We start from the raw sequence: 144,179 nt of genomic DNA, 5'->3' as shown, positions 1-144,179 counted from the left end.
TTGAAACCTTATTTACTGAAGTGGCATTTTTTTAAACTACCCAGACACGAACAATTTATTCAATCATCCGTTCTTCAAGCTGGGATAATATTGTATATTGAATATTGCATTTGTCTAGGTGTTAAAAATAATTACCCAAATTACCTGTGTGCCTTTTTTAATAGATTATATACAACCAGAATATTTCAAATCATTCACACTTGATTTAAAATATCTACAAATCACAACTCTGCAATTACATAAGAAATAAAAGCAGAGTCATATTGTAGATTTGCAAAAATGACTACTGACCAAAAATATGTTACATTTTTTCACAAATAATGTTTCCTTTTTATCTATACATTCATAATGGAATCCACCTAAACCACCAGAGGCTAACCACTGCATTATATGCAAATGTAAAAATCAAAAACAAACAAAAATAATACAGAAATGCTACATCACTTATCAAAAGATTTTAGTCACCTTCAAAAAAGTTAATAACACAGAGCAAGAAAAGATAATGTTTAGGTTCATCCTACATTGTAACTGGACTCTGATGGATGAGAGGGGTTTCAGTGTTAAAGAGTGAGTTGATTACTATAATCCAGTCAATTCTACAGGCCAGCATGTATTTGTTTTTGCACATTTTAAAGAAATTGTTTTCCTGCTATACTGCAGAATATATTTCACATATCCCTGTGAATAAAAACTGAATGTTTTTAGAATATTCTAATTGTTATAAATGTTGACAACTTGATGGAGGACCTAATTCTTCACAGACTGTTGTCTCTTTGGTCTGAGCTCACCCTTTAAAGCTTTCTTCTTCAAATCTTGGGTATTTGTTGATATATTCAGCTATAGAACTTTGCTTTGCCATTTTTCACAAACCAGTTATTTCCAAGTGAATACCTGTTGCAACAGGTGGTCGTTGGTCAGTTTAGCGTCAACTTTCAAAGGATTTGACTATAAAATTGTGAGTGGTGCAACTTAATGTTGTGCTTAAAAATTGTATGTGCGCACTTCAGAGAACAATGAAAGGCAGGCATAACAAGTATATTAACTCTGTTAGTGCCTCCTGCTGGCCTACAAACAGTCCACTGAACTCCACTGATAGTAAACTCAGAAGCAACTCATTCTTCTAACTATTATTAATTGATCAAGACACTCAAAATCCCATAGGGAACCCTCACTCTTTGATCGAACACTAATCAATCAAGCTGCTCAAATCCACATGGAGAACCCTCCTCGTCCACAAAGACATTCTCTAAATAAAAACAGTCCACTTATGGAGAAGGTCAAAAGACACTCTAAATTACATGAACTTCCTAACTGCAAAAGTATGAAATGCAAACAAAGAAAAGAAAACATTAACTATGTATGAATGAAGAACACTGTGGCATGACTATTTCAGTGACACAATAATTTACTAGGGTAACCAGACGTCCCAGTGACAAGAGACAGCACCAATTTCAGGTTATATGTACAAATAAATAACTGAAGATTATCAAAATGTCCCTTTTTAACAAGCTGCCCATCTAGGAAACTTTTCAGTGCCACAAACATTGCTTTGTTGAAACAAACATCATTACCATATATTTATTTATTTATATAAATATATACTTATATATTACAAAAGCATGCACAAAATCCAAGATAGAATCCCACTTGATTATTAACTTGTGTTACATTTAACACTAGAATTACCAGAGCCTACGAAAAAACTTGTAATTCCGTCCCACCTTAAATCGCTTCTTAAATCACTTCACACCTCTCCGCCAGCGCCCTTTGTCTTCTAAATGTGCTGATAAAGAGAAGCTAGGAGCAGCCGGCTATTCCATCCCCCCACCAATTCAGAACGTGCACGAACTTCTCTCAGCTCATGCCTTGATTGAGTATCTGGGAGTGAAGTGGAGTTTTAGAGTGGAAATAATAGATCGTTATTTGGAACACACACATTTCATGTCTGTTCCGTTTCTACTGTAATCTGTGTAAACACATTGTTAAAACAGAAACGTTTTTTATATTCTAGTAGTAGATGACAAAATGTAGGCATAAACTATATAATGTATGAAGCCTGAAGTCCAAATAGCAAAGAAACATTTTCATAAAAGGTTCAAATATAACACAACAATTGCGCTTTTATTCAAAAATATAACTGCAGAAACAAAAAGCCGCTTTAACATGCAACATTGACAGCAGTTTGTTATACTTGCCTCTGTGGTGCAATGGAATCAGTTCTCGCCTTGGAATTAAAAGGTCGCGAGTTCGATCCTGCACCACTCCGTTTTGAGAAGTAAACTGCTCTTAGTCTTACTATTTTAGAATAAAAGCATACATTTGATTTCAGTCTGTAACAGCCGGTGCAATTTATGATCCTTGTAAAGGTTAGCTTTTTTTTTTTAATTCACTTTTCATTCTCTCAGTCGCGTTCAGAATCATTCCATACAACCCCATCTGACACGTCTGTTTTCACTAAAGACGCGCTATAGCTCTGCAGTGTACCACGATGCATACTAACGCCCCCCCACCCAGTTCTGACACACAAACGCTGGCGAAGCTGCCTTCTTCGTATCTCACCGTCACTTGCTTTTCTTTTTATTCAGTTTTATTGACTGGTCCTGCCAGTCCCCACATGTTGCTGTATGCCGTTTCTTTTGTACTCCAGGACATGCAGAGGAAAGAATGGTAAAGAGCAGTAACTTTGGCGCTATATGCAATAATCAGACACTCCCCATCTGCCCGTGTCGTTCAAACACAGGAACATATATTGGTGTAGAAGTATAACAAAAGTGCACTTTTATTCAAGTGCACTTTTTCTATCGCCTTTTCCTGTAAGAAGCAATGCACACACTTCTCTCTATGCTGTGGTTTCTATTACACACCTGAAAGAAAGAGACAATACATGTGAAAATATCATCGCACTAATGCAATATTATTTGAAAACGAACAGCGTCAAATCGGGTGTGAATTTATGCAGGAACTGGAAATTCTCTGATGCGGGACCTTCCCCCAGGGAAGAAAGTACAGTGTCAGGTGCTCATTCAGTGTAATAGGAACCATAGCACAGAGAGGTGTGTGCACGGCAACAAGTACACGTGTCGTAAATGTAGGAAGGACGGTCCTTGGGTGTGTGGGAACTGTTAATATTTGAATGTGATGATTTTATATAGCACAGAATGAAAATCAGCACTTCTTAGCATTGCACCATGCTGTCGTATCAATCGCCTACTGTAACTTGATTTCTTTTTTCTTCGGTTATACAGGTAGTCTTGAATAAAAGTGCACTTGTTTTGTTTGCGAAATGAAGTGTCTACGTGCACTTTTCATGGCATTACACGTGTATTTTAACAATGTGTTGACACAGATTACTGTAGAAACGGAACAGACATGAAACGCGTGTGTTCGAAATAACGATCTATTATTTCCACTCTAAAACTCCACTTCACTCCCAGATACTTAATCAAGGCATGAGCTGGGAGAAATTCGTGCACGTTCTAAATTGGTGGGGGGATGGAATAGCCGGCTGCTCCTAGCTTCTCTTTATCAGCACATTTAGAGGACAAAGGACGCTGGCGGAGAGGTGTGAAGGGATTCAAGAAGCAATTTAAGGTGGGACGGAATTACGAGTTTTTTCGTAGGCTCTGGTAATTGTAGTGTTAAACTGCATCTCAACAAGGAACAAGAAGCAGACAAAAACAAAGCACCTACATTTATTTGTTTATTCTCCAACCACCGTGTGTAATCCTATGTGTGCATTTCTGAAGGTGTTTTTTCCTGTGCCTTGATCCGTCTCTGATGATGAGATAAACCAGGCATTGTAAGAGTAGGTTTTATGCGTGGGCATACATGGCCATGCAAGTGTCTTGGTTTGGGAATTTGAAAATCTGGTCACCCCATAATTTACCACAGTGCCACATTCACCCATTATCCATAATGGTCACTCGCTGTAATAAATTTTGTTTTTCACTTCTGTTACTTCCTAACATTTGTAATAACTGAATAGCTGTGCAAGCCCCATTTCTTGATAATTACTACAGTCAGACATGCTCAAGCACAGAAGGAATTAATACAAAAAAGTTTCATTAATCTAGTACTCAAGTTATGTAAACTGACAACTGAAAATTGTTACTGTATATGAATATGGTGTGGATGTGTGTGTATGAGTAAGAGTGATACCTGTGATAAAGTAGAGCCATGCCTAGGGATGTTTTCAGCCTTTTGCCCAGTCCCAGGGGGATACCCTTTGGCCCCAACTACCCTGAAATGAATAGAGAAGATTCTAGAACCTACTGAACTTAGTTTCTTGGTGTCTACAGTGCCTGCACAGTCCTCAAATGCACCTCAATGTTATGCCAGGCATACATTTTCTAACCTATTTAGTTTTCTTCAGAAATGTAGTTTTCTTTATAAAAGTTATTTTTCAATTCAAATTCAATGCCAGTCACCAACACCTCAGCTGCAAATCACTTCTATCATGTCTATCTTGTATGAGTATACCCCAAATCAAAACCAATGTTTCACATTTTTCTTTGCTATATGATCTTTTTGTAACAAAACCAATCTCACCATTTTAGTTACGGCTTATCAATCTTATACCTTCTTTAGCTGTTACTGGTGCTGTTTATTGATACTTTCACTGATACTTGTCATTGTCAATGCATTTATAGAGCACATTTAATATAACATCAGTAATGCTGTAACCAAAGTACTTCACATTAAACCATACAATAAATAGAAATAGCATACAATAAAACAAAATACAGCCAGCAGTAAATTAATTAAAAAAAACAAGCAACTAAGAGGAGGGAACCATTAGTATCACGGAAAGTCACGGAAAACATGGAGAACAGAAATGTGTCCTCAGTCTAGTTTTAAATAGTTCAGTTGAAGGAGACATTTTAATGCAATTAAGTAAAGAATTCCACAGACCAGGTGCAGCAGATGCAAAAACCCTGTCCCCCTTTTACACTTAATGTAAGGAATACAAGACACAACTAACCAATAGATCTAACTTCTCTGGATGGCAGTTGCAAAACACATGATTTGGATAAATAGACAGGAGTATACCCATGTACTGAACGGCAGTCAGTGTAAAGGGCTAAAATTGGAGATACAAAAATCAAACTTTCTTGCCCCAACCAAAAATGAGCAGCAGCATTCTTGTCTAATATTCACAATTTGTTATACTAAACAACTGTAGTTACAATCTCACAATTCACTTGTCACTGATAATGTGCCTCAAGGATCAGTACAAGGCCCCTCATTTTATATATAACTTAATTTTCCCCTCTTCGTTCAGTTATTCACCCTCATTTCATTTTCATTGTTGCCAATGATAGCTTTCCATGCATAACAAACCTTTTGACAATTACCTCCTTATTTCTCTCCGATCTCATTCACCCGTTATACCTTAAGGGTTTCTGACATTACTCCACCTAAATAACATATCCTAAAATGAATGGCTATTATTCTGCTTATGTATTAAAAGAGCTTCCAATGACTGAAAAATAGTGAGTATAACATTTCAAAGTTTTAAAAAGTCTTTATATGAATAAAACCCTCTGTTTTACATCAATATCAACTAAATTAAACACAAACATATTAGGTATTGGAATTTCTCTCCAAAAACCTTTACAATACACAACCGAAACAATACACAACACCTGAATCAATAATCTTTTGTGTGAGCTATCATTGCACCTTGTTTAGAATGCATATTCCAATGTAAGCATACTGTATTTAATGAAATAATACTTATATAACTAAAAATCAAGCTACAGCAGCAGTTTTACACTTCTCTTTTTAAAGCAGATTACTTAATCGATATTCCAAAGTTGTTACATACAGGGCACAATGACTGTTAGTTTTCTGAAAATCCCCTTTAAAGTGCATTTCATACATTCAAAAAGTAAACAATATGGCCTGTGAAGGGGATTCTCACATAATCTCATAGTACACTGGGAGGCCTAGAACGAATTGATAACCACTGCTTTAAAAGTTTGTTTTCTTTTTATTTTGTTTTATGGCATTTATTGCTAATATGTTATGCATTTTAAGGATCTATCTTGTAATTTGGTCTTCAGCATCTTTAAAGACACAAAATAAAAAGTACTACAGGTTACATATCTCTAATCCAAAATTTCAAAATCTGAAATTCTACAAAATCTAGCACTTACATGACGAAACAAGTGGAAAATTACATACCTGACCTCACTTACCCATGTGGTGCTCTGACAACAGATGTGAACAATACATGAGCTGGTACTTGCCATTTTACAAGCAATTTCTTCAGTCTCCCTTTCAATTCAATTACAAATGCCAACACGTCTGTAGAGTTTTGGGAGCAGCAGGTGAAAAGTGTGATAACTGCTGTGCTGTGTGGCACTTCCAACTGCAGTGCAGGATTCAAAGCATGCCACATCTTAGCAAGAATATAGGCTCTGAGGCTCTGTGGATGCCAGTTTGTTACCAACCATTATCACTGCCAGTCCTATGTGCATTATTCATTGTGTTTTTAGATTATGCTCTGTATACAGTAGATTGAAAGCCTGTTATTGTTTGTTGTTGCTGTTGTGTACCGGCTGATAAAGACATTCTGCTGATGATACTGTGCACAAAAGTACTGTCTTATGCACAAAAGTAATGAAAAATATTGTACAAATTTACTTTCAGGATCTGTGTATAAGGTGTTAATGAAACATAAATAAATTTCATTTTTTACATTTGGTTCCTATTCCCAAGATATCTCATTATGTATATGCAGATATCCCAAAATCCAAAAATATATGAAATTCAAAATACATCTGGTCCCAGGCATTTTGGATTAGGGATGCTCAACCTGTATTCAATATTATTAACTGACTTGGAAAAAGCATTGCTAGACATGCTATGATATTTAACATTACCCATTATACAAAACATGGATGAGCAGGGGGACTCACGAAACAAGATAATTTGTGAAATGGGGGGGGGTCATTAAAATATTATATATATTGTAAGAAAGGAGCTATGTTGTGCCTGATCCGGCACAGACTGACCCAGAGGCATGTGTACAAATAACAACACAGACTTTATTTTCTTCAGCTGGAGGGCACGTCTTCCCTGTAATCCCTCCAGCCACAACACAGTCGCACAAGCACTTAACTCCACACAACACAATCCTCTGGCACCACCACTCCTCCTCCCAGGCAACCTCGTCCTCTTCCTACCGATTTTGGCTCCTGATAATAACCCAGGAGGGCTGCCACAAAGCGTTCCGGGGGACGTAGAGTGCACTCCAAGGCTGCTCCCCCGGATCTAGTTTTGAAGGGACCCGGCGGCCAGTCACAATATATATTAAATATATTTAAAAATAAATTTCAACTTAATCTAAATAAAATAAATCTTAACTATTCTTGTCAGAGATTTTAATCACAGCCTACATTTCCATTACAATTATGGTTAGAACACCAAAACATTTTGATGAGAACAGGACACTCTGCCCACAAAGCTTGCCAATCCTATCCACCTACTGTAATTCTTCCAAAATACTATCAAGTCGAGTTTCGAATGTCCCTAAAGTCATATTCTCTACCAACTGTAACTTATTCCATGTGTCTATGTTTCTCCATGTTTGTTTAAGATTTACCCTAACATGTTTCTAACTGTGCTCCCATGTTCTAGTTGAATTTATTTTAAAGTAACAGCCTGGATCCACTGTACTAATTCCTTACATAATATATTAAACACTTCAATAATGTCTCTTCCTACTCTCAGTTTGCTTAAAATGTTTCTGGGTATGTTGCCTATGAAGGGAAAGTTACAGCAGTAGGGCTGCAACTAATGATTATTTTGGTAGTCGATTAATCGTTCAATTTATTTTTTGATTAATCGATTAGGCATGATTATTTCATGCCTGCGACCTGTGGTTGCACATCCTGTTCTGGGCTCCAGTCTTACCTTATCTGCTCACGTCTGTCAACTTGTGAATGTCACCCTGATGTCTCTGCATTAATGCGATTAAAATTAATAATAATCAAATTAAAATAACCAGTGAAACATATGAATTTGAAAATAATCAGATGTTTTTATATTAGTGTGACCATCACAATAAAAAAGAAATACATTAAACAATACAAACTAAAGTGCACATAGTCTTTAAACAAAAAAGCACATTTAACTTAACCAAAAAATATATTGTTTAAACTGAAACATTTTTCATATTTTAGTAATAAATGACAAAATGTTGACATAAACTATATAATGTGTAAAGCCTGAAGTGCAAAGATCAAATAAACACTTTCACAAAAGGTTCAAGGACGATACAATAGCTTCTGTGTTCTCCTCCCGGTTAGATCCTGACTGCCTCGTATATTTACCGTTTTGAGTAGTAAGTAGCTCTTATTGTTAATATTATACATTTGATTTGTGTCTGTAACAACCACTGTATTAAATGTATAGTACTTGTAAAAGTTGCCTTTTGTTTTCACTTTTATTCTGTCAGTCACGATCACGATACATACTACCACCCCTGCCATGAGATCTGACGCTGTTACATTTTATCTGCAACTGGGAATAACTGTAGATGTGAGTGGTGTTTTGAGATATTCAAACTGGAAATTCTCTGATCTGGATGGATAAAAGTTGACACACAAATGCTGGCAAATCTGCCTTATTTGTATCTTCATTGTCACTTGATTTTTTTTTATTCAATTTTATTCAGTGTTCCTGATACACTGAATTAGTATGCACCTTAAGGCCTGTGATGTCAAAGCTTCACCAACAAAAAAACAGAGACATAGGTATATACGATATTTGGAATTATTCATTTTATGACCTTATAGTACATTTCGGAAAACATTGTGGCACGGATGCAACATTATTCATATTCATTCGCGTACCTTCTTGCGGTTGTAATCAATGACCGTGTTTTTTTTTTTCTCCCCCGATCTTGCCCAATCTGCACAGGACTCCAAGACATGCAGAGGAAAGAATGTTCCTCTGCAAGGTGTGCCATGAACGCTCTTCTTTTCTCAGTGGACCACGTACATGTCTTGCACAGTACATGTGCTTTGATCGCCGCCAGGTCAACTTGTTATAGCAAAAGCAACCAGCCCCCTGAGTGCTGCTGATAGCACTGAATAAGCTCACGCCTTCTGCTGTCAGCGCGCAACACCAGGAGGAAAAAAAAGAAGAAAAAGACAAATATATGTGACATGTTGAACAAATCATTGTATGACCTGAATAGTACCAATCAGAAAACATCATCGCACTAATACAATATTATTTGAAAACGGACAGATTGGAAGTAAATTTGTTACTTGTAAAAGGTAGCTTTTTTTACTTTTATTTTCTCAGTCTCGTTCACGCTCTCCCTCCCCTCCTGATTTGACCCTAACTAACTAACTAACAGTGCCAGCATAAATTCTCAAGAGACGGCGGCATCACATCTCCAGAATGCTTTCGTTTCAGATGCTCATGCATCGCGATGGTGCTGCCGTGAAAAGAAAGCTCCGCTTTACACAATCTGCATTCAACTTTTTCTTTTTCGGTGAAGTGCTCCCTCATATTAGAAAGTTTCCATCTCAATTTTTTTTACATCTCCTTCCCCCTACTCTATCTGACTCGCCATTGCAACCACGTTTATTTTCCTCTACATTCTTCTTCTCCTCAGACGTTCTTCTTCGTTGGTAGGACTGTGTGCAGTCTTAACAAACAATAACAAACGATACTGCCCCAAGACGTTCATGTAGTGCATTGCAATTACAAAAACCAATGTGGTTCTTTGTGACTGGAGCCTCTATTGAAGTTTCTATTTATGACGCGTTGACAATAAAAAAATCCGCGTCGACGATTTTTTGTAGTAGTCGACTAATGGTTGCAGCCCTATACTGCAGCCTTATCAAAACTGGCATAAACTTTTTCTTTTTACAATTTCCAGTTCTAGGGTGTTGTACCGTGTTGGCCATTATGGATATAGTGAGACGTCAAGCAAAATTATACCTTTTATTGTATAACTAAAACTATTAAACAAGCTTTCAAAGCAACTCAGGCCCCTTCTTAAGGCAAGATGTAGGCCTGAAGAAGGGACCGGAGTTGCCTTGAAAGCTTGCGTATTGTTATATTTTTGGTTAGCCAATAAAAGGTGTCATTTTACTTCTCACAATTTGAAAAGTACACAATTTGACAATTGGGCCTTACTGAATGCTTTTTTGGTTCAAAGAAAAGCTCCATGATACTCATGACATAAACATTCACTTCATCTAGCTAAATATGACATAATGTACTCTGCCATGAACAATATCTAATGAATGTCTAGAAGCAGCTTTCAGGAAATAAATCTCTATTCATGCCTTTTTATTAAAATGAATGGCCCTCCTGATTCAAGCATACCCCTTCTGTATTGCCATGGATTAAAGTAGGTTATAGCCTATCTTCTTCAAAGATACAAAGGAGCACAATAAGGTAGTTGAACTCAAGCACCTGTGGTTACTTCTGTTAAAGTACAAATAATTTTGATTAAATTTTAAAATACAGTTATTGCTAATGCTTATAATAGTGACTGGCGCTGTAACTTGACAGTTATGTCATTTTTGACTTTGCAAAGAGATGGATGTACTCCCCATCTCCAAAACTAAAATGAGCACAGGAACTCTCCCAAATGTCACAGTATAATTTCCATCTTGTTTTCACTGTACTAAATTTATGTTTAAGAAATGCTTAAAACATGAAAATCCAACTTTTCATGTATCTTAATTTTTTAATATAAACCATACTGTTACATTTCTAAGAAAATTATACCAAATCATGTGAGGCATTTTTTAAAAAATCAAATAAGTGCAGAATGAGGGACTGAATCTACTTAATTAATGGTAAGAATTATATCCGACTAGCAAAATACCCGCGCTTCGAAGCAGCGAAGTACTGAATTAAAATTTTTATTAAGAAGAAAATTAAACCATTTTAAACTGAGGGAAAATATGCCAATAATTATTTGTTAAGGATCTCTTTGTACAACATGTTGTCAGTTCGGCCCTCTGGTTGTAACATGACTAAGCTGTGCACTGAGCTTACTCTTCAGCATGTAACTTACAGTTGGCCATGTGAACAGTAATCTTGTCTCAAATCTCACAGCATGGATTGCTGCTGTCATAATCGCTTTGAGTTTCATGGTTTGTTTGAATTACCACAGTATTTGCAGGATTTGCTGTGTTGAAGTGACATTTGGCATCTGTCAAGCGTTGTAAGCACACAACCGGTTTCATCGATAAAATCACATCCAGCTTTTGAGAGTTTAAACATTCATAAACATCAAAGTGTCGACTACTGAAATCGTCACCTGTCAATCTAAGATGTTTAAGAGGGATTGGCGGTTTCGAAAGGTGTAAAATATTTGGCCATTTCAGTAAACTTGAAAGCGACAACCGAACAATTCAGCGGCAGCCATCAACTCACATGCAGAACCATAGGTGAAGGGCTTAAGCATTTCACTCTTATAGTGCTCCTGTGTAGTATAATTATCTCCTGTACCGTCATCAGTCCACACCTTGAACCTGTCCCAGTCATTCAATACATAAGACAGAATGTTCCTCCGGATATCAAGAGTGAGCCTGATATGGCCGTGCAATATGTAACAAAGAGAATGGAAAAGGTAGGTGCTATCTCCGGGCATGGAAACCACTCGGTAAGTGACAGTTCTTTGATCAATAGTGATCACCTCGATAGACATGGTAATGGGGGTTGGAATGATAAAGGAAATGGGTACCTGAGCAATGTAAAGTAAATCTAAAATACCTACACAATAACTATAATCGTAATAAATGAACAATAAAACAGCGGAGAAGCCGTGGATTAAACAAAAAGGCTGTAGTTATCAGTAGGGAGACGTGAATCCCGTGGCGAAGCAAGGAAGGGAATGTAGAGACCGGAGTGACAGACGGCCTTATATAGACAGGCAGCCAACAACATGGGAGGCGTTGGGATGGGGGACCCAAAGCCACCTCACACGGTGACCGAGGTGCAGGCTATGGACGTATATATGTACGCAAGTAGGATTCAGTTAGCGTTGGGAACCCGTGTACCAAATTTCTTGAAGATGGACCCATAAGTAACAAAGACTGTTGAAAAGTTCAATATGGCGGCCGACAGTGGCATCATACCACCGAAACAAGTATGCGCATTGGTTTGTTAGGCAGGAAAGCGCTACCAAATTTCGAGAAGATAGGGCCATAAATAAGAAAGTTCAACATGGCGAATGTTGTTGACCATTATGACCATTACACGTAGAATTTCGAAATGAAACCTGCTTAACTTTTGTAAGTAAGCTGTAAGGAATGAGCCTGCCAAATTTCAGCCTTCTACCTACACGGGAAGTTGGAGAATTAGTGACGTTTGGAAAATTCAATATGGGGGCAGACAGTGGCGTCATACCATCGAAATAAGTAAGTACATCGGTTTCGGTTAGCGCAGGGAAGCCACCTACCAAATTTCGTGAAGATGGGACCATAAATAAGAAAGTTCAACATGGCGGATGTTGTCGACCGTTATGACCGTTACGTGTAGAATTTCGAAATGAAACCTGCTTAACTTTTGTAAGTAAGCTGTAAAGAATAAGCCTGCCAAATTTCAGCTTTCTACCTATATGGGAAGTTGGAGAATTAGTGATGAGTCAGTGAGTCAGTCAGTGAGGGCTTTGCCTTTTATTATTATAGATAACAAAAATGGTTTCAACAAAAACTAGTAGCTATTGTGTTTTTTTTTTTTTTACAACCAAGTATGGGAACAGGTGGATAAGGTAATGATTTAACTGAATTCAAAACAATTTAGTGTACTCATGGTCACAAAATATTAAAAGTACATTTCACTAATCACACTGGTGTAAAAAATCAAAAATTTAACATAGCTTACAGAAATCACTGAACAGAGCTACGTCAATAAAGAATAGCCTTGAATGCTACAATAATTCATGCTATAAGACAGGAAGATTATTATGCATATGCATATGTGTGTGGTTTAAGATGATGAAAAATTATTTCTTCAGTACTTCCTTTTGTAATAAATATCCTGTATGGATGACAGCATGACCTCAGTAATGAGTAGGGCCATTTTAATCACCCACTCCAGGATAGAGGATAATATGGAATTATTCTAAGTGAAGATAAAAAAAAGTGTATGTCAAGAAAAAAGTCGACATGTCGATTTTATTCTCGACATTTCCACTTTATCTAGCTGGCTTCACATTGGTCTCTAGCAAGTCACAGTAACTTGCACTAGTGACTGTAGTATCCTTCAGCATGTAGTGTTCGACAGTAACTCAGGTGCATGAGTGGTTGTGAGAACAAGACAAAACCTTTTATTTAGGCAATTCCACTGCGTTGGAATTAAAATTTGCAGTCACTCTACAAAAAACATTTATTCTTTTGTACTTCTAAATCCACTTTCTCCAAAAGCAAGATTCAAAAACAAAAGACCAGGGGCCTCATGTAAAATGCCGTGCGTAGAATTCACACTGACATGGCATACGGACAAAAGTGGAAATGTGCTTACGCACAAAAAAATCCAGATGCATAAATCTGTGCGTACGCCAACTTCCACGTGCTTCCACTACATAAATCCCGGTCAGTGTGAAAAGTAACGCACGTACACGTGCCTGCTGTCCCGCCCCAACTCCTCCAAGAATTATGCCTCTTTGAATATGCAAATCAATATAAATAGCCCTTAAGCTCAGCCTTCTGTGAAAAGGCAATAGCAAAAGCAAGAGGGAAAATAGAAGAATTTCAGTGAATACCAAGTGGAGGCAAAGAAAAATGTATTATTTATTGGTTTAAATAGTGGCATAAACAACAAAAGGAAGTTGATCGAGTGACATTTCGTGTCAGAGAATTCGAAAAGCTCACGTTTACAAAGTCGCACAGTGCCCAAAATAAAAAAAGAAGTCGTCAGATATCAAAGTCGCCGTGAAAAGGCGAGTCGTAGTCCACTGTCTGATTGTCATATGAAAGCTTATTAGGGTACAGAGAAAAAAAAAGGCACACAGTGGGCAAAAAGCATGAAATGTCAACTTTCTCTAAAGTTCCACTTTAATCACGTAGTTTATTTTGTCATTAAAGTAGAACATCGTAAACTTAATCTTAAAATCATTTAATTTACTAATTTCTCAAGCTCATCGTAACTAAAGTAGCACGTTAAATGCTTTATTTTGTATTTGATCTTCTATGTGCTCTATGTGTGTGAATCGCTACGTGCTTCTGGGCTTTCTCTTCCTCCGACAGGGCACAGAATCCTTTACATTCGTGATATTACAGCTTTCTGAATAATTAAAATACTGAGATGCATATGTGATATCATTTTCATGATGATGGGAGTTAAAGCCTGTTATTAAACATGGGAACACGGTGGCACAGTGATTGTTCATGTCTCACACAAGATGCTTGCTGTGCCGTATGCTACCTTCAATGAAATAATTTATTGTACCAGTACTGTCTCTTTCAAACGTACTAACCTCCAATTCCTGTCCTTACTTTTCTTTCTTCAAATACACAATCGCCACACAATCAGCTCTGTAATAGACGTTAAGCCATCTGTAAGCTTAGAACGCAGATTCTTTAAAACTTTTAAGGAACATTGAAATATCTTCGTAGTACGTGTTTAATTATTCTATCCATCTATCCTTCCAGTGTCATGTCAGCATCAGCAAGAATACAGTGCGAGACAGGAACAATCTGTGAACTCTGCGGCACCTTGTAGTTAAAGTTTAAATTTTATCTGTATACTATAATAAACATATTTTGCTGCATTTCATCTTAAAAATGATATCGTCATTGTTATGGTGTATAAAATCTGTACATTTTGGTTTCCATTATATTTTGTTCAAGACAAGACAACAGATGAACTAAAACAAATTCAAGCAGGTTTTCTTCCCTTACACCTTACTTTTATAACACTTGTTCAGAGCTTCGTGCTAATTTGGTTTTATAGCCTGGGAAAGGATGCTGAGCTGATACCTCAGGCTATTGATTACTTTATGGATGGACATCTGGAACAACAATTTGCTTTAAAGCCTGGGACAGGAAGAACTACTGATACCTCAGAGCACATCAAAGGTGTATGTTTAAATGTATTCTTGTAGACCAAAAGTAATATTTAGGTCTGAGATATCACTAAAACATCATATTGTTGTTCGTGCCGAAAATAAGTAAGTCTCTTGAAGTGCTGAATGACAGGCTGTTATTCCTATAGCACTTGTGTGGTTTAAAATGCTAAGGGTTATTCAGCATGTGTGTGTCATTCATGGAGCACTGTTGTGGTTAGGGTCTGTGTGTGTGTTTATCTATGTGTGTGTGTGTTCATCTTAAAGTGCAACAGTAGACCAACCCGATAACGAACTTGACGAGAACACTTACCCTTGAGGAAACAGGTAAAAGGGCAAGTGGAGGGAAACACCACGATAATACAGTCATCATATTTAAATATGCGCTTTATAAAGTGGCTCAGGTTGTGCAATATTATAACTGTAGTGCAAGTTTACAGTGAGGTGATTGTACTAATAGAAGTAGCTGCAACAGTATACGTGTGCATGCGTTTGTGTGTCTCTTCTGTCACCATGCTCATTACAATGTATCAATCATTCCATTTTAGTTACAATATGCTAATTGGCTCCTGAAACGACAAAAGCAATTTTATCTTTTATTTTTACTTTGTACCAAGTCTTCTGCTCAGTTTCATTTGCTCTCTCCATGAAACCATGGCAATTTAAAAGTTCACAAACTGAAAGAACTGGGGTCGGTGTTTTAGAAAGAAGCCCTGTGAGTGTAGCCTTTCCAGCAGTAGATGTCTCCTCTATTCACTACAAAATTTTAGCAAATTATACCAAGACATTTATTCTCATTTGAGAATCATGCCTGGCCCCACAAGACTAATCCCCCCAAACTCTTTCACTGGCATACTATGTTAAAAATTTTAAATGTTAACTTTGGGTATTGTTCAAGTCAAGTTTATTTTTTCACAATCATAACCTTCATTAAGTTGCCATGCCAAATTCTGTCCATAAGTGGAATATTTTTTTCTAAATGAACAAACAAAATAATACGACTGTTCTTAACGTTTAAAACAGAGTCCACATGAAGAAAAAACTTTAAAACTTATATATATATATATCAACATTGGAGTGCTAAAGGTTTAGATTTCAGAAAACACCTTCCATTGTTCTTTTTTTAAATATATTTTTATGAATTTATTTGAAGCAAGTAAAATTATAATATAATATAGATGCTTATTCTAAAATGTTTTTGCTTAGATCCTGCCATATTTTTAAAAAGTTTTAACAGATCCTCTAAGTAAGAATTAGATTTTTTCCATTTTCAAATTGTATATAATATCAGTTACCTACTTACTTAAAAGAGGTGGGGTGAGATTCTTCCAACTGAGCAAGATAAGTTTATGTGCCAGTATTAAGGTAAAGGCAGTTTGTCCTTCTCCACTATAAACCCATCTGGGAGTACACGAAATACAGTTGTTAATGTCAATGTCAATTTATTTAGAGAGCACATTTAAAACAACATCAGTAATGCTGTATCCAAAGTGCTTTACGTTAAAACACAAATAAAATAAACAGAAATAAAATACAATAAAACACAATACAATCATCAGTATCACTGAAGGCCAGAGAAAGTGAGAATAGAAATGCATTTTCAAACTAGTTTTAAATAGTTCGGTTGAAGGTGACTTCTTAATGTAATTAGGTAAAGCATTTCACGGACGAGGCATAGCAGATCCAAAGCCCAGCCCCCCCTTAGTTTTACACTTAGTACGAGAGACCACAAGAGACAACTGACTGATAGATCTAAGCTCTCTGGATGGCTGGTATAAAACACACAATTTGGATAAACAGACATGAGCATGCCCATATATTGATTTAAAAACCAGCAGCAAAATTTTAAAATCAATTCTGAAACTAACAGACAGCCAGTGTAAAGAGGCAAAAATTGGAAATACAGAATCAAATTTTCTTGCCCCAACCTAAAAATGAGCAGCAGCATTCTGAACCAACTGCAACTTGCATATCAGGGATTTGCTAATTGCATAATACGACAAGTTACAATATTCAAACTGGATCTCTAGGAGAAGGCTGAACCTTGGCTAAAAGACGACGCTGGAAAAAGCAAGTCTTGCCCACAGAATTAATTTGTTTCTCAAAAGAGAGATTGTTGTCAAAAATAACCCCAAGATTGTGAACTTGCAAAAAATCCATGAAAGAGCCAATAAGTTCAAAATCAATTTGAGATTTGGCTGCAGGACCAGCTATGAGCACTTACACTTTATTCTGATTAAAATCGAGAAAACTGTCAAACATCCAGGATCTTAGGTCTACAAGACAATTGTGCGGCCAATTTATTAAAGAGTTGCACATAGGAATATAAACCTGTGTGTCATCAGCATAAAAGTGAAAAGAAATATTAAACTTCTTAAAAATAGCTGCTATAGGATGAAGATAGAAAATAAAATAGGGCCAAAAATGGATCCGTGAGGAACATCATTTAACAGGAGTTGTAGAACAAAAAGAGGAATTGAAAGTCACTAAAAAGTAAAAAGTATCTACCAGTAAGATATGACCAGAACCAGCTAAGAGCAGTCCCTTTGACCTCTACCAGATGTTCAAGCTGCCACAGCAAGATCTCATGGTCAATAGTGTCATAAGCTGCAGAAAGGTCTAGGACAGGGGTCGGAAACCTATGGCTCGCGAACCAGATGTGGCTGTTTTGATGGCTGCAACTGGCTCGCAGACAAATCTTTAATAAAAAAATAATAATGTTAAAAATATAAAACATTCTCATGTATTTCAATCCATTCATTTCCTACCGCTCATGTTCATGGTTGCGGGTGGCTGGAGCCAATCACAGCTGTCCTCGGGACAACACCAAATTTTATTGGATAATGCGTAGCATTACGCGGTCGTTGTGAGGTCAGGAAGTAAACTTCCCTCCTTTTAATCAAGTAGTCAGCTAGCTAATTGCAGAAACCCTTTTATCGAAGAAGATGGCTAAAAGAAAAAAAGATGAGGAGTATCGTACTTTTCAGCAGGAATGGACAGAGGAATTCGCCTTTGTGGAGAGAGCAGGTTCTGCAGTGTGTCTAATACGAAATGATAAAACTGCATCGATGAAATGGTCAAATATAGAGCGGCACTTCGACACACGCCATACTACATTTGCATCAAAATATCCTGTGGGGGACAGCAGGAAGAAAGCATGTCAAGAGCTACTGTGCAGAGTGCAAGTTAGTCAGCAGCAACTCTGTGTTTGGACCCAACAAGGTGACTGGAATTTGGCTAGCTTTGCTGGTGCTTTAGCAATAGTGAGAAACGGAAAGCCATTCACAGATGGGGAGTATGCCAAAACATTCATGCTTGATGTTGCCAATGAACTTTTTGACGACTTTTCGGATAAAGACAAGATAATCAAACGAATAAAAGACATGCCTCTGTCGGCAAGAACTGTTCACGATCTTACCATCATGATGGCAAATCAAATTGAGGCAACACAAGTGAAGGACATAAATGCAGCACCATTCTTTTCTCTGGCTTTGGATGAGTCAACAGACGTAAGCCATTTATCCCAGCTCAGCATGATTGCAAGGTATGCTGTCGGTGACACACTACGTGAGGAAAGTCTTGCTGTTTTGCCTATGAAAGGGACAACAAGAGGGGAGGATTTATTCAAGTCTTTCACTGAGCTCGCTAAAGAAAAAAATCTACCGATGGATAAACTTATTTCGGTGTGTACTGATGGTGCTCCGTGCATGGTGGGGAAAAACAGAGGATTCGTAGCGCTTCTTTGTGAACATGAAAAGAGACCCATCTTAAGTTTTCACTGCATCCTACATCAGGAGGCGCTTTGTGCTCAGATGTGTGGCGAGCAGCTTGGTGAGGTGATGTCGCTGGTCATTCGGGTGGTCAACTGTATTGTTGCCCAAGCTTTAAATGATCGCCAGTTTAAAATACTGCTGGATGAAGTTGGGAATAATTATCCTGGTCTGCTTCTGCACAGCAATGTGCGTTAGTTGGCAAGAGTGAAGGTGCTCAGCCGTTTCGCGGCTTGTCTGAGCAAAATCCAGACTTTTCTTAAAATGTAAAACGTTGAGCATCCTGAGTTAGCTAACACTGAGTGGCTCCTGAAGTTCTACTATCTCGTGGACATGACTGAACATCTGAACCAGCTCAATGTGAAAATGCAAGGCGTTGGAAATACAGTCTTATCCCTTCAACAAGCAGTGTTTGCATTTGAAAACAAGCTAGAACTCTTCATCGCCGACATTGAAACAGGTCGTTTACTACACTTTGAAAAACTGAGAGAGTTTAAAGATGCATGCACAGCAAGTGACCCTGCTCAACATCTTGACCTTCAGCAGCTAGCGGACTTCGCATCTAATCTCCTGCAGTCATTCAAAGCGCGCTTTAGAGAATTTCGTGAGCGCACTCGTCTTTCTAAGTTCATCACCCATCCACAAGAGTGTGCAGTGGACAGCGCCGACCTGAGTTACATCCCCGGTGTCTCCGTCAGAGATTTTGAGCTACAAGCTGCTGACCTGAAGGCCTCAGACATGTGGGTGAATAAGTTCAAGTCACTGAATGAAGATTTGGAAAGAGCAAACACAAGTGGGGAGAAATGAAAAAACCTCAACCCGCGGTCCAGCTGATTGTCAAAACTTGTAACGCGCTTCCCGTCACATACCACACACTGCAGTGAGTGAGTATTGCTTTACTTACAATGTTTGGCTCTATGTATGCATATGAGCAGCCTTTCTCACGTCTAAAGAACATTAAGACCAACCTACGATCACGTTTAACGGATGGAAGTCTCAACACCTGCATGAAGCTTAACCTCACCACGTATCAACCAAACTACAAAGCCATCAGCAAAACCATGCAGCACCAGAAGTCGCATTAATGGTAAGACCTACTTTATTCATCATTGGTTAGCAACAACATAACAACATTATTAAAAAGAATTCAGAGACTTATTGTACTTTAAAAGTGTTGGTCTTACATAAAATGCACACATTTACTTGTATTTAGTTTTAAACATATTGTATGGCTCTCACGGAATTACATTTTAAAATATGTGGCGTTCATGGCTCTCAAAAAGGTTCCCGACACCTGGTCTAGGAGGACAAGGACTGCTGCCCCATCTGAGTCAGTAATAAGAGAGATGTCATTAAATACTTTCAGGAGGGCCGTCTCAACACCACGATAACACCTAAAGCCAGATTGGTAGATCTCAAATAAATTATTGGTGTTAAGATGATCAACTGATCACTGTTAGATAATTCTTTCTAATATTTTAGCCAAAAATGGAAATTAAAAAATTGGCGAAAATCAGCTAACACTCCAGAAGCACTTACCAAAAGCTTCCAGTAAGAGGTGTGGTGGAACAATATCAAGAGGACAAAAAGTAGGTCTAAGTATGTCAGTGGTACTTTTTTGCCATGAATAATTAATGACAGGAAGTACATAACCAGTTGGAACAATACCAGAGCGGACAGTATCAATTTTACTGACAAAGAATGAAAGAAATTGCTCACAAGAATGAACAGTACTATTTAACCCTGTCTCTGAATGGGGGTAAATAGCTGCTTTAGTTACATTAAATAAGACCCTAGGTTGCTTAGAATGAGAGGATACCAAACCAGAGAAGTAATCATGTTTATATTTCTTTACTGTCTCCAGGAAATTAAACAGAGAAATCCTAAAGGTCTTCTTCGATACAGTCAGATTATCTTTCTTCAACCTCCATTCAGCAGTCCTACAGGAGCTACAGGCTGCCGTGTGGTGTCATCAAGCCATGGAGCAGGTCTTGCCTATTTGCAGCATATTTTGAGGGAAGCAGTTGTGTCAAACTGTTCTACATGATGAATTTAAACCTAAGACACAATCATCAATACAAGTGCACTGGATTGTAGATCAAAACATGGTTTTAAAATCAGATATAGAAGAATTTAAAAAGCGAGTGTAGCAAGGAGCAAATCTTATAGTGGCACTGTCAACAGTAATATTCAAATCCACTGTTACAGAAAAATGATCAGTAAAAGGAACATCAAATACATTGATATTATTAATTGAAATAACGCATGTAAAAACAAGATCAATGGTATGACCAAGAGAATGACCTGGAGCATCAATATGCAGGATAAAATCAAAAAAGAGTCCAATAATGATAAAAAGTCATTAACCAAACATTTAGATTAAGTACTTTATCATATCAGAGTGTAATATCAGCTCAGAGATCAGAGAATTCAGAAATAAATCTACCATTTATTACAGAGAGTACAGACAGAGTACATAGAGAGAGAGAGATTTGGCGCATGCACTGATTGTGTGTTGTCGCACCAACCACACAACGAACCACCTGGATTGCGACCAAGTGCAGTGAGTGGGAGGCCTATAAACCATAGCACATAGCAAAGATGAAGGAGCTACACACTTCAAAAATGATGCCAGCATACCATAGAGGACAAGATAGGTCAAAGATGACTCTCAAGCACTGAGAATGTAAACCTGATGAGGAAAGATTGAGCTGGCATTGTATAACAGCAATGCCAGCTCACCTTCAGTGTTGGCATCTGGAGTGTCTGCGTCTCCAAGGGGTACTCAGCTCACTCATACAGATGAAACAAGGGTGGAGATTTAAACAGACATGTCAACTTTCTGTCAATTGATATTTGAGCTTTTGTTTTACTCACTGACAGCAAAATGTGAATTGAATAATTTATTTTTCGTTGGTTATATTCTTGAATAAAAGCACACTTGTTTTGTTATACCTTATCTGAAAGTGTTTATTTTGATATTTGGACTTCAGTCTTCACACATTATACACTTCACATCAGTATTTTGCCAAATATTAGTAGAACACGAAAAAAGTTTCTGTTTTAGTTATATGTTCAACATTTCTTGCGTTGCATTTTCCTGTCATCCTACATTTACTCAGATCGTTGTAGACACGGAACACACATGAAATACATGTATTCCAAAAAACGATATATTATTTATCCTATACAATTTAAGGCGCCTCACACCCAGATAAACACACTTGAGCTGGAAGAACTTTGTGACTGATTTCAGCTGAGCCGGTGGAGGATGGGATAGCAGGCTGCTTGTGCTAATTGAAACATTTTCAAATCAAAGACACTGACGAAGAGGTGCGAAGGAATTTAAGGAGGCCCGGCATTACGACTTTTTTCATAGGCTTCAGGGTTTCTAATGTTAAGTAAGGAAACATGATTATAGGACAGTAGCCGCTAGGATATACTAACACATAGAAACAGCCGCACCAGAATGGGTTATGGAGTGATTGTGACACCAAGGCTGTCTGTTAGGCATTCAAAGATTTTGTCCAAAATTATTTTAATTTGATTGCAACGCTTGCAGGTTGAATCTTGCCCTGGATACATTTTTGACAATTTTAAATGAGATAAATGCGCTTGATAAATTTTAATTTGAATGATTGAATGCTTTGCTCATATGGAGCTAGTGTACTCTATGCATGGCTGCCTTCTACTCCTTTTCGGAAATATTAAGTGAAAGGTCTTTTCCACACCATACCCTGGGATCTTTGAAAGGAAGGGATGTTAAAATGCTTTGATAAACATATGTTTTTGTGACATATGTTTACAACAAAAAAAGGAAATTGGAGAAGTTTGGAGGAAATACATTTTATCATTGATTCTAGCCACTATTGTTACTGGGTTAAAGATGCATACTGTATGCATTATCGTGGTATTTCCCTCTACTTGCCCTTTTACCTGTTTCCTCAAGGGTAAGTGTTCTCGTCAAGTTCGTTATCGGGTTGGTCTACTGTTGCACTTTAAGATGAACACACACACACACAGATAAACACACACACAGACCCTAACCACAACTGTGCTCCATGAATGACACACACACGCTGATTAACCCTTAGCACTTTAAACCACACAAGTGCTATAGGAATAACAGCCTGTCATTCAGCACTTCAAGAGACTTACTTATTTTCGGCACGAACAACAATACGATGTTTTAGTGATATCTCAGACCTAAATATTACTTTTGGTCTACAAGAATACATTTAGACATACAAAGACTCAGCACTCTTGACTATAGGCCATTCATCAGCCAAGAATACCTTCTTTATCGTATCTGTCCCTTCTGTTGAGTATAGCGCTCTTCACTCTCAGCCATATAAACCTCGCAGCACGGAAATAATGGCAAAATCCGGCTGTCACCAGGTGCTCAAAGAAATCTAACTTATTACTTCAATCACTCTAGACATTAAGACAAAGCACTGAAAGTTAAAAGCAGCATGGTATTTATTACAAGAATAATAATAATACCACAAGAACAAAGAATACTAGAAAATAGGTAGTGATAGGAAAGTCTGAATATATATAGTCTTTAGAAAAAGCTTACGAAAAAGTTACAGATGACAAGGATGAATGTCCCAGGGAGGCGTTTGATTTAGCAATCGATGTTCATGATGCCTTTCTGACGACCAGGGCCGTCTTCGTCCGTTCCTCTTCTTCTTTCTTCTCCCTTTGCTTCTCTTTTCTTCTCCCTTTGCTTCTCTCCTCTTCTTTCCAAACCAAGGCATATTTATTATGAAATGTCAAGCCTTGGTTTCAAAACACATGCACCTGATTGGCTGGCTGTCCAAATGATTGATGAATTAATTCACTGTCTGTTTTCCCACACAACAAAACCTTTGATGTACTCGGAGAAATACTAGTTCTTCCTGTCCTAAGCCATAAAGCAAATTGTTGTTCCAGATGTCCATCCATCAATAGCCTAAGGTATCAACTCAGCATCCTTTCCCAGGCTATAAAACCAAATTAGCATGAAGCTATGAACAAGTGTTATAAAAGTAAGGTGTAAGGGAAGAAAACCTGCTTTAATTTGTTAATTTCATCTGTTGTCTTGTCTTGAACAAAATATAATGGAAACCAAAATGTACAGATTTTATACACCATAACACTGTACCTGTTCAGTTGTCTGAGATTAGCAAGCATTGTATACAGGTAAATAATAATGTAAAACAACATGAAACCACACATGGTCTGAAGCTACGTAGCTTGGTGTGCAAAAATGTATTGCAGGATTAGTGCTGAAAATGCTGTTTATTGACTAACTTAATACAGTAATCCCTCCTCGATCGCGGGGGTTGCGTTCCAGACCATACACCCCGCGATAGGTGAAAATCCGGGAAATAGAAACCATATGTTTGTATGGTTATTTTTATATATTTTAAGCCCTTATAAAATCTCCCACACAGTTTATAAATATTCCCCAGCATAAACCCTTTGTATTCTCTTAGATATTAGGTAAGATTCATTAAAATTATGTATGTAAACACACTGTATATATACAGTAAAACCTAAATATTATTTTAAAGATATCAAGCGTCTCCGATATCACATATGTTACAGACATTACGATAAACAGGTCACAATCAATAAATACGTACAATGCAAGAAAAATTGTATACAGTAAATGTGTGTACAGTGAAACTAAACGTGCGTACATGTACTAAGTACTATAAGTAGAAAATTAATTATGGTTAATCACCAGCAATGACACGATGACTTGTCCGATAACAATGAATTTCATTTTACTGCACAACAAAGGAGAGCGTTACAGCTCTTCTAAAGGAGCTTCAGGTGACTGTGTAACCTTCTAAAGGAGCTTCTTCAATCCAAATCCCTAAAGCAGATTCCATCAAGACTACTGCCTTATTACATCCACTTACAACTCGTTTTGCACCCTGGTTAAAAGGACACTGCGACCGTAGATCTTATATTCCTTTCCTACTTTTTAAATAAAAAGAATCGTAGCCTCATTGATGCCGTAATGGCGTCCTACAGCAGTGTAGCTTTTCCCTTCCTTCAACATATCCAAAACGTTTACCTTTTCGGCAATCGTTAACATCTTCCGTTGGCACTTGGGCATTGCCCCTGAAGCAGTAGCAGATCGTTTTGGAGCCATAACGAAGGGCTTGACTATGCACAAAGATAAACACAAAAGAGCACAAAAGTTAACTCTTTACACAGCGAAACACGTTGATGCTGAATGAGCGAGACGAGACTTCCTAGTTAACGCCAAGGAATCGAATTCGGCGCTCCGGCGCTGAGCCATTCAGCACACAGGAACTTAACTGCGTGCTCTGATTGGTTAGCTTCTCAGCCATCCGCCAAAAGCGTCCCTTGTATGAAATCAACTGGGCAAACCAACTGAGGAAGCATGTACAGGAAGTAAAAAGACCCATTGTCCACAGAACCCGCAGAGCAGCGAAAAATCTGCGTTATATATTTAGATATGCTTACATATAAAATCCGTGATAGAGTGAAGCCACGAAAGTTGAAGCGCGATATAGCGAGGGATTACTGTACTATAAACATGAACAGTTTTCATGTGGAGAAGCACTTTAGCACTACTACTACATGGATATAGCATCCTGGGTTTAAATCTCATATGCGCTCTGACCCCAAGAGGTATGCGAAAACTAACAAATTCTTAATACGAAAAACTGTATAAGGCAAAATAAAGAACAAAAAAAAAATGCAATCATACATTAAAGTGTTTACACTGGGTCTGGACATTCCCAAGAAGCAACAGGCAAAATGCATAAAGCCGACTTGGAAATAATGGAGTCAGTTGCTTTGTGTGAGCAAACAGTCATGAACAAACTTATAACTGGCAAAATTAAGACAACCTGGCATTACTTTTTTAATGAAAAGATTAAGATGGAGGTCACACAGGATACCTACATAAACACTAGAAACTCTTAACACAATACATTGAAAAAACCCTGGCTTTCATTAAGTTTTATTAAATTCAGGAAACAATACTGTCAAAAAATCTGAAAATAAACATGTCTTTTTAACAGAATAATAACATCATGAAATCAATACTTTTAAAGTTTCCTCTCTTTGTACAACTGAATGTAGTTTAAGCCGTAGGAAGATAATACTGAGGAAGTTGTACAGACAATAGAAAGAAAATTTGTGATACCATTATACATTCTACTTAATTGTGGACATTTGTTGCAGAAATATACTTAAGCATAATCTACTGTATGCCAATTATGTACCACACCACCTACAAACAAATTATGCACAAATAGTACAAATAGCTTGATGATTTAAAGTGTTATATTTTATACAAGCCTGTCAGAAAGAGAGACAGAATTCAGAAAAAAGGAAATCCACTACAAGAACAAAGAAAGAGAAACACTCAGTTTTAAAATCAGAATACTAAATGTTTTTTTCTTCTGGCCCTAAACTAAACTAAGTAGGTTTAAGAATATATTTATTTATAAAAAATATTTTGCTTTCACTTAAGTTTATTACAGGATTTAAACTTTCATCCCTAAGACAGACTACTTGAATTCAAACTAATGGTTTAGTGAACCCTAAGTGTCAACTGCATACTAGTTTCAGATTTTTTGATGCAGTAAGAAGTGTTTTTAAACATCATACACCAAACTTCACTATTTACCATAAAAATATAAAGTAAATCTTACTTGAAATACCTCTTCAAATCTACCAGTGGTTACAATAGCCCTAGAACGTGTTGTGCTTCATAAGTGGTCTCTAAATTTGGAGAAGTAGCTAAATGATTTTTATCAGTTGTGATGAGCTTGTGATTTTCTTTCTTGTTGTGCGGTTTTGTCCGTTTCCTGAAAGCTAATTATTTGTGTTCTGAGTTGATTCTTGGCTTGCACCCAATTTGAAAATATGTTGCTGTCCAACGGGCATTTCTGCACGTCCAATCTGTGATGAGGCAACTCAGGGCTTTGAACCCTACAGAAGTTTGTGATTGACTATTTATTCAACAAACACATTCTTTCAGGAAATTATCTGTAATGTAACTTGCCACCTACCTTTTTAGATAATGTCAATTGGCAGTACCTGTAGTTTGACATAACCATTAAACCATTTTTAATCATTTTTAAAACAGCATTACCAATATCTGAGGTGTGAATATCTGATAGTGGATGTTATACTTAATCAGCATTTCATACTGCAGTCCACAATTAACATGGTGGCATCAAAGTTCCAGAGTCCTGGGTTTGAATCATGTACAGTATGTGGTAATTCTCCAAACCGCCTGTGTGGGCTCATTTCTATGTACTCCAGTTTTCATTCCATAATCCCATTCAAGTTTTATTTTTTAGTATGTTCAGGAGTGAGCCTTTTGATAGATTGGTATCCCTTCCAGTGTTGTTTCTTGATTTACACTGGATGCTGTCATGATTAAAATGGGCCTGCAATTATCACGTTATAATAATTGTCAAACTGTTAACATCAAGCAGGACTTCTGTGAACAGTACATAAAAATGATAGCATTAACAAACAAATGCAGTTGCACCGAGGGATGCAAGACTCGCACCTTTCATCAGTTATAAAGGAGTTAAGGGGTAATGTTTCGGTTGCAGACTGAACCGAATTAGCTTAAAAGTATAAAAATTACGTAACTGTATCACTAGAAAACTTAGTTGTTCAATAAAAGTGGGAGGCAAAACGAATACAATTTATGCATATTGCAAATGCATTACTTTAACTGGCTCACTATGTGCGAAAGCGTTCTGCGTTAGACCTGCACTCCGTCCACGGCTGACTTCTGATTTGCGTCTTATGCTGTCGAAGACTCCTGCGTAACCCAACCCAGTAAAGGTTTCAGTAAAAGTCTCAGAAAAAAAAAATGACCGATGAGGGAGTCTAACATCTAAAAAGATCAGGATTCCAAATTAAAATACAGCTTTCAAAAATGTTTAAGAGTTTCCCGTATTAAATGCACATATGATGTTGAACCGTATTAAGTTTTATGCAGTAATAAAAAATATCTCGAGTATCTAACCCTACATTGCAACAGCGGGGCGAGTTATTAAGCCAATTTGGAAATACACATTTGCATATCGAGTCGTAGAATTCAATTTACAAAAAACACATTCACGCGTGACTGAAGTGAAGTAAATATAATTATTAGAAATACAACCATAAAAGTCGTCCAGCGCACATCGAAAAGCATTGCCGTTGAGCTATCGGTTTTAAGAATGTGTATACATATAAAAAATCGCCGCCTTTACGATTGACGTTAAAAAAAAATAAACGCTTACTGGTGGATCATTGACATATGCACATTATGAAAAATGCGCTACACAGTAATCAAAGCAGGTGTCAGGTTCAGCAACTCGCACTACTATTTAACACAGTCAAAAACGGATCGGTCTCATTTTCCATGAACTTTCTCTTACCTCTTCTAGAAACTTGGTCACATCATAAACCTTATGGTGAATGATAATCCAACAGCTTTTACTTGAGTTGTGGCTTTGGATTTCCTCCAGACGATAATATTTTACTTGGTTTTGTTCTCCTTTCTTTTCACTCATTTTTGGGGAAAGATATATTTTTTCACGCTCCCTTTCTTTACTCTGTCCAACCTACAACAGTAAGTTTTATCAACCAGCTTCCTGACGTAAAAAAAAACAATCAAAAACCTCATATGCTCACGTCCCGCCCACTGGCGCGGTAAAGACTTGGGTCAAAGGTGAACAGAACGCGTTACTGTAGGGAAGTCGTGCCTGCTTGTTGCAATGACCAATGGGACATACGAGCGTGAGCTACGTGCCTAGACACGCAGTCTCGGACAGCTCTGACTCGGGCGTTTTCTTTGCTTACTATTCATAAACCACTGACCAATCCTGTTGATGTTATTTGAATAAATGCATATATGTAAAAGATCGTTCTCGCCCTACTGTTAATGCTTTACACGGCGCAAAGATAGGAACTGTGTGTGTGCATGGTTAGGCTCATGGTCAAGCAGCCTTTGCCGTAGCCCCCAACATAGCTAGTTAGTACTGTGCACTTAACACCCAACCCTACAGTCAGAATAAATTAACGAATATATTTAGGTTGTAAATAAACTTTATGCCCACTAAGCTGAAAATCGCGACAAATTAAAAATATAAAGAAAATGCATTGGTTAAGAGATTACTAAGACCGGTTCATTTGTAATAGTTTTAGCCTATTATTTCGCAAGAACCTGAATATCTAGTGCATTTCGCTATTTATACTCTGAGGTGTACAGAGTGAACAGAAAAGGAGACAGGGCTGTTCCTTGTGGTGCTCATCCATATCATGTTTTAAAAAATGTATTTTCTGTGACCACGCAATATTTTTGATTTTAAGGCTTTCAAGAGGTCCTCCTTATTTCACCCAGGATTCCTGTATTCTGCCCCTTGGTTTCAGCCCCTTGGGATGTAGAACTGAAAAAACAATACGTAAATATAATTACGGTCTGATTTATTTTGAGCTGTATACTCAGAGCTGAGAAGTCTGATTTGCTTTAAATGTTTGTTTGGTTTTAAAAGAAATATTTTTTGACAATATGCTTAAGACCATGCTATCTGAATTAAACATTTTCCTTTGCAAGAACAAAAGTACATGAAGAAAACTGCTAATTTACCACTGAGGTAATCTAATACTTCATGCACAAAGGAAGGATTTGGTTATTTCTAAAAGCAGGCAATCTAGAGGTTTGGGGTGAAACATCTCTTTAAAGCCTGACATTGTCAATGTTCTAATTGAAACATGTGAGTAATGGAAATTTATGTGCATGTGTTTCTGGTCAGGAATGCTATACCACAATGTGTTTTGTTCCGAGTATAAAGGGATACATCCTGTAACATGGATGAAAAACACACAAATATAGACCACAAAAAACAGACTTTATGGACAAGTGGAAACTTCCAGAAAAGACACCATGGGAGAATAAAAAACGTCTCAATTACAAGTGATAAGTGGCATCACTTCAGAAGCATCTTGATCCTGACTTAAAGTAAATATTGTACAAATTCATATATAAAGAACTGATCAATACAGATGTTTAAAGGATTAAAAAAATAAGTCTAGAAAGATGCTGTTCATGAAAATGAAAAATGAGTCAAGAATTCAGATCTAAAAGAATATCATAGACTGTAATGAAGGAATCAAAAACATTTTAAAGGTTAATAGAAAAAAAATTGCTACTGAAGCCAAACAAGTAGAAAGCCATTTAAGTACTACTCTGGGTTAAAAGAACAAAACAAAAAAACAGAAAGATATTTTAATTAGTTTATGTGATGCATAAGAAAAAGTAATCAGCTTTTAAAAGAAGGAATAAATGAAATGCTTAAGGCAGAAGTTCAAATTTTAATATTTTAAAACAGACGAGTCAGCTTTGCACCAGACCCTTGATGCTTTACAAACTAATACATCTCCCAATCCTGCTGACATTTGCCTCACTCATTGTTCAAAGAAATTTCCTGAAATGTCATAAAATACAGGGAGTGCAGAATTATTAGGCAAGTTGTATTTTTGAGGATTAATTTTAATATGGAACAAACACAGTGCTATCAGTCAATCCAAAATGTTAATAAACCTGAATGTTTCACAACGGAAATGTGAGTGTGAACATCATCAGGGGAATACATATGTGCGCACAATTATTAGGCAACTATTAGTGTGCAGATTTATTATGCAACTAAAGGAAAAATGAAAATTTTCCCATCTCACTTGTTTATTTTCATCTGTTATAGTGAGAATAATAAACAAACACCTCAAAATTTACAAATAAACATCTCTGACATTTCAAAAAAAATAAATCAATCAATCAATGACCAATATAGCCACCCTTCTTTCCAATAACAGTCATAAGCCTTTCCATTCATGGAGTCTGTCAGTTTCTTGATCTGTTGACGATCAGCTTTTTGTGGAGCAGTGACTACAGCCTCCCAGACACTCTTCAGAGAGGTGTATTGTTTTTCTCCCCCGTAAATCTAGCGTTTAAGAAGTGCCCACAAGTTCTCGATAGGGTTTAGGTCAGATGAGGAAGGGGGGCCATGTCATTATTCCTTCATCTTTAAGGCCTTTACTGGCTGGCCACGCAGTGGACAACTTCCATGCAAGTGATGGAGCATTGGCCTGCATAAAAATCATGGTCTTTTTCCTGTATCACTGTTTGAAGAAAGTGTCTTCGAAAAACTGGCAGTAGGTTTGGGAGTTGATTTTGAGTTCATCTTCAATGCAAAAGGTCCAACTAGCTCATCTTTAAAAATACCAGCTCATACCAGTACCCCACCTCCACGTTGGAGTGGAGCTCTGTGCCCATTACTGATCCACAGGTCCATCCATCTGGTCCATCAAGAGTCACTCTCATCTCATTGGTCCATAAAACCTTTGAAAAAATCTGTCTTCAGATATTTCTTGGCCCAGTTTTGACGTTTCAACTTATGTTTCTTGTTCAGTGGTGGTTGGGTTTCAGCCCTCCTTACCTTGGCCATGTCTTTGAGCACTGAACACCTTGTACTTCTGGGCACTCCAGGTAGGTTGCAGCTCTGGAATATGAAAGTACTGGAGGATAATGGGTTCCTGGTAGCTTCACGTTTGATTCTTCTCAAATCTTTGGCAGCTAATTTGCGTCTTTTGTTCTCAACACGTTTCTTGCGACCCCGTTGACTATTTGCAACAAAATGTTTGATGGTTCTGTGATCACACACCAATATCTTAGCAATTCCAAAAGTGCTGCATCCCTCTGAAAGACTTTTTACAATTTTTGACTTTTCAGAGTCAGTTAAATCTCTTTTTTGGCCCATTTTGCCTGAGGAAAACTAGCTGCCTAATAATTCTGCACACCTTGATATAGGGTGTTGATCTCCTTAGGCCACACCCTCCCTCATTACACAAATACACATCACCTGACGTGCTTAAATCCAATAAGCATTCAAGTTAATACAGCTTGGAGTTGGAATATACGCATTAAAAATGATGATATGGTCAAAATACTCACTTGCCTAATAATTGTGCACACAGTGTATATTGTATACTTTGCTTTGTACTTCTGTTGACCATTCAAAAATGTGTAATAAATTAGTTTGCTCTCATTAGCCCATCCCTTTTGTTATATGGAGTATTCATTTCATATAAATTGTACTGATGGGATTTTACAAAAAAAACAAAATATTTATAAACCTTTATTAAGTTTATTTTGTCAGTCACTTCAGATGGAAGTACCTGATGAGTGAGAAGTTGCACATGTGGCTCTTTCCTCTAGAAGAGTGACAAAATGGATTACAGTAATTCTAAAAAATTAAGTCTTACTTCTAACCCATGCAAAAATGTTAAAACTATAATCAAAAATCTTATCTAACAAGGGGCATGGGAGTATGAGAGCAAAACTAATCCATTACACATGTTGGAATGGTCAACAGAAGTAGTAAACCAAAGCAAAATATGCAATATAGTTTATTATTTTTCAGACAAATAGATATCTTTGAAAAAATAGTGAGATGAATGTGAGCAAAATATGACCAGTTGGAGCCATATGGATTCACAGGGTCAGATAGACTAACTGACCAATTTGACAATATACTGTATTGTGAATGCGCATTCTTAATTATAATTACAAAATAACCAAGCAGCATCTGAAAAGGATTTTGGGGTTCATATTGTTGGAATATTTTCATCATTTATGTCAGGGGTCTCCAGTCTTGGTCATTGTAAACTGCAACAGCTGCAGGATTTAGTTTCAACCAATCTATAATTTTAGGAGCTGAATTCTGCTCTTAAAGAAGTAGGTAATTTAATAATATGCCTTGTGTGTCTTCTCATCCTTCCTTGTCTGGAATTTCAAATAATATAAAGTTTGTTTAAGGCATAAAATAATTTTTTGGCTGCTTTGTTGTTGAGGAGATTTAGGCATCTATGACTGGAAAACATTTTTTTTCTTTGTGAAAATATTTAATATTTTCATCAAGTAGTACATAGGCTTGTGCAAGGTTGTTTTCTGTTTTGTCCCAAATACATGCTTTGATTGGTATGGGTTACCAGTGACCCAGAACTGGAAAAGAAATTTTAAAAATGGATGGATTGCTGGTAGTATGCATATATTGCAGTTCATTCACATAAAATATGTCATTTTAAAGCCATTTTTACATATTTTCTAAATGGCAGTAGTAATTTTATGCAGCTCAGCAAAACCTTTTAGGCTACAGTTGAAAGGTGCAAAGATAAGCTTTAACAGTTAGCAAATATTCAACCATGTCAGCTTTTAAACTGGATCAAAGAGCACTTGATTTATTTACAGAAGAAATGATGAATGTTTTGAAAAAAGTAACTTTTTAGTTTTGTTTCACAGAAATGGAAAATATGTATCTATGTAGAAAATAATAACAGTTTACTAATAGACTCAAAACACACAGTGTACTGAGTTTACTACAGACTATTGAACAAAAAAAAATTATTTTTAAAGTTTTCATAATATGTTGATCATAAAATTGTATTCATATTTTGCAGAAATATTCTATTGACTTATTTAAGTGTTATATGAACAGTGGTGGGAATCTAAGTGAGAGGGGGAGGTAGTTGTTTAATTTGCAATTAATTGGATAGTTATTGCTATTACAGTAAAATACTGTTGGATCCACTAGTTCAAAACTGTGTAATCTAATGCAGAAACTAACTTTATCTATCTATCTATCTATCTATCTATCTATCTATCTATCTATCTATCTATCTATCTATCTATAAAACATAAATTGTAATGCTAAACTCACATCAGAAATACTCTAGACAACTCAACTGAAACACTAGATTTCTACCTCAAATGAAATTTTCTTACCACTGATCCACAGGCACATACATATCCACAGCGATACCTTATTTTATATCATTACTGAAAATTTAAGAGAAGGGCAAAAATGCTGGAAAGTGGTGACTTGAGATATCTTAGATAAAAATAAGCACCACTTCAGCCTGAAGTAAATCTAATAAAAATGTTTAAACAAATTTTTTAATGTTAATTAGCAGCCTTCTTTTCAATGACAAATGGATTTAGAGAAAGCACTGCACATCCTGGCAGCAGTGAGCTCCAATTATAATAAATAAAAATGCATCAAAGCTTTGTGCTTATTATTTCTGGTTCCTTCCATCTTCAAAATATCCTTTGCATCAATATTATTATTATTTTTTTGCAGTGTCAGTCAAGATAAACACACATTGAAGAGAAGTAATGTTAACAGTAAAACAGATTGGATAATAGTGATACAAATTAAAACAGAAAAGAGAAATTATAAAATATATGTATAAATGTATCAATGATACTGAAAGAGTATAGATAATAATGGGGAAATGGGACAGAAGCAGTCATGGAACATATGGTTTTGTAGGTGAGATTATCTAGGCTGTTGAATTATAATCAATGGATGAACTGTACACAAAAGACTTGATGATCAGGATTGTTGAAGAATGTGAGTATACTAGGTTTATAGATGAATATGTCATTAGCTGGTGGTTCAGGAAGCAGTGCAGCACCAACATCAACATCTCTTCCAGCCGCCACCCAAGCTTTCTCTAAATGGTCTTAGATCCAAGTACTGGCCAGGCCCAAACAAACAGCTTTAGGTGGAATACCTGTTCTGAAGTGCAGGTGCTCTGGCTTCTGCCTAAGAAACAAATTCACCTGCATCAACTTGACAGTATATTTGAATTTTGTTCCTCATGAAATATTATTTTTTGTACATTGGGCACAGTGTGAATATTTGAATTTTGGTAAAAAAAAAGTTATGCTTACGGAAGTACAGCTTTTCACAACTGAATCCTTAAAAGGAAACAAGCAACTGGAGGAAGTCAGAAACATGGTAATTTAGTCAAGAATCTGTATGCAGAATTGGAATAAATAACTGAGACAGCAAAGGCAACTTGCCATCGTTAATCAGTGAAAATGTTCAGGGACACAGAAGGCATGAGAAACACAAAGGAACATTAGAAAGTCTTGTCCCAGATGAAAAATAGATACAAGTAAACTTCTAATTTAAGTACTACTTCTGATCAAAAAGGAAAGTGTGTGTATAGGGAGAAGCCTAATTAAGTAACACTAACATCACAAGTAAAAATTGGAAATAGTAACCTTCATTGCCTCTTTGCTGTAAGCAAAAAGTACAGCGAGCTTCTTAGCCACCTCTATCATTTCCTGCTTTGATTTCACAAGCCTCTGCACTGCTGACACTGAGCAGGGTTAGCAAGCATTTTTAGGCAAAAAGTACTTGCAATTGTGAGTGCTGTATTTCAGGTCAGACATTGCCAATCATTGTTACAAGCCAAATGTTAGTTTTGCAATTTGCGGGTTATACTTTCCTGTCCATTGTTTAAGAGTTGAAAACTTTGTGAGTTTCCTGGATTAAAGTATTGAATCACATTATTTGATATACAATTTCTTTCCTCGTACTGTATCTGCAAGTGGCTGATTTTTATCCTGGCTGGGTTCCACTAATTAATTACTTATTGGAGTTTATTACAGTGAAGCAAGAATAAATTATTAAGTTAGAAAGAAAGAGTAGAAAAAAAATTTCACAATTCAATATAAAAGAAGAACAACAAAACAAACCACCTAATGGATAAAACAAGGGGGTAAGGATTTCTTAAGCTACATTATGAATATGTATACTGATGCAACATAAACTAAATAAGTGAAATGAATAAAAAGTATTCTTCCTTAGTTTATCTTGTTTTATTTGCTGTTTTTTTCATTATATAAGCTTATTGTTTACTTTTCTTATAATTTGAAAATGCAGTTTTATACAGTCTTTAATGCAAGTTATCAGAGTAGTATTTCTTATTTTCTGCATTATCCTGTCTTTTGCAGTTTAGTGATCCTACAAAGCAAAAATAACAGTATGCTATTCCACTGAATATCAGTAGATCCATCCATCCATCCATTATCCAACCCGCTATATCCTAACTACAGGGTCACGGGGGTCTGCTGGAGCCAATCCCAGCCAACACAGGGTGCAAGGCAGGAAACAAACCCCGGGCAGGGAGCCAGCCCACCGCAGATGTCAGTAGATGTTACTATGTATGAAAAACTGAATTGATAAATTAATTGAAAATCTATATGCAATATCATATTTTACTCATTACTGTATTATGATATTTGAATGCATCATATGTAGTTGATGTAAAAGTAATGGCCCAACTAAACTGCTTTTAAACTAAATTTCAGGAGTCTAACCTTTTTTTAGTAGTACTGCCCATTTGTGTTTCATTTGTATCATAGACAAATATAGTGAATAGACAGACAGTATGTTATTTGTCTGAAGTGGGAAATTTAGCTTTTTAAAGAAGCTCAAGAAATATTATGCCAACAACAACAACACAAACAACAACTTTCAAATACACACAAAGAATTACAAAAATGATGACAATTTCTAACTTGGCTAGAGTTAAGAGAAAAGCCACAGTAAGGCATTATTAGGGCACATTGCTGTAGGTATAAAGTAACCCCAGCAGCGTTTCTGGACACACTTAAGTTAAATAATGAATTCCTTAAAAGTATTCAATGACTGTGTGTGAGAAAGTATGATACAGTATATTGGAAATATAATATGTTTGATATTCCATGGGGATTGAAAGGTTGTCTGACTGAAACCTGCTCATTGAATGTACCTCTGGATTAGTGGCCATTTGAAACATCTGGGTGAGTTACGAAAATTTAGAAAGATATGGATATCTGTCTTCAAACTGAATTAGTCAACCTGCCTGCCACATCATTTGAATCAAGATACTATAATGCCTGAAACACTGTTCTAAAAAATGAATGTGGAGTAGAAAGATATGTAGTCAGGAAGGGCAGCAGTCTTGACTTGAATCTAAAAGATGTTCAATTTATTTTTTGCAAGTCAGCATTGAATAAATCTTTAACTTTAATAATGCATCATTATAATGAGAAAACCTCCAGAGTGCTAATATCTGTTTTAAGGTAATATTTTAGGTAACAGAATATTATAATATATTGAAAAATGCAAGGACTTAAAGAGGATAGTTTCTTATATCTAAACATGAATGACTGGACAAAACATAGACATAGACAAAGACCACATGCAACCTAGAATCTGTATTTCTAAGTTTTTTTTAGAACTTTTCAGCTTTTTCAAGAAAAACACAGGGGTTTAGCTTCTAGATGATTTCACAATCTCGTTTTGATCCATAATGATATTATATGTCAGCTACTAAATCATGCATGATATTATACTTTTTGTACTCATAGCTCCAGTTTGAATAAGAGAGAACCTTAGCTTCTAATTATGGATTTTAAAATGTTAGCAATAGTTAGAAGTTAACCTGAAACCATTACTGCTCATCCATGTTGCAAACTAACAGTTAAATATAGGACACCAACATACAGAAATTATTTGCTGGATTATTTCCTTGCTACAAAATACATGATGTGATTTTGTCACAGGTAAGACAGTTCTATAATATCCTGGTTTATCTGACATTTGTTTGAAATGAATTTGTCATAATTAATTCTCGTTTTGGTAAATGAGTATAATATACTAACGTATGATCAAAAAGTCTTGTCTCTACCTTAGGCTGATATATATATATATACTTTGGGATGTGTGTGTGTTTCACCCTGCAATGGACTGGCAACCTGTGTCCAGGGTTTGTTCCTGTCTTGTGTTCTATGCTAGGTTGGATAGGCTCCAGCATCCCCCAAGAAACTGTTCAGGACAAAATGGTTTAGAAAATGAATGACTGACATCTACTGGATTATGTGGTCTGTCTGTCTTTACATCATATCTGTCACTGGATGGTTGGCTCTTTGCCTTAAACTTTATAGCTTTACAGGAAAAGTGTAACTTATCCTGCGACACCCTGCTTATTTGTGATATAGTTGCCTTCAACCCTTCACTGTGTGGTGTCTGGTCTGGTGCTAAAGTTTTCCACCTGAAGCCAAGTTTTTGATTCCCTTTATTTGTTCAGAAAGCGCTTATGTGCTGGTAAAAGCCTTGGCAAAAAGGCATTGTTCATTTATGCTAACAATATCCACATGAAACTAGAGTAAAAGTAGCAAGAAAACTATTTTTGCATTAGTTGATATGTTAGGGAAGCATGGTGGTAGACTGGTTTGTGCTATTCTGTTATAGCTCTAGGATACAGGGTTTGAATCCCAGACTTGTTCACTGCCTGTGTTGAGTTTACTCATTCGCCTTGTTTCTGTTTGGGTTTTTCTCTGACTACTGATTTGCCTCCCATATCTCAATGATGTACATTTAATTTCATTTTTTAAAATATTCACAAAATATGCATGTTTTGTTAATGATAATAATAATAACATCACTTATTACTTCTGAGTTTGGATGTGGATCTAAGGTTGGATAAGGTTAGTACAGTTAATGAATTATCTTGATATGCTAGCGTCCACCATCATTTAATTGGTTATGCCCTTAAAATTCCACATAGCAAAAAGAGAGAATGTTCACATTCATTTTCTTCCTGTGCAAGTTGCTTTAATTATAAAGAGCAATGCTGTATTTTTCTGGAGTATAGTTGGCTAAAGTATGCCCATCACAAGGAACAGATGCACATAACATTTAAAGCAGGATGGAACTTTAATTTGTCCATTTTTTATTGTGTCACTACTAGAAAGAAATAAATCACAACATGAGAAAAAATATGTTCATTTTATTTTCTTATTCTTTTGCTGAATGCTACACACACATAATGCATGTTATTAATAAAAATGCTACAGAAAATGCAGTTACTACACAAAATGAGGTATAAAAGATAAGCAGTTATTTAGCCAACATTTTTGGCATTGCTTAATTTAAAAGTAAAAATATCTGTATCTATATAAAGTATCTATAAATGGCATGGTTAATTTTTGAACCTACTGTATATATAAGTACAGTAATAAAGACTGACATTGCTCTCTTCTACTTTGCTAGAAATTGTGAAAGATAAAAATTGCATATCTTTGGAAAAGGACACAAATACCTTTGCTGGTTAATTTAATGCATCTTTAAAATAGGAGCTATCTCCTTAAATTTGATAGTGTGGTCATTTTATTCACCTTCCATTCATAGCATTAAAACATAAGGTGTGAACAGTCAGACTTTACACATCCCATTATTCCCAGGTGATCATGGCAAAATATTAATATTGTGTTTCTATCTAACACACATTACTGCATCTAATTGTTATCATTGCTAATTAGATGGTTTAGCATAACACTGAAATTGAGCAGGATGTAGTTGAGATCTCCTTGTGAATATATGCTATTCAATTTAATTATTGCTTTTGTTTAATTGTGTCATATTTCCAATATGTTTTCTGTAGATAAATTATTTAAACCTTTCTCAAGTTGCATGCCAAATGTAAATATCTAGTATCTAATTACTGCTGCTAGAAAATTGTATCTAAATTCATTTTACAATGCTACTATTTTTAGTCATTTTCCTTAAAAGTTGCTTTACAAACATAGAACAGTAAACTACTTGTTTATTATTTAGAAAACCTCCATCTCCTAATTTGACACTGTCAAAAAAAGACAGAATTTTCATCCTGCTCATATGTAGGATAAAAATAAAAGAAGCTTTGACTGGTGACATAAAAGAATAATTAACTTTTTTTTTTAAACTCATAAGTTAAATAAAATTTAAACACCATATACAAGCATTGAAGCCAAACTAACTGGAAAGTTTTTAGGTTGCCATCCATGTTTGATCTTTTCCCACTGTTTGCTATTTCAGAGTCAGTGGCAACTTCCAGATGTTTTAGTGATTTTCAGCATTTCTTGTTATGACTCATCTCTAGGCCACCTCTGGGGGCTCCATCATCCAATCTTGTAGGTTCTCTTATCAGTGCTATGCTGATAATACACTGCTTTGGCGTTGTTGCATTTGGACTACTGCAACTTGATTTTGGCAGTACTCGGAAGTGCATTAAAGCCACAGCAGATGATCCAGAATGCAGGGGCCTATCTTGTATTTATCAGCCGAAAAGGGCACATGTCACTCCTCTCTTCATGTCGCTACATTGTCTCCCTGTAGCAGCACATATTAAGTTAATATCCCAGATGTTTGCCTACAGAGTAGTCAATGGAACAACACCTGAGTGTATGAAAACACTGGTGAAGTGCTATGCTTCTTGCCCACTCAGGTCTGCCAGGAAACAGTGTCTGGTGATTTCACCAATATGTGGTCTCAAGTCTCACTCCAGACTCTTTTCCTATGTAATTTCTAGATGGTGGAATGGAGTGCCCACCTCCATCTGTATTCCTGACTCCCTCAATGTATTTAAGAAGCAATTGAAGACCCATCTATTCTGTGAATATCTGTTGAATTGGTGAAGAAAAAATGTTTATACTCATGGTTAATTTATTTAAGTTTAATTTCTTTAGTGATTGTAATCTATGGTTGTAAATGTATGTGTTATTATATTTTTTCACTTGTGGCAATGAGCTTTTGTTACCCGTCCTATTACACATACTGAACAAAAAGGCCATGGCTTAATGTTACTCAATTGTTTACCTCTTTTCTAAGTTGATTTGGATGAAATTGTTGGCTAAGCAAATAAATGTAAATGTAGATATATTGTGAAGGGTCAGCCTAAACTATAACAGTTATAAACCTTGCCAGTCACTTGAAACCAATTACTTGTGATAATTTGAAATTTGTACACTGGCTCAGATTCTTGTTATGTCATTCCTGGATGCACTCAAGCATGATATGCTGAACATCAGTATCCCCTGTACAATAGTAGAAGTTGTGGATCAACAACAGTATTGTATAAATCCCTTAATTTCCTAGTAGAGAGCATAAAATATTTAATGGATTACTGACATGTTCAAGCCATCTCTGTGTAATGCACACGCCACACAGAAGTATCTGAATTCTGCCTTTCTGATGGTGAAGCACAAATTGCCATGATAGTTTGGAGTATTAATTCACGTACATTTTGAACACTAAAAGGGCATACAGTACCATGATTTGAATGTATGAATGGTCCAGATAAAGACAGACATTATATACTTGTGAATTATACAAACATTAGTATTAACATTATATTGCCATTGAATAGACAATGAATATTACAATGTGATAACGATATTTAAATTATCACACTTGTAGTGGGAAAAATGTCATCAACTATTCTGTAACACACATAAAACAAAATAACTATCAAGTATGAATGTCCTAATTCATTGTACATAGAAGCTAATGTTGGAACTAAAGAAAGAGAAATACATTATAGAAACTGAAGCATATTGAACAACAAAACACTACATTACTAAAACATTGTGTTTTACTAATATTTCAGGTTAAGATTCAGAAATAATTTAAAGAATTATAGTTGATTGTCCTGTTTTTTATATATACACACACATTCCAATAAATAGCTACTTCTCATGTTTAATTAACCACTAATGGACAGCTTTGATTAGTCATTCAAAACTTAATTAAATAACACTGAATCTTTAACTGTTCTATAATAAAGGCAATAAATTCCACTGCATTTAAGAAAGACTAAACATTTTACCTTGTAATGGTCTTGAGAGATTTATGAAACTGAATACTAATGCATTGTGTGAGGAGAGAGCTATGAGCGTGAGAGTAAATGCACACTTTGCACGAGACGCGTGAGAATCTGGAATGCCTGGAATTCTCTGCATCTTGTAAACTAAGGAAGTGTGCCCTGAAGGCATCCCATCTAAGATTCTACCTCTTTACAGGAACCAAGTGGAGCTACAGAACTTGAAGAGATTATTTATGTTTGGCACTTTGACTGGTGGAGTTGGGGGAGTTAGGGGTGGGCTTTCTGTCTAACATATTAACCTTGGGTCAACCACACTTTGACAAATGATCAGTTACTAATTAATGTTTTGCAAAGAGATCAAATATGTAAAATTTCATGACCATAGTTGACAAGATACATTACTTTCACAGATTAAAGGACAGAAGAATTCCAATTGCAGAGTGGCACAATGGGACTTGTCTTAAATTTATATGAACATAGCTAGATTCCTAGTAGAAACAATCTTTAACTGGTCTAGGTGGTCTTTTGGCCTTGGAACAGGCCTTGCCTGTTACACAATGCATTAAACATTACTGTACAAATATAATTCCATCCATCCATTTCTTCTAGATTTGAAACTTGAAATATAAATATTGTTAAGGTATTTTAAATTCAAAGCACAGAATATAAAAAGGTACTGAAGAAAAAGCAGATTTTCTGTAAGCAAATAGGTGCACAAATGACAAATATTGTCATCTCAGCTGAAGAAAGTACAATACAATTTTTACCATCTTCTTAAGATAGTTATTTTTCACTAATATTTTTTTAAAGAGATTAAAAGCAAATATGTTGTTTAAAATGCTTGAAAGGATACATCCCCCCCTCCCCTTTTAACCCACAAATATTTAAATAGTAAATCTGGTTAGGAAATCAGTATTTACGAAAGCAATAATGTTAACACCTCAGTTATAAAAAGTCTGTATCATAGGGGTTCTGTGACTTACAGAACATTTGGCTGTCCTTGTGCACAGAGGTAGAGGAAGCGACTGTTGAGGGTGTTAATTTAAGGGAACATGACAGTTTATTCACATCCAACATCAACAGATTTTCTAGTAATATTCCCAATTATGAGCAAAAATAGTGAAGTGGCATCCAATATAACATAAAGTAAAATGGAGTAAAATAAAATGACCAGTTGCAAACAAAATTGCCAAAGTGGTGCATCATGCTCAAAATATTGTAAAGACACATTTGGTGCTTTCAAACAAAATTGACTTCTTACATTTCTGATTTTATAGCATGAAGTTGTCAAAAAAAATCAAAAAACAATTCACAAAAATACTTGTCTTTATTATAATAAAATGTAACTTGCAATACCTTGTTTTTTATGTTTCTTATTATACCTTTCTTTCATGAGATACACTTCTTCAGTGAGTTCACTGTATCCACATGATCCTGTCCCTTATTTTAGTAGGTTTCTTAGAGAAACTTTTGATGTTAGTATATCTTCTTTTTTGCACAATTATGACAAAATTGATAATTGGCAATTATTGCCTTTAATATTTAATTGATCATTCATTTTACAATATAATATGAAGCTTGTCTTGCCAACTGCATATACAGTACTGTATTCTGTTTACACACAGTGCAGTTAGACCTTCATTTTGCAGGGAACCACTTAAAAAATATTAATTTGAAATTGTTAAATACTGGATCAGTTGAAAATTTTTATATCTAGAATTTATTACCTTTTTCATTATTAGAAGAAAGATATATCACAATTTTTAAATGTATATTGCTATTTTTATTGCAGTAATACAGCAAATTGCTGATATACAAATATTTACCTGGGTAAATAAAACAGTAAAGCCAATTTGAAAATCACATGGTAACCATAATAGAATCTAATGTAATACAGTACATTTGAAGTGGCTTATGGATAGTTCAGACATACACAGTGTATAGTGCTCTGCAGCTGTCCCGTTCAAGCCAAGGTCAAATGAACAACGATGCTTCGCTGCGGCATTGTACCAACATGTCATAGTGAGATTTTTTTGGACAAAGTGAGTGAAACCTGCTGAAATATATTGAAGGATATTGGCTTGTGCAGATCAGTAAACTGTTTTGGTACCCATCAACTGAAGAACCATAGTTGATATACATCTGTGCCGCAACAGCGGACAATGCAATCCATTAGTCTTCTCTGATGGAAAGCATTCGCCATGTCGATGAGAGCTTGTGTGCGTGATGTTGATGATCCACTAGATCTAATTTTGTTGGTTACACTTATTTTCTCTGGTTTCTACCCATATATAAACTTTTCATTATGTCATGTTGTCTTCACTTCCATACTAAGCCAACATTCTTTGGTAAATTTCAACAAGTCTCACTCCCTCTGCCCAAAGAAATTTCACTATGGTGAGTTGTTCAAAAATGGAGCAATCCCACAGGTAAGCATCTGTGTTCATTTGACCCTGGCTAATATTAGATTAACAGCAGAGTGATACATTTTGCATGTTCGAACCACCCATAGTCTTTTATGAAAATGTTGGATTGTGTTAGTTTCTATCTTTGCGTTCACCATGAAATTTCCAAATTACTTTTACTTTTTAATTTACCTTTGTATAAAATAAAATTTAAGAATAACACAATTATTCCTCCTTTGTTTTAAAAATAAATTTTGCTTTTGAAAAAAAAAAACAGTCTTCACCATCACTTATGATTTAAAAATGTAAAATGTTGGAAAATGTAAACATGGACCCCACAATGGAGTGGCACCTTGTCCAGGGTTTGTTAATGTCTTGCGCCTAATGTTAGCTGGGATTGGCTCCATCCCAAGAGCGACCCTCATAACGACCCTGGTCTGGATTAAGAGGATTGGAAAATCACATTACATGACCTGTTAAACATGGAAATATTAAATTGGGGTTCTTCTGTATTAAGAAAACAAATGTTGCATGTGTATGTAAAATCAATGCAGGTTAAATCTTAAATGACAGTAATGTACAATTAAATTCATGTAAACATAACCTTGATAGTTCTGTTGTACATGTGTGTAAACACATTAAGTGTAATAACGTGAATATACAGCAACATTAAGAAGTATTTAGATTGTAACACATTGTTACATTCTGCTACCACACTTAGTATTTGAGCGGGGACTTCCCTGTTACTGAGGAAACTATTGTAAATAAAGTCAAGCTGTATTACAAACATCTGAGAAACAGTGTGTGCTGCTTGTATGAATAAAGATGTATGGTTCAAATGATGTGGCCCTCTACTCCAGTAGTATTCATTTGTTCACATTGATCAGTGTAATCACTGTGCACTGTTACGGTATTTGTTAAAGTTTTATAAAAAGGGGTAACATACACACTGTCCATCCATCCATTTTCTAACCCGCTGAATCCAAATACAGGGTCACGGGGGTCTGCTGGAGCCAATCCCAGCAACCAATCCTGGGCAGGGTGCCAACCTACCGCAGGACACACACTAGGGCCAATTTAGAATCGCCAATCCACCTAACCTGCATGTTTTTGGATTGCGGGAGGAAACTGGAGCGCCCGGAGGAGAACATGCAAACTCCACGCAGTGAGGACCCGGGAAGCGAACCTGGGTCTCCTAACTGCGAGGCAGCAGCGCTACCACTGCGCCACCGTGCCGCCAACATACACACTGTTGATTGAAAAAACTTTTTCATTTTAAAACGCTTGAAACATTAATACCTTTATTCTAGATGCGGACGAATATCAAAATGAATCTGAAACAAGTGCCACTTTATTCAAACATAACCGATCTGGGGTTGAGTAAGAACTATTGAATCATTTCTGAATATAAAGATCCATTAAATTAACTAATAGCGTATTTGCTAAAAAGCACGAGTACGCGTCTGCGTCCATCTGCTCCCTCGTTTATAATCTCGGCCTTTCGCGCTCTTTTCATCCGCAGGATGTTGAACCATTTAAATTCTCTGTTTCGATGGTTTATAGACTCCTCGGCCAATAGGATGCCTTCCCGCCCACGACCTCCCACTCTAAGAAACGTAGTCTCTTAATTTCAGTAAGTACGCGGCGGGGTATTTGTCTGCATTACTATTTTTAAAAGTTATATACTAATCGTTCGTGCGTTATTTTAAGATTTGTAGTGTACAATAAATGTTGATAATATTATATTGCACATAACTGTGGCAATGCAAGTTGTATGTGGCATAGCAAAACAGGAAGTTGTATAGTATTAAAAGTATGAAGAAATCGTGAGCTGGTGGAGTAGAAATAGAATAGAAAATGTGCTTTCATCATCAACAATCCAAGAATGACCGCAGGAAAGCAAACTATTATTTACTTAATTTAGTGAGTGAAATATTATTCATTTTATCAGAAATAAAGCAAATAATATCTAAGTAGACTTTGTTACTTACACGGATATTACAACCGACATAAACGTTGGATATGTGTGTTCCTTCCGGCTCTAGAATACATTAAGAAATGTATCGCCGTTGCTAGTTGTCCAGCTCACGCATTTGTACTTATTTTCGAAAATTCACGTGGTGTGCCTCTGTGACACGCGGCTTGTAAATTGCCCAGTAGCTACATGCAGTATTTGCGATTAGATAGATAGATAGATAGATAGATAGATAGATACTTTATTAATTTGAGCCGTTAACCTTAAAAATGGTCTAATCGCTCAAAACTACCTCTTCATTTATAATCGTTCAAAATATATATATACGTTGTTTGGGACACACAATATATGACCTAAGCATGTATTTCAAAAAATTCATTCACACATACAGCTCGTATATTTTATAATCTGTTTATCCAGTTCATGGAAGTTTGAGGTTGGTGCCTATCAGATTTAAATTTTTAAATTTCATCAAACCTCAATGGGCAATAACACCTAGAAACTCTGTGTCTTCTTTTGGTATTTTTTTTTCTGTATAATGTACAGATTTCAGTAGTTATTTAGTACTTTAGACTCATCAGTAATTTATTTTACTTTTTATTTTTGTTGGTCCAAAATTTTTCATTTCACAGAATGTAGATATTTCATTGAGAGCAGTAGAATGAAAGTAAACTTCCTGGACAGCAATAATAAAAATTTAAAAGCAATGCATGAAAAAGACATACAAAATAGGTATGTTTGTGGCATAGTATTTAAATACTATGTACTTTTGTGCATGATTATGGCATATTCTGGACTATTGCATTTCAGAAAAAGAAAAATATGCTTTATTTTTTTTAAGGTTTATTATTATGTCATTATTGCTCCAATTTTAATTTCACAGATCATGATACAATGGATATTTTGTTTTACTGAGCATGAATATCATTATTAATTGTTTTCCTCTCTACTGTCAGGTGATGGCTGACCCTAATGGCAAAAATCAGAAGTCTCTGTTTTTTGTGTCTTTACCTGAATTTCGAAAACTGTGCACTGTGAGGATATCTTTTTCAAGTAACTCTTCAAACAATGACATTAGAAGTAAACAGATGAAATTATGCAGGTGCATTTGATTTACTCTTAAATTATTTATATTAGAAATATTTTTCTGACTTGAGCCTGACTTGACAGTATTGTGCATAAGGCAAGAACCAATCATAAGTGAGGGATGTCCCAGAACATACTGGGACAATTTAGAATAATTAGTTAACTTAATGTTTGTAAGAATAATATGAGTACTTATAAAAAACAAACAACCAAAAAAACTCACCCTAACTTCCTTTCCATAGAAACAGGAGGACACCACCAGAGCTAACAACAACTTTGTGATATATATATATATATATATATATATATATATATATATATATATATATATATATACTGTATATATATATATAGATTATTGAAATTGAAGGTATAAGGATTTTTAAATGGGTTTTATAAGTAGTAATATTATTTAATGTTCTTTGCTTATATTGGCTTCCTCCAGAAACATATAAATTGTAACCATTCAGTATATAGGTGAACACTTACAGTCTGTTGACACCTAATGAAATTACTGATGGGCTGTTTTTCCTTTTTTGTTTTAGAGAACTTGTGCTCCTTTTTCCTGACATTCTTGTTTCTCCAGTGCAAGAAACCTGTAGTGAACTGATCACAATAATGTCTGTAAGTATGAAAAATAGAATAGACCACCTTTATATTGTAGTTCATTAATGAACACTATGATGTACTGATTACCTGTTCAGGTTTGGTTTGTGCCTTGCTCAAAAATAAAACTAGATTTGTTGAACTCAACAGAGTTTTGGTCTTTAGGCATCATTGAAATATCATTTTCTAAATTAATTAATAATTAACTGGTTTGCGGAAGCTGGAGCCTAACCCACCAAACATAGGGCGCAAGACAGGAACATCCCGTGAAGAGGGCGCCAGTCCATTGCTCCCACATATATCTGGGCCAATTTAGTGACGCCAGTCCACCTGACCTGCATGTCTTTGAACTGTGGTGAGAAACAGCAGCACCCGGAAAAAACCCACACAGACACTGGGCGAACATGTAAACTCCACACATGCAGGATCCGGGATGTGAGCCCCGGTCTCCTTTCTCCAAATTGTATACAATATTTGTTATTTAGGTGAAAAAGATGATGGTGCATAAAATTAGCATTAGCATTGAATTGTTACTTTTTATGTACATGCAGTGATAACACTAAATTTATACACCTGCATCTTTTTTTCCAAAGTCATAACTCAAAATATTAAAATGAATTAAAGTTGTGAAAAATGTTTTGATTGATTTTAATTATTATTACATTACCCTAATATTCCAACATCAAGGTAGTTTTTAGTCTTGTAAGAGAACAATGAGTTGCATGAGCAGGTTCACTAATGATAGCAGTTCCTCCTTCACCTATAAAGATCAGTTCAGTCATTTCCTTCAAAGGTTTTGGTGACACTAATTTTTACCCAAGCCACCTTATACTCAAAAGAAAATATCTTCAGTGGGTGTGAATGAAATCATGGTTGAAAAAGGTAAAAGGTTTAGCATCTGTAAATTATATAAAAGTAACCCTAAGCACCAGAAATAAGAAAGCTTCCTAGAATTTATTTACATAACATAACACTCTCAAACCAATTTAGGGTCAAATGTATTATATAAATGAAAATAAATACAAATACTAGGGGTGGCACTTGATATATGCTAATGTCCGTCTTAAACCAATATCAAAAATCTCATTTCAAGTTTTCTGTTAAGATATAGGATCTGAGCAAAATACAGGAATAACCCCTGTCTCACATGCTTCCTTTAGGCATGGTGAAGCATGCTCAAGTAGAAAACCCAGCAGCCTTCAGAAGAATTCAGAGCCTTCTAGCGGATGTAAGCAGGTTATTAGATAAGGCAGTAAGTGGCCTTGCAGACTTTTATCATGTAGCAGTCAGATAATGAACAGAAGGCCACATTACACAGGGTTTATTTAAAGGAAGAAAGCCAGGAAAGAGAAAAAAATGTTGGAGTAAAAGGGAAATATTGGTACAAGCTTGTTTTAATGTTCTTGTTTCTGTCTGAATGTGAAACTGTTGACAATGGCACAGAAGAGGATAATTTATTTTTTTTTTAGTTTGTTTAGTTTTGCTGCATCTGTTTTTTTCTTCAGTGCTCTAGTTAGTTTTTGAGTATGGCTTAAACTAGACTAGTCTAATTTTTTCACTCCTTAGTTGTTAAATGTAGCACACACCTCTTCTAGGGAACAGTTAAGATTTCTATACAACAAGGATGCATATAGTTACGCGCGTTTACTTTTTATATTTTCTATTAATCTTACTGTTCACAAGTTTAGAATATCATAAATATGTGAAAATACATTGTTCTTAATAAAAATCAAGGGTAACTTTATTCTGGCATCTTTGTATGTGAATATGTACTATATGTTGAAGTTTCCTATGGTTGTGTAGTTTAGAATTTCCTGAATTTGCATGTATATACTTACTGTAACAAAATAACTTTTTACAAAAAAGATTAACAACTGCTTTGAAGGCTGAAATTGTTTAATATCCATAATTTTTCATTAATAAAATGTGCAATTCTTTAAAATTCCCACTAATTTTTAATCATTTTCTTTGTCAACAATATGTAAATAAGAAGACTGGGGAAAGTATTTTACACAAATTTTTTTACAGACACAGTTTTTTAAAACTGGAAACATGCAGGCCTACACTCAAAGACATGAAGTTCAGGTAAGCTCCATCTTCTTCTTTTTTATAATACTATGTGTCTTTGAATATTAAAAGGCTTTTGTTAATTTACTTGTTATTCCTTTGACAGATGGATTCTCCTAAAAGAGTTTTTCCTGGTGATCTTCAGACATGCCTGTCATATACACTTATAGCAAGACTTGCTCCGAACTGGAACAAAGCTGGCCATTTACTTATTCAAGGTTAGTTTACTAACAAGGTTTTTTCAATCAACAGTTTTTTAGATGACGTGGAAATCATTACAATTATGAAAGAAATAAAAGAACTTAAGATTGCCTGGAGGAAAAAAAAATGGTTTCCTCAAGTTATGTGATGAAGTATGTACAACTGAAAGAAAACTAAGACAGCAAAAAGTAAAACAAAATGTATAATATTAAAATAAAACTGAAATGTGAAATAGTATGGCAATACTACTTTAATTTAACAGGTATTTTTATGTTAGGAGCACCACTGCAAAAGATTATTTAGCCCCCTGTTTACTGTCTTGGAATATTTTCGTAATGAGCTAGAGTGACACAGCGAATTTCACACAAACAGTTTTTGGTCCAGGGTGACAATATGTTCAATACTGTGGAAAAATTGTCAATACCAATTTTCCGTTAGCCATTTATTTAAAGGAACATTCTCTGTGTCATCTTCACTCAATATTTTTGCACCATTACACTGGGATAAATGTATATAGTTTGGCTATGGCTCCTTGATACATGCAGGACATTCATTGTTGAAATCATCTTAATACTAATTTGATCAAACTTAGGATGAATTCTATTCCACATTGTTCCAAAATTAATTTTTTTTAAGGATGCTTATATATTTATTTTCTACACCTGTTTAACAGCATGTTTTCCAATTGTGGCAAGAAAGATTGATAAAATGTATTGTATTAATCATACTGAATGGCTAGAAACTGACAGTTCTCACTTTCCTGTCTTGGCTATTTTATGGGTTTAACACATTATCTCTGAAGCTGTCATTTTATTTATGCAAGCAGCAGAGACTGCATTTTAAACATATATTATTGTATTTAAGGAGTGAATTTTATGACAGAAAGTGGAAAACAGAATGCTATTGGTAAGTTTTTTAAAAGTACATTTTATTAAATGATTTGTATTTTTATTTTCAGAATTCAAGTAGGAGAGTCACTGCAATGGTAAATCAAGAAGTGCAATAAGCAATGGAATATGCAATTAACTTTCCATGCATATATTTGCATTTCTTGAAATCCCTGTGTCATATGTCATTCAGCAGATCCTTGAACATAGTGTGGCACATGAAGGGAATGTGTCTATTTTGTTTATACAGTTTATTTCCTTTGCAGCTGAGCCTTTTCTACTGTCATATTTTTAAAAACCATTTTAAACAAATATCAGTATATACTAATAAATTTAAAAGTATTTCTTTCTGTTTGTGTGCCCACTGCCACATTGTTCTGATACAGGGATGAATTTAAGGAAACACAGGTAAAGGAAATAGTGAATTAGGAGACAGGAACATAAGTGCAAACATAACATAATCAAAACACATATTATGCAAAAACAGCTGGACATATTATTATGAAATTTGGGTGCATATGCAGGATAATGCAATTTAGAACTTGATGTGTAGTAGTTCGGGTTTTTAGTATTGAGAAAAAAGGTAGCTGTTACCTGTTTTTGGTATTCAGTTTAGGTTTTTAGGTCATTTTCAGGGGGTAGGACATAAAGGATTGCGGGAGGGGGAACTGGATAGTGATCTAAAAAATGAAGCATTCATTTTGTTATGCATTTAACGTCTTGATACTGTTATTGTTATTATTTATTTAGCAGACACCTTTATTCAAGGCACCTTACAAAGCAAGTTATCTATACAGTAATCCCTCCTTGATCGCGGGGGTTGCGTTCCAGTAGAAACCATATGTTTGTATGGTTATTTTTATATATTTTAAGCCCTTATAAACTCTCCCACACTGTTAACATTATTAGAGCCCTCTAGACATGAAATAACACCCTTTAAGCAAAAGTTTAAACTGTGCTCCATGACAAGACAGAGATGACAGTTCTTTCTTACAATTAAAAGAATGCAAACATATCTTCTCTTCAAAGGAGCGCTGTCAGGAGCAGAGAATGTCAGAGAGAGAGAGTGACAGAAAAGCAAACAATCAAAAAATCAATACGTGCTGTTGGGCTTTTAAGTATGCGCACCGCGATAAAGCAGCCGCAAAAGAAGGGAGCAATGTGAAGGTAGTCTATTAGCATTTTTAGAGTAGCGTCAGTATCTTCTAGGCAAACAGCCTCTGTGCAAACAGCCCCTCTGCTACACCCCCTCCATCAGGAGCAGAGAATGTCAGAGAGAGTGAGAGAGGCCGAGAAAAGCAAACAATCAAGCACCGCTCGGGAAGCACATCACATATCATTGAGGAGTTTTATTTAATACGTAATACATGCTGTGATTGGGTAGCTTCTAAGCCATCTGCCAATAGCGTGCCTTGTATGAAATCAACTGGGCAAACAAACTGAGGAAGCATGTACCATAAATTAAAAGACCCATTGTCCGCAAAAATTTGCGAACCAGCGAAAAATCCGTGATATATATTTAGAAATGCTTACATTTAAAATCCGCGATAGAGTGAAGCCGCAAAAGTTGAAGCGCGATACAGCGAGGGATCACTGTACTAATAAAAGGCAAAGCCCTCACTGACTCACTCACTCACTCACTCACTCACTCACTCACTGACTCACTCTGAAATTTGGCAGGCTCATTCCTTACAGCTTACTTACAAAAGTTAGGCAGGTTTCATTTAGAAATTCTTCGCATAACAGTCATAACTGGAACCTACTTATGTACATATATACCGGCCATAGCCTGCAGTTCAGTTGCCGTGTGAGGCGGAGTTGCTTCTCTCATTGTCACGCCTCCCACGTAATTGAGTGCCTGCCCATATAAGGCTGTCCGTCAGCGGCAATCCAATAGAAACACTCTACCGCTAAATATTCGCGGGTTTAGGGCTGTGCTTATGGAAACGAAGATGAGATGGTCAGGGTGGTGTTTGGCACAAATCCAGCAAAACTACGAGAGAAACTTTTAAGTGCCGGGTCTTAGCTAACATTAAATAAAGCCGTGGACATTGCACAAGATAGCACAAGCAGAGCTCAGAACCTTTGATGCATGTAGTCCGAGCGACTCACGTGAACTGACTGTGAACGCAGTAGGCAGACAAAAAGCAAGAGCTCCAAAGAGCGCTGAACAAATAAGCATTACACAATTGAGAAGGCAGCAAAAGAATATGAAGCGAGTGATGCATACAAGCATATTCATAAGTGCAGCTACTATGGAAACAAAGCACACGGTGGAAAAAGTCAATGTCCAGCTAAAGGAAGACAGTGTAAAAAAAAACCTGTGCATGCAGTGTGTGATGTCTCAAATAAAGAGGAAGACGAGCTGTTTATTGATGCAGTAATGAATGAAACCTGATATCTTTACAACGGTTTGCATTCACGGAATGTAACTTGAACACTACACATCCTCCAAATACAAACCTGATTGAAAGAAGTAATGATAATCAAATCCTTGATGACAGCAACACTCATAACAGTCACAAAACAATTACATTGACAATCATGTTACGTTATTTTTAAAATGTTCCTTTTTCTTTTTCATAACTTCTTTAACACATTACTTCTCCGCTGTGAGCCCCGGATATTTTGAGATATATATATATATATATATATATATATATATATATATATATATATATATATATATATACTAGCAAAATACCTGTGCTTAGTCTTTAAATTTCTATGGTGAAGAAAAATTTATGATGACTAAATTTAACTTACATTCAATTCAACAAATCAATTTCAATTGAAATGGGAGATCAGGGGGTATAACGGTGATGCCCGGAATACATTCAGAGTGTGGCGCTCTGCTGCTTTTTTTGTGTAGTTGCCTTCACACAGCCTCTCCGCTGCTTTATAAACGAACGCCATATAAAGTCATCACCTTGTCAATTGTGTAATGTGTTTTTTGAACAGGTTTGATGCATGGAAGTGATCACTCGTACTGCGTTCAGTAAGTTCACGTGAGCTGCTCTCCTGTGTGATGTTGCGATGTCCACGGCTTAATTTAATGTTAAGTAAGACCTTTTAAGGCACTTAAAAGTTTCTGGCAGCATTCCGGTTGTAATATGACGAAGCTGCGCGAGGTCACTTTTGAGAATGCAAGTATAGTTGTCCAGGAGAAAAGCAATCTTGCCTGAAATCAATGGCATCGTTTTGTAGGGTCTGTCCCTGAGACTTATTACTTGTCATCGCGCAGCAGAGCCTTACTGGAAATTGGAGGCATCTGAATTGAAATGGGAGATCAGAGGGTATAAAGGGGACGCGAGGAATACATTGAGTGTGGAGAAACTCTAGAGACAGCGTGTGTATTAACTTGTGGATTTTTCTGTGAGTATTTCATGGCAGTGTGACGAAGTTGCTTCGGAAGACGGAGTTAGACGTGGAGCTTAGATCAGAGCGAAATGAGGTAAATGGGAGGGGAGTTGATGACGTGACTCCCCCACCCGCCTTAACTGTCAATCCCCCACAAACACAGTCTCTCGGAATTTGCATAAGCACAGACTTTCACCTGCAATTTTAACTTAGTTACAAAGTGATCAAAACTCTCGTTTATATCCTGCGTCCTCTCATTAAACTTGTATCCCACATTACCGTGAGCATGACAAACACCAGCGGCAGCCTGTCTATGAACTTAATTTAAAGGTTTACACCATGCTTTGTTTCCGAAGGTGCAGCACTCATGAATATGGTTGTAAATGTCAGTCGCTCGCTTCTTATTGTTTCGCTGCCTTCTCAATTATATAATGCATGTTTTGTTCAGCGCTTTTTGGAGCTCTTCCTGGTTTTGTACGTACTGCGTTGACAGTCAGTTCATGTGATTACGTGGGAGGTGTGATGATGTCACACGGCCATGGCCACGGCCATCCAGCTCAACTCCATTACATTATATGGAGAAAAATAGCTTCCAGTTATGACCATTACGCGTAGAATTTCGAAATGAAACCTGCCCAACTTTTGTAAGTAAGCTGTAAGGAATGAGCCTGCCAAATTTCAGCCTTCTACCTACACGGGAAGTTGGAGAATTAGTGATGAGTCAGTGAGTGAGTGAGTCAGTCAGTCAGTCAGTGAGGGCTTTGCCTTTTATTAGTATAGATATATATGTATGTGTGTATATTGTCAGGGATGCCAGGGGCAACGACCCGGCCGGGACGCTGTGAGGGACCGGATGTGGGTCTGCGCCCACCCTGGATCACGTGGGGGCCGCCATCCTGGTTGCTTTGGGGGCCACGGGTTGAGGGCATGGAAGCCCCACCCTGTAGGGGCCCGTGGTCACCGCCAGGAGGCGCCCCAATGCCTTGAGGACCTGTTACCTCAGCACTTCCGCCACACCAGGAAGTGCTGTGGGGTGGATTTAAGAGGACACCCAGAGAGCTGCCGGGAGAACAGCCGGCACTTCCGCGCTGGGCGTGGCAAGAAGGAGTGTTGGGAATCACCTGGAGCTCATCTGGGTGAATATAAAAGGGGTCGTCTCCCTTCATTCAGGGCTGGAGTCGGGTGGAAGAAGGACAAGGCACAAGCGAAGTGTGGAGGCGGCCTGAAGAAGAGGCATTTGTGTGGCCAGGACTGTGTGTTGGGGTATTTGTGCACAAGACTGAGACTGAGTGACGGTAAATTGTACATAATAATTGTAAATAAATACGTGTGGTGGTGATTAACAACATGTCCGCCTGTTTGTGTCAGATCTGGCGTAGCCGGCAGGATGCTCCGCCTGTTTCAAGACGGGGACCTGTAAATAACAATTTTGTTGTGGATGGCCCGGCGCAGCAGGGGATCCCACCCACGTACACACGGGTGCTGCGTGCACACAGCCCCGCGGGGTAGAGGAACCCCACGGACCGCCAGGGGTCCACAAGAAGGCCGTTTTTCCCTGATGCGGGCGGGCGGCATGCATGACAAGGGGGCAGCGGTCTCCACCATGCACGCCGTGGCCGGAGGCGCCCGGGATGGCATGGCGTAAAGAGAGGCTACGCCGAGGAGATTTCCTTGGTTGGACGAGTCCGGGGAAGTGAGTTCCCTGCCTAGTGGCAGCCGGGCGTGTTTTCGCTTTTACAGGCAGGGACTTCCCGGATCCGAGTCAGTGGCGGGCGCATGCCGGTCTACGGGCTCCGACAGCACGGTGGCAGCCGCGAGGGCTGCGGAGGAGGAGACGCTGCAGCTCCAGAGGCGCTGGCAACAGCAAGGCTGCTGGCAAGCACGTCGCCGCCGCAGAAGTGGAGCCAAGATGGCCACGGACCAGAAGTCCCTCCCCCTGACAGGCACGCGATTGGATGGTGTGTCTTGCGCGCCTGCCAATGACTGTATAGAGGTGGGACCAAGGAATGTTCATCGCGTGCAGGGGGGAGACCCGAATGGGCCGGAGGAGGAGGCCCACAGGAAGTTGCCGGCGTCGGAGGCTGACAGACAGGTAGGCTCTGCGTCGGATAACTTCCTGTCTTTGATGGCTGCTCTATCGCTGCTTGAGGCGTGCCTTCAGCCCGCGGAGCAGCGTTTGTTCCAAGTGCTACGTGCCCTCTGGGCAGAGATTCAGGTACTGGAGAGGAAGGCAGGTGCCGAACGAGGGGCCCCCGGGGTGCCAGTAAGAGGGGGGAGCGCAACCTGTGCGAGGCATAGGAGGGCACCAAGGGCTGGTGCTGAGGCCACGTCCCCGCCCCTATTCCTGTTTGGAGAACAGGACCGGACCCCGGCTGTCCTGAAGTAGGACCCGCTTCGGGGGTGTGCTGCCCTCGCAGAACATGTCGCTCTTCCCGAGTGGTCTTCACTGGCTGTGGGGCACTGTCAGGGATGCCAGGGGCAATGACCCGGCCGGGACACCGTGAGGGACCGGATGTGGGTCTGTGTCCACCCTGGATCACGTGGGGGCCGCCATCCTGGTTGCTTTAGGGGCCACGGGTTGAGGGCATGGAAGTCCCACCCTGTAGGGGCCCATGGTCTATAAAAGGGGCCGTCTCCCTTCATTCAGGGCTGGAGTCGGGTGGAAGAAGGATAAGGCACGAGAGAAGTGTGGAGGTGGCCCGAAGAAGAGGCATTTGTGTGACCAGGACTGTGTGTTGGGGTATTTGTGCACAAGACTGAGTCTGAGTGACGGTAAATTGTACATAATAATTGTAAATAAATACGTGTGGTGGTGATTAACAACATGTCCGCCTGTCTGTGTCCGGGTCGGCTCCACAATACATATATGTATGTGTATGTATATGTATGTGTGTATATATGTGTGTAGATATGTATATATATGTGGATGTGTGTGTGTGTGTGTATATATATATATATATATTTATGACAGCAATACTTATAACACTGACAAAACAATTTCATTGACAATCATGTTACGTTATTTTCAAAATGTTTCCTTTTCTTTTTCATTACTTCTTTAACACACTACTTCTCCGCTGCGAAGCGTGGGTATTTTGCTAATAATAAATACAAGAATAAAGGTTCAAACATCAAAGCTACATATAATATAAAATGCAGTGAAGCACAGGGATGTCAAAAGAACTGATACTTTGGTACCAAGTTGATACTGTAATTACAAAAATTTAATGCTAGTTATGTTACAGCTACAGCTATGTATAAACATATGTTGGAAAGAAGTCACTTAAAATACTTTGAGTTTGAGGCAGTGGAATTTCAGTGCATGAGTGCCATTATTTAAAAAAAGGCAAAACACACTCATACCCCATTATAAAGTTAGATCAGAGATAGATTTGTGTGTGCTTGGAGAGTGCAATAATGTGAACGGTTACAAGTAATATAATCGTGTAACTTGTGGTGTCACATATTTCTGACAGGAGATTAAATTATTGTGTGATTAGTCACTTTTTAATACCATCTTTTACACAGTCCTGATAGAAAAAAGAGACTTTGTATTCTATCTCATATTGTGATTTAAACATCCACAGATGTCCTTCCAAGCATCTGTACATTTTCTAACTGGTGTATAGGGTTTAGGGTTGTGGGGGAACCTCCCACATATCCAGAACAGGATTTATTGAGGATGTGAGGGGAAACCACACATTAGCAGTGCCTGTTATAGTTGTTATAGCCTGTTATAGCAGTACCTGTTCTACTAAGTGCAGTTATCCTCTTTAATAAAACCCCTGTGTGCGTCCAGGTGTCCGTGTGTGTGTGTCTTCTGGTGAAGTGCATGCGCGGGGCCACACGGCATGTGTTCAGTCTCTTCCTGTGCATTCCCTGTGTGTGCAGAGAGAGAGAGACACACACAGGTGCGTGCGCGCGAGAGACAGACAGACAGACATGCAGGCCCGCCCAAGAGACAGACACGCACGCAGGCAGGCAGGCAGGCAGGCCCGCGCAAGAGACAGACACGCACACACCAGGCAGTCATGCACACACACACACACACACACACACACACCACACACACACACGCCCGCGCGAGAGACACACTCACACACACAGGCAGGCCCACATAGGGGACAGACATGCACGCACACACACGCACGCAGGCCTGCGACAGAGACAGACACGCACGCAGGCCCGCGACAGAGACAGACACACACGCACACACACACACACACGCAGGCCCGGGACAGAGTCAGACACACACACACAGACACAGGCGCACTTCATTAATAAAGGTGCTTTTAGCGAGCGGGTCGTAAGGCTATAGCGCAAACTCTTTTTCTTTTTTCTCTATTGTTCAAGGTTTTCTTAGTGTTATTCAATGTTTTTACATTTAGTTTACTATTACGCTGTGCATTCAATGGTATAATTAACTATATTTGTGCTTAAAACCTTAAAATATATATATTTACATACAGTTCATACGGTCTGGAACGGATTAATTGTATTTACATACAATCCTATGGGGGTTCCACCGGGGTTCCACTGTATTACTGTATGACAAAATTACAGGCATTTTACGGAAATACAAACCAGTATTACTGAGAGAAAAAACTAAAGGCACACAATACAGTGACACATATCACAGCCACATACAAGGTCCCTTGCCATTTAATATAGACTGTTCCTACTAATGTTTATGCACTACTGTTCTAGCGCCCGTTATTGTAACGGGCTTAATGTCTAGTAGTAAATAAAAACTGAAGCATGTTTTAAACCAAGTGTCAATTTGGTTTATATATACTGCCGATGAAATGAGCTGTTCCACTTGTTAGTACAAAAATAAAATTTATTTAGTCTTTCAGTGCTTTAAAGCACAAGGCATATCTCACTATTAAAGTGACATGTACTGCATTAATAGAAATGTCTAATCACAGAGACATACATGCAGTTAGCAGGACTGCCAAAGCAACATACTTCATGACTGAATATGAATCTGCAAACACTTAATATGTGCAATTCTTTTGATTTTTGAAAGCAAACTAATGTTCACAAGCATAATTCCTAAAATGTGTTGAACTTGGTGAATAAACACGTCAAGTGGGATGGGAATGAGATATGGCGAATTGGATGCAGTCTCTCAGTTAAGAGTGATTGAGTAAAAGCAATGTAGGTGGAGTTTGTTTTCTAATTCTATTCTAATTCATATAAAATTTTATTTCCATTAAAAATGATAATTGTCCAGAATATAAAATGCTGATTGGTAGCTAACAGAATCAGCTTTTCCTTATTAGCTGAGCCAAATGATTTGATTCATTGAAAAATGTCAGCATGGCTATGAATAGTGTAAGCTTTCTTTTTTACTTGTGTGATTGTCTATTTGTGCATTATATTCCACAACACCTTCAACCGAGAGACGTCATATAACTGGTTGGACAGCTTTTCTCACAACTTACATAGGACCAGTAAGAAACACCAATGGGTGTTTAAAAAAAAAAAAATAGAAAAACTATAAGATATTGAAGCTGTTTTTTGTCAGAAATAAAGACAATAGGAAAATGAAGACATACAGCATTTTAACACAAAAGTTGCAAAATTCAAGTGTTAACAGTAAGTAAATGAATGACTTTCTACATTCTCTGTAAAAAAATCACTTTGTCAGTCCCAGGAGCAATGAATTTTCGAAGTGTATGGAAATGTTTGGCACATTCTAGCAATCAGTTTATTACTTCCTTTGCCAGTATCAGTCAAAGGGAGTGACTTTTTAAACTGAAGCCATTTTTTGCTAGAGAAATAGCCTAATAAATGCTTACAATTGTTTCAGCATCAGTTTCAGTTTTAGCTGCTACTGATGCATGTGTAGAGACTAAATATCAGCCAGATATATATCAATGCCTGATATCATTGGTCAGTTAATAATTTTTACTGACTAATTACAATGCCTTTTTAAATCCTACTGTGTACATGAATGTTGTTCATAAGTATGTTAAAGTGGCTATTTTTATATGACTACCTGCTCAATAACACTGACTGAATTTATGCACTTTCACAGTTTACATCTTTACTAATCATTTATTCATTAGTTGAAGAACGTTTTGCAGTACCTAATATAAAGCTGAAATTATTTATCCATTCTTAAGGTTTATTAATGAAAGTTTTTTAAAACGTGTAACTGAGAAAGCTGTATTGTAAGTAATGTACACTTTCACTGGCCCGTTAAAGTGAAAGTTAATGATGATTTATGTCAGTGTGCTTATTATTTGAATAATTAATAACAGAATAATTTGTGAGACACATTTGAGTAATAACATGAAAATGGAAATTTGGTGTCCATATGCACTATGGGAATTCAGATGGTTCCTTATTTCATGCCTGTTCTAATCAAAATATAATTCTATAGTTAAGTAAGTTATTATATAGGAGATACAGCTATTTTTGCATTTTCATATAAATAAAATTTTTTGGGGATTTTATGGATTTTAGTGACAGGATTGTTTTTATGGTTTTTACTTTGTTTCTGACTCTTGCCTAATTGCTCTTTTAAATATAATAACTCACTGGTTTAGACCCCTTGCTACCTCTGACCATGTCTTTCAGCTCCAGTTTCTTCTTGTGGTTGCTTTGACAAATAATAATCCTCAGGCAGCGTTACATGCTCAGAAGAGAATCACTTTTATCAATGTAAAAATTGCAAGGAAATGAAAAAAGAATAAATCCGTTAGATTCCTTGTCTTCAGAAACTCCAAAAACATTCTCAAATAATTTTTGGTGGCCAAGAAACAGGTAGAAAAACATAGGCCAGATGATAACAGTAATTAGATGATCTTTATTAAAAGCACATTCACAAGAGTTGAGAATTTATCCACAATGTTGGATAAGGAAGTACATATGATGCTACCTTAATTATTTTTCCGTTGATTATGTCATGGGTATAACTTCCAGGACTATGCTCCTAACAACAATCATTGTATCATAGATACACCCAACCAAAACAGTGATACCTGAAAAAGAAAAAAACAAAATTGGGGTCATTGTAAATTTAAAAATAAAATAATAAAATCAACAAATTGTAAGCAAAATGTCATGAGACAATGAAAGTATATTTGGATTCTCCATGATTCAAAACTGCTATAAAAATATTAGAGGTCATAGAAAAATTTATAAAGCACTGAAAAAATGAGTATATTACAATCAGGGCAGAACTCTGCTTATAAAGTGTGGAATGCAGATATGCGCTTCGGACTTTCCAGGATTGCAACAATGAATAGTCTGAAAAATCCTTTGAGCAATGATATCACAAAAAGGCACCCAGGAACTTTCTTCAGAGCCATAGCCCCACAATAAAAAAGATACTGTACAAAGGTACCCTAAGATATGGGTACAAAATACATTTGACCCTAAATTTCCATTCCCTTTGTACCTGAACTGTGGGTAGGGGAGAAAAAGACTGGAAAATGGAGGTAGAATGGACTGGGTTTATGTGAGAAACATGAACAGTGAAATGAATTTTTAAGTCAACAGGAAGGGCTGACCTGTAAATGACCAGAGAAAAACCAATAAACCAAGGAGTTTGCTGTCCATGAACTTCTTAGGGATTTCTGCCATTTTTATGCTTTCCTGGACTTTTCTCCATGTATTATGTACTCTAGCAACAAATCAAAGCCCAGTTAGTTGAGTGACAAATGCTATTTGACCTTTGTAAATGTCATTCTGAACCCTCATTCATTGGTTTAGCCCACAAGCAAATTTCAGAACCCTCCTCAGTGTGTCTGGACTGTTGCACATCCAATCCCTTTTTCAAAGGGAAACAGAACAGACTATGTGGTATCTAGAATACTGTTATTTGCAGTGATTTTACTGTGCTGCTATTTAATTTCACAGAGGTTGATTGTTAAAGTTACTTATAATAAAATATTTTTGTGATCAATTTTTTTAATGGAATATAATTAATTTAAAAAGAGTTTACTTTTTTCTTGTTCACTGTAGTTATATTTTCCCATAAAATTATATAAAGTTCTTGTGGCTGAAGCCTCCAGTAAGAATGGATTTTAAAAGTAAAAACAGAAATGCTGAAAAGATAAATGATTAGGAAGCTTCTACCTAGAAGTAGTTAAGAGCTTAGAAGCAATGTTGCCTGAACTAAAGATTTTGTTTTCAAAGGGAGAATATAAAAGATTAGACATATGCATAATGAGGAAAAGTTGAGGTATGAATGGACAATAATAAGGAAAGAAAACACCTGATGCTGGACCATAGATTGGAGAATAAAAGACAGATCCAAAACATATGGATGAATGTGTCTGTAACATCCATGTTGCAAAATGGACATTGTGGATGTGTGGCTGTATTTTAACATCGTTCTTTATTTGGACTTCTGTCTGTGATTCTGTCACAGAGAGACAGAGGTCGCTTTAGTTTGATCACTAAAGACATACTGATACTCTTATCTGAACAACATTATAAGAACAACAACAATAATAATAAAAATAACAGTTATAATCATTAATGTAATAATTAATAATTTGTTGTAGATAAAAAATTATAATGTAGGCTATAGATTAGATTGATCTTTGTAGCTTTTATACCTGTAGACAATTTGAGTACAAATTGAATTAACTAATCAAACTCTCTATTTAATCAATCACATCCTTTAAAGTCAGAAGGTAAATAGGCCCTTAGTACCAGCAATGAAAATGACAACTGTCCAGAGAAGTGTACAACTCTTCTCTTTTTATTTTTTAAGAAGCCATGTTGCAGGTGGATGGACCTAAACCTCTTTGGGCCATCATAGTAATTAACAACTAATAGAGAAATACTGGCTGCCAAGGAAAAAATTAATATCCCTCCTTAGTTTGATACAGGAAAAATCTGAAAGAGGAACAAGCTGGGATTTTTACCTCAGCCCCACTGTGCAGCTGCTGACAGTGGCCTTTCTATGCCACTGGTAGATAGATTTCTGCAAACCATCAGTGATTCACATGGCCTCAGCAAGGCTGCTGTGTCTAAATGTGTACATGCAGTCACTTTACATGCCTGTTATCTAATTGGGAAAACAAAAGAATTACAACAAATTTTTATGGCAAATTTAAGTCACCTTGGATATAGGCTCCAGCCAAATAAGTATATAATAATAATAATAATAATAATAATAATAATAATAATAATAATAATAATAATAATAATAATAAAATACCCTGCATGACGCTAAAATTGATTTTCATGCCATTGCAGGGGAACCTGCCATTGTGGCTGCACTGAATGGAATGCTCATCCCCATTCACACTTCTATCCTCTTGAATCCTATCCATAGAAGGGTTTTAGCACTAAATGTCCAGATAATATGCAATTGACCATGTGGTACATTTTATAGTCCTTGTGGCTAAGTGGCCTGGGAGTACATGATGGCTGTATCTGGTATAGCTCTGCAGTATGTTTGCTAGTGACTGGTTTCTGCAAGACAGCTGGGCATCTTTTTGCCAATGCCTGGTAATTCCACAGTTGAATCCCCAAACTGTGGCCGAGGAGAGGTAGAACGCTGCAGATGAAAGCACACCCACTGTTACAGAGCTCATGCTGGAAGATGCAGTTCTGACGCCTGCACAAGTCATTGTGGGCTTCCACAAGCCTTGGAAAGCAGCATTTCTTAATTTTTTGTCACCTCCTATATGAATTGTTTTAACTCCTCTTTTATAAAGTGTTGCTTTTTTTCTGACCACTGCTCGCCATTGTTGTTTTTTTGCAAGGAAACCACATTATGTTTTTGAGCCCACTTATAAGTTTTCAAATAACAAATTAAATTAATTTTACCAATTAGTCAAAAATGTAATTTCTTTATTTTGTGCCCTTTTGTGTGTTATTAATTTTTGTATTACTTTTTCTTTTTACTGTATATATGCACATGTCTAAAGTGACAGTATAATATATATTTGACAAATGAAATATGTGGGATCAATGTTCCTGTTATTGACAGTCTACTTGTCTGACGTGAATGTTGGGAAGGAGCCCAAAAAAGAAGTACTTTAAACTTGTTTGTTAAATATCAAATAATGAATGGCTTAAGGAAACACTTGTAAAACTCACTCATTCTTTATCTCCGTTGGTCATTATCTCATTCATTATTCACTAAGATCAATCTTTTTGGGAAACGCACCACAGATTGAGGGCTCTGAAGGAAAAATGTCAGGCTGACCCCACCATTTGGGGTTTCACCCACAAAGCATAAGGAATGGAGACACGGTTATTGGGATAATTATGAAAATAACAGAAAACACATAAAAATGTAAAATATAATAATCAAAAATGACAATAAAATATAAAATACACAAAAATATTTCACAGAATGTGAAACATTGTCTTGTATATGTGGGATGGTGCGTATATACTTTGTGGTGGATAGGGGGAGCTCTCATCCCCTCAAACCCTCAGACTTGACTCCAAACACCAGGTAAAAGTCCAAAGTTTGGATTTATTCGGACAATACAGTGCAGAAAGCACCCTCCACTCCACAATACTCATCCAATAGTAACCAATAACAATAAACAATAATCAATTCCTCCACTCTCCCAGATGCGTTGCCACCCTTCCTCCCAACTCAGCTCACCCGTCTGGGTTTCCCACAATCCTTTATATTGCTTAACCCTGAAGTGCTTCATTCCTCAGTCCATGATTCCCCAGCACTTCCAGGTTAGATAAAAACCCTTCATCCCGGAAGTGCGTCGGTCCTTCCGTCCCCGTGACTATGACCTCCTTCCGGGTTGTAGTGAAAACCGATGTCTCTGGGCCTCCCTGCAGCATCTCCTGGTGGCCCCCATGTTATCCAGCAGGGTTGCACTGGAAGACTCCAATTCCCATGAGTCCCTGCTGAAATTTGGAGCCCCTCCTTGATGCAGGGATGGCTCCACCTGGCAGCCTGGGGTTATTGGCCAGGATGACTGGCCGGCCATATCTCACAGTACTCCCCCCACAGTGAAGAACCCCGGTACAAAGCGGCCAACCCCACGAGGAATGTCTTCCTCCAAGAGGATCCATTGGTCTGGCCTTGGTATTGACAATTATACTCCTTTGAGAACCTCAGGGGAACCTTGTAAAAATATGACTGTCGATCCCCTGTTCTCCTAGGACAAATTCGCCAAACGTGGCCCGGCCGGCAGCACTCGTAGCATAGCCGCCGCTCCCCTGTTTGTATTCCTCGTCGAGACTGGAAGCACCTCGGAAACTCTGGCTCCACCTTTTTCTCTGCTGAGGAGGGTTCCACGGCTGTCCTTGAGCTTTCAGCTCCCTTTTTTATCTTATCAGGAGACCCCCATTTCTCACTTGGGATCACCTTTTTATTCTGGGACTTTGCCACAGTTTGAGTCTCTCTATGTGTTAGAGAGAGACCCTTTACTGTCTGCACCCCTTTTGATTTAGATATAATAGGGGTTGGGGTCTTCAGGATCGCCTCACTCCAGGAGGTAGCACCATTCAGCTGCTCCGGCTCGATCGACCCTTCCCCCACCCTCTCTGTTAAAGTCACACACTCTCCTGTAGGGCTCGCAGTGACTTGGCACCCGCTACTGATTAATCGCGGGTCCGAATCACACTGCAACCCTCTATGATATACAGTATGGGGCTCTCTTACCTGTACCGCTGTATTCTTTAATATTGGAGGCTCCCGACTGATCTGCCGTAGGTACTCCTCCAACTTCCTTAATGGTGCTTCGGTCGTCGCTCCCAGGTCCTTTATTACCTCTTCGACCACCTTCAGCACCTCAAAAACACTTTGCACAGGCTCGATCAGCCTCTCGAGTTCCCTCACTTCCATACTGTTATTTTTTTTTTTAGCCGGAGGTAGGCTCAATCCAACACTAGCCTTACCCTCCGACTGGGAGCCAGTGAGCATGCCCATTCCAGACACGTGCTCTGACGGGAGCCGCAAAGGTACCTGGGATTTGGAGTTTTCCGTGGCTGAGAACCGGGCCACCATCTTTGGCTGACTACAATCCACCTGTATTAATTTGTCGGTGGATCAACCAACCACTTCCTGGACCTCCTTACATTCTTGCGGTGCTTTGCTTGCCTCCCCCTTCCCCTTCAGAAAGCCCAAGTCCGTCTTCTTATGGGCAAAGCCGACTGCAGCGTTGTGCTGACCACTTCCTTCCATGAGCTCCTCTGGGCAGGTCACGTGTTCTACGCCAGCACCCGACTTGTGGAAGTCCTTTATTTTCCCCACCAGCTTGACTGCCAGCGCACCGCCGTCTTCAAAAAATTCTTCTGCCTCCCGCAGAGCCTTCGGATGACTTTCTCCGAGGTATGTGTACGGTATTAAATGAGATGTTTTAAATATATGTTCTTTAAACATGCCGGCACATATCTTGGTGTAGTTATCTTCCTCCAGAGGCCTCTCCTACTCTGCGCAGCTGCTCTGTAACCTATCCCGGGTGTCGGCCATGGTGAGTGAATCTCCTCCGCTGCCTCTCTGCTTCTGCTTCTTTCTTCCCATGATGGACTTGGTATAGGTGAACGAGGGTTCGGGCAATTTAGCCTGCGTGTTCAGATGATGTCCTCTTGGGGTTCTCGTCCCACAGAAAATTTTAAACAGGTCCTCTGCCAAACCGACGGCCAAAGAATCCTGCCGACTACGCCACTGTGTTGGATAGGGGGTGCTCTCGTCCCCTCAAACCCTCAGACTTGACTCCAGACACCAGGTAAAATTCCAAAGTTTGGATTTATTCGGACAATACAGTGCAGAAAGCACCCTCCACTCCACAACACTCATCCAATAATAGCCAATAACAATAAACAATAATTCCTCCACTCTACCAGACGCGTTGCCACCCTTCCTCCCGACTCAGCTCACCCATCTGGGTTTCCCACAATCCTTTATACTGCTTAACCCGGAAGTGCTTCATCCCTCAGTCCATGATTCCCCAGCACTTCCAGGTTAGATAAAAAGTCCTCTTTTCTTCATCCTGGAAGTACGTTGGTCCTTCCATCCCCGTGACTATGACATACTTCCGAGTCCCTGCTGAAAGTTGGGGCCCCACCATGATGCAGGGATGGCTCCACCTGGCAGCCTTGGGTTATTGGCCCCATATCTCACAACTTATAGATTTTATAATCCCTTTTTTCTTTGCACTGATAGGCTGGCATCCAATTTCATTGTATATGTTTAATTTCATTGAATATGTGCAATGATAATAAAGACTTAAGAATAAATGTAGACTCTTACATAATATTCAAAGAAAAGCATTTTATATGCATGAAGTAAAAGGAGGTATATTTTTTATATCTGTGTATAGTTCAGAATAGACAAGTTAAGATCTCAAGCCCATATTTTACAACAAATGATTAAGAGGGAGCAAAGCTGACTTAGACTAATTGATCTTGTAACCTGAAATGGTGCTGAAACTGTCAGATTGGTGCAACACTGATGGTATATATGCTGGAACATTATTTGAAAAATGAAAGAGTAATGTCTGCATATAGGGAAGCAAAGTTATGGAAGTTATGCATTTTAATTGGAATGACATCCCTCAAAAAGTATCACAGTTGTTAACAGCTCTAGAGAAACAGCTAACAAAAGGGGAGACAAGGGTCACCAAAGCCCATTTGCTGAAGGACAACCCAAAGGTATGACCAATTTAGTCTGTTAGAAGTACAGTATATTCAACACCAAGAGATAACAATGCCTAAAGTGATTTTATGTCAAAAGACAGTAAGAAGGAATCTGCATACGTTGTTGGCATACAAAAGAAGTTATTTGCAACCTAGTCCCATTTAACAGAAAGGAAATCTTGTAAAGCCACATTGAAATCAGCACAGAACTAAGTGTTATTTAGCAAAGCTATATTCCACTTGAGACTTTATGCTGAGGGAAATAAAATGGAGCTTAATTATACTGTGCAACCTCGGGTCACAAACGTCTCAGACCATGTACAAATCGGGTTACGACCAAAAAATTCGCCAAACATTTGCATCTGTTCACGACCACACCCTCGGGTGATGAACAAGCCAGTTTCCCTTCTGGTTCGTACGCGCTGATGTTTTCTGCACGTGTTCATTCTCTCCCTGTGCAGCGAGCGAGAGAGAGAGAGAGGGCGCGACAAGGCAGTTAGAGAAGGCAGTTAAAGAATGCACTGGGCTTGTTTTTAAAGAGACTGCTTCGAGCATTGTTTAAATCTCGTATTTAATGAAGACTTTTTTCTATTGCATTTTAACCTCCACTTGTGTTTTTATGGGATCATTTATTTATTGAAGAATTCTGAAAGCACTGCACTTTATTTAATTTGGACTTTATTTTTGATTGTTGTTTTGTTGATTTTAATAAAAGCACTTGGCACTTTTTGCACCATCCGATTGCTCCATTGTAGTGTCTCACTATTGTGCTCATCGGTAACATTACCGGTGTTGATGGGTTTAAGGGCTCTTGGAAGCGAGATGGGAGCATGCAACGAACCCGCATCGTCACAGACTTTACCTTAAAACTGTAATCTCCTCTCCACCCAGTTCCTCCTCACTTCCTTCATGCCAGAACTTGACTCATGCAAGGTTAGTTTTCTTGGTTGTTTTTGGTCAGTTTTTGTATAATTACGGACTTTTCAAATGTTCATTGTTTTTCCTGTGCTTAAAACTCATTAAAAAAAGTGCTTACAGAGAGCAGTTCGTAAGGCTGTAGCATGAACTCTTGCAATGTTAGTTTTCTCTGCTCAAGGTTTTCTCAGTGTTATTCAATATTTTTACATTTAGTTTACTATTACACTGTGCATTCTATGGTATAATTAACTATTTTTGTGCTTAAAAATCTTTAAAAATATATATATTTACATACAGCTTGTATGGTCTGGAACGGATTAATTGTATTTACATACAATCCTATGGGGAAAATTACTTCGGATCACAACCAAATTGTGTTGCGACCAGAGTTTTCAAACAAATTACAGTCGTGACCCGAGGTTCCACTGTATTAGCCTGGTGAAACCTGTTATTCCATATAGAGATCAAAGTAATTATACCATCATATAAAACTTGCTTCAAAGACTAGTTGACTCAAAGGAATGATTTATGGAGATTGGACCATTATTGTTATTACATTGTTTCAAATAAAAGCATCTGCATAAGAGGTAGGGTTGAGTGAACAGAAACAAACACATAGTGAGAGATGATGGCAAAATGACTGCAAAACGTATTGGATCAGTTCAAATTCAATTTCAGAACTGAGGTACGCCCTTTAGGTAAACAATCCGTTCTAAAGACATAGCAGTATATTTCCAATTGGGTAAAACTGTAAACTTTTTGAAACTTTCATTTTATCACATAATTCTTATCATGGCATACATGGGAGTTTCTCAAGGCAGCTGTTGCAACCTCTATATTAATCTTCTCTTTAATTACTCCTGGTTCTGCTTGATTTCTGTGGAAACCTTAATGTTTGAATTGTTCATCTGTGAAGTGACTTCCAGAATCAAATTAAGTAGCATTTCCAAAGCTTCTGAGACTAACATGGTAGTTCATGCTGGGAAGATTTCTTGGGTGAATCAAAAGCAGAAGAGTCAGACCTACAAAGATGAATTGCCTATCCTTTGGCTGAATGACTACTGTAAATCTATCTGAATAAATAGCAAATTGGGAGACATAGATGAAGAGGTAAAAACATAAGCATCAGTTTTCAGACAGGCATCATTTGATCTCCCCATGTGGCTATGTCTTAAAAAGTATGTTATTTTGGACCTTTAATGGTTGGAAAAGGCCCTAATTAATTAATAGAAACAGTAGAAATGAACAGATGGTTGAGACTATTTTAACATTCCCTATATACACTGCCTGGCCAAAAAATAAGTTGCTACCTGGATTTAACTAAGCAAATAGGTACGAGCCTCCTATTGGATAATTACTGCATGGGCGATTATCTTTCAGCTGGCAACACGTTATTTAACCCCAACTGGTGCAATGAGTTGCTTCTCATTTCTTAAACAACCATGTCGAAAAACACATCTCATGGTCGTGGAAAGATGTTAGTCTGTTTGAGAAGGGTCAAATCATTGGCATGTTTTAAAATTGTTTTTTCTATTACAGGCATGGATCTGAATGTTACTGAAACTCAGCTCTGTATAAGTGTGGAGGTTAATACTATTCGTTTGCCACCAGCAAAGGTGAGTGTACTCTTTAAAGTATTGGCCAATATTCTTCCCTATAAAGTGATTGCTGTTAATTTTTGTGACATAGATAATGATCTACAGTGTCAAACAACAAACATTTTTGTCTTTTTCATGGTTTAACAGTTTGCTATAATATGAAAGAACATAAGGAATTTTAACTAATATTGCAGACAATTCAGCTCTTTGGTGGCACAGTGGTAGGACTGCTGCCTTGCAGTAAGTTGACCAGGGTTTGTGTCCTGGGTCCTCTCTGCATGGTTGATATGTTTGCATGTTCTCATTATGTTATTGTAGTGTGGAAATTACATGAAACTAAGTAGATTCAACTCAACTCAAATCAAGTCAACTTCTATTGTCATTCATCCACATACTGTACATAGTATCTGGTTGAACAAATTTTGTTCCTTAAAGCCCGTTTTGCATAGGTAAAACAACATACATTTAACATACATCATAACATTACCAAAACCAGAGCAACAATACAATGTAACAAAACAAAAGATGCAGGACTTTAAAGCTCGAACAATGCTTAATATCATGGTAAAGTACAGAGTGTAAAGTGAGGGAATGTTAAAGGGATATGGTGTGTGTGTATATACACTCACCTAAAGGATTATTAGGAACACCTGTTCAATTTCTCATTAAAACAATTATCTAATCAACCAATCGCATGGCAGTTGCTTCAATGAATTTAGGGGTGTGGTCCTGGTCAAGACAATCTCCTGAACTCCAAACTGAATGTCAGAATGGGAACGAAAGGTGATTTAAGCAATTTTGAGCGTGGCATGGTTGTTGGTGCCAGACGGGCCGGTCTGAGTATTTCACAATCTGCTCAGTTACTGGGATTTTCACACACAACCGTTTGTAGGGTTTACAAAGAATGGTGTGAAAAGGGAAAAACATCCAGTATGCGGCAGTCCTGTGGGGAAAATGCCTTGTTGATGCTAGAGGTCAGAGGAGAATGGGCCGACTGATTCAAGCTGATAGAAGAGCAACTTTGACTGAAATAACCACTCGTTACAACCGAGGTATGCAGCAAAGCATTTGTGAAGCCACAACACGCACAACCTTGAGGCGGATGGGCTACAACAGCAGAAGACCCCACCGGGTACCACTCATCTCCACTTCAAATAGGAAAAAGAGGCTACAATTTGCACAAGCTCACCAAAATTAGACAGCTGAAGACTGGAAAAATGTTGCCTGGTCTGATGAGTCTCGATTTCTGTTGAGACATTCAAATGGTAGAGTCAGAATTTGGCGTAAACAGAATGAGAAAATGGATCCATCATGCCTTGTTACCACTGTGCAGGCTGGTGGTGGTGGTGTAATGGTGTGGGGGATGTTTTCTTGGCACACTTTAGGCCCCTTAGTGCCAATTGAGCATCGTTTAAATACCACGGGCTACCTGAGCATTGTTTCTGACCGTGTCCATCCCTTCATGACCACCATGTACCCATCCTCTGATAGCTACTTCCAGCAGGATAATGCACCATGTCACAAAGCTCGAATCATTTCAAATTGGTTTCTTGAACATGACAATGTGTTCACTGTACTAAAATGGCCCCCACAGTCACCAGATCTCAACCCAATAGAGCATTTTTGGGATGTGGTGGAATGGGAGCTTCGTGCCCTGGATGTGCATCCCACAAATCTCCATCAACTGCAAGATGCTATCCTATCAATATGGGCAAACATTTCTAAAGAATGCTTTCAGCACCTTGTTGAATCAATGCCACGTAGAATTAAGGCAGTTCTGAAGGCGAAAGGGAGTCCAACACCGTATTAGTATGGTGTTCCTAATAATCCTTTAGGTGAGTATATATATATATATATATATATATATATATATATATATATATATATATATATATATTTAATGTAATTGTTTTTTCATTGATATGAGTGTTGTTCTCATATCCATCTATCCATCTATCCAGCTATCCAGCTATCCAGCTAGCAAAATACCCGCGCTTGGCAGCGGAGAAGTAGTGTGTTAAAGAAGGAAAGAGAAAGAAAAGGAAACATATTGAAAATAACGTAACATGATTGTCAAAGTAATTGTTTTGTCACTGTTATGAGTGTCGCTGTGATATATATATATATATATATATATATATATAATACCAGCGCAGCGATGTCATGTGTTAAAGAAGTTATGAAAAGAAAAGGAAACATTTTAAAAATAATGTAACATGATTGTCAAAGTAATTGTTTTGTGTATTTGGTGGCAGCGTTCAAAGTTGTTTTCAGTAGCTGCATCAGAAAATGTACCACGACGTCTGACACGCCTCCTTTTACTGTTTTCTCACAGCTTGGATTGCTGCTGTCATATATATATATATATATATACACACACACATACACACACACACATACACACATACAGTACATACATATATATATAATATACATATATATATATACACATACATATCTTCATATCTACATATCTATATACATATCTACACACACAAATTATATATATATGTGTGTGTGTGTGTGTGTGTATATATATATATATATATATATATATATATAGATAGATATATATATATATCTATATATCTATCTATCTATATCTATCTCTATATCTATATATACTATATACTATATACTATATACTATATACTATATATATATACTGTATACATACAAACATACACACAAGTATATGTGTGTATATTATGTATGTGTCTATATGTGTGTGTATAGCTTTGGTCACTGAGTGCAAGGGAAAATAATAAAATATAGTCTATAAGTTATTAAACAGTAAAACATTAACGTTTTAAGAAGTACAGGTACATTGATCACTACTGGAGTGGTTGGGTAAACTACATTTTAAAGACTGTGTAACACAACAGGTAAGTAACTAACAGCAGCTAAAATGTATATGGATCATCTCTCGGTAGTAGATCCCTTTTGAAAGGCGCTACACGACGGCTGTGGTATAGAAATTACATTTTCTATGTGAGCGTTCAAATTTGTGCCTCTGGTAATGTGCCTTACCGGCAATTAAAGAAAATTAGTTTTGTGTCCTCTGCAGTGTTAAGAGAGAAAGGCTTTGGTTTGGGATAAAAGGAAAAAAGGTGTAAAGAAAGGAAAGTTGCCTTTCCTTTTATATAGTATAGAGAGATGTGTTCGCTGACGTTATGATCGCCTTTTGGGGACAGTCGCGTGGGTCTTGTGTAGACTGGTGAGGCGTCCCGCCATTAATCGGCTGTGATGGCACTGTCAGTCCTCCACTCGTATCGTGTGTTCATAATCCGAGCTGAGGACCTGATAATCGTATACGTGCAAAAGAAAGTGTGAATCGCCTTAATATTATTTTGCCGTGGTGTAGAAAAGGGGTCCCGTGTTTGCACTTGTCTGGGCTATAGCTCAGGGGGAGGATGAAAAAAATTAAAAGTGCTCACTTTGACTTAAGGCAGAAGCGCAGTCAGCGTCTCAAAGGCCGGCACAGCTATGCACGCGCGCTGGCTGCTCGACTTTTGCTGGGCAGGAGACCCCTTTTGTACACACGTTCATGATATCAAAAGTCTCAGCGCTCTTTGGAGGTCATTCATATATTATATATATAGCAAAATACCAGCCCCTAGCGGAGAAGTAGTGTGTTAAAGAAGTAATGAAAAGAAAAGGAAACATTTTAATAATAGCGTAACATGATTGACATTGTCATGAGTGTTGCTGTCATATATATTCCTGCCTAAATAAGTCACCCTCGCTTGCTCTTACTTTTTACCGTTCATTTAATCATGGCTAGTGGCGGAAAAATTATAAAATGGAAGGAGGATGGCTTTACCAAAACAATTATTGATGGCGAATCGATTATTCATAAAGCTTGAATTGGTGATCTGTTTTTCTGTGTTAACCTCATATTTTTCATACTTCTTCTCAAACTAAGGTGGTGCGAGGGTAAAATGAATCGGGATGCGCTGATCAATGTAATCGGTGTACCAGGAAATCATGCATTGACAAAAGCTCCCTTTGCTTGTAATGCAAAGTGTGATTAAATGCATTATTTTTAGCGTTATGGAGCACATGCATGAAGCTTCTCAGCTGTGCTTGTGCTAAGAAAAGGAAAGATTTTAAAAATAGCGTAACACGATTGTCAATGTGACCTTTTGTAAGTAGTGCCTGGAGGATTCAGTGTGAGAAACTCTAGAGACAGCGTGTGTATTAACTTGTGGATTTTTCTGTGAGTATTTGGTGGCAGTGTGACGGTTGCTTCGGAAGACGGTTAGCAGGAGCTCAGCTCAGAGCGAAATGAGGTGGGAGGGGAGATGATGACGTGACTCCCCCCCCCGCCTTAACTGTCCATCCCCACAAACACAGTCTCGAATTTGCATAAGCACACCCCTTCACCTACAATTTTAACTTAGTTACAAAGTGATCAAAACTCTCGTTTATATCCTCGTCCTCTCATTAAACTTGTATCCCGCATTACCTGTGGGCATGTGAAACGCCAGCGGTAGCCTGTCTATGAACTTAATTTAAAGTTTAGGTTTACACCTTGCTTTCTTTCCGAGGTAGCAGCACTCATGAATATGGTAGTATATGTCACTCGCTCGCTTCTTATTGTTTCGCTGCTTTCTCAATTATATAATGCATGTTTTCTTAAGCGCTTTTGGAGGTCTTCCTGGTTTTCTACGCACTGCGTTGACAGTCAGTTCACGTGATTACGTGGGAGGCGTGATGATGTCACACGAAACTCCGCCCCACGCTTTCCAGCTCAACTCCATTACAGTTAATGGAGAAAAATACCTTCCAGTTATGACCATTAGGCGTAGAATTTCGAAATGAAACCTGCCCAACTTTTGTAAGTAAGCTGTAAGGAATGAGCCTGCCAAATTTCAGCCTTCTACCTACACGGGAAGTTGGAGAATTAGTGATGAGTGAGTGAGTGAGTGAGTGAGTGAGGGCTTTGCCTTTTATTAGTATAGATATATATATATATATATATATATATATATATATATATATATATATATATATATATATATATATATATATATATATATATATATATATATATATATATATATATATATATATATATATATATATATATATATATATATATATATATATATATATGGGTATATATATATATATGGGTATATATATATATATATATATATATATATATATATCAATTTACAGTCGATCACGCTCCTACCCTCACCTATGGTCATGAGCTATGGGTAGTGACCGAAAAGAACGAGATCCTTGAATACAAGCGGCTGAAATGAGTTTCCTCCGCAGGGTGTCTGGGCTTTCCCTTAAAGATAGGGTGAGAAGCTCAGTCATCCGGGAGGGGCTCAGAGAAGAGCCGCTGCTCCTCCGCATCGAGAGGAGTCAGATGAGGTGGCTCGGGCATCTGATCAGGATGCCTCCTGGGCGCTTCCTGGTGAGGTGTTCCGGGCACGTCCAACTGGGAGGAGGCCCCGGGGAAGACCCAGGACACGCTGGAAGGACTATGTCTCCCGGCTGGCCTGGGAACATGGGATTCTCCCGAAGAGCTGGAAGAAGTGGCCGGGGAGAGGGAAGTCTAGGCCTCTCTGCTTAAGCTGCTACCCCCGCGACCTGACCTCGGATAAGCGGAAGAGGATGGATGGATGGATGGATACTCTAATTTAATGTAGCAAAGTGTATCTTCTGTGCTTTTGAGCCATTGCTCACCAAAAGATCTCTGTATGTCACAGAATTCTACTTCTTTAGTATGTTACAGCCTGTGTCCTACAGAATCTGCATTTGTAGTGCACGTTAAACCAATATTAGGATGACAAAATTTTATTAAATGCATTCATGTTACTTGTTCTCCCAGTTGCCATCTACTGAAGGTAAAATTAACAGCTGCTAGAAATGGTCACAAGTTACAAAGTTAGAAAGACAAACATATTCTGAAAGGAGATTTTCACAGTTTCTTAAACAGGCCAGTTGTCCTTAACAGTGAGGTTATTATTAAGAACTACCACATTCATGATTTATTACAAAAATCATAAAATACTGGATTCATATTAGTCTCTACACCCAAACTCAAGTCAATATTCTTTTTGCTTTGCGCCCTTCCCCACCATAACCTATAATCTATAGGGGAGGAATGAAAGCTTTTGATTCATCAAAAATTTTGATCTCTGGTTCTCGACGGATCTTGATGTTTTAGATATGCTGATTAGTTTTTGAGCTTAATTGTGCAAGAGAAAGAGGCACTCTAGAGGAACCCTCAAATACCTTAATTCTGCAATAAAAAATAGCAATTAAAACTATTTTGTTATAACTGTAACGAATATGGGGAAAATACGTATAGTATTGTGATCGATGTTGCTATTTGCAATCTCTAACGGCAGTCACGCAAGTACAGTGCCATAGCTGTTTTATTGCATCTGGTGAACAGTAAACCAAAGTAATTGGTTGTCATCTGCAGGATCAGGCTTACCTAGTAAGATTCTTTTTGCATGATGTTTTGAACATTTAAAATCGGGCTTTTATTTGCTCTTCATCGCACTCTCCTGGGGCCTTATGTATAAATGGTGCGTACGCACAGAAATGTTGCGTAAGAACTTTTCCACGTTCAAATTGCGATGTATAAAACCTACACTTGGCGTAAAGCCACACACTTTTCCACGGTACCTCATGCCTTGTCGTACGCAAGTTCTCTGCTCGGTTTTGCAGAATGGCAGCACCCAGCATCAAAGCAATGGTACTGTTCCTGTGTGATTACACATTATTTTCATGACGCGGCTTTATAGATACACCGAAACTAACTGCATATTGTTTATTAGTGTAATGCATCTGATTGTAATTAACTCGTAACAATATAATGGTCCAGGGAACAGCCATAGTATTCCAGATACCATAACTGCTTTAGCGTTGTTACTCTCACTGCACCTTCCTCTTCTTCTTATTTTTCTTCTTCTTCTTTCAGCTCCTCCCGTTAGGAGTTGCCACAGCGGATCATCTTTTTCCATATTACTCTCACTGCACCACTCGGAGTATTTATATCACTGTATCTGAGTGTGAATCACAGCAGCAGCTGATCGGAAAAAGAATTATCGGTATACAGCTTCAAGGACACACTGTCTCAGCCACTGCAAAACGTTTTAAAGCCTTTCCTGTACAGACCTCGCGGTTCAGAAACGGTTTAATCCCAAGAACTTTAAATGCACTCAATCAAGTGCTCCTTGTAGAACTGTTTGTACTTATAAGTACAATCACCCCACTGTAAACTTGCACTACAGTTATAATATCGCACAACCTGAGCCTCTTTATAAAGCGCGTATTTACATATGATGACGATATCATTTTTAAGGTGAAATGCAGCAAAATATGTTTGTTAAATTATACAGATAAAACTTTAACTTCATTTAAATAATCTATATTCTTCACTGGGAGTGTCGTGAAGGATAGAATAATTAAACATGTACTACGAAGATATTTCAATGTTCTTTAAACGTTTTGAAGAATCGGCGCTAAGCTTACAGATGGCTTAACGTCTATTACAGAGCTGATTGTATGGCGATCGGTTACTTGGGGAAAGAAAAGCACTGACTGCAGTGACGGCTACGCCAGTATATACTGAATATAAAACAGAAAGAGAAAATAACAACACAGCAAAAAATGCAGCGACAAATTTCGTCAAAACTTAAATGCTTGTGTCATGAGCACGAGGCGGCTATGCAGTGTCTGCAACGGACGTGGCCATCCACCATACATAAGCTGCCTTACTGACATTGGCGGGCGAAGGAGCCACCGATTCTTCCTCTGCCCAGTGCCACCACAAGCCTAGAGCCGCCCCTGAGTACTGCTGCTGAGTAACGTGCTTTAACTCCTATCATCATGAAAATGACATCACGTATACATCTCAGTATTTTAGTTATTCAGAGAGCTGTAATATTACGAATGTAATGGACTCTGTGTCCAGTTGGAGGAAGAGAGCCTGTTTAAGAAGCAAGTAGTGATTCACACACAGAGCACATAGAAAATCAAATACAAAACAAAGCATTTAACGTGCTACATTAATTACGATGTGATTTGAGAAACTGGTTAATTAAACGATTTTAAGATGAAGTTTATGATGTTCTACTTTAATGACAAAATAAACTACTTGATTAAAGTGGAAATGTCGAGATTGAAGTTGACATTTCGTGCTTTTTTCCCACCGTGTGCCTTTTTTCTCTGTACCCTAATAAGCTTTCATACGACACTCAGACAGTGGGCTTACAACTCGACTTTTCACGGCGACTTTGATATGTGACTTCTTTTTTATTTCCGGCACTGAGCGATTTTGTGGATGTGAGCTTTCAAGTTTCTCCAACACACTATGTCACTCGATCAACTTCCTTGATTATACCACAGTTTATTTGAACAAATAGTATGTTTTTCCTTTGCCTCCACTTGGTATTCGCTGAAATTCTTATATTTTCCCCCGTGCTTTTCCCATTGTCTTTTCACAGAAGGCTGCGCTTAAGGGCGATTTATATTATTTTGCATATTCAAAGAGGTGTAATTCTGGGAGGAGTTGGGGCGTTACATAAAGCGTGCGAAGCGTTAGTTTTCACGCTGATCGGGATTTATGTAGCGGAAGAACGTGGAAGTTGGAGTACGCACAGATTCCTGCATCTGGATTTTTCTGTGCGTAAGCACATTTCGGCTTTTGTGCTTACGCCATGCTATAGTGCGAGTTCTACGCACGGCGTTATACATGAGGCCCCTGGTCTGCCACAGTGGTGATTCTGAGCCACTGGTGTTCTTCTAATCTAAAAATGGGCGCTAAAGCAGGACGATTTCCCATGTCGTGGCTCCCAAAAGCTCCTATTATAAATGAAGTCTTGAGACTGTACCTGCCTTCTCTATACCATAATAAAGTACCTGTATTTTTCTTGGAAACCTGGACTCAAGACTGACAATATCTGTATTAAAAAAAAGCACTTCTTAAACTGCAAAAAATATTGTATTTGAAAATGAGACATTAGATGTAACTTTTTTCAGCATAAACCGATGCCTTTTTTCACTTTTTTTGTTCATTGCAATGAAAACTTTCAGAAGTGCTATGAAACTCGAACAGTACAGTGTCAGGATACAACACAACTATCCATGTGGATGCATGGTGAAGCACTGATTTCAGCTATGAGTATGATGTTGTACCCACACTCTTGCAGAGACTGCTTCGGAAATTTTACAACAGACTGTCACTTTCTTTTGGTCTAACATAAAAGAGACATCTTGTTCCAGGGTTTCCAAGACTCAGCGAAAGTGCAAACATGGAATTAAGTATTTTTTGCAACATATTATTTCCTTAGGTAGCCATTTTTGGTAAAAAACAGTATTCTGAAAATTTTGTTACTTTGGTATTTGCTATAAAGGGTTTTGAACTGTATCTACCTGTAAGAACCCCAGAATAACGTATACCTCTGAAAGACATAAAGTGCTTTCTTCCTTTGCTTACAAGTTCTATCTATGCTCATTCCTTAAATGTTTCAGGTAAAGAATTTATATTTACAATTAATTTGGAATACATTCCACTATAAATCCCCTTCGAATAATGACCTGGGTTTATAAAAGCACACCTAATTTTCTGTCTTTTCTGCTCACTTGAGGGAGTCTAAATTCGCCAACCATAGCATTGCAGGAAAAAATTAATTATCTTCTTCTTTCAGCTGCTGGATCATCTTCCATATCATTCTGTCCTCTGCATCTTGTTCTGTTACAACCATGACCTGCATGTCCTCTCTCGCCACATCCGTAAACCTTCGCTTAGACCTTCCACTGTTCCTCTTCCCTGGCATCTCTATCCTTGGCATCCTTCTCCCAATATACCCAGCATCTTTCCTCTGCACATGTCCAAACCAACACAATCTCCCCTCTTTGACTTTGTCTCCCAACCATCCAACTTGAGCTGACCCTCGAATGTACTAATTTATAATCCTATCCATCCTTGTCACACCCAATGCAAATCTTAACATCTTTAACTTTGCCACCTCCAGCTCTGTCTTCTGCTTTCTGGTCAGTGCCACCATCTCCAACCCATATAACATAACTGGTCTCACTACCATCCTGTAGACCATTTCCACCCTGCCAGCACTCTCTTTTTACCTCTCTTCCACAATCCCCATTACCCTGTACTGTTGATCCCAAGTTTTTAAACTCATCCACCTTCGCCAAGTCTACTCCCTACATCCTCACCATTCTACTGACATCCGTCTCATTTACACACATGTATTCTGTCTTGTTTCTACTGACCTTCATTCCTCTCCTCTCTAGAGCATATCTCCACCTCTCCAGGGTCTCCTCAACCTGCTCCCTACTATCGCTACAAATCGCAATGTCATCAGCAAACATCATAGTCCACGGGAACTCCTGTCTAATCTCGTCTGTCAGCCTGTCCATCACCATTGCAAATGAGAAAAGGCTCAGAGCTGATCCCTGGTGTAATACCACCTCCAGCTGTTACACTTCTATTTTGCTTCTACTTCTTTATTTCTATTTGTTATTTTATTTATGTTCATTTATTTTAATTCCTATTTATGTTATTCATGTTAATTGTATGTTTTTCTTTTATTCTATTATTGTAAAGCACTTTGGCCACAGCATTCCTGTTTTAAATGTGCTATATAAATAAATTTGACATTGTCATTGACTTCCATTGTACATATCCTATACAACTCTTACGTACTTCTCTGCCACTCCCGACTTCCTCATACAATACCACAGCTCCTCTCGAGGCACCCTGTCATATGTTTTCTCCAGGTCCACAAAGACGCAATGCAACTCCTTCTGGCCTTCTTTAAACTTCTCCATCAATATCCTCAGAGCAAACATTGCATCTGTGGTGCTCTTTCTTGGCATGAAACCATACTGCTGCTCGCTAATCATCACCTCACTTCTGAACCTGGCTTCCACTACTTTTTCCCGTATCTGCATACTGTGGATCATCAATTTTATTCCCCTGTAGTTACTGCAGTCATGCACATCCACCTTATTCTTAAATATCTCAGGCACCCTCTCACTTTCCAAGATTCCATCAAACAATCTGGTTAAAAATTCCACTGCCATCTCCCCTAAACACCTCCATGCTTCCATTGGTATGTCATCTGGACCAACGGCCTTTTCATTTTTCATCCTCTTCAAAGTATGAGGAACAATTAAAAACTACATAGTGCACTAGAGTCAATAGAGTCTTATGAAATCTGTTTTGTTTTTTTTACCTATTTTCAGTTTGCCATGATATATTTCTTTATTTGTATTTATGCACTTTTTCTTTAAGAAAGTGTCTGAGAAAATTTTAGATAAGAATGACAGATGCTTTGAGGCTATAATCACTAATCATGGTGTCTGATTGAAGTGACATGTTGCATTTTAATTAGCACATGTAAGTAAGAATTTAATGTAGGAGTGATAATCCACTTTAATAAAAGAATAGTGTCTGTGTGTGTGTATTCCTTTGCTAGGCTTAGGAAGACAAATTTAAAATAGGCAAAACATGTAGAAGAAGGGTTATAAATGATAATAAAAATACCAAATGAGAGTCTAAAAACAAGAAAATTATGGGGCTCTGGGTCCTATGGGGCTATTCTGTTGTTCATCGTTATACCGGCAAGAGCAGCAAGGTAGTGACTTTCTTGTATTTACTTGGGTCATATGAACGAGGTTTATAGAGGTAATGCTAATGACTGATAACTTCGGTGGTGGGAAATAGATGAGCAAAAGTAATGATAAATCGATGAACATGTCAGGAAACCAAAGCCATGACATAACTAGGCTAGAGTCATATCACTAAACCATTTTTCCATCAAAATACTTTGACTGTAAGAGTGGTCAGTTCAAAGAGCAATGCCAAGAAGATGTAGCAAAAACGAGCGGCTATGTCTGAAGAGAAAAAATCTCCAGTAAGAGAAACAGATCAGGTATTTATTATTATACCAGACCAAATGGACAATCCATGTATCACTGTGACATAATAAAATGAGATCCAAGTTGAGGTCACCTAAAACTCACATTAAAGTAACCATAGTAATTTCCAAATATTTGAAAGTGCTACAAAACCCTTGACTATTTTTAAAAATTTTCTTTTCATTACTTCTTAGTAAACTTTCTTTTCTTACTTAAGAAATGGGAAACCAAAGTACCACATCCATTTTTAAAATGAATAATTGTTATTCACACATTTTTTACAAAAATTAATGAAAGCAGAACTTTTGTTTGCCTTTGAAAAACAGAAAAGACTTGATCAAGTTTTACGTATCTTTCATTAGTGCCAGTACCTGGCAAATGTATTAAAGTATCATAAATAATTTACTATATAAACTTTGTTAATAATCTACCAACATGTACCTTTATATGCAAAAAATTTATTTGTAATCTTCAGAAATCGTAATATTAGTTATACTGATTTTTTATTGTATAGTATAGTGTGTCTATTGTATGGTGGTTTTCTGTTTTACTTGCTATTTTTATTTTTTTTCAAAGTACAGTGTGTTATACTTGAAAATATATACAACATCATTTAAGAGTAAAGTTGAATTAATCAAATATTGCTCACCATATTAAAAGTATATGGAAATAAGAATGCAGTATTTATTTTTACCTACCTAATTTGTCATTATCAAAACAAAATACTGTATACTGTATTAAAAAGAAGAGCATAACTTACTAAAGAAGGAGAGTGTGTAGCACTAGACAATGTAACATTGCATCATATCTGTTTGTCAACTTCTTAAGCATTATGAGCTACAGAACCATAAAACCAAAAAACACTCTGGGATTATGTTCATGATTATAATATAACATGAGGAAGATATGGAAAATGAGTAAACAAAAACTTTTGTAAAATAATATTTTAGCAAAGGGTGGCTATTTTTTTTTCAAGCTGGAAGACTTTGACATTTTTGTGAGTTCCCTAAGAGACTTCATGAATAACAGCAATTCAGAAATTCCACAGTTCTCCTTGAGTAACAACTGGTGTTATGTATTACCAAGGTAATTTTAACGTTTTCACTTTTTTCATTGTACAGTATTAGAGTAAACATTACTTTTGCTGCTTCTACAATTTCAAAATTTGACAAAACCATGCGTAGCTTTTCATAAACTAAACTAAGAATGTATCTTACACTAAAGAATTCCATGTACTGTATATGCTATATGCAAGTTTCACAATTTTTTTTCTTTTTTTGTTATAAAGTTTGAAGATGGGTCAAATAATGAAAATCAGTCATACATTTTCCCCGGAATGTCCTTTTCAGTCATATGAGGATATTAAATTACACTGGGACAATCTGGTATGAAATACAAATGAAACCTAATTTGCTTTGTTATATCTAACAAAATGCATGGTAAAGCAGTTTTTATTGTTTTAGTATGGCTACAAGCTACCCCAAAGTGAAGAAATCTATTGCAATGTGTACTTCAAACTTATTGGAGAAAAGTTGTTCACGTATCCTTTGAATGTAATATATATGAAATATAAAATTTGTCTTTAAAATTTTATTTTCATTATTTTATTTAAATATATTTGTTATATTTTACTTTTTTAAAGTAGAGGGTTTGAATTTCAACCACAATTTTATTTTCATAATGAAATACTGTAAAGTAACTACTGAATGGAGCATACACTGACAGGCATACTTTAGCCTTAGAGTTTCTCTTCTTTGAAAAATGACCTTATGCTTACTGTGGGTCAGTTGCAGTGTGCTATGAGCTCGGTTCTGATCTGGTCTTATTATTTTTTTATGGTAACAAGACTGATTTGCGGGTTTAATAATGTTGCAGTGTGCCTCAGAGCTGCAAACTAGAAGCAGACCAAGATTAAGGCTAAGTGCAGTTGCAGTGTGCTTTTCAGATTTGGAGAGAGGGAACAAAGTTGTGTACTAATTTTAGACTATCTGATGAACATGTATTTTGGGTAATGTTGTAAAATGAATTCCACATTCATCAGACAGACTATTATGGACATGAAAAGGCACAAATATGCCAGAAAAAATATCGTAACTCAATGAACAAAAAGAGACAAGTAATGCATGGCAATATTTATATTGAGTAAGAAACAGAAAAATATGGATCAGCACTCTTTTCATTATTACTCTTCAGTGAAAAAGATGCCAACTAAGGAAAGTGTGCATTGAAAGATGCTGCCAGTTTCTTCATATACCTTTGGAATGTCGTGAAGGTATATTTGTGAGTGTTCTCCAGATCCATCTGACTGCAAAACAGGACTTCTCATCCCTATCTGAAAATAGAAGGGTAATCACCTGGGGCCTCATGTATAAACGGTGCGTACGCACAGAAATGTTGTGTAAGAACTTTTCCACGTTCAAATCGCGATGTATAAAACCTACTCTTGGCGTAAATCCACGCACTTTTCCACGGTACCTCATACCTTGTCGTACGCAAGTTCTCCGCTCGGTTTTGCATACTGGCGGCACCCAGCGTCAAAGCAGTGCTACTGTTCCTGTGTGGTTACACCTTATTTTCCTGACGCGGCTTTATAAATACACCGAAACTAACCGCATATTGTTTATTAGTTTAATGCATCTGATTGTAATTAACTTGTAACAATGTAATGGTAGAGGGAACAGCCATAGTATTCCAAATACCATAACTGCTTTAGCGTTGTTACTCTCACTTCTTCTTCTTCTTCTTCTTTCAGTTCCTCTTGTTAGGAGTTGCCACAGCGGATCATCTTTTTCAATATTTCTCTCACTGCACCACTCAGAGTATTTATATCACTGTATCTGAGTGTGAATCACAGCAGCAGCTGATCAGAAAGAGAATTATCGGTATACAGCTTCAAGGACACGCTGTCTCAGCCACTGCAAAATGTTTTAAAGTCTTTCCTGTACGGACCTCGCGGTTCAGAAACAGAAACGATATCATTTATAAGGTGAAATTCAGAAAAATATGTTTATTAAATTATACAGATAAAACTTTAACTTTATTTAAATAATCTATACTCTTTACTGGGAGTGTCGTTAAGGATAGAATAATTAAACATGTACTACGAAGATATTTCAATGTTCTTTAAACGTTTTGAAGAATCGGCGCTAAGCTTACAGATGGCTTAACGTCTATTACAGAGCTGATTGTATGGCGATCGGTTACTTGGGGAAAGAAAAGCACTGACTGCAGTGACGGCTACGCCAATATATATTGCATATAAAACAGAAAGAGAAAATAACAACACAGCTAAAAACACAGCGACAAATTTCGGCAAAAGTTAAATGCTTGTGTCATGAGCACGAGGCGGCTATGCAGTGTCCGCAACGGACGTTGTGCATAAGCTACCTTACTGACGGGCGGGCGAAGGAGCCACCGATTCTTCCTCTGCCCAGTGCCACCACAAGCCTAGAGCTGTCCCTGATTGTACTGCTGCAATACATTATTTCATCGAAGTGAAACACATGTTTAATAACGTGCTTTAACTCCTATCATCATGAAAATGATATCACGTATACATCTCAGTATTTTATTTATTCAGAGAACTGTAATATTACGAATGTAATTGATTCTGTGTCCAGTTGGAGGAAGAGAGCCGGTTTAAAAAGCAAGTAGCGATTCACACACATAGAGCACATAGAAGATCAAATACAAAACAAAGAATTTAACGTGCTGCTTTAATTACGATGTGATTTGAGAAACTGGTTAATTAAACGATTTTAAGATGAAGTTTATGATGTTCTACTTTAATGACAAAATAAACTACGTGATTAAAGTGGAAATGTCGAGATTGAAGTTGACATCGTGCTTTTTCCTCACTGTGTGCCTTTTTTCTCTGTACCCTAATAAGCCTTCATATGACACTCAGACAGTGGGCTTACAACTCGGCTTTTCACGGTGACTTTGATATGTGACTTCTTTTTTATTTCCGGCACTGTGCGATTTGTGAATGTGAGCTTTCAAGTTTCTCTACCACACTATGTCACTCGATCAACTTCCTTTTGTTGATTATACCACGGTTTATTTGAACAAATAGTATGTTTTTCATTTGCCTCCACTTGGTATTCGCTGAAATTCTTATATTTTCCCCGTGCTTTTCCCATTGTCTTTTCACAGAAGGCTGCGCTTAAGGGCGATTTATATTGATTTGCATATTCAAATAGGCGTAATTCTGGGAGGATTTGGGGCGTTACATAATGCGCGTGCACGAGCGTTAGTTTTCACGCTGATCGGGATTTATGTAGCGGAAGAACGTGGAAGTTGGAGTACGCACAGATTCCTGCATCTGGATTTTTCTGTGCGTAAACACATTTCGGCTTTTGTGCTTACGCCATGTTATAGTGCGAGTTCTACACACGGCGTTATACATGAGGCCCCTGGATTGTGGCAGCTACAGGGGGATAACACTGCTCTCTGTGTTGGGTAAGGTCCTTGCTAGGGTTGTCCTCAATAGGATCTGTGATCACTTACTCACCTACCAGCGACCGGAGCAGTCTGGTTTTATGCCTAAGAAGTCTACCATGGCACTGAGGGTTCTCATGGAGCACAAACTCGAATATCAGCAGAGTTTCTTTGCAGCCTTTGTCGATTTCATAAAGCATTCAACTCAGTTGATTGAGCTGTCCTGTGGGACATCCTGAGGGATACCCTCAAGGTTGTTGGATATCATGGCCGGCCTGTAAATTGGTACTGTGAGTGCTGTGCAGAGTGGAAGCAGAACCTCTGTGTTGATTCTGGGATTCGTCAGGGGTTTGTTCTTGCTCCTGCTCTGTTCAATGATTGCATGGACTGGGTGTTGAGCAAGGTCCTGGGGCATCTGTTGGTGAAGAAAGATTCACTGATCTTGACTTTGCTGACGATGCTGTAATCTTCACAGAGTCAGTGGAGGCTCTGATTGGGGCTCTGGAGAAACTGAGTGAAGAGTCTGAGTGTCTGAGCTTGCGAGTGTCCTGGATTAAAATCAAGATCCAGGCCTTTAATGACCTCTTGGGCACAGCCATCAGTAGTGTTTCTGTATGTGGAGAGAGTGTTGATCTTGTTAAGAGGTTTACTTACCTCGGCAGTGGCATTAATGTCTCTGGTGACTCTTCATATGAAGTCAGTAGACGGATTGGGAGAGCATGGGGGGTAATGAAGTCGCTGGAAAGGGGTGTGTAACCTATGCATAGGGACAATGGTCCAGTTCTTTAGAGTCCTGGTGCTTCCTGTCTTGCTATATGGTTGCGAGACATGGGTGCTATCCAGTGACCTGAGACAAAGACTGGACTCCTTTGGTACTGTGTCTCTTTGGAGAATTCTTGGGTGCCGCTGGTTTGACTTTGTGTCGAAGGAGCGGTTGCTCATGGAGTCCCGAATGAGGGAGGCACATTACCTGCATTGTGAGGGAGCATCAGTTACAGCACTACAGCCATGGGGCGTGATTCCCCAAGGGTGATCCAGCTCACAGGATCCTTATTGTTGGGGACTTGAGTGGCTGGTCCAAGCCAAGGGGATGCCCACGTAACACCTGGCTGCGGCATATAGAGGGTCATTTTTGGAGGGTGGGACTAGACCACATGTCTGCCTGGGGGGTTGGCAACCAGGATCCCGAGCTGTTTCGTTGTGTGGTGTGTGCGGCAACGCACTGTACCGGGTGCATGCTCCCCAGCTTGACCTGACCTGACCTCTTCTTCAGATCTTACATTAGATCTCTTACAATATGTATTATTGATGGTATGTGTTGTGTTCCACCTCTTACTTGGTATTTTATATGCTTTGATGACTGCCAGATTAGTTTGGTTATGATGGGTGCATAGTGAATGATAAGTTTTAATTCTTCTGTATTATCTACGTAATTAGGAAATGAGTTAAGCAAGACCAGATTAAGACACCCACAGGCCCTAGGGTATCACACGCGTATATATATTCATGCTATGAGCATCACATCTTAAAAAAATTGGACCATGTGGTGGTTTGCCTTGGAGATTTAAGCCATCTGTCACAAGTACGTTAGATCGAGGGCTAGTGACAAATTGTACGAGTAACCGCATACATATGTTACTTGAAGGAGTCTGAGCTACCACTGAAATAGGAAAATGCCAGCATTACTTTTTTCTCACATAGGCCCTCTTGTGTACCAAGGTCGCCCTGATAGTAAATCTCCCCATGAGCTACAGAGAGACAATTATGCTTCAGATACTGCATAATTCTACAAACATTTATCTACTGTCATCATTAATTTCCGTATAGCTATTTTATGACTTTTTTATACATTCAAAGTGAAAACATTTACAATAACAGTGACTCTCATTTTGATCTAATATACCTTAGCAATTACAACTAATTTTTAATAAGTTTAAATGAGGATGTATTTTTCCCCTGCTCTGTCCATTTATATCAAGAGGAATGTGCAGTTGGTACACTGTTGTTAAAGGGCAATCAGATGGCCAGCAAAGGAAACAGGACTAGCTGTAAATGAGTCAAAAAATTATATTGATCTTGTTCCAATGTTAACAGCAGCATCATTTACATCTTAGGACCATCTTAGTACCATAGTGTGTAGTCTGGTCTTCATCCTCATTACTTCAGTGTTACTTTAGGCACACTGTATCTGACCCTATAAGCCTTTAGCACACTAATTTTCTATTATGGTCTGGTGTGATCCACCCCCAAAACTAGGTCTTAAAGACTCGATAAGGCTTAGGAGCAAAGTGACCTGTAAAAACCCAGCTGAAAAGGAGTGAACAACATTGGTCCTAGAGGGCCGCAGTGGCTGTAGATTTTTGCTCCAACCCTGTTGCTTAATTGGAAAACAATTCTTGTAATATGTCTTAGTTAATATCATGAGTTATTAGTGTTTTAACTCTCCAGTGTTAAGTCATTCTTAAATCATAGCTTTTTTCCTTACTAATGATAAAGTCCAAATGATTTGAAGCTTAAAATAGGTAAGTAATTTTCATTTTTTTCAGTTTCCTTCTGAGTACTTTATTAAACCAAACAGCGCATGATGAATACATGCAAGTGTAAATGGAAACAAACTATATGGAGAACTTCTTCTTCCTTTGTCATTTGCATCTTATGGCTAATAAGGAGCCATTAAAACAGTGAATGCAGCTGTTTAACAAGAAAATAAGCAATTAAGGGTTTAAAATCTTATTTAGCAAGTCAACCAAAATGAAGCAATTTCAATTGAGCAATAAGTGCTTCATCAACAATAAATGGCTTCTCACGAAGCAATTCGGTTGGAACAAAAACCTGCAGCCACTGCTCTCTAGAACTGATATTGCTCACTCCTGATTGAAAGGATCTGAATCTTAAATAAGAAATCAATTAAATAAGGTTAAATAGCAACAAAAACTGGTCACTCATTAAAAAAAAAATGGTTAGAATAAAATATTGCAGCCACTGTTGCCTTTCAGGATCAGAGTTTGGCATCCCCGTTCTAAACAGTGAATCATGAAGAGGAAGGGGGAACTATCAGACTAATAACAAACAAAACAATAATCATAATAGCATACTAAATTACAAAGAAACAAACATTAACGTAACTAATAGTATACTTCAAAAGTCAATGAAAAGAATACATAAAAGGGAAAAAACACTTGAGCGAGATAAACCCCGTAACATTTGCAGTGTAGGACAGATTTCATATCTCCTGATAGATGCAGAAATTTCTTTTAGCCGCAGAGTTAGTCATGTAGTGTATGCTGCAGATTACTTATACTCATTTAATATCTGCTACAAAATAATAACTGCAATTAAAATTCAAAGAATTACAGAATGTACTAAAACGCATATGCAGTTATAAGCAAATATATTATATATCACAAGCAAATATATAATCAATTATATCATATTAACTATTAGTGCAAATATTCTTCTCAATCATTGAAAAATGCCCCTTGTCACCGCTACTGTTTGCAATTTCCATTGAACCACTGGCAATACATTGTCAAAATACTGATCAGATAAAGGGGATTATCAGAGAAGGACTGGAACAGAAAATTTCATTATATGCAGATGATATGGTACTGTATACAGCATTCACAGAATTTCAAAAGATCTCTGGTCTCAGAATTTAATCTGAATAAACGTGTACTCTTTCCAGTGAATTCTCAAGCATATAATATTAGATTAGATATCCTACCTTTTATCATTGCAGAACAGTTTAAATACCTAGGGGTTTAACATCACAAGTAAACATAAAGCTCTTTATCAACAAAATTTTGCCGTCTGCATGGAAAAAATTAAGCAAGACTTGCATAGATTGTCAACCCTTCCTCTCACACTAGCTGGAATAATTAACACTGTTAAGATAATATTCTTCCTAAGCTCCTTTTTTATTTCAAAACATTCCAATATACATTAATAAATCATTCTTTAAGCAATTAGATTCAACAATAACCTCATTTATTTGGAATTCAAAACATCCACGCATCCAAAGAGCAACCCTACAAAGACAAAAGGCAGAAGGTGGCATGACTCTACCTAACTTCCAGTTTTATTACTGGGCAGCAAATATACAGGCGATAAGAACCTGGACACAAATAGAAGAACATACACAGGCTTGGTCCACAATAGAAGTAAAATCCTGCAGTACTTCTTTGTATTCCCTGCTCTGTGCTCCAATAAACACATGTTATCGGCAATATCCTAATAACCCAATTGTGCTTCACTTACTTAGAATATGGAACCAATGTAGAAAGCATTTTAAGACGGAGAAGCTTCTATCTGTGGCACCTCTACAAGAGAACCACCTCTTTCAACCTTCGCAAACATATGCAGTTTTTAATATCTGGAAAAAATTTGGAATTAACTTGCTTAGAGATCTTTATATAGACAACGTCTTTGCATCCTATGAACAATTACATTCCAAATTTAACATTCCAGTTACACATTTCTTTCACTATCTTCAAATCAGGAACTTTGTTAAACAGAACCTTCCCGATTTTCCTGATCTTGCACCCTCATCCATGCTGGAAAAAATATTGCTCAATCTCAAGGACTTAGACACAATCTCTACAGTATATAAAATCATTTTACAGTCTCTCCCTTTCAAAGATCGAAGAGGACAATGGGAAAAAGATCTATATTTATAGATCAGAAAAGGAGTGGAAAGTAGCAATGCAGAGAATTCTCTGAGCTCCATATGCGCAAAGCATACAATTATACAACTCAAAATTATATATCGAGCACATCTGTCTCGTCTAAAGCTCTCCAAAATGTTTCCAGGGCATGATTCAACCTGCGAATGCTGCAACCAAGTTCCAGCCTCACTGGGTCACATGTTCTGGGCCTGCACCAAATTAACATTATTCTGGAACAAAATTTTTAATTACCTTTCAGACAGCCTTGGTCTCACAATCCCTCCTAACCCATTAATAGCTGTGTTTGGAGTTCTTCCAGATGGGTTTAAAGTGGAGAAAGGCAAACAAATTGTGATTGCATTCACTAGACTTTTGGCACGCAGACTTATTCTGATAAACTGGAAGAACCTAAACTCAAAATATAATAAAAAAAAAAAAAAGAAAAATGCCCAAGAGCTGAGGGAAAAGGACATTCCTTTTTCCTTTTTGGAGTGGCCAGGGTGAGGTGTCTGATATGGCAGTTCAAACCTTAAAGTTCTTCCCCTTAAATTTCAGAGGGAGTAGAATAGTCATGTATGTTTTAACATCCCCATGGACACAGCAGATGTTTACTTTACCTGTGGTCTTATAAGGGGTCTCCTGGATCAAGTCATGGTGCACTACACAGTCCAAGAGTGCTGAGAATTCCCATCCAGCCAACGTAATAGAGACCTTAAAATTGTCCTCCTTTAACATTTTGGGGGAAATGTGCGAGCCACATACCTGGGCCAGACCGATAGCCATTGTTTGTGCAGGTGGGAGGTGACACTCCTGAGCCAGATGTCCCAGTTGATCACAGCGAAAGCAGCTGTGTTTAGTCCGTGTTCACACTCTGGCATCTTCTACCCGTGGCATTTGTGACCCTGAAGGTCTGTGCTGACTGGATCGAAATCGGGGTTAAGCCTGGGTAGTCCCATTTTTTCCAGGTGGCTTATGCACCCTCTAGTTTGCGTGTTAGATCCAGCAGCGAGTGAACGTTGTTCCGTAGCATTTAATCACAAAGGCTCTCATTTATCCCTGGCAGGACTGCATCAATAGCGAGCTTCTCCACAATGCGCTCGAAAGGGTCTCCGCTGATCCAGGATCTGTCCTAGTACAGGGTGATCCAGATCATTATGCCACAGCTGAAATTGGTGGCCCTTGGCCACTGGGCTCACAGCCATGAGGAGTAGGATCTGTTGCTTCAGGTAGTCATAATCATTGAGCCTTTCGGGAGGGAGATTCCGTACAGCTCGGAGGGCTTCTCTGGTTTAAAATGGGGCCAAAAAAGCTGCCCAGTCTTGCCTGTCCCAGCGCATCAATGTTGCCATACGTTCAATGCGCCAAGACAGGGATGGTTGCTGGAGCCTCATCTTGCTCTGGGTTTTAATGCAAAATGACATAATGTAGATAATACATTTTTAAGTCTTTAATGATTAAATGATAAGACCAGTGCTATGGATAGATGGCCAGGGAGGCCTGGAAACAAAAACTGAAGCTGGCGTAATGCTGAAGGAAATAAACCTGCAGGGGTTGTAAGGTCAAAAAACTGTCCAATAGCCACTGTTCATTATAAAAATGTAAATGTGCTAAAGAAGTTCATTATGGTGTACTCTCCTCAAAGATTATTCAATTTCCATCCATCATCAGAGTATTTGATCAGATAACAGTGGTGCCACTGCAGATGTCTAGATTAAATCAGAGAATAGTAGAGGTTAGTAATGATTGCTGATCTACATAGTATAGGATATTGCAATACATATTATAAGCTATAATTAGTACTGGCACAAAAAAAGAAAACACACATAAAAAACAACAAAAAAGTGGGTTTTTAGGATATTTTTGAAATGTTCCAAGGTATTAGTCTCTTGGTAAAGAATTCTAGATTTTTAACAGTATTTTAACAGTGTTTGTAACAATAAAGACTGCCTCTCCACTTATTGTGTGATTAGTTTTTGGAATAATAAACCAATATTTGAGGTTCTAAGATTACAGCTATGAATATAAGGGCACAGGCATTCCAAAATATAAGGAGGGGTACGATTACTCTGAGCTTTATATGCATTAGGAGAATTTTAAAAGGGATATAAAGAGATAAACATAAACTGCAATGAAAAATTAGGGTTTTTTCAGTTTGGTAAGATTACTATTCCAGCAGTGTAGAGTGATTCCATTTCATATTTCTTCCAGATCAACTCACAAACTATGAAAATGTTATGAAATTTTGGAAAAGCATATGTAATTCATCTGATACAGACTTATAGATAATGTACATGATGTTAATGATAATGTTGATCAGTACTTTTAAAGGCAAATATATGATGTGTTATTTCTGTTGTATTGCAAGCAATTGAATGAACCATATTATTTTGAACCACAGGTATAGACAATGTGTTTATTTCTAATTTATTGAAAGGGCTTTAATTAGGAACACATTTTGCCATTGCAAAACAATGAACAGTATACCATGTCTGTGAAAAAGTAACTTTGACATGAGAAATACTCAATATCTTCTTTAAGATCACCTGTATTACAGTTTTGCTGTATCTGTAAAGGAGGAAAAAGAATAATAAGCTAAATTTAGTCCCACATGTCATTTCATGACTACCTAGTCTTTTGTGAAACACTTAAATGGCGTTTTAATAATAATTTTAAAATGTATAAAAAACAGCATATACAGTACATTACAAATGTACATCTAGAATTCAGAATATTGAACCTATGTTTGAATACAGTCAACGTCCAGTTGGATTTTGATGTGATGGACATACAGTACTTTGTGTTTTTCTTTAAGTAGTCCATTACATAAGAGAAGTACACCTTAATATGCACAGTAGTGTATAAATTTCCTTTTTTCTGTTTGTTTATGTAAGGTAGTTTTACTAACTAATCTTCAGAGTATTAAAACTTGCAATTAAGAATTTCACTAATCTGTATACATGACAATAATGACAGTCTAAACCAATTACCATATTTATGGTAGTATCAAATAAGATTTTGTTATAGCAAATATTTCTGTAACATTTACTGTGTCTTTTAAGGTTTTTACTTTTTTTAGTTAGGCATTTCTTTTTTTTAAAGAGAATAATACAAAATTGCTTGAAAATATATTAATTTAATGTGAAAAAGCTTAAGAATTTCAAGTTAAAAAGTAAAAATGCACATTTGCATTTTAATACAACATTTGCAGTTAATTTTTATTATGATTCGTTTTTTGTATATTTTAAAGTTAATCTAAGAAATTGATCTGTTCAGCTTCCAGTTAGAAATCTAGACAAATACGCATATAAAGTTTAAGCTGCACTCAGAAAATAAGTGTTTTAAAATGGAATCATAGGGACACCTGCTGGTAAGTTAGAATTAATTTTTACTGTATCACTTTTGATTCAATAAACTTTGTTACCCTTTTACTTCCAATTAGATGTTTTTTTAATTTTAAGCATTTATCGTAAGCAATGTATGCAACTCATGTCACATTAATTAACTGGTCATGTTTCTTAATTAATCCTAAGATACCCATTTTGTTGTATAAGAAGTCAGCCAGTACAATATTTTCCAAGGGGAAACTTGGAAAGTGTTCTGAGTTCATTTATTTCAGATTTAAATTCTAACTTGCTGCACCTCTGTGGGTTTTCTGTAAAGATGACAAGTCAGCCATGGCATTTAACAAGAGACCTTCATTTACATGCACCTGGCACCATACAGGTAGTATACAGTAGTTATTCATTGATAAAGCTGAAATTTAGGAAATATCAGTACTTTAAAACATTTACTAACCTGCTGAAGGTTTTTGTATGCTGTCAGTTGTCTTAATCTGAAGTACCACTATTAGTATCTCAGATTTCCTTTGAACTGAACCTTTGAACACCACACATATACTGTTTCTTAAGCAAATGTTAAAAAATCATGTTAATTCACTTGGTAAATTATAAAAGCATATTTGATTTAAAAGTCATGTAGGACAATAAATGACTATGACTTCAAACATGATATGCTATCACAAATATGTGTGCCATTAGAAACATTCTGTGTTTGGAGTCCTCGGGTTTAAGGGTCAATGAATGACATATAAAAAAGGCCATGAAAGAGCCTGAATATGTGCTAGAATAATGTCAATGGTGGATATAATCAACAACATTCTCTTGCCCATACCCTATAACCTTTCTAAGGTTTTAGTGAGGTGTTAGAGGCCACAGGGTTAAATTAAGAGTTAATTTTTGAAAACACAGGGGAATCATCTATTTGAGGAACACAGATTGTATTCTCTTGTTTCAAATTTGAATAAATTTGAATACACTGTGCAGTCCAGGGGGCTGCTTTGTCCCCGAACATTGAACACTGGACTTTATTTAGGGAGCAATATCTCTATAACTGAAGTAGTATGATAGTTCTAGAAAGTAGATATCAAAATAAATATGTCGTGTGCTTCAAAAAGTTGGAAGCTTTGACGTCCCTCTTAGGTCAATATATGTCAAGTTTAAAAGAAAATTTCTTGCAACATTTGTTTAATGTATATGGTATATTTAAAAAAATGATAACATGACTTGTATTGATATCCGAAAGAATAATGTGTGGAGTGACTTTGTAAAGCATTTGAAACTTGCTTTTCTTTGAAAAGGATATTACATTACTAAGTGCAGTGTAATTTATATGTATACATGACTATATTTTAAGGTTTAATTTTGCTTTTCAAATATTCTCACTTTCCTTTAAAGGTTTCTCAGTGCTGGCCATTCAGTTTTACCCATAATACTTTCGACAAAACCTTTTTGACACAGCTGTCTTACAACTATCGAGATTATTCACCAGGAAATAAATCTGTGAAACCATATACTCAGCAAAGGCAATGCTCATCTCAGCCACCTCCAAAATCTGCTGTGGAATGCACATCTAACTATGTATGTAGAAGTCAAAGTGAAGAAAGGAGAATTACAAATAAGTTTGACCTTTCAACACATTTTTTCTACAGAGCAAAAAGCAGAATGATTCCAGTTTTTCATAGCAGTGCATGTCAAAAGACCCCTGATGATACTAAGGTTTTACTTGAAAAGAAGGAGACAGTTTCTTTGGAAACATCCAGCCAAACTAAAAGCACATTCTCTGAAGAAAATAAAGGATGTCACCCATATTTGCAAAGACCAGATTCGCATGCCATACCTGCAAATATTCCACTAAATCTAAGTACTAAATGTTTACAGAATGCCATTATATATAATTCATCCTGCAGTAGTTGTGATGAAAGAGCCTCAGTCATAATGACACAAGGTCATAGCACCTTAAGCATATATTCAGATCTCCAGACATCTAAAGACAAAAGCAAGGTAAGCAAAAAATAATAAAAAAGATTGTGATATTAGATTGGGGGGCAGAATACACTTTTTATTTTGTTTATTTTTTAAGGCTGACATGTTGACACAATGGTTAACTAAACTGTCTCACAACTCTAGGGCTCTCTATGTGAATTCTACACATTCTACCTGTGCAAGCACATATTTTCACCCATGCATAAACTTACTTTCACATCCCAAAGATTTGTGCCTTACAATGTAATGGTCATACTTTCGTATTATTATTCTCAGCACTTCGTGAATAGGCTGTAATAGTGCAAATCCAGAAAATTAATGGACGTCTGCACCTTTATATTTAAAAAAATTAGTAAATAACATGTACTGTACATAGATATATGCTACTATATACTGTATTTACGTTATAGTACTTCTACTGGTTAATACTATAGCTTTATATCTAATACATGTGTATATTATTCAATTTAGTAATGCCTATTGATTTCTTAGGCAGTATCTTCTTTTGGAACTCAGAACAGATTTTTAACAGAATGAAAAATAAATTTAAGAGAGTAAGTAAAGGAATAAAGTATATGTTTCATTACTATAGTACAGTATTTCATTACTATACGTATTTCATTATTAAGATATTTTGTAAGCATATCGCTTGAAAATAAATTGATAAAAATATTTTGTTAAAATGGAAAAAGATTAAGATATGCACAGAAAATCAAAATTAATGAAAATTAGATGGAAAGTATATAAAGGCATTTAAATATGTATACTTTCACTATAATCTTAGAGCTAAATATTGGTGTCAAAGAGTACCCATGGTGAAGCCAAATGCAGGAAATGTGGATCTTCATGTTACTCTCATGGAGATGGCACCAGAGGGCACACCTTCCCAAATTTTTTAGAAGGTCTTGGTATTGGTTTAATGTGTCTTTGAAAGAAAGACCATGTATACAAGAATACAATTAGAGATAATAAGCCAGTCTCACACAATAGGTCTTGTATGGAATGTATTAAAGCCTGCTTTCCCATGTGTATTAACAGTGATAATCTTTTTGTGCATTAACAGTAAATATACTGAATTTTCTTCTCAAAGGACATGTTTAGAGATATTCTTAAACGTGAACATATTTTAACCTACATTTCCCAGTGCTTACAAAAAAATGATATTCTGGTTTTATAATTATACTAGCAGAATACCCGCGCTTCGCAGCGGATAAGTAGTGTGTTAAAGAAGTTATGAAAAAGAAAAGGAAAAATTTTAAAAATAACGTAACATGATTGTTAATGTAATTGTTTTGTCATTGATATGAGTGTTGTCATATCTATATGTATATATATATATATATATATATATATATATATATATATATATATATATATATATATATATATACATACAGTGGTGTGAAAAACTATTTGCCCCCTTCCTGATTTCTTATTTTTGCATGTTTGTTACACAAAATGTTTCTGATCATCAAACACATTTAACCATTAGTCAAATATAACACAAGTAAACACAAAATGCAGTTTTTAAATGATGGTTTTTATTATTTAGGAAAAAAAAATCCAAACCTACATGGCCCTGTGTGAAAAAGTAATTGCCCCCTAAATCTAATAACTGGTTGGGCCACCCTATATATTTTACTGTTGGTATGATGTTCTTTTTCTGAAATGCTGTTCCTTTTACGCCAGATGTAACGGGACATTTGCCTTTCAAAAAGTTCAACTTTTGTCTCATCAGTCCACAAGGTATTTTCCCAAAAGTCTTGGCAATCATTGAGATGTTTCTTAGCAAAATTGAGACGAGCCCTAATGTTCTTTTTGCTTAACAGTGGTTTGCGTCTTGGAAATCTGCCATGCAGGCCGTTTTTGCCCAGTCTCTTTCTTATGGTGGAGTCATGAACACTGACCTTAATTGAGGCAAGTGAGGCCTACAGTTCTTTAGACGTTGTCCTGGGGTCTTTTGTGACCTCTCGGATGAGTCGTCTCTGCGCTCTAGGGGTAATTTTGGTCGGCCGGCCACTCCTGGGAAGGTTCACCACTGTTCTACTGTATGTTTTTGCCATTTGTGGATAATGGCTCTCACTGTGGTTCACTGGAGTCCCAAAGCTTTAGAAATGGCTTTATAACCTTTACCAGACTGATACATCTCAATTACTTCTGTTCTCATTTGTTCCTGAATTTCTTTGGATCTTGGCATGATGTCTAGCTTTTGAGGTGCTTTTGGTCTACTTCTCTGTGTCAGGCAGCTCCTATTTAAGTGATTTCTTGATTGAAACAGGTGTGGCAGTAATCAGGCCTGGGGGTGGCTACGGAAATTGAACTCAGGTGTGATACACTACAGTTAGGTTATTTTTTAACAAGGGGCAATTACTTTTTCACACAGGGCCATGTAGGTTTGGATTTTTTCTCCCTAAATAATAAAAATCATCATTTAAAAACTGCATTTTGTGTTTACTTGTGTTATATTTGACTAATGGTTAAATGTGTTTGATGATCAGAAACATTTTGTATGACAAACATGCAAAAGAATAAGAAATCAGGAAGGGGGCAAATAGTTTTTCACACCACTGTATATATCTCTATCTCTATCTCTATTTCTATATCCATATATATATATATATATATATATATATATATATATATATCTATATATATATATATATATATATATATATATATATATATATATTTATATATATATATATATATATATATTTTATATTATATATTATAGATATATATATATATAGCAAAATACCCGCGCTTCGCAGCAGAGAAGTAAAAAGAAAAGGAAACATTTTAAAAATAACGTAACATGATTGTTAATGTAATTGTTTTGTCATTGATATGAATGTTGTTGTCATATCTCTCTCTCTCTCTCTCTATTTCTATCTACGTCAGATACATACATATATCTATAGATATCGATATAGATATCGATATAGATATATATATATATATATATATATATATATATATATAAAATACCATATATATATATATATATATATATAAAATACGAGAAGTAAAAAGAAAAGGAAACATTTTAATAATAACGTAACATGATTGACAATGTAATTGTTTTGTCATTGTCATGAGTGTTGCTGGCATATATATATACACACATATACTATGGGGTGCCAAACAGGCAAATACATTGATTTTCTGAATATATAAAGTCGGCGTCAGAATATATAAAGTCAAAACTTGAATATATAAAGTCAGCGTCGGTATATATAAAGTCAAAACTTTTTTCTGAATATATAAAGTCAAAACTTGAATATATAAAGTCAGCATCAGAATATATAAAGTCATCGCTGGAATATATAAAGTCAAAAGTTGAATATATAAAGTCATCGCTGGAATATATAAAGTCAAAACCTGAATATATAAAGTCAGCGTCGGAATTTATAAAGTCATTCCTGATTATATAAAGTCAACATCGGAGTATATAAACTCATTCCTGAATATATAAAGTCAAAATCTATTGATTGAAACGACTCTCTGAACTGAACAAAGTTAACAAAAACGTATTCAGAAAAATAAATTAAAAAAACACTGTTCGGTTAATGTTTTGAAAATGATGCATGTGCCCTGCCCAGGATTGGTTCCTGTCTTGCGCCCAGTGTTGGCTGGGATTCAACGGGTCGGGAAATGGATGGATATTCCAGCGCTGACTTTGTATATTCCAACGCTGACTTTATATAATTAAGTTTTGACTTTATATATTCAGGATTTGACTTTATATATTCAGGATTTGACTTTATATATTCCAGCGCTGACTTTATATATTCCGACGCTGACTTTATATATTCCAGCGCTTACTTTATATATTCCGACGCTGACTTTATATATTGAAGTTTTAACTTTAAATATTCCAATGCCGTCTTTATATACTCAGGTTTTGACTTTATATATTTGGGAATGACTTTAAATATTCAAGTTTTGACTTTATATATTCAAGTTTTGACTTTATATATTCAGAAACAAGTTTTGACTTTATATATACCGATGCTGACTTTATATAATCAAGTTTTGACTTTATATAGTTAAATTTAGTCATCATTGCATACATTTTTCTTCACCATAGAAATTTAAAGACTAAATTCATCTTCCATTCCTACCAAAGATATTTCTGGCGACTAAATAGAACCTACTTATATCCAAATTTGAGCTATTGAGCTGTCGCCTGCCTGCCTGAATAAGTCACCCTCGCTTCGCTATTACTTTTTTACCGTTCATTTAATCATGGCTAGTGGTGGAAAAATTATAAAATGGAAGGAGGATTACACTGAGTATGGCTTTACCAAAACAATTATTGATGGCGAATAAAGTATCGATTATTCATAAAGCTTCAATTGGTGATCTGTTTTTCTGTGTTAACTTCATATTTTTTCATACTTGTTCTCAAACCAAGGGGGTGCGAGGGTAAAATGAATCGGGAAGCGCTGATCAATGTAATCGGTGTACCAGGAAATCATGCATTGACAGAAGTTCCCCTTTGCTTGGAATGCAAAGTGTGATTAAATGCATTATTTTTAACGCGTTATGGAGCACATGCATTGAAGCTTCTCAGCTGTGCTTGTGCTAAGAAAAGGAAACATTTTAAAAATAACGTAACACGATTGTAAATGTAACGTTTCGTAAGTAGTGCCTGGAGGATTCAGAGTGTGTATTAACTTGTGGATTTTTCTGTGAGTATTTGGTGGCAGCGTCACAAAGTCACTTCCATAAGACTGCGTTAGCTGCGGAGCTCAGCTCAGAGCGAAATGAGGTGAATGGGAGGGGAGATGATGACGTGACTCCCCCACCTGCCTTAACTGTCAATCCTCTGCAAACACAGTCTCTCCGAATTTGCATAAGCACAGCCCTTCACCTGCAATTGTAACTTAGTTACAAAGTGATCAAAGCTGTCGTTTATATCCTGCGTCCTCTCATTAAACTTGTATACCGCATTACCCATGGGCATGACAAACGCCAGCGTCAGCCTGTCTATGAACTTAATTTAAACTTTAGGTTTACACCGTGCCTTGTTTTTGAAGTAGCAGCACTCATGAATATGGTTGTATATGTCACTCGCTCACTTCTTATTGTTTCGCTGCCTTCTCAATTATATAATGCATGTTTTCTTCAGCGCTTTTTGGAGCTCTTCCTTGTTTTCTACGTACTGCATTGACAGTCAGTTCACGTGATTACGTGGAAAGCGTGATGATGTCAAACGAAACTCCGCCCCCCACGGCTTTCGAGTTCAACTCCATTACAGTATATGGAGAAAAATAGCTTCCAGTTATGACCATTACGTGTAGAATTTCGAAATGAAACCTGCCCAACTTTTGTAAGGAAGCTGTAAGGAATGAGCCTGCCAAATTTCAGCCTTCCACCCACACAGGAAGTTGGAGAATTAGTGATGAGTCAGCGAGTCAGTCAGTCAGTGAGTGAGTGAGTCAGTGAGGGCTTTGCCTTTTATTAGTATAGATTGCACTAGCACATCACAGTGTTGGTAATTAATTTTTACATTTATTAGAAAAATCGCTGAAATTCTTAGAAAAAAACATTAATTCCTGAGTGAAATCAAAAGGAAAAAAATAAATAAACAAGGAATACAGAATGTATACTTGGAAAGTGCACAATTCATTAATATCATTTGTCTAGATGTCCACTAATATTTTTGTCCAGTTGTAAAAGAATATGAAGAGCAAGAATAGTTATATGAAAACAATACAAATATTTTGTTTATATTTTTGGACATTATGTTGGTGCTTCCTCACAGCTTCAGGGACCTTGTTTCCCTTCCCACCCTGGTCACTACCTGTGAAGTTTACACATTGTACCAGTCTCTGCTTAGATTTTCTTCTGGTACTCATCTTTATTGTTGGATTAACTGGTGACTTTAAATTGAATCATTATGAATGTGTTTTGGGTATATTTGTGAGTGTAACCAGCGATGGTGTGTTATTGAATTTAGGGTCAGATTTTGCTGCAGAAATAGGCACTGACTTTACATGTCACTGAAGTGGAAAATGAATGTTTAAAAAAATAGATGGGTGAATGATAAATAATGAACTACTATTAATATTAAAAAGTGAATATATCAGTGAAAAAGCAAATGTTGGAAATATATCTTATTTTATATTATTGTTAAAACAGTTACAGTTTTAGTTTACAGTTTTAATTAGGCTGTGGTGGGCTGGCACCCTGCCCAGGGTTTGTTTCCTGCCTTGTGCCCTGTGTTGGCTGGGATTGGCTCTAGCAGACCCCCTTGACCCTGTATAGCGGGTTAGATAATGGTTGGATGGATGGAGTTTTAAAAATGAATATTAATTATTTTTTAATACATTTCACTTTTCTAGTAATGTCTCAACTTAAAATTAATCCAATGTTTACATAGTCTCGATGTAAAGTTGCAGCCTGTGTATGACAATTTAATAATACGTTATTGTTTTTACAATATACTCACCATGTAATTCCTTAATCATTTTTTTCTTTTTTTTTACATTGAGTAAATGTGGAAAATGGTATAAATTTGAGTACTTAAGAAAAGCAAGACAAAAACCCTATTGTAGGTCTCTGTAATTTTTAAAATTTGAATTCAGTCCACCTCTGAAGTATCTGGTGCAAAACAACATTCACACCTGTATAAAGGGCAAATCTAAAGGGAGTTTTCATTAATATCCTGCTTTTTCAGAATTTATAATAATGCAACTTAAAATTATAGCCTCTGAATATTATATCAAGAAACTGAATGCGAAAAGTGAGATTTTTTTTTTATTTTACATTCATTGCCAATTTCACATTTGTCATTGGTGGGACTTGCAATCAATACAATAACCCATTAATAATAGAATAACAGAGTGGGAATGAAACTCTTACTGGTTAGTTATAGTTGCTTGGATCCGCCCATCACCATATAACAGGATATTTGCCATTTTCAGTCCTTTGGAATTTCTTCAGTGCACAGTGACTTCCTAAAATATGCATCAAGGGTTTATACAGTATGTGTAGTCACTAACCTCCTTAAGAATTTGATGGTAAATATTATCTGGTCCTGGAGATTTGTTTGATTTCAGCCTATTTAATCTAAGCAGTACTTCTCCCTCTACAATTTATAGATCACTGAGTATCTCTCCTTAGTAGTCCCGTTTATGGCTGGGAGATTATGTACTTCCTCATTTGTGAAGACCTCAGAAAAATGCAAGTTTGGAGCATCCGCTATTTCACTATTTTTAAATTCCCGTTCCTTATTCCTGATCCACTTCACCTCTTCCATGACTGTTCTTTATTCAAATTCTTAGAGGCCCATGTTTCTGCAGGCTTTACCTAATCAATATCACATGGATCTGGTGCCCACAAGGAAGTAAACATAAAATTGTATAGTGTACTGTATTTTTATTCATGCAAGTGCTCAAACTGGTTTTTATTATTTTTGGGCAGAGTCATGTGTGCTCATACGTATGACTAGTTCAACAGCAACTAGTTTTGCTAAATTTGGACAAGAATCTTTCAACTCCGATGTTCTTGCTAGTTTTAGTAATACAGTATATATATATATGTATATATATATATTTATATTTATATTTATATTTATATATATATATATATATATATATATATATATATATATATATATATATATATATATATATATATTTTTTATATATATATATTAATTTAGATTTTTTGCATAAATTACCATTTATCTACAAGCTGTTGAAGATTTTGAAAATGTCAGCCAGGGGTGTGCTTTACATCGATTATGGATAGTTTTTTGGTTTGTAAAATTGGCCCTATTTCTTTGCATTGCTCTAATCAAGTTAGAAAATAAAGGCAACATTATTGTCAACAAAACTTTTATTTAATATGTTTACTTAATACCTTCATCTATAATATAATTTAATTTGGCTTCTTTTTCAAGTGCATCTATAATGCCCATTGTACTTTCTGTTAGAGACTTTACTGCAGAGTCATGATAAAGCCATCTAACGTTACTAACCATTTTAAGTTTAACTTGAGTACTAGGGTGTTGTACTGTGTTAGCCATTATGAATGTAGAGAAAATCCAAGCAAAATGACACCTTTTATTGGCTATCTAAAAAGATTACAATATGCAGATTACATTTTGCCTGAAGAAGGGGCCTGAGTTGCCTCGAAAGCTTGCATATTGTAATCTTTTTAGTTAGCCAATAAAAGGTGTCATTTTGCTTGACTTTTCTCTACGTTTAACTTGAAAAATGTTGCTTATTTTGGATCAAAGTAATATCAGCCAACCTAATGGAGAAAATTTGAAAGAAGAAAAACAGTTCCCTTAAGATATTATTAAAATTCACTAAGTAAGGCATTTTGCCAGCTGTTTGGCCACTTATAAGAGCCAGTTGGTGGTTTACACAATGACTAGTCTCGCTGAAGCCAGACATATAATATGTACTGTACATCTGGAGACAACCATAAGTGCATTGTGCTTAAAACTGGGTGGGATTAATTAGATGGCTCATTTAGTGTCACATTTCTAAACCACTCCATTGCCTCATGAAGATGGTGCTCAAAGTAGGGGTGGTGATTTTGAACTGTTACATTAGAGGTGCTCTCATTAACCTGGTCCAGCAGACAGCACTCTTCTCTTTATGATGAACTGTCTACACTGGAAAAGTCTCTTGAAAAATCCCTACTTGATATATAAATGTATGTCGCATGTGCTGAGAGCACATTGTATATCTTAAATAAAAAACATAGCCTGCTTTAAAAATAAACATAACCTAATTCTTGCTTAGGTATAACATGCTTTTTTACCAACATTAAGATGTTTTAAGAAGGGACAGCCTTGCAATGGTCAAGGAATTTTTCAAAGTGTTGTATGTGGTGATTCGCTTTTTGGTAACCAACACATAGCTCTTAAAGTTGCCAGAAAATCATCACTTTTCAAGTTAATGAAAACTGCAATAGATTTTTTGATTTTCCCTGTGCCAGTTTTTTTCAGGACACTGGTGGAAGTTAAGGGGGGGTGGCAGACCCCAAATAGTCACAAGTGTAATTTTATAAGTTAACATTATACTCATTATGGCTTAAAGTGTTTTGAATATGAGCAAGTCAATGAATGATTCAGACTAAATTAATTTAAAGTGTTGAAGTTTAACCACTGCAAAATACATCTTTTGTTTGCAAATTTGCAGCCCTCATTTCTCTTTTCTGTGGCCTCTACTCCTTTCCTAACACTTACACATAGCTTTTCCTAAACTCTGTTACCGAGTTTACAATTATTTTTTATTTTTTTTGTGTGCATATTTAAGTTTGTACCCTTTACTCTTCTTCCCATATACCTTATACTTGTTCCCAAACTACTACAGCTTTTTTTTTCTAAAACTGTTTTGTGTGCTGTTTTGCAAGTCAGATAGATTCTTCTTTTCACTACAGTTGCAGGTTTCTATAGTGACCTATCTAGAGTCCCTTCCACCAAGAATCCTCCCTTAAGCTCTCCCTCAGCCAGTAAGAGGCAGCCAGTGGTTTGGCTGAGTTTTCTTCACCCCACTCTAGCTGCAGCTAAAAGCAACATTATGGACAGGCCAGGTATATTGTTTTCTCTGCCTCAGGCATAGCACATTCATTTTTGTAAAGTAATCATGCTGCTTGAGGCATGAAGAAAATATGCAGGAGCTATCCATTTGGTGGGGAGAAAAACACATGACCAAGCTAAAATGCAGTGCAGCCTCAGAAGCTGGGTGACTTCTGAAATCACCCGATCTACATGCCTGAGGAAATTTAAAGGTGCAATAGCATTTTTGGAATATTTTTTTGATTTTTGTTTTGAAATTATCCATCCATTTTCCAACCCGTTGAATCCAAACACAGGGGTCTTCTGGAGCCAATCCTAGCCAACACAGGGCGCAAGGCAGGAACCAATCCCAGGCAGGGCACCAACCCACCACAGGACACACACACCAAGCACACACTAGGGACAATTTAGAATCACCAATCCACCTAACCTGCATGTCTTTGGACTGTGGGAGGAAACAGGAGTACCCGGAGGAAACCCATGCAGACACGGGGAGAACATGCAAACTCCACGCAGGGAGGACCGGGAAGCAAACCCAGGTCTCCTAACCGCGAGGCAGCAGCGCTACCACTGCGCCACCATGCTGCCCGTTTTGAAATTATGTACATGTTATTGTTAAATATTCCATGTTATATTAAGTTAAATTAAGGTAATAACCTTTGGCAGCCATTAGAGGGAGAAGTGTGAAATGATTAGTGCTGTTAAGGCTGTGTTAATGCCTCATTCAAATGAGTGTGGCCACATTAAATAGCAGCACAATCTTTCCTCTGTTTCTGGTGAGTGATACAGGATTTAAACATACAACTCCTCATAGAATCAGATGACAACGCTTTAGATGAAATGTATATGGTGAAAGTGAAATAATGCCTATTTAGCTTTACTGTTTGTGTCTTTCCATGAACAACATTTTATATGTTTGAACTATATTTCATATTAGTGTGATATGCTTGTGCACACTTAAATCTTGACAGTTTAATTATTCAATTTTTTTTTACTTTAATGTATGCTGTTTTGCATTTGTAGGTCATATATGTTTGCAGTGAGAAAATTCATATTAATGGTTAAAGATAAAATGTTACTGTTGGTGTTGTGTTACTCGTTTCTCTATAATTTAATAAAAAAATATAATTAGTATACATTGTTGGTAGTTGTTATGTATAGAGAGCATTTTATCTTTAAGAAAATAGAAATGTAACAGGCCAAAGAAAGAAACTGACTGTGCTTCAACACTGAAACCCTGGGACTTGTTACAGCAATTTTATGTATGCTTATTTTAAGCTCCTGTTAAGCTTCTTTCCTGTAGACTGTCACAGAATACCTTTAATCATTTCTTTGCTCACAGGGAATCTGTTGGAGTGTGCAATTGATTATATAACATTTTTAAGGCAAATGTTGACAAAAGTCAACATGAAACTCAGAAGGTAGGAGTCCACAAAAGTTGAAAACTAATGTCTCCTATAAAGTATTTAGTTTTAGCCACTAGATGGCAGCAAATACTGAAAGGAAAACTTCATTTGTTGCCCTTACAGCATGACATTAAAGCAGTTGCTCTTGTCAAAAGACATCTCTGCAGAAGATGTTTTGTGTAGTGTTGATGTCTCCGTTTCTGCACTGTCAAATGAGAATTTTGAGCAGTCAGAAAAAAGTGACAGTGACAAAGCTTCTGAAAAGAAGTGTCCAGTAGTGCAAACATGTTGCAAACAGCATTACTTAGCATGGAGTGGAATATAACTTGAATGGTATCATACATGTCAAAATGATCACTTATGGAGTGCTTATATAGTTGTTAAATCTATGTTTCCAGTATAGCAAATGAAAAATGATAGACATTTTCCATAATTAATTTATTTCTGAAAAAAAAAAAAATAGATTATAGCCATGAAGAAAGAAAAACAAATTAGGCCCCTAAAAGGTTAAACAATAGTTACTGCAGTACCTCGAGTTGCCACAGGAGTTTAGTAGTTTTACGTAGCCTACAAGTCCTTCCTCTTAACAGTTAGTATAGTGATCTTGCCATACTTTTAATTAATTAATTCTTAGTGTTTAGAAAGTGCTCTGGTGAAAGGACTGGTGGCATTGTATAGAAGGATTCATCCAAATGAAATGTTATCCAAAAAGGGTTACACCTACAAAGTATACTTAAAAAAAAAAAAAACACTGGATAGATCTGGTATTTCAGTAGTTTTTAATTTTGTCATTTCTCGTTGCCAAATAACAAAAGACCAGTGGCCCATCCTGGGAATACGATTTTTCTACAGAGTTGCCAGTTTCTAAGCCACTCATCAAGGTTCAGGATAGAAGACTCCTTGTAGTAAATCTAAACAACATGTATTTGTTTTTGTACCACATATTTTTCTTCATTTTATTATGAGTCCTTGATTGACTTGTGCTCACTCTACTTTAATGTGACCTGTATTTAAGTGTTCTATATCAGGGTAAGTCCCGAGTTTGCACAAGATACTGTTACATTAAGCTGCACATATGTTTTATACATTCTTTTCAGACCTCAACAATCTAAAAACTGATCATGAATTAATTGAAAAATACTGTTGTGCATTTGCTTTCTTTACTTTTTTAGTAAAATAGGGTAATAATTTTTGTCTCCCATTTTTTTGTCACTTTCATCTTTATATTTAAAAGAAAGTGAATTGGTAACTTGTTATGTTTACATGTTTATGTTTTCTATATAAATAGTGAACTTTGATAAATGCTTGCCAGATTGTAAAAATGTTTTTAGTTGTTAGCCTTAGAGTTTAATTTTATATATTTTTGTATAAAATAGGGTGGTTTTTCATGTCTGGTAGGTGGATTGGACATTTTTTAGGCTGAGCAAGGTGAGGTGACATGCCAGCAGAGTAATGTATGGTTTGTAATAAACTGTTTATTAATCAGTAATGCTTCTTAGGGTGTTACTACAAATAAAGCTGCTAAAGGATTAGGGACTATTGTAAATCTAATGCTGATTTTTTTTATCAAAAGTAGGTTAAGCAGGGTATATCCCCAGAGAATATATTTCTTAAATTATTTTGACATTTAAAAATGTATACTATTTGTATGGATTATATGCAATGGCTTAAATCAGAGTACATACACGAAGTAAAAAAGTACTGTACATTAATAGTCTTGTATTTGTGTGTGACTTTCTTTGACACTTTCTTTTTATTATGATTTATAGCTACAGTTAGTCAATATTTTACATAACGTGGAAAATGAAAACATGTTTTGCACTTGTGTATGATGAAAAGCAATTTTTAGTAATTAAGAAGGCATTATAAAGAGTGAATATCTGAGGAATTTTTGTATTTGAAGTTTTAGTATTGTTCATTCCTGGAGATGGTGTTTCAGTAGTACTCAGCTACTGAAAGTAGATATTATATATTTAACTAAAGTTACAAGAAAAAGTTTGAACCTTTTGGAATTACTTAGATATATGGATTAATTACTTGTAAATATCTGGTCTAATCTTCAGCTAGAGCATCTATATCTTCAAATCATCAGCAACCTCTTTTACAGGATTTGAAAATTTAAGGCTATATGAACAACATTTTGAGAGATTAGAAGAGAGAATATTAATTCTAACATCATTTCATTTTACATGTAACTTGTTTTTAGGCCATTAATTGTACAGTATCCCTAATTTTTATACATGTCACATTTACTGTGATTTAAAATATGGCATATCTGTAAGCTATGTTTGAAGAAACTGGGAAAGTTGGAACAGAATATGCAGCAGAAGACCTAAAACACTTTTTATGAGCAGTGCTTAAATATTGCTTTCTTAAAGAACAGTAGAAAATTCAGTAGTAATGATTTGATGGTCAAAGAAGTTGTAACAAATGGTCTTGTAGGTATGTTTCAGCAAAGAAACTTTTCTTGCAAAAGCTGGAAGAAAACATTCTAGTACCCTGCCTTTTGAATATCAACAGTTTGTATCTCATTGACTAGAATGGGTGAGACACCAACCTGAGACTTACTGAGCTGCCTTCACCTGATTTCTGTGGTCTTTCACTGGTTGCTGGTGGTCCCTCTACCCTCTCTTTATTACTTGGGAAGGACTTGGGCACCTTGCAGTCTTGTTTTAAAACCACAAGAGATTATTGTTTTTTTATTGTGTCAGTGATTCTTTATGTTTGCTCTAATGTTATATAGTGTTTCTTTATCAAAGAAAACATTAATTATCCAGATTACTAGTTTAAAAATATCTTTCTTGAGTGGCCTAAGTCTTTGCATAATGCTGTATATACAGCCAGTAAACCATATGTTTTACATATATTGCACAATGTATTATTTCACATTCTACTTATTATTTTGTCTCAGATTTCATTGTGTTTCATATTTGTCAAAATATTTTTTTCAGAAGCCTCATTGCCTGCAGAAAAACTACTTAGTCTTAATTAGTCAATTGTGCTCTACTTTTCAGTCAGCAGATGTGCCTGAACACAATATATATCAGAGTGGGGTACTGTCAGCCAAGCCTGAGGTGTTGGAAATGGGACAGCAACCTGAAATAAAGTACTTACCAGTCAGAAAAAGGCACCAGGTGACAAGTACTAGGAAATCAAGCATATTTTTCTTAAATTTTTATATATGTATAAATGAAGACTATTTTGGTAGGAAAAAAGCATAAATGATTTTTAGAATATTTAAATCGTAAAGTATATTTTTTTATTTGTAAATTATAACATTCTAAGTAAAAACATTTTTGAATTATTAGCACGACCTGAAATCTGGTTAAGCCCTTTTGAAGATCTTTAAATGTAAAATTTTGACTATGAAGCCCTTCTTTTGTAAAAACATTCTTTGAAATAAAGGGTCAATATGTGCAAGAATCATTATATTTAGAAAATTTGACGCATGTAATAAATTTAGAAAACATGAACAATTAAATGAAACAAATCTTTACAACAATACATATCAGTGGTTTAAAATTCTTTATTGAAATTTCAGCCTTTGTTGATTTAAAGTGAAATCAATACAAAAATGTCAGACCTTTTTAGTCAACAATATTTAAGTGAAAATTAGTGGTAAGTTTTGGAAAAATAATCAGAAACAAGAATATGTGAAATGTCTTGATTGCAAGACACACTTTATAATAAGGACTGTAACTGTGCTCATAATTAGGCAATCAAATTTCAGATCGTATACAAGGGTAATTTGGCCTTACCTGGAATCTACTGGTGTTTATGATTAGCCCTGCATAAAATGAAATATTTCTATAGGATTTGCTTAATGGTTTATTATTTGAACAGAGAAGAAAATTTTGTTTTTTTTTAATTTTATTGGTGAAAATGTTCACATCAGAAGAGACACTTAAAATAATTTCCTTACATATATTACTTGATGGAACACTGGAAATACCTTCATTAAGAAGTTAAGGAAATTTGGCATTACCATAACATTGATTAGCAAAGGTTAGAATTCCCCTTGAGATGCGATGAATGGGCAAAGAAAAAACTTATCTGGGTGAATGTTACCAAGAAACTAACAGAAACTTTAAAAGAGATGTAAGAATGTATTACACTAACTACCTACTCCTGGATATTACAACTGTCTTGTATTCTCCATACATTACATTTAGAGCTAAGAAGCCTTTAAACCGGATGATGCATTCATTCTCCCAAAGCAATATGAAAATCTCAAAGCAATGTTTCGCACAAAGTGACACAGCTCTTTATCCAAAGAACACAATAGTATCGCTTGGAGTATGTGAATTTCCCCTTGGGGATTAATAAAGTATCTATCTATCTATCTATCTATCTATCTATCTATCTATCTATCTATCTATCTATCTATCTATCTATCTATCTATCTATCTATCTATCTATCTATCTATCTATCTAAAATGGTGGTGGCATTATCATAATATGGGGCCCATTCTTTTCATCCTGACTTGATCTGACCTATTGTCAGGATAGAGGGAAAATGAACAGCTTCAAATTTCAAGATATTTTGGCACCAAATCTGCTGCCTTCTGTCAGAAAGATCATTTTAAAGCTGAATTTCACACTCAATATGACAATATGCCAAGGCAGACAGCTAACTGAATGAAGGAATATCTTAAAGAAGACCACTCAGCACCCTGACATGGCCCAGATCAGAAGCCAAACCTTATGTCTATATTACATATGGATTTACCTAAAGCCATTTGGTGGAATCTTGATGATATTTGGTTACTGATTTTTGATTGCTACCCATGCCTGAAACAAAATTTATTTAAATTTATCGATGCAGGCTAATAAGGCTAAGATTGTAACCATCCTGGAGTCTCATTTTTGAAATCTGAATTCCAACTTTAACTCATTAAAGATATTTACATCAGATTAATAAAATTAGCTTGTTAGACTATAAAAGAAATTCCTGAGCTGATACATAATTACTTAAAAATCTTCAGCCAGCTGTTTTGATCACAAAACATAAGCCAAACATGGAAAAATATGCTGTAAACCTAGCAACATTTAACTCTTACTTAATCTTTTCAGTCACTCTTGACGGTGTTCTCATCAGGCCTTCTTATGATGCAAGAAACCTTGGTGTCATTTTTGATTCCTTCCTTTATTATTCCGGCCACATAAACCACATTAAGAAGCTTTCTTACTTTCACCTTCAGAACATATCCTGTGTTTGTTCATTCCTCTTCTTTTCTAATGCTGAAAAACTTGTCCATGCTTTTATCACATCCTGCATCGATTATTGTAACTCGCTGTTGGCAGGTGCCTCTTCTAATCTTATATCACAGCTCCAGTTGATTCAAAACTCTGCTACAAGAGTCCTTACATGAACCAGCAACAGTGAGCACATCACACCCATCCTGCCTCTGCTTCATTGGCGCCCAGTGTCTTACAGGATTGAATATAAAATTCTAGTAATAACCTAGACAGTTTTAAATGGCCTTGCACCGGACTACATCAGTGACCTTCTAAATCACTATGCTCCTGTTCATCTACTAAGGTCCTCTGATTCTGGTAATCTTGTTGTGCCTCACACTAAACTGCACTCTATGGGTGACAGGGCCTTCAGCTCCATAGCACCCAGACTTTGGAATGACATCCCGAAATTAATTAGATCAGCTGACTTCATTCATTCTTTTGAAAAACAACTTAAAACTCATCTATTTAGGGAGGCTTTTAACTTAACTTAACATTCTGCTCTTTCTTTCAGTTTACCTCTCTGTCCAGGTGCTCGGGATAATTTGTGTGCCTGTTATATCACATATTAGGTTATTTGTTGGGTTTTTCTTGTAGTATTGAATTCAGTATTTTACTCTGGTTTATTGTCCTTTATTCTATTTAATGCTTTGTTATCTGTTTCATTGTTCTATTCAGGAAAACATATGTATCCTATGTTACATATACCCTGCTGTTTTTTCTAAGACTCTGTGAAGGGCCTTGAGCATGGGAAAGGCACTATATAAATACAATTTATTATTTATTATTATTATTATTAATTCTTTAAATTGTTACTCCTAATGCTTTCTTTCTTCATGGTGCAAAGAAGCACATGCTGTAAACTCCAGACTCTTTTAAACTAAAAGTAGTAATTGTGAGTTTATAGATGGCAATTTCCTGAGCGTATAGATCATTCACTTTGTCACTTCAATCACGTTACGGATGAACCTGTTTTTCGGGTGTGAAAGTGTTGAAAGCAGTTTAATTTTGAACATCTCTCTTAATGTGAGTAATCATATCTGGATTGTTAACTCCCTAATTCCGTTTAATTTGGTTAGGTTTCATTTGGAGCAGAGCTCTGTGTGTATATGTATGTGTATATATATATATATATATATATACACAGTATATATACCAGTCTTTTTTTTTGACAGCGAGGTGAAATGATGGTTATGCTATTCACCAAAAAAGAGGTACTGCTGGAACCTGCAAATTATTGTTTTATTTTCTTTTAATCTGTGATTTTTTTAATCTCTGATTATTTTATCCATGTTTACTTTTAGGATGGCCTTGATAGGTTTCTTTAACTGTTCTAAATGTTACATTATTAAGAACATACCTCTTGTGCAGGTACGTGCGGGTCAGGGGATGTGGGTGAGACAGACCTTCACCTGTCATTATGAAAGTAAAAAAACTAATAATGGAAACATAAAATAAATTTGCCCACTGGTCTGTGCTATAAATTTGTTTTCTGTACGATTCCAATAGTTTAGATCATTTTTATAGTCAAAATCACTGAATTTGCACATTTTCTGTATAAAAAAATTCAAATAAAGGGGAGAAACGCGAGGTGCGGCAGTGACGAGCCGAGCCTCACCTCGGACTGCATTCTCCCTGACACACTGGGTTGATGCATGCAATTGCCGCTGCCTGTTGCTGTCTCGCTGTATGTCGCCAATATAATGTTTGCAGATACGTTTATTATACACCCTGCCTTTCCACAGTCTGGCTAATATCTTTAATGAATGTATGTGACATATTTAGTCTAATCTATACTAATAAAAGGCAAAGCCCTCACTCACTCACTCACTCACTCATCACTAATTCTCCAACTTCCCGTGTAGGTAGAAGGCTGAAATTTGGCAGGCTCATTCCTTACAGCTTACTTACAAAAGTTGGACAGGTTTCATTTCGAAATTCTACTCGTAATGGTCATAACTGGAAGGTATTTTTTTCCATTTACTGAAATGGAGTTGAGCTCGAAAGCCGTGGGGGGCGGAGTTTCATGTGAGATCATCACGCCTTCCACGTAATCACCTGAACTGACTGTCAACGCAGTGCGTAGAAAACCAGGAAGACCTCCAAAAAGCGCTGAAGAAAACATGCATTATATAATTGAGAAGGCAGCGAAACAATAAGAAGCGAGCGAGTGACATATACTACCATATTAATGAGTGCTGCTACTTCAGTTAGAAAGCAAGGTGTAAACCTAAACTTTAAATTAAGTTCATAGACAGGCTGCCGCTGGCGTTTCTTCTGCCCACGGGTAATGCAGGATACAAGTTTAATGAGAGGACGCAGGATATAAACGAGAGTTTTGATCACTTTGTAACTAAGTTAAAATTGCAGGTGAAGGGGTGTGCTTATGCAAATTCCGAGACTGTGTTTGTGGGGGATTGACAGTTAAGGCGGGTGGGGGAGTCATGTCATCATCTCCCCTTCCATTTACCTCATTTCGGTCTGAGCTGAGCTCCGCGGCTAACGCCGTCTTCGAAACAACCGTCACACTGCCACCAAATACTCACAGAAAAATCCACAAGTTAATACACACGCTGTCTCTAGAGTTTCTCCACACTGAATCCTCCAGGCACTACTTACAAAAGGTTACATTGACAATCATGTTACATTATTTTTAAAATCTTTCCTTTTCTTAGCACAAGCACAGCTGAGAAGCTTGATGCATGTGCTCCATAACGCGTTAAAAAATAATGCATTTAATCACACTTTGCAATACAAGCAAAGGGGAACTTTTGTCAATGCATGATTTCCTGGTACACCGATTACATTGATCAGCGCATCCCGATTCATTTTACCCTCGCACCACCTTAGTTTGAGAAAAAGTATGAAAAAATATGAGGTTAACACAGAAAAACAGATCACCAATTCAAGCTTTATGAATAATCGATTTGCCATCAATAATTGTTTCGGTAAAGCCATACTCAGTGTAATCCTCCTTCCATTTAATAATTTTTCCGCCACTAGCCATAATTAAATGAACGGTAAAAAAGTAAGAGCGAAGCGAGGGTGACTTATTTAGGCAGGCATATATATGACAGCAACACTCATGACAATGTCAAACATGTTACGTTGTTATTAAAACGTTTCCTTTTATTTTTCATTACTTCTTTAACACACTACTTCTCCGCTGCGAGGCGCGGGTATTTTGCTATATATATATATATATATATATATATATATATATATATATATATATATCAAAAGTAGACTTTTGATATCATGAGCGTGTCTGCAAAAAAATAAATATCTGGGGTCTCCTGCCCAGCAAAAGTCGAGCAGCCAGCAGCGTCACAACACACACAGGAAAATCGCCAGAAACCTGCTATAGCTGTGCCGACACTCGGGATGAGCCTTTGAGGCCTACAACGCTGACTGCGCTTCTGCCTTAAGTCAAAGTGAGCACTTTTAATTTTTCATCCTCCCCTGAGCTATAGCCCAGACAAGTGCAAACTCACGGGACCCCTTTTCTACACCACGGCAAAGAATATTAATCGAGGCGATTCTTTCTTTTGCGTGAGTACCTGCGGCGATATCCCGTGTTACGATTATGAGGTTGTCAGCTCGGATTATGAAGACACACAGGAGTGGTGGACTGACAGTGCCATCACAGCCGATTAATGGCAGGGACATCTCACCAGTTCCCGAGATACACAAGACCCACAATTGCGACTGTCCCAAAATCATATGGCGCGTCCTCTTGGAGTCGCGAACACATCTCTCTGCAGCCAGCCAGCAGGGCATTATGGACCATAGCTGTGCCGGGGCCTTTGAGACCCGCGTGACTGCGCTTCTGCCTTAAGTCAAAGTGAGCACTTTTAATTTGTTCATCCTCCCCTGAGCTATAGCCCAGACAAGTGCAAACTGGGGTCTCCTGCCCACGGGACCCCTTTTCTACACCACGGCAAAGCAATATTAAGGCGATTCGAACTTTCTTTTGCACGTATACGATTATGAGGTTGTCAGCTCGGATTATGAAGACACACAGGAGTGGTGGACTGACAGTGCCATCACAGCCGATTAATGGCAGGGACATCTCACCAGTTTACACAAGACCCACCGCGACTGTCCCCAAAAGGGGATCATATCGTCAGCGAACACATCTCTATACTATATAAAAGAAAAAGGCAACTTTCCTTTTTTTACACCTTTTTTCCTTTTATCCCAAACCAAAGCCTTTCTCTCTTAACACTGCAGAGGACACAAAACTCATTTTCTTTAATTGCTGGTAATGCCGGTAAGGCACATTACCAGAGACAGAAATTTGAGCGTTCACATAGAAAATGTAATTTCTATACCACAGCCGTCGTGTAGCGCCTTTCAAAAGGGATCTACTACCGAGAGATGATTCATATACATTTTAGCTGCTGTTAGTACTACTTACCTGTTGTGTTACACAGTCTTTAAAATGTAGTTTACCCGAAACCACTCCAGTAGTGCTCAATGTAGGTTTACTTCTTAAAACGTTAATGTTTTACTGTTTAATAACTTATAGACTATATTTTATTATTTTTCCCTTGCACTCAGTGACCAAAGCTATACACACACATATAGACACATACATATATATACACATATATATACCTGTGTGTATGTTTGTATGTATGTGTATGTATGTGTATGTATATATATATATATATATGTGTATATGTATATAGATATGAAGATATGTATGTATAGTATATATATGTATATATATGTATATATATATATATATATATATATATATATATATATATATATATATAGATACGAGAACAACACTCATATCAATGACAAAACAATTACATTAACAATCATGTTACGTTATTTTAAACATTTTTCCTTTTCTTTTTCATACTTTCTTTAACACACTAATTCTCTGCTGTGAAGCGCGGGTATTCTGCTATATATATATATGTGTGTATATATATGTGTGTGTGTGTGTGTATATATATATATATATGCCAGCAACACTCATGACAATGACAACACAATTACATTGTCAATCATGTTACATTATTATTAAAATGTTTCCTTTTCTTTTTCATTGCTTCTTTAACACACTACTCTGCTGCGAAGCACGGGTATTTTGCTAGTCTATACTAATAAAAGACAAAGCCCTCACTGACTGACTCACTCACTCACTCATCACTAATTCTCCAACTTCCCGTGTAGGTAGAAGGCTGAAATTTGGCAGGCTTATTCCTTTCAGATTACTTACAAAAGTTAAGCAGGTTTCATTTTGAAATTGTACGTGTAACAGTTACTATAACGGTCGACAATGTCCGCCATGTTGAACTTTATTTATGGCCCCATCTTCATGAAATTTGGTAGGCGGCTTCTCTACACTAGCCGAAACCAATGTACGTACTTATTTCGGTGGTATGATGCCACTGTTGGCCGCCATATTGAACTTTCCAACGGTCTTTGTTACTTATGGGCCCATCTTCAAGAAATGTGGTACGCGGGTTCCCAACGCTAACTGAATCCTATTTACGTCCATATATACGTCCTTAGCCTGCAGCTCGGTCACCATGTGAGGCAACGTTGGGCTCCCCATCCCAACGCCTCCCACGTTGTTGGCTGCCTGCCTGTATAAGGCCGCCCGTCGCTCCGGACTCTACATTCCCTTCCTTGCTTCGCCACGAGATTCACATCTTCCTGCTGATAACTACAGCCTTTTTATTTAATCCACGGCTTCCCCGCTGTTTTATTGTTCATTTATTAGGATTGTAGTTATTGTGTAGGTATTTTAGACTTACTTTACATTGTTCAGGTACCCATTTCCTTTATCGTTCCAACTGTACCCCCATTAACATGTCTATCGAGGTGATCACCATCGATCAAAGAACTGTCAATTTACCGAGTGGTTTCCATGCCCGGAGATGGCACCTACCTTTTTCATTCTCTTTGTTACATATTGCACGGCCATATCAGGCTCACTCTTGATATCCGGAGGAACATTGTGTCTTATGTATTGAATGACTGGGACAGGTTTAAGGTATGGACTGATGAAGGTACAGGAGATAATTATACTACACAGGAGCACTATAAGAGTGAAATGCTTAAACCTAAACCCTTCACCTATGGTTCTGCATGTGAGTTGATGGCTGCTGCTGAATTGTTCGGTTGTCGCTTTCAAGTGTACCGAAATGGCCAAATATTTTACACCTTTCGACAGCTGCCAATACCTCTTAAACATCTTATATTCACAGGTGACGATTTCAGTAGTTGACACTTTGATGTTTATGAATGTTTAAACTCTCAAAAGCTGGATGTGAAGTTGTCGATGAAACCGGTTGTGTGCTTACAATGCTTGACAGATGCTGAATGTCACTTCAACACAAGTCCTGCAAATACTGTCGTAATTGAAACAAACCATGAAACTGAAACCGATTATGACAGCTGCAATCCAAGCTGTGAGATTTGAGACAAGATTACTTTTCACATGGCCAACTGTACGTTGCATGCTCAAGAGTAAGCTCAGCGCACAGCTTGGTCATATTACAACCAGAGGGCCGAACTGACAATGTAGTATACAAAGAGATCCTTAACAAATAATTATTGGTATATTTTCCCTTAGTTTAAAAAGGTTTAATTTTCTTCTTAATAAAAATTTAAAGCAGTACTTCGCCGCTGCGAAGCGCAGGTATTTTGCTAGTTGGACATAAAACCACGGTGAAAAGGCGCAAGGTAAGGCAGATAGTACCATGCTGCACCAAAGGGGGCAGATGTGAGCCAAACAGGTGCCCGTTGCTGCTACTGTTCTACACAGAGGCTCTGGGCGCTGATAAGTTAGCGATATCAGCAAGTCAAGTGCACTACAGCGGTCCATTTATTTTAATTTTTTGTTCTGACTGACTGCCAAAATGAAAGATTAAGACTTTTAAAACATAAAGAAAAATAAGGAGGACTTTTACAAGAAAGTGACAGAGTTTTGTGGAGAAGTATAGGTACATGGACTTCATTTACAAATAAAGGTAAGACTATAAACGGTTTTCAGTTTCATAAAAAATGTGATTAGACTAGAAAAAAAAACAATGACATATTTAAACAAAATTTTGACCTTAGATAAAATATTCTTTGTTATGCTTTTGTTGAACAGTCTATGCTAAAATTGATTAAAGCATCAGAATTAAAAGCTTTTAAAAACATCTAAATATTTCAATTAAGGTCAAAACTGAAATCCGCTTTTTTTTACACCACTCTATATTGTCATTTGTATTAAATGAGTATTAATTGTGGAATTGCAATGGCAAATTTAGAACAGATGGAGTGTGCAGAGTAAATGTGCTCTCTCTCTCGCCGCTATAAAAGTAATGTTCTTTCTTAGCCAAATATGTACCTTACTTATGTGTGTATAAAGAATGCTGATGAGATATGAAACATAACCAGTTGTCAATGTGCATGCTGCCAATTGAATAGTGAATAAGCTACTTTTTTGGGTTTATATATTTGTAAAATCTGACTCTGAAGGAGTCCGTGCCACACCAGCCATGAACCTCACTGCATGTCACTTGCTCCTGTGGCAGTTGTACATAATAAAATATATAGTTTTTGAACAATGTCAGATTGACTCGTATGAATAATAATTGATTTAACTGCAAAGAAACTTATGTGGCTGGCACTTATGAGGTCAGACTCAACACCTAAACATATATTTTCTATTTAACAGGATGACAAGTTGGACTTAACATGTGAAAAAAAGCGGATAAAAGCAGCTGTTGAAGATGTAAATATTCAAGAATGTGCAAAAAACAATCAGGTATTACTTAATACGTCTGTATAAAAGATATTCTTGAAGCATAGCACATTTTAGTCCAATTCATCAATGGTTGGGGTTGTATAAAAAATTTAAGGTTGACTGAAGAAACAGCCACTGACTTTTCATTTATTTTAATAATCCACAAAAATGTATCTTTTTATATATTTGTAATGGGCAACTTCTAAAAGGTCACACTTATGCAATATAGGAGTTTGTACTTTATCAAAAAATGCAATGGATGGTTCAACATAATAAGTAACCATAAAATACAAATACATTTTTATTATTCTGTTTTGAGACTAACTTCTTGCTCTATTGGTCCTAAACTAATAAGACAGAGAACATTATCATGTGTTAATTTAAAAATAGTAAAAAATATACTTCACCTTTCCTGTTTTCTCACACTTTGCCTCTGTCTTTGTAATCCTTTAAATTGGCATAGTTCCTAGGTCTAATTAAATGCTTCTGGTTTTGGGAGTCACTTATTATTATTTAGGAATAATTTGCTACTAATGTCACTGAAATCCAGTCCTCTGGGAACATGAAGGATTTTGTAAATTTCATGGATGACTGGCATATCACAAATCTTATTACTCCTGATTCCTCCATGCAACTAGGGTGCCCCAGTTGTGTCTTTGGCTCTCTTATGTTCTTTATATAGTTAGCAAGCCTGAGTATATTTGTATAATGGAGTAAGGTAAAGAACCAATATTTATATAGTTTACAAATGTTGACCATTTTGTCATTGCTGGCTGAAATACTATGATAGCTATTAACTTCTCTTATCTCATGAAAATATAATATGTCCCGTTGGAATCTGATTGGATACCATAATTGTGGTAACTCCTTGCTGGGCTGGAACAATGAATGCTAATTCTTTAAATTTCCTGATTTACAATTGTCTCATAAATACATTTTTAATTCCACATTAATAAACTGGATGGCCTGTTGAATAACTGAATTTTGATGCAACATGCATGCTGGGCTAAATTAATCAGGTTTTCAGTTTTTACATTTTTTTTATAAGTTTATATTTTTTTTTATCAGTAATCAGTTTTCCCTCTATTGATCTGCTATTCATGATGAAACATTTGAAACTCTGTAAACTTTATATGTTAATCTTGGTTCATTTGTACTACGCATGCAAAATTTAATGGACATCAACTCTGCTCATCCCGGTATCATTTCCACTGAATCACTGACATATACTGTAGCCTTCCCTGTAAGTAGGGCTATGTGACGGCGTGGGTCAGCTTCATGCTCCCATTCTTGTTCTGGGAGCCTCTTGACACTATTAATAGTCATGAGAGGGACGAGCCGGTTAATGAGGACACACTTACAGATCCAAAAAAGAGGAAGGTTGTAAAGGTGCTCAGTGCTTTTATTAAAAAAAATTCAAAAATCGAAGTGTCCAAAAAGTGCAGTGCTCAAAATGTCAATAAATTAATAATCCAAAAAAGAGTGGCAATCCGTGAGATTAAAAACAGACTTAAAATGAGAATAAAAAATAAACATCACGGTCATTGGGTCAATGTTGCTTTCCCTCCTGGATGAGCCCAGGTCAACTCCCTCTTAGTCTCCCCAGCTCACCCACTGTTCACTCAGCGGTGTCGACCAGACTGCTCAGGGTCGGTTGTCATATTGTCTTCCTTCTCGCTCACTCCAGCGAACCTCGAATCCCTGGAGAGGATGCCTCTTTGAACACCCCTTTATCTGGTATTTTCTATGGGATTCTATGAATTCATCTTTTTTTTTTTTTAGATTTACCTATGAGACCACTGATAAATTATTTAAGGTTTTGTACTGCCAGATGTATCCTGCTAAATGTCTTCTGCCATTTTTCAAATAAGTAAATTCAAGCAAGTTCTTGTTCTAGATCCCACTCCACTTCATTTGCTTCGTATTGCTCCTGTACAGCTAAAAACTGTCAAAATGAATATCTAAATGAAAAAAATGGAAAGGGTGACTTTTAAGAACAAATGTTGCAAATACAATTTGACTTTACATACAGAAGAAAACAAGCACAAGCATAAACTTTCCACAATCATCGAAAAAGGAAGATGACAGCTTGCAGATCACACCCTGTACATCAGCAAAGCCCAAAACACAATTTTTTTTCTTGGCACTGCACTGTTCTATGACATGCAGGAACCTAGGTTATTCAATCTTATTTCATATTAACATATATGCTAAGATGCACTGAATATGTTTATAATTTAATTTTTGTACTTTTTGTTTGGGGTCCATTACTTTTGTTTCTTCATTTTCATTAAACAAATCCATACGTCCAAAAGGAAGGTTGAAAATGGGAAACAGAGTAATAAAGCATTGTGTACAGTTTTCTCATCTGCATAATTTTTTTTTTTCAGTAAATTAACAATTGAGAATGCAAATAAAGCCATTAATTAATAAGCTAACTTGTTACATATGGGTATTTTTGTTACACAAGATATTTTAATAAACTAATAACATTTTTTAATCTGAGTGGGCTGTACATTGAGGGTTAAGAGTTATGAATTCATTTTTCCCTCCATAACAATTAAGGAGCTGATTAGAATTAATCCCCACAGTCACTGCAATATTCAAGGTGAATGAGTTTTCTTTCCTGTTTTTCAGTAAATAGTTTCTTCTAAGTAAGTCAGACAATCCTTTATAGTCAAATGCTGTCTCTGTGGAAAGTTAAACATTTCAGTAAAATGACCGAATGGATGGACCGAATGTCCATCATGACACAAAGATGTGTGCAGGTAATTGTATATATATTTTTTTATCTTCAACAATAAGGAAAGCATCACAAAACAGCAAAACAATTACACATAGATAGATAGATAGATAGATAGATAGGATGATGTAAACTGATAATGAGACATATTCTAGAACAGATAACTTAATTTCTGACAAAAAATCTATTCTTATGTTTAGCTATCGAAAGTTAACAGATGTACACTACAAGCTTGGTTGAAGTTGCATGGCATTTTGGTGAAAACAAAGGAGAAGAAAGAAGATCTGATTTTTAAAATAATGGAGTTTCTTAATAAAGCTAAACTCGATAAATAGATTAATTAATATTAAATGTTGTAAAATTGAATTTTTATGTGTATGTATTTGTGACACTTTAAGCCATTTAAATATTGTTTAATGATGCAATGGTAAGCTCTAAATATGTTTGTATTTCTGCTATTTTATTATTTTCTTCAGTATATTTTGCCTTCTTTGGTGATTTTCACGTTGGAATTTTTACTGTATAAAATTGCATTAATGCAATGTATTTCACTAGACTGTTGTTTTTCAGTAATTGTTAATAAAATGATAGTTTATATTTTATTTGATATTCATTTTAAAGGGAAATTTACATCACAGCTCTATACAGTACATGTGAATGAACTTAAATTTGAGAAATCCTCCAGAATCACAAATCTTGTTTTCTTATAAAATGTATTTTTATAGAACATACAACATTGGGGAACTTTGAGCTTCGACCCTTAGAAATTCAGATACATACAGTAATATTTTCAGAAAATTCACTAATTTCGGTTTCCTTCTATACATTCTTAAGTTATTAATAATTGCAAACATCGATTAACTTTATGAAATATGGTGGCTGGTTTCGGTTTTTCTTGTAGAAAGACGGCATAATCCTTTGGTATAGAAGAAGAAACTAATCATTAATTTTGGCATTAAAGAAATTAGCCTACACATCATTTTGTTGCTTAACATATGTGACTAAGGAATACAATAAATATAGTTTAATAAAAATTACTGTTATTATAAATAATATGTAAACTATGCATACTCGTTACTCATAGCAAAATAACCAAACGCAAAAGTAATCATTTCATTAAATTATCTGGTGGCACCACAGTAATTAAGCTGAATAATATTAATAAAGATGTCTATACTCTGGAATGAGGGTCACATGGAATTATCTCTAATAAAGTTGACAGTTACAGCAAACAAATATCAGCCAAACATACTTCAGCAGTAGCAAGCAGATTCCTACCTTGATTACATACAATGGAGTACACATTGAAATCAATACCAAATCATTAATTTTATAGTTCTCCAAAGAAGTGGCATAGACTTGACACCAGGGGCGGATCTACCGGGGTGGTATGGGGTGGCAATTGCCACCCTGAGAAAAAGCCTTGCCACCCCAGCACTAGTATCTCAGTGTTCTAAAAATAAGAGTTTCCTCGACCGATTTGCAGCAGCAACGCTCTATTATGATGACATAAAAATAGCATATACCCGTAAATAATAGAACAAAATCGTCTTTCTATTAAAGCGTAGTCCGAACAAACGACTCTTATGAACTGCTTCGTTTTAGTGAATCAAAGACATTTAGTGCAACCAGCGGGATCATCACAGACAAATTCCGGCATTTTTAACAAACCGAAGCAGTTAATTTTGATATCTTCGCATATATCAATGACTAACAGTTTAACTGTAAACTATTTTCAAAAGTATGTTGTTCAGTAGCTTGCATCTTCAAGTCCGAACCTTTGATAAGTGGTGTCACGTGACAACAACGCCGTGTCCAGTCCATCGATATGCTGGAGTTGAGAAACAAAACCAGGTACTGAATTACTTTCATACTTAACAAATAAATGTTTAATTAAACATGTCTTAGTGTTGCCTGAGGTAGATGCTTGCTAGTTATATGACAACTAAACAGCAAGTATGTCTAATCAGTTCTATTTAACGTTAACCTGTATTACCTTGTTAGCTAGTGCAGCAATCAAAATATTCCATAGGAGCACATGAATTTACTGAGTTATTGTATAGCTTAATGTTTTCATATGTATTCATTAGGGAGGTGAAATTGTTCAGTGTAGTGTATGTTTAGAAAGCTATAAAGTCTAAACTTCATACTTGTTGCATCTCCCAGGATACTATGAAAAGAAAGGCTGACATCCAGAGTTTTTTTAAACCAAAAGAAAAGGAAAATCAGAATCAGATACTGTGGGAGTGGAAGGTGAAGATAAGATAGAAAAGGGTACAAAAGAAGTTGTGGAAGACAGAGGAGGTGATGGAGTGTTGGACGAAAGAAATATAGAAATAGAAGACAAAGAGCTAGAAAGAAGTGAAGAAGCAGAAGATATCCAGCATGAAGTGAGTGAAGAGGTAGAAGAAAGAGGGTTAAGAGAGGAAGAGAGCTCAGACAATGAAAGAGAGGAGAGAGAGCTTGAAACGCCAGCACCCTGTTTGTCAGGTGTCCATGGTATGTTGTTCATTGTGCTTTTCAAATATTTCTTTACATAAATAAAAAATAAGCACAACCTATTTGATTTATTTAACCTATAATCGTTTAAAGAACCATAGCTCAATGTATGTTTAACCTTGCTTATCGTGGTTACAGTCAGTGTTCTTTATTAGATATTGTTGAGATATATGCCTAAAAAAAACCTTTAGACAAAGGTTGCTGCAGTAGTAGCTGTACATGAATGATTAGGTGTTAAATGTTTCATACTGTAACATTTAAATATAACTGATTTTTATTTTACTTTACTAGGTATATCAAAATTTAGGTCAGAAGGCCCGACCCAGCCAAAACTACATACCTTCCCAAAGAAGACCTTTCCAGGCGGAGTCCGGAGGACCTTCCGTGCTGATTGGTACCAAACACATCCATGGCTTGAATACTCACAGTCTAGAGATGCCTGCTACTGTTTTGCATGTAGACATTTTTCTCTTCCTGATGCTCCAAAGAGTGTTTTTACCTCCTTTGAGGGGTACAGTAATTGGAAGAAGGCTACGTTTAAAGATAGTGGGTTTTCTTCTCATGCCCAATCTGAGAACCATGTAAACGCAATGGTAGCATGGGCAGAGAACAAAAAAATGCAGGATAAAAATACTTCGCTGTTGGGTGTCATGGATGAACATTACCAGAAAAAGGTAACAGAGAATCGAAAATACATCAAAACATTGGCTGAAATTCTTGTCCTAACTGCTTCTGAAAATCTAGCCCAGCGGGGTCACAGACTCAGACAGACGAGGTGTTTTTCTGGCCATGCTAGATTTGTTGGGCAAACATGATCCCATTGTTAAAAAGAGACTCGAACAGCAAGCTAAAAATGCGAAGTATACAAGTAAAACCATCCAGAATGAAATACTGTCTTGTCTGGCAGAAATGGTGAAAGAGGAAATCATGAAAGAAGTTAAAGAGAGTGTACAGTTTTCTGTGATCGTAGATGAGACTAAAGATGTTCAGAAAAAAGAGCAAATGTCAATTGTTCTGAGATACTATTACAATGGTCTGATTTACGAAAGCTTTCTAGAATTTCAAGAGGCAGAAAAGCTTGATGCTGCTGGGTTAACTGAGAAAATAATTGGCTGTTTGGAAAAGTATGGTTTGGAGTACAAGAAAAATCTTGTAGGTCAGGGGTACGATGGAGCTGCTGTAATGAGTGGGGCCCATTCAGGTGTCCAAGCGAGAATAGAAGCAGTGGCCAAGCATGCATTTTATGTGCATTGCAGTGCACACAGTCTTAACCTGGTCATAGTAGATGCCGTCAAAAATGTGCCAGACGTGGGAATTTCTTTTCTTTGTTGGAAAGACTTTATGTGTTCTTGTCTGGATCTTATGTCCATCAAAAATGGCTTGAAGTACAGCGGAAAATGTATGATGGTGTATCAAGGGAGCTCCAGCGACTCAGTGATACACGCTGGGCTTGCAGACATGTAGCATGTCGCAATGTCATGGATAGATTGCCTGCTATTTTGCAAGTGCTTGAAGAGCTCTCGGATGAGAACAATCCTCAAAGAGCTGTTGAAGCAAAAGGCATATTGGCCCAAATTGATGTCAGTTTTGTTGGATGTCTTGTGCTCTTTCGAAAGGTGTTGAGTGACTCTAATATTTTGTCTGAGATGCTCCAATCTAAATCTGTTGACCACTCTAAGGCTGTTGAACTCATTGACGCACTAAAAGAAACACTGACAAATTATCGCAGTGAGGCTTTTTTTGAAGACCTATGGTCAGAAATACTTAATACGTGTGAAAAGAGTCACATTTCAACAACATTTCACACCCGAAAGCAGATGGCCACAAAATTTCAAGATTCCATCGTTACTTCCACACTTGGACAGCATGTAGAACCAGATGAAAAGGAGACTTTTCGAGTCAAAGTGTTCTACCCAGTCTTGGACACCATGATTGGGGAAATGGAAAGACGTTTTTCAGATATCGATTGCAACATCATGAAAGGCATTAAGGCTGTAAATCCGTCAAGCTGTAGTTTTTTAAGGGAAGAAGAGATTGTCTCTTTGGCTAATGCTTATGCGTCAAGTGTTGAAGATATTAAACATGAGCTTCACCAGGTAAGGGAGAGTCCTAGATAGACTTAAGATGAATGGAAAAGAAGTCCTACTACTCTGATGGAGTTTGCTCATTTTCTGGAACCATATAAGCTTGTTTTCTTTGAGCTGTTCAGGTTGTGCAAAATAGCTGTAGTGTTACCAGTTAGCAGCGCAACATGTGAAAGGAGTTTTTCAGCTCTGAAGATAATCAAAAATTACCTAAGGTCTACAATGGCAGACAGTAGATTGTCGAGTTTGGCTATTCTCAGCATTGAATCAAAACACACCAAGGCCTTGAATTTAGATGACTTTGTTTAAAGATTTGCTGAACAACATGGCAATCGTCGCATTCAGTTACAGTAGGTTCAGTTACTTGCATTCTTTGATGTGAGTAGTAAATATGTCTGCAACTGTACACATATGCACCAAAGCTGTTTGTTGGATGGTTTAATAGACTGCTGGTCATAACCTTGTTACACCAAAATTTGTAATTTAGTTTTCGGTCCATCCAAATTTGTTGGTTTTGTTAAAAAAAGAAGAGATACTTGGATTTAAAGGGACTTTTGTTGCTTTACTTGCACTAAAATTATTGCATTTGTTTTTATGTCTCATCCAAGATATTTGAATACTTTAAAATGTCATTTTGTTGCTCTTGTTGCACTGAATACTGTGATTTATTTTATTCATTTTGAAGACATATGTTGGTGATTTAAATGTGGTTTCTGTATATTTATTATGTGTTTTTGACTTAACGATCCATTGAGATTTTGTATCAATGTGCAGTCTGCATTGTTTGTCATGCTTAGTAAATTAAACTTGGCATAGACTTTGCGTAAAACGCATAGGTTTGCGTAAAACACAATAAAGAGAAGTTAAATATACCGTACCATCTCATTTAATTTATCTGACTTTCCAATCCAGATATCAGATTCAAGTCAATCACAAATCAGCCTTTATTTTATTTTTATAGAACAATATAAAAATGTGCACCATAGTGTATACACCGAATAAAGACTAGCATTCCTTGAATCCACAAAAAACATGCAAGGATGCTTGCTTCAGTGTTGCCACCCCTCATAATTTTAATGCCAACCCCTTGCCACCCCATGAATAATTTTCTAGATCCGCCCCTGCTTGACACCTTACTGAAAAATGCACAAGGTAATGTGGAATTAGTAAGCACTTTTATATACAAAGTTGTAACTGGTGTTAACTCTGTTGTCTAACAGTTTATAACACATCATTTAAGTTCTTACCATTAGATTAAGAAACACTCCCAGTGGCAAGTGTTACAAACTGCTGAAGCATAGTTATTGAAGGACTACATTCTGTTTAATATTGTGTATTCTGTACTGTACAGTACATATGACATGTAGTTTTCTATATTGCATGATACATTGTATATTTTAGATTTGCACCACTTTTATAGTCATTATGTTTATTTTGACAGTATATACATTTGATGTATTGTTGTCTTTATTCTTAATTTTGTTTAAGGAAACAAGTGCCAATAAGAATTCTAAACTGATTTTTCAAATGGCAAGAACAATTTTGAGCATTACCTTGTACTTGTAAAAAGATAGATCATATTTCATAGAAACCATTTGATTACATCTTGAATGCATTGTCTATACAGAAAAGAATGTTATATGTCAATGTACATTTAATGTCCAAAGAGACAATTGGTTAATTTAGTCATAATCAGCAAATAAATATCTAACATTATTTTTTTATATTTCTCTTATCAGAACAGATTGCTACCAGATGCTGTGCAAAGCTAATGAGATTACAATTCACAGATCAAAGACATTATATTTTAATACTTAATAAAATACATGGAAGGAGATACATTATATGGTCAAAAGTTTATGGACTCCTGACCGTCACACCTACACAAGCTTTTTGGACAACCCATTTCAAAACTATGGACATTAATATGAAATAGCCCACGTAGGTGGAGAAGTTTAAGTATACCTTAAATTGGAGATACCACAAGAATGTTTAAATTAGTGTTTATTGTTTACAGTATGTGCAAGAAATTGACAGACCACAAAGATGATTCGAATATGAGGTCATACTGGGGAACCAAGCATAAAGTATTAGTGATAGCATGTAATTACAATTATTAGAAAAAGTTGCGAACCCTTTGCAATTCAACATTAATTACTAATAACAGTGTGGTTTGATCTTCAAACAAGTCTCACAAGTAGAAAACACAATTTCTTTAAATTAATTACATACCAATAATTTTACTTCTTGTGAATGCTGAGCATAGTAACAGTCCAGGATGATTAAAGTATGTGAAATACGTACTGTATGTGTATTTGGTGATAGTAAGTAATTTTAAGTAATGTGCTTTAATAACAATAACTTCTCTTGCAGCTAATGGCTATGTGCTATCACATGTAATGAAAACAAAGAGAATGAGAAAGACTTAGTAACAGGCAAACAAAAGAAGTGCTTTAATTATTAAAAAGACATATACATAGCCTCACCACCAGCCCTTTTAAGTATTAGGTGTGTTATAATAGTACAATTTCAGCTTTGATTCAAAATGTGGGACATTTCAACGTTTTTACACAATGTTTTTAGTGAATCATCTTATAATAATGGTGCAAGGATTCAATCAATACTACTTCCCATGCATTTATGTTCTGTGTGAAGCCAATATCAGCACCCCTCCCCAACTCAACTTACATAGTCCTTCATATATGTTGAAAAATCAAAAGGCTAAACAGAGGTCAAGCTTATTTATTTGAACAGAGCATTATGTTTTGACAAAGTCTGAGAAAGTCTTGTATAATTCCTCACAAAGAGAAAATTTGATCTTTTCTAATTTGAAGTAAATTGAAATGTCCTTCTCTCTTTGACATAAGAACAGTGTACAGCTATGGCCAGATGTTTTGAGAATTAACAATTATTGGTTTTCACAAAGTTTGCTGCTTCAGTGTTTTTAGATCTTTTTGTCAGATGTTTCTATCGTATACTGGAGTATAATTACAAGCATTTCGTAAGTTTCAAACAATTTTTTATTGACAATTGCATTAAATTTATGCAAAGAGTCAATATTTGCAGTGTTGGTCCTTCTTTTTCAAGACCTCTGCAATTCGCCCTGGCATGCTGTCACTCAACTACTGGGCCAAATCCTAACTGATGGCAGCCCATTCTTGCATAATCAATGCTTGGAGTTTGTCAGAATTTCTAAGGTTTTGTTTGTCCATCTGCCTCTTGAGGATTGACCACAAGTTCTCAATAGGATTAAGGTCTGGGGAGTTTCCTGGCCATGGACCCAAAATTTTGATGTTTTGTTCACTTTTTCCTTATGGCACAGTGCTCCATCATGCGGGAAAAGGCATTGTTTGTCACCAAACTGTTCTTGGATGGTTGGGAGAAGTTGTTCTTCGATGTTGTTTTGGTAATTTCACACCTACAGTTTTCTTTGGGTATTGTGCTTTGAGAATTGGAATGAATTTGCAATTCTCATAGTATACTTTTCCTCTATTATGTTTGTAGCTTAATTTTTTTTTTTTTACCATATTATAAGGTAATCAGAGACTATTTACAAAAATACTGAATATACTAGAACAGAGAGCAAAGGACCAACAAAGACCCATTGGAATCACCACCAGAGACATTACTTCAGCAAGATGTTACTCCCTTGAATATGGACCTTTATCTCATCATATGTGATGTAATATCCCAAACCTAACTATAAAGAATGCTTTCTGAAAACCAGTTATATTGTATGCTTGTAATCTCTTGTATTAATAAGATTTCACAGCTCATTTGGAAAATAAATCCACCATCAGGGTAATCATGTTTTACAATAATTAAATAAGTACAAGTAATTTCTACCAAAACATGCTGCCTTTTGTGGATAAATTAATTTGTTCATGACACAGTTACTGTTAGTTTGTTAGTGAAACCTGTTGATGTTGCTGACTGCTATATTACATTCTACTTGTTGTCTAGACCTTATTGATCCTTCCTCTTGTAACACATCTAATGGGACTACCATTCATTTTATTAATCCTTTTAAATTATTTTACAGCTTTCTGGATGGTTTGTGCTTATTCTAATTCTCACGTTTTTGCCCTTTTAAGTGTATAATTAATGCTGTTTTTATTATTGTTGTCTTCTTTGGTTATGTCGTCTTTGCACCATTATGAATTAGTTTTGCTGTTGGTAATGGCATTTGTCTTTTTTGATGGTGATATTGCATGTGATATTGTAGTTGCAGATATAATTTAAGATGATGTGGTAATGCACGTGTCCACATTTCTGTATATTCTAAAAACATTAATGCATGTTTCCTATTCATTTAGGGAAAGGAAGTTAAGGTAGTTAAGAGTTTTGCTTAAGATAGTATGTTGTTAAAACAGGTATTCATGTTTCTGAATATGCTATAACATGTATGTGCACTTCCTAGTTATTTAGAGAAAGGAATTTTTAAGGCAGCTGAAAATTATGCTTATACTATTTGACTGACAAGTTTTGTTTTTGGTATGCTTTGACAAAATGGTTCTTTTGACTTCCTGGTTTTGACCTCTGCCTGCTTTACAAGACGATCCTTTGCCTGTCTCCTTGTATGCCGTAATTTTCTGGCCTGTGCTGGTAAAATTAGTCCTTTAGGATAAACATTCACCTTTGCTCACAACATTGTCTGTCTGGGCACAGTTGATGAGATACAAGTCCTGAAATTAACTCCAGATGAGGCATCATCAGACATTCTTACATATACACTCACAGTCAGTCATAAACAGACAGTTTAAAATCACAAATTAGGTTAAATTGTACATTTTTAGAATTTGGCCTGAAAATCAGAACACCCGGAGAAAAAACCCATAAAGACATGGGAAGAATGTGTAAACTACACACAGACAATGACCAGTAAAGGATTCATACCCTGGTCCCTGCAATCTTGAGGCGGCAGCACTAACCTCTGTACCAATGAAACATATACCTGTATAGTAATATCCAATTTAATTGGAAATTTCAATGTTTTGGATTTAAGCCGATTCTTCTAAATCCAAAATAATTTTAACTTAATGCAGAAAGGTGCTTAGATGATTGTGAAAAAAAAACAGTTTTCAAAATCAGCAAGAGAATTAAATATTGTATTACCAAAATAAGTACCACCATTTATATTTGAAATATAACTAGTTCTGTAAATCCTCATATGAATAAGTAAGCATGTTTTTAAAAGCATTGCGAGTATCATATATCTACAATTCAACTGCAAAAATATCTTGTTAAACCGAAAGTACAATGCAGACATTTGTCATTCATTTCTCATGACTTAAGATCTATAGGGTGGTCCAGATGTAATTATGCAATTTTCATTACGCTATAACTTATTAAGTTTATTACATAGAAAATCACCCGAAAAATCCCGGACCATCGAGAAGTATGCGAACTGACGACATGAAGAATTGTCTTCGCGCTGAACAGGAGTCGTCCCTGCATAAATCAAAGTCATCCAAACGATCTGCATCTGCATAATTAGATCTGGACCACCTTGTAGAGTATATAAGTAGAAAGGCTATGTGGTGTTTTTTTATTTGACAGGGAAGTCCTGTTGGAACTCATGAAGTAATTTTACAGCCATCTGTAAAATGAAGCTGATTGCCTGAAGGTAAAAAAAAAATACCCAAAATTATTCAATGCTCTCTTGTTTCTGCTGTTTCAAAATCATTGGCAAATTCCATCAAAAAATGAACTTTGCCATGGAGAATCTGATACTTGTTTTCTAGCTGCCTTTTCCTAGGAGACTTCATTATCACATACTATAGCATTGAATAAAGAGCTTAAAATTTCAAGCTCACATCTTAGTCATGTAATTTCCTGAACACTGGAAGTCTGTCAAATGTTTTTGTTATACTGAAGTACTTAAATAATAAATATTTATTACTATGAAGGTCAATTATTCAAGCTAATATTTACTGTTGTGCATATTTAGTACATAAGATTATACTTCGCATGTCTTTCATAGACTAATCAGTAGCATAATAGCAACAGTAGACAATTAACACAACACCAAACATTGAATACAGCATTAGATAGTGTTTAAAAAAACACACACACAAATAATATATTCATACTGTCATCAGTGTGATTATGGTGTTACAGCCTTACTACAATGAATACAAATTCCATTCCTCCATCTTGTAATCCACTTATTCAGCTCTGAGTTGTAAGTGCCTATTCCTGAAACATGTGGCACAAGGCAGAGACCAACCCTGGATAGAGTGCCAGTCCATTTCATGACTGACTCATGCATACATACTTTCATTTAAAAGGGTCATTATGGAATTGTGTGTTTTTTTCCATGTGCTTCTTTCAGATGTGAGAGGAAAACTGGATGCTAAAAATATACTACATTTTTACTTAGTTCCTTGAACTTGAATGAAAACATAAATGCTGTGTAACACAGTTTCTCAGAATTTGTCTTGACATTTTAGCAGTAAATATCTCAACGACTGTAAAACCTTCATGTCAGTAGAAAAATTATTGGTTAATATATATTTTCATATATTAAGCTCACTTATCTGTTTTACACAGCCTTTCCAATCTGTTTTATATACGCTGTAGTTATAACTATGATTTGAACTGTTGCTGGCTTTCATTAGCATGATACTTTTCCATGTTGTAATGTGGCCTGTTCAGTCTCTCTCATCTTCTCTCATTACAGCATTTAAGCTTTGTTTGAAGCAGGCTTATAATTTAATTTACTCATAGCTCATGTTTCTATCTGATGACATAAAGACATTATGAAATGACTGCAGTGAAAATCATTTTTTAAGCAGCATTTAAAAAGACTTTAGCATTTTTGGCACTTAAATCAACTTCTATGCTATTCTAGTACAACTAGATTTTCAATAATTTTATCAAATATTCCTGAAATGTTTAAAATATTTTTAAATATATTATTTATATTGTCTTGTGGACAGAGCTTACAGCTCCCTAGAAATCAGAATATCGAGTTGTTTTATCAGTGAAGTTGTGTTGCTTTCTCTCATTAAGGGTACAATCCTATTACTACTGTGGTTTTAACCAACAAACTAATGAGAAAAAGTGTATACTGTACATATTTGATGTACTATACTGTTTTCAACAAACTTACTAAGTCTTATTAAATTGAAAATATGTGGATTAAATTTAGGGTTGACTTTCAAATACAGGCTAAGAATCTAGTGCTGTCTCAGATGTAGTGGTTCATTAATGTGAAAGCATGCCTTCTTAATGATCAAAGAAGTTTATAGCGATGCCACTATTGCAGATAATACAGGTTGTTTTACAAGATATCTGTGTTTGCTTTTAGCAAAGTTTCTTATTTGCATGTAATGGTAGAAATGTTTTTGTGAGAGGCTTTTTATTTGTAAGAAATTTGTTCTGAAGAAGTGAATTCATTACTGCACCTGTAAATGTCTTGATGCCATGTGTGAATGAAGTATTGAACACTGAGTATTTTATAAAAAGAAAGATATACAGTAGGTAATTGATAAAAGTGTGGCAGATAGTAACACTATAGATTCTCGGTAAATGCTTTACTATCACTTTCTATTTATATATTTATTTACAATGATTTGTAAATGTCAGCACACAGAATGGAGCCTAAAAGGTGAATGACTGCAAGATCTCCCTCCCAATGCAAGCCATGCTGCTGTGGAGTCAGTGCTTTGTTACTCTTTCCAGAGTCTCATAGAAGAACCGTTCACTGTCCAAGCTCCTTCAGCTTTAGGTTTCTGAAGAAATTCTTTTTTTCAGCTGGGGCCTCTTTATATGTCATATACATCAATTTATAAAAGTGCTTAGTTTTTTGAGAAAGATGTATTATATAAACAAGGATACACTGAAAAAGCTACAAGAATTAGATAGGAAATTGACCCCAAAGGTGGTACCTTGGCACAGCGGTAGTGTTGCTTCCTTGCAGTAAGGAGACTACGGTTCACATCCCGGTCCTCCCTTCATGGAGTCTGTGTGTTCTTCCTGTGTCTGTGTTGGTTTCCTCCAACAGTTCAAAGACATGCAGGTTAGGTGGATTGGTGCTAAAAATTGGCTCTAGTGTTTTTAGTAGAGGTGTTTATGTATGTGTTTATCCCTCGATTGACTGGCACTCTGGCCAGCAATTGTTTCTGCCTTGCTACCTGAACTTTGATAGGGCAGATTCCTGCTCCCCCGTGACCTTGTTCAAGATTAGGCAGGTTTGAAAATGGATTGATGGATGATGGTTATGTTTAGTCTGCTCAAAAAGGCAGTAAAGTGAACAAAAATGGTGACAGTTGGGTGGCATTCATTTTGAATAACCAAGTATGGTAAAAGGCTCCTTTGATTGGTCCTTAACACATGGCACTGAAAATACAAATCACAACTAGAAATTCAATGTGTTCAAGTCAAGGGTTTTCACTTTTCATAAGACTCATTTTATAGTGGAAACTGAATATACTGTACATCAGCTGATGCCTCATTCTGGACATTTCATCAGTGACGTTCCTATGATTATTGAGTGTTTCAGGTCTTTTAACATCATACACTCTCCTCCAGGTGAACACAATATGGTTGATCAGACCTCAGCACATGTCCACACTGCTTGTTACTCTGACCCCTATGTCTCTCCTCTCCTGAGCAATAGCCATCTTGAGGCTTTCTCTGCCACTTCAATGGTACTGTGGACTGCTGTCCTCTTCTCTCTCCTTTGTTGCCCAAACTGCTAAATGATCAGACCAAAGAATGGACTGCAAATTCCCTGTGTCTCACTACAATGAAACACCTAGCTCTCCATCCTGACTGCTGACATGTTCTGACCAGTTCCATGTAATTGTAGAGCTTCCTTTCTAAGGCTTCATCTAAACTGTCCAGGACTGGTTCCTGCTGCTCTCCCATGTTTGCTTAGGTTCTAGCCCCACAGGACCCTGAAATGGGTTAAGATGGTTTGAGAATGCTATGTATTATGTCATTTTAGGCACAACTCCAAGGCATTTTACAGGTACAGAATTACATTAGAATTATTTTAATGTAGCTGGTTTGACTTGGTGGGGATTGAACAGGCAACATTATGTTTTACAGACCAATTTGTTAACTATTGAGTCACTTTTTTCTGGCACTTGCATGAAATGTAATGTTAAGCTTACATCCATGTAACTTCTGTCCATGTCCATCCACCCTTTTCCTAAACTGTTTTTCGATTTTAAGGATGTTTTTAAATTGCCATTTTGGCAATGCTGGGAAATGTACTTAAGTCAATGATAACCTTGCCAGGAAAATGTTATATTAATTAATTAAGGGTATTAAACACATCTAGCAATTAGACTTTTGTGAAGGACCAGCAGCCACAAGAGCTCAATTTTCAAGTGTAAACAAAACTTATTGATTATTTTCAGCCCCCTTATTTTGCATACAAATTAACTCCCATAACACCTAAATGTCAGTTATGTAAATGATCAGCATATGGATTTTAAATTACAACTATGCCAAATTTTGATTTGAAAGTGTACAATGGACATTTAATAAAGAGCAGCAGTTCTCTTGTCAGCTACTGTAAGTGTTTAGTAGTGAAAAGCAAGAGTGGCTGCGAAGGCACTAGACAAGGCGGGGAAGAGGCAGACACTCTGTTTCCAATTGCAGCTAATTGCGTGTCTATTATTGCCCGAAATAGCACTAAGCTCTGCTAATAAATCTGTTTTTTATTCTGACACATGCCAAAAGCCATTTGATAAGGCTGCCTTTGCTGTTAACAGGAAGCTCTTGAAGCACTTTCAAATGCATTGATCCTCCATCTTGAAGCACCCAGAACTTGTTTTTCTTGATTTAAGCAGGACTTAATTAAACAGAATTGCATTCTAATCCAGTAATTTTGCATGTTCTGTGCATTCATTAAACCCTTAAGTGCTTAACTGAACAGATGATAAAAAAAAACAAATATGATATTATGCTGAGATCATCTAAAAGACAGCTCCACACAACATCGGATATCTCACACCATCTGAGTGATTGAGTCCTAAAGCGCAAGGTCAGTACTGCCTCAGGTGTGATCACGCTTAATAAATAAAATGTCAGAATAATTAAAATGTAGTTTTGATTGCCAAACTATCAGGAACATTTTATTTTAAGAAAAATCAGAAAAATGAAGTTTTCTTCCTTCAACATAATAATGAATATAATGATGGTAATAGTAGATTAGTAATAACTGACTATAGCAAAAATGTTTTTTTCCTACTCAACCACTAGTAGACACACAAGAAAACCATTTTATTCTTAACTATTTTATCTTTCATATGTCTAACAAAATATTTTCTACTTACTTTCACTTGTGTACCAGCAGGTTAAAGTCTATCAATTCCTCCTTAGAAGGAAGGTGTCATGACCATTGGAAGCTTTCCATAAAAATCTTAATGTTTTGAAATGGATTAGGGGGTGTGGATTGTTTTAAAGGTTTAATCCTTTTTAGTAGTGTTGTAATGTGCGTTGGTGAGTCGTGCACATGTTTGCAGTCATTAGTGCTGATTAATGATTGCTGGCCAATAACAGCACAACAATCAGAAGGCACAAGAGTGATTTTTAGAGTACTGTATAAGAAAGCAGGGTCAGTGCAAGAGGAGAGGGAAAGAACAAAACTGAAAGATAGTGATCGCTAGTTGAGAAAGGTAAATGGTGGTGGACAAATTTGGCAGTGCTGTAGTACTGATTAGTTTACACAGAGCAGAAAAGAGGAGCGTAAGAGCTCCAAGAAAAAGGATGGACTCTCGACAGCTGAGCTTCTCAAAGGTGGAGCTGGTGAGAAGGTTAGAGAGGCTCCAGAAGCAAGTGGAAAGATAGGGTCCCAATGTAGAGGCATCCAGGAGAGGGCATGGCACCCTAGGAGCCATGGTGACCGATGGAGGAGGCAGCTCCTGGTCCATCAGTACTGAGGTGGCTGATTGGAGGGACGTGGTGGGCTTTGTCCGTGGGACTCCATTGGATCCTGATAGGGACAGTGAAAGAAAAGGAACAGTTGTGGTTTTACCTTTACAATTTGGATTTTAACATTTATTGGAGTATGTATTTTAAACACTCAGGAGCACAGATTTGATTTTGATGGCACAATTACTGTATATGAATTATATTTTTTTATTTAATGACTTCTTGAATGTACCATTCTTTGAATAAACACTGTTTCTACTTTCGACAAGTTAGCCTCATGTTTTTTTTATTCTCTTGGAAGGGGACATCACACTAACTTTAAGACTTAGATTTTAGGGGTGTTACAAAAGGGAAGTTGGCACAGCCAGAGTGAGTACACTAAAGATTAACAATTTTGTAATTGGTCATTTAAAACCTGTTTTACAAATTTTTGTGTACATGTAGGTTTTTTTAACTTTTATATATTTTTGCCATTCTGAAAATATAATTTTATATTCTATTTTTTGGGACATTCTTTGCATGGCCACAACCATCTTGTTAATGATCATTATGCTTATTGTTGGTCGTGTGAAATGGAGGTCACATGCTGTATTGTGTCATCTTGGCCCACCTATATAAGATGGCAGCACACAGCTCTGACTACCCTCTATTGCATCTCATTTGTAAAACTGTCGAACCCTTTCTCAATGTTTACTTTAGGAACCTTATTTTGCTTTGTTTTCTTTTTTCCTGTTCTGTCTTTTGTGCTCTTTTTCAGTAATATTTGATTATAAGGTGGTTTCATTTTTAAGCCTGAGGTTTCAGCTTTCCTGTTTTCCATTTATGTGACTGTCTGGTTATTTTTGAAATTCTAACACCATCAGCCTCATTTCTGGGCCTGTGCAAGCAGAAGCCTGCCTTTTGATTATGGGTTAGGCTGGATAGAGTGTAGCCAAATCCAAGGTCCCAGATCTGAATTAAGGGCAGGTCTGCCTTTTGGGTGGGTGTTTGGAGACATGTTTCCCATTTGGTATTTTGTTGAGGCAGGTTTTGTAACATCATGTCAGTGAAATAATGTGTGAACTCCTCACTGAGAGTAAATGGATTCAAACACATAACTCAAAATACATGAGACAGGAGCATTAAACATTGTACCTCTGTCCTGGCTGGATTTAAATACACATTGATACTACTTCTAAATAGTTTACATACTGTATATCTATATATGTAAATAGGCACTAATAAAGTAGAAAATGTAAGTATTTTTTGATTTCAGCATTCCCAGAAGTGGGTCATGAAATTACTAGCACTACTGCCTCATAACTTCACAAGAAATGGTTCAAATCTCAGCCCAGTCACTTTCTGTATGGACGTTGCACATCCTCTCTGTGTCTGTGTAAGTTTTTCTCTTGGTACTCAACATATGTGTGGTTTAGATAGATAGATAGATAGATAGATACTTTATTAATCCCAAGGGAAAATTCACATAAGGTTATTTGGCCACTTTAAATGACTGTTTTAGTTAATTGGCAACTTTAAATTGGTTGGGTATGAGTGAATGAACATTGTTAAGAACCTAGGCATAGCTCCAGCCTTGCACTCAGTGCTGTTAGCATAGATTCTGGCTGCCCCATGGCTTTAAATCAGAATAAATGGGTTAATAAAATTGGTGGATGGATGTCCCCAGAGGTGCAGAGCAGAGCAGGTAAGAAAGAAGGAATGATATGGTCTTTAATGACTGCTGTTTTATTTTCCCTAGACCAGAGGAAGAACCTTTAGGAGAACTATGATGTTACTTCCTGACCTCCATGTACAACCCCGTAATTTTCTGTCCAGCCCCTATATACCAACTCTTCACTGTAAGTCAACGTTTATTTTGTACCCTGATCCTGAAGGTGACAGAATTCTGTGTCTTACTGGCAGAGTAGCCTGTATTTTGAGAACTATAACCCTTTGACTTTTTTTGTTTACTTTTGATTTTTGTTTCCATCATTGAAACAGGGTTTCTTTCTTGGCCCATTCAACATCCTAACACTCTCTAATCTTTTGGTTTACAATGGCCATTTAGCATTGAAAACTCCAGCAGTCATATTTCAGAGAGAAATTAATGTTGTTGGATTTCTGCCAAGATATGAAATGATGGCAGGCCACAATGGCAAGAAAAATGAATGTGTAAAAAAGTGTGTGTTTAATGGTAGGCCAGGGTCAACACCAGAAGGACTTTTTTTTCTGTTCACCATTCAAAACATTATGAAAAATAGTCAAAGGAATCATTTCAAAATTTCAAAACACAAGGAAAGCCATCACTAACATATGTGAAAGTTGTGTAAGAAATTATCTGCCGTTTTGGACAATATGTTGTCCACATGCTGACCTGTATATGGTGTGATGGACAGCTGGGTCACTTATTTGGCCTGGACAGCTTCTTAAGGGAAGGAGCTTGCACAGGTTCCTATAAAAGGAGCTAGCTAGCACTACTCCAGGAATCAGAGTCATGAGGAAGAGGACGAAGCTTGAGGGAGAAGTGGAGGTGGAAGTAATCGAGAAAGAGAGAATAGAAGAAAGGCCTGTGTGCTTTATTGGTGCTTGTTGTACTGTGCTGCAGGTGGGGAGACAAAAGAAGAGTATTTCCCACTCTGAATAAAGCATGTGTTGTACTGGAGCCTGTGTTTCTGCCAGTCTATGTAGGGTTGGGGCAGCAGATGTCCCCCTAGGTCTCCACAGTAGACACAATGATGATGTCATGTAAGAGACTTCTAGTATCACACCCTTTAGCAGTAAGACATTAAAATGAAAATGGCTTCACAGTAAATACAAAACATAACAAAGAAAAAAAGCAGCAACATAGTTCAGAGGTCATTTACCAGAAAGCTAATTATAAATTTCGATTTTCAACTGTGCAAAACACTCAAAAAGCCATAATTGATTGCCAGGAAGAATTTTGAACATACAGAAAAAAATCTGAAGTTTGTAAAATTAGTGGGTTCTCAGAGCCTGACCATCACTGACAATATCATATATTTTCCCCAACCTCCACATTGTTCTTCTCTCTCTTGTTAAATTAATCTTAGCCTGAATGAACCTATTAATTTTTTACATTTAAGATTTTTCATTTAAAGATTTACCAATGTTGTTTCTTGTCCTAGTGTGTGGATATAAACACAGGAAACTTTAGTTTCTGTATTACATCTTGCCTGAAGAAGGGGCCTGAGTTGCCTCGAAAGCTTGCATATTGTAATCTTTTTAGTTAGCCAATAAAAGGTGTCATTTTGCTTGGCTTTTCTCTACATTCATAATGACTAACATGGTACAACACCCTAGTACCTCAACCTCCATAAACTCAACGTGGCCGTCAGACTTTTCATTTACTTTAAAATGAAACCAGAAAAGTCACCCACCGATCTGTAATTAGGTTCTTATCTAAGCTATGCTATCAAGTGTCAGAAGATGCTGCCTTCCAGTTCCCACAAGTGTTTGAAGGATGTTAACAAGGGGAGTGTAACTATAATATCTCATGCATTTGCTTTTTAAAGATAGCAAGGCAATAAAATGACTGCTCTGGGGAGTAAGTGGAGGCATTTAATCTTCCCATAAGTGTCACCGTAGATTTTTTATTTAAGTATTCATTACATTTGCAAGAGGTTTGTGTTAACTAATGTCTTTCAGAGATTTGAAAATCTGGATTTGGCCATGAAGTTGTTGATTTGTTCACCACAGTGAAGACTATCAATTACATTTAAGGCCAATATGCACTGTTTAGTTTTTCTGGTCAGATTTCAGTAAAATGGTATCTTTTTTTGTTTAAGTACTGTACTTTCAGTCTCTCTGTGTTTTAGACTGCACCTTTGTTTTCTACAGTTTATTCTGTTATCTTAGATTGCAGTACATATGCAGTACACATGCTAAAATGAATTTTTCAGATGTTTCCAATATTAATTTTGCTGCCTTCCTTGTTTAATGATATTTACTTTCATTCTTTGCTCACATTTCCTGCATGTCTACATTTATGAGCTAGCACTAATAAAAAATAGAATCAAGCAAGTCAAGTCAAGTTGGGGAGCATGCACTGGTATAGTGCGTTTCCGCACCCACTACACGGCAAAACATCTCGGGATCCCGGTTGGCAACCCCCCAGGCAGACACCCGGTCCAGTCCCAACCTCCGGAAATGACCCTCCATCTGCTGCAGCCAGGTGTTAAGTGGGCGAACCCTTGGCCTGGTTCAGCCACTTGGGTCCCCAACAATGAGGATCTTATGAGCTGGATCACCCTCAGGGAAATGTGTCACAAGGCCATAGTGCCGTAACTGACGCTTCCTCACAATGCAGGTAATGTGCCGCATTCGGGACTCCATGAACAACTGCTCATTCGACACGATGTCAAACCAACGGTACCCAAGGATTTTCCGGAGAGACACAGTACCAAAGGAGTCCAGTCATCGTCTCAGATCACTGGATAGCGAGCGTCCGTGTCTCACAACCATATAGCAAGACAGAAAGCACCAGGACTCTAAAGACTTGGACCTTCGTCCTTTTGCACAGATATTGTGAGCACCACGCACCCCTTTCCAGCAACCTCATGACCCCCCATGCTCTCCCAATCTGTCTACTGACTTCACAGGAAGAGTCACCAGACATGAATGTCACTGCCAAGGTAAGTAAACCTCTCAACAAGGTCAACACTCTCTGCAAGCAGACACACTGCTGATGGCTGTGCCCAAGAGGTCATTAAAGGTCTGGATCTTGGTTTTTATCGAGGACACTCACAAGCCCAGACACTCAGACTCCTCACTCTGTCTCTCAAGTGCCCCAATCAGAGCCTCCATTGACTCCTTGAAGATCACAGCATCGTCAGCAAAGGCAAGATCCATGAATCTTTCTTCACCAACAGATGCCCTACAGTCGCTGGACCCCACGACCTTGCCCAATACCATTCCATACAAGCATTGAACAGAGTAGGAGCAAAAACACACCTCTGATGAACCCCAGAATCAACTGGGAAAATGCAGAGGTCCTGCCTCCACTCTGCACAGCATTCACAGTACCAGTGTACAGGCCAGCCATGATATCCAGCAACCTCGAGGGGATCCCACGAACCCTCAGGATGTCCTACAGGGCAGCTCAATCAACTGAGTCGAATGCCTTTTGAAAATCAACAAAGGCTGCAAAGAAACTCTGCTGATATTTGCATTTGCACTCTATGAGAAACCTCAGTGCCAGGATGTGGTCGACGGTAGACTTCTTGGGTGTAAAACCAGACTGTTCTGGTCACTGGTATGTGAGTAAGTGATCACGGATCCTATTGAGGACAACCCTAGCAAGGACCTTACCTGGCACCAAGAGCAGTGTTATCCCCCTGTAGTTGCTGCAATCCAGGCGATCACTCTTCCCTTTCCAGACAGGGACGATAAGTCCCGTTTTCCAGTCAGTTGAGATTATGCCAATCTCCCAAATGGAAGCAAAGATTGCTTGCAATGCCAGGAGAACAGCCTTACCACCAGCCTGGAGAAGTTCACCCCGAATGCCACAGATCCCTGCAGCTCTCCTTCCCCTCAGCTGGTTCACCACCTGTGCAATCTCAGTGAGATAGGGTGGATCACAGCTAATTGGAGGATCAGCCTCAAGAACCGTGGACTTAGAGATATCCAACGTCTTAGCTGGAGGATCAGCT

At 36.8% G+C, this 144,179-nt stretch overlaps 2 protein-coding genes across 2 annotated transcripts in view; one reads left to right on the top strand and one right to left on the bottom strand.

Moving 5' to 3' along the window:
- LOC120530391 (cytochrome b5) overlaps window positions 1-28,551 on the bottom strand; it is a 40,942-nt gene extending 12,391 nt beyond the window's left edge. The window contains exon 1 of the mRNA XM_039754868.1: window positions 28,239-28,551. Coding sequence (XP_039610802.1) covers window positions 28,239-28,373 — 135 coding nt within the window. The 5' untranslated portion in view covers window positions 28,374-28,551. The remainder of the gene's footprint in view (window positions 1-28,238) is intronic.
- Window positions 28,552-45,359: 16,808 nt separating this feature from the next.
- On the top strand, window positions 45,360-123,393 carry LOC120529878 (uncharacterized protein C18orf63-like). The gene is made up of 9 exons (XM_039754096.1): window positions 45,360-45,375; window positions 46,674-46,819; window positions 47,349-47,427; window positions 49,438-49,494; window positions 49,583-49,694; window positions 50,542-50,583; window positions 69,969-70,045; window positions 120,247-120,336; window positions 123,259-123,393. Exons 2-9 carry the CDS (start codon window positions 46,677-46,679, stop codon window positions 123,391-123,393), a joined length of 735 nt encoding a protein of 244 aa, XP_039610030.1. The 5' UTR covers window positions 45,360-45,375; window positions 46,674-46,676.
- Window positions 123,394-144,179: the final 20,786 nt, after the last annotated feature.

This window comes from Polypterus senegalus, chromosome 5, assembly GCF_016835505.1.
Source record: "Polypterus senegalus isolate Bchr_013 chromosome 5, ASM1683550v1, whole genome shotgun sequence".
NCBI lineage: Eukaryota > Metazoa > Chordata > Cladistia > Polypteriformes > Polypteridae > Polypterus > Polypterus senegalus.
This window is presented reverse-complemented; position numbering and strand designations above follow the sequence as displayed.

Bases quoted from the DNA above. Each gene is read 5' to 3' on its own strand.
- LOC120529878 (XM_039754096.1), top strand. From the start codon at position 46,677: ATGGCTGACCCTAATGGCAAAAATCAGAAGTCTCTGTTTTTTGTGTCT. The intron at 50,584-69,968 runs GTAAGTTTTTTA...TTTCTATTACAG, and splicing joins TGGAAAACAGAATGCTATTG to GCATGGATCTGAATGTTACT. The intron at 120,337-123,258 runs GTATTACTTAAT...TCTTATGTTTAG, and splicing joins AATGTGCAAAAAACAATCAG to CTATCGAAAGTTAACAGATG.